We start from the raw sequence: 144,179 nt of genomic DNA on the forward strand, positions 1-144,179 counted from the left end.
CCTGGATTTTACCCAGAATCTCTCAGTGTGCTTTTGTATTGGCAAGTGCTTGTGTAATGTGATTCTTTGGAGAAATTTAATTAAAGAAAAATGTGTAAGGCACTTGGCATTAAGTGGTTTAAGTTTGTTAACGTACAGTATGGAGAATAAAGCCCAAATTAGAGGCAAATAATACTAACTCAACTGTGAGCATTTCCATGAAAACTGCTTTAGTAAGAAACTTCTATTTTTGTAGCACATATTTTCTCTATAGTTTTATGATGATTTTCTCTATACTTCATACTTTCAATTTTATGATCTAAACTAATTTAGAGGCTTTATTTGTGTCACAAGCGAAGGAAACCCTGTTGACTTTGTCTTTGCTCTCAGTTACACCACAGTTAACAATTCTTAACTGTAACTCAATACTGAGAAAGTAATTTTGCTGACTGCCTAAATTGAGGAGGAGGAGGAGGAGGAATCCGGCAACAGTAGAAGTCTTTTACTTGCACTTGTGTTTACAATAGCAGTTCATATATGTAATGGGTTTTAGTTTTAGGAAACAGAAATATGTCATATCCATAAGGCCAAGATGCTTTTTGTTGGAGATTCTTGTGACAAAGACTGATTCCTCTAACAGCTAAAGAACATCTCCACCTTCTCGAGCAGACTTTGTGAGGCTGATGGTCTTGAGGAATATGTTTTGGACTACACTGACTTCCAAAACTGTACAATTAACATAGCTTTCTGCTTATGACATTCAGGTTCCCAAATCAGGATGATGCATGGAAAAAGCATGCAGATAAAGCATAATTTGCCCAAACATGTAATCAGAAACTGACTTCCTAAAGGTATGTCTCAAGTTGCAGAATAAAAACAGATGTGTGATATTTTTCCATTTCAGAGCAATCATTAAAATATCACTATGATGCAGATTACCTTAATGAGTTCTTAATCTCAGCACTGACAGAGAGAGAGAGTAATCTAAATTTGCCAAAGCATCATGTTGGAGAACTCTCAGTTTAGAGCAGCGATTCTTGAAAATATATTGGCCCAGCTGACAGTATTGGGGCAAAAAATATTATCTCTGGCATGGAACCACACTGCAACAGCCCCTGTTCTCAGGGAAGCAGCTCTAATCTAAAATCTATCAGACTATTTCTTTGTCTTATAATTTCCTCCTAAACGAAAATAGAATTATTCAGATTTTTGTCATGATGTATAGAAAAGTGTGAAGCTAAAAATAAATCTCAGCTCCTCCTCAGTGGAGGGACAATGGCTATCTTTTTAAACTAAAAGCTCACTGGTCCCATTACCTTCTGCTAAACAATCAGGCATCACAGAAAGGTTTTTTGGTGTTGGAGGCTCAGTTTCCCCAGAGATCAATAATTACAGCAAGGAGAACTGCAGAGAAGTTGGACATCTTTACTGCCTGCAGTACTACCACCACATATCTGACTCCAGCACCAGGCAGCTGGAATATAAATGGACTGAAAAATTCACTGAAATGCATTGACATTGTATAGATGCAGAATTTGAAAGGATTATGAGTGTCTATTTCTAAAAGTAAATTAATAAAAGACATTGTAAGGCTATGAAAAATACTGTGTTGTATAAAGGAAGATCAGGAAATTCTTGTTTTTCTCACAGTGTAAGGAACACAGGCATTCACACAAAGAGATGCAGTGTGCAAAAATATGCAAAGAAACCAAAGAAAGCCATTCCCTGCTGGGTCTCACTGTGTCCTGACTGCCTGGTTCAGCTGAGTGGGGACCATGGGCCGGCCTGCCCAAACCAGCCCTGCTTGTGCCAGTCTCTCACTGAAATCACCACGAGGATCACCCCCATGGTGCTGCAGCTCTGAAAATTTGTGACTGGAAGCAAATGGTTTTGAAGGAGAGAAAAAACAGGTGCAGAGAGGTCCTTGTCCTCAGAAAGCCTGCTGAACCATGCCTTTTTCCTTGGAAGAAGTCATATTTACATGACAAATTTACATGTAGCGGTGACAGTGACAGAATATTTCCAAGAAAGTGGAATTATTAATGTTTTGGCAGTGTGAGATTGTTTTTTTCCCAGTTGCAAATGTTGCTCCATCTGCCACAAAACCATTAGTTCCAACAGCCCGACCTTCCCCATTAAAGGGGCATCACAACACATCTTGTTTGTGGCTGAGATATGAGGAGAGGAAGGTGATACCAGTGTGTGACACATTGCAGTGGTGTGCCCTGTTGGTGAGGAGTTGGCTCTGAGAAAACAAGCCAGCTGGGGAGGTGTGTCTTCCTTCCTCTTTTCTGGTGTGTGAATATTAAGTTAGTTGTTTGACATCATCTATGTTAAGATTTTGATAACACCACTGGCTTAAATCTTAGTTATACCATAGAAATACTGGTTGGACAGGGCCTTTAGATCAGCTCCTGCATTCTGCTCAAAGCAGGGCTGAACCAACACTGGATTATGTCTGCTGTCATTTTACCTGGCCAAATGTTTGTTATCTCACTCTGGGTAACCTCTTCCCTCTGCAGTCCTCAATATTTTCAGATTTTAAGATCATGACAGGTCTGTCTCTGCAAAACACTGTTTTTAGCAAAACATCACATGTCCACAAAGATACCTTCCCAATTTCTTTTTTGAAATATGAATTTTAATGAGGATAAAAGATATGTGATTGCTTAAACCTAAAGGAGACATCCAACATAAAAAAGCAATCTTAATTCTAAAATGGCTGGTTTAGTGATGACTTGTAATCTATGCAGTTTTTATCTACTTGATAATACTCAGCTTAGTTTGTGTCTAAAAAAAAAAAGGAATTAAATGAAAAAAAACTATTCCTTTGATACACATTAAGTTATTCAGTTGGTAAATTAGTGAATTTACTAACTTACCCTGTTATTAGCTATTAGCATGTTACACTTCTTGATGTTGCTCATGAAGAATGCCTATGGAAATGAGGGAAAAAATTGCCTTTTGAAGTTCCTGCCACTTGATATGTTGACATTTCTTTTAATTTGTGACTGTCCTCTTGAATTCCACTGTCTGGTTTTATGAAGGATTCTTCATTTTTAATTTGTTCTCCCATTGATCAGACTTTTTTTGAATGGATAGCTCTCAAAATAATTAGCCTTTCAAGGAAGCCATGTTCTCTCCCATTCAGTACTCTTAGCTCTTTTTCATTAGGGGACTCTCAAGGCCTGGTTAACCTGTCCTGGTACTACTGAAGACAACAAGAATCTCGCTGCAGATTTCAGGGAGAGCAAGAGCAGACTCTATGAGTGAAGAAACACCATTTGCATTCACTTTGGTAGATGGCTCTGTTCTAGGAGGACCTTCAAACAGTTCTTGAGGCTCCAGGGAGGGAGGAGGGAGTAAAATGAGTGAAAGAAAACAAGGTATGTTGCCTTCTCTTTTTTCATCCTCCTTATGGTCTAGGTTTCCATCTTCAGAAGATTCCATCAGCCGCAGCAGTTGTGCTAAGGAGCCTCGATTGGATTGCCCTGTTCACAGTGCTGGAGACAAAAAGTTCCCTTTTATTTGAACTCAATGTACATTACATAAACATAAACTCATTCAAACCAACAGTCATTCTGTATCTGAAGCTATCTGATGTTTTCATCTGCAGTTATGCACAGCCTGTTTCAGTGAGGTCTTATTCTGTACCTCAGGTTTCTACAAGTAAGAGAAAATAACAGTTGGTTATTTTGTCCCTGCTGGTCCTGATTTTGCAATCCCTAAAGACCAACATCTTCCTCTGCAATAGACACATTTTTGAGAAGAAATACACCAAGAACTTCAATAGAAGAAAGGCTCAGAAACATCAGCAACACCTTTCAGGAAGAAAATCAATATGAGATTAATGAAATTGAAAAAAAAAATTACAAATAAAATCCAAGGTGATCCAACAGAGGTTGTAAAAGTCATTATAAATGGCCGACCAAACAACCGTCATGGAGTCATAATTTAAAGGGAAGCTTCATTTTGGAGAAGAGCAATATTTATAGAGAAGCTAATTTTATCTTTTTGAATACTATTAAAATACCTATTGAAAGTAACAAGTTGTAGTACAAAATACTGCAGTGCAGCTCAGAGGGGAGCTAACACCGGCTATGAACTGGCCTCACATGGTGCTCTATGTCTGATACCATAAGAAATACACAATTTCAAGAGCCGAGGCAAGCTTATAGGTAGAGCCCTGTCCTTGCTGCAACGATAGTTTTTGCTAGTGATGTCGGTGAATTGATGTTTTTCTCTAATTTTAGCTCATAAAAGTTTAAATACTGAGCTAGGAAACCCATAGCAGTTATACTGCATGTAATACCAGTGATTTTTAAACACATTTGCTTAGGAGGATTACTAAGCAAATGGAATTCATTACTACATGGAATTTGAAAAGTGATTTGTTATTGGAAATTATTTTTGTTTGTTTATTCACTCAGTTTTCCTAATTGTGCCATGTTATTTTGTATGGTAGTGTGCCTCTGCACTTAAGCCTTTGGGCATATGAGGTGAGTTGTTTCCCTTCCCCATTCCACTGGAAAATCAACAAAAGCAAGCCTTCAATAGCATGAATTCCATTATGACCCGCCTTAGCAGGCACCTAAATCCTGCAATGATACTTTATCTTTGAACTCCTTAGTAGTGGTGCATAATTAACAAGTAAGCTGCAGGAACACGCAGTAGCTCTGTATTTATTTGCCGTGCAGTTGTGGTGTAATTACAGAGATTATACCTGCTCTCAAGAGCAGAAGTACATGGTGTACCTCATTTTGTGCTCTTTCACACCAGCAGAGCAGAGCCCAGCGCGACGGAGCTGAACCAGAATTCCCTTCTGGCGCGGTGGAAGGGAGGCGCAGGCAGGGAGCGGGCAGGAGGCGCTCCGAGAGCCGCCGTGCGGAGCAGCGCCGCCGTCCGTGGGGCTGCCCGGGCTCACAGCCCGCCTGCTGCGGCTCACGGGGCTTGGCTCGGGGACTGCCGCCCTGGCAGGGGCCCGGTCAGCTTCAACGTGCAGATTCAAAGGCAGGCAGGCGGAGTTCGGGATTTTTTAGTACAGTAACTTTCCCCTCCGACGTATACTATCGTAGGTTTCTGTACTAATTACAGGAAATCCATGGAAAGAATCTATCTTCTTACAAAGTTTTGATTTTTTAAAGTTTATTTGATGCTAGCACATCCTCACTGCTTTGCCCTAAAACTCCATTGGTATCACAATACCAAATGTGAAGTTGCAGCACGTAGGTGCTGGGAAAACAATAACAGCAAGAGGTGAAAATTGCAAAGCAGTAATGCTGTACCTCTGAGTTGATCACATTTTATGTGATTCAGCATAAACTATAAGTGAAATTAAATTTAAAGTTTCTATTATGATTGAGATCCACATCTAACAGGAAGGGGAATACACATCATTTGGTGCAGAAATAGCTGTGCCACTGCTCCAAAGCAGATTTTCCACTCCTGCATGCAGTATTGCCTTCTCTGAGGAGAATGCACAGGCCTTTCTAGAGCATGGACACAGCACCACACTAGTTAAGCAACTCAGCAGAAGAAACATGAATTTATTTGCTGTTGCCAAAGAGTAAAATTTCACTTCAGTAGACAATAAAACTGTGTAAGAGTTCTCTGTTCTGCTCTGGGTGGAAGGAAAAGTAGAGAGCTTTTCTAAGTGTAAATTATTGTTGTTCAACTTCATAATAATTTTCCTGTCTTGAGGGACTTGGTTTCTGAGTACAGAGTTAACAGATTCTCACTCTGAAGGGCCAGCAGAGGGACATGACAGGCCATCAGCTGTGCTGTATTGATTTCCAGCACTGTGTTGGCAGTGTTCAACTACATCACCAAAAGGAGATACAAATTGCCATGATATACAAATTCTTTCACTGGAATGTCTCACGGTGATTTCACTCTGTGCCACAGCCAGGGCTCTCGTGGTTTTTATGGGTTTTTATGGGTTCTGCTGACCTTGGCAAGGGGGGTGGGGCTCCCCCCATCCCCATGGCTGGGCTGCATCTGGCACCCAGCTTGTTGGACAAGCCTGAAACTGATTGTTTGAACCTTGGGTTCAGGGAACTTTGATGCATAACATCAATAACTTATTTCTGTCACAAACTACATTATCTGAGGAGTTGTTCATGAGCAGTGAGAGTTAATATTTCAGTCCATCTCAGATGGTGCTGGTTAAGGACATGAACACAGTGCACTAAGTCTTTTCTGCACTGACAGATTTAAAAATCATTTCAGAAGAAGTTAGAGAGCAAAAATAAAATAAAACTTCTTTTCCAAAATTCATATTTGAAAAAATGGTAATTGGTTTCTCAATAGCAGTACTTCTATGTGGATTTTTAAGTTATACTTAAATTTTAAAATCTTTTAAATAAAAATCTTTTATTTTTAAATAAAATCTTCCTCTTTTCATAGTGGACTGTAAAGAATAACAGAAGAGATGCCTGTCCATGTCCCATTTACAATCACAAATATCATCATCCATGAATTCCATGACTTTTTCATTTCCATTTTTCCTACTTAACATCACAGAGTGCTGGGGTGGCAGCTGCAGCAGCTGTTTAATGTAGCTGGAATACGAGCAAAGCATTTCCCTGGCACACCAACCAGAGTCAAGCCTGTGTTTTACAGGTGCCTTCAAAGCAAACATTTCAGGCCAACTGTGAGACTTGGATTTGAAATTCTTAAGCTCCTTAGCTCTGGTGTACCACAGCACTCAGGCTTTGACTTTTACCTCCTTTTCCATATTTTCAGAGCAACTCCAGTGCTTTTCTTTGTGAGAGGATGCAAGGTACCCAACCCAGCTCCCATTGAAAGGTGCCATCATTCCTTTGAACTTTTCTCTTAAAAGACATTGTTTTACAGCAGCCTAGAAGAGCACTTTCCTCCATCTAAAAAATGGAGAAAGAAGAACTTTGCACTGAGTCCAGCATGGTCCTGGTCAGACTCTTCAGCTGGGCTTGTTTTTCATTCAAGTGTTACAACAACCAGGAGAATCCTGCCATTATTTCTAGGAATGAAGTAATGTTTAAATGGTGAAATTGTGCAAAATTTCAATTGTTCTTAGGGAGAATACTTAAGACTGGCTCTTTTGATGTTTTGTTCACAGAAATAGACACATGATGCAAGTGTATATATACAATGAATGGAGTTGGGACAAATGTTTAAAGACTTCTTGCAACAAGTTGTTCACAAATGATCTACAGGAAGAGTTACTTCCAGAATGGTTTCTGCACATGTGTTTGGAAAAAAAAGGTATTGAACCAAATCAATCTGCTTGTGGACAAATAATGAAAAGACAAAAAGGAAAAATTCCTCAAACAAATATGAGCTGACAACAGCTAGCTCATAAGAAAGAGCAGTTATTTATTAGAAAAGATCTCTATTGCCAGGAAAAAAAAACCCAAAGCCTGCCTAAGGAAGGATATTGCCATCACAATCCTCTTTGCATCTTCCCAGGAAAGACATGTAATGGGTCTAAACGTGGTGCATCTTTGAGTTGTGGAGCCTTGTGTAAGCTGCACCTCCACAGCCCATTTTTCAGTACAAACATTGATTTACTTCCCTCTTGGAAGAATACAAAGCACAACTGGGACATCTCTGAACTAAGAGCACCTTTTGCTTCTCTTTCCCTACTCCTGGGGTGAAACCAGCCACCCTTTTGGTGGGAGGCTCTGGGATGCTGCACTGGGATGCCAGCAGAATTGTCTTCTTCTCCAAACAAAGTGACCATAGCACGCTCTGTTTATGCCTGTGGAGTGGTGGATGAGAGTTGAGCATTCAACTCTTCTTAACTCCTTCCATGTGTATTTGTGATTGAATATGTAACTCCTAATTTATTCCTGAGCAGGCACATGCTCTCTTGTGGCATAGCAGATGCAAGGGAGTCCGCTGCATCCCTACTGCTTTACTTCACAAAAACCTTAAAATGCTAAAGCCATAAATAGGCATTATACCACAGTCTTTGGCTAAATGATCTCCAACGTTACTGCAGATCTTAGTCACAGTGAAAGCTTTTACAAGCTACTTTGAGCTAATGGCAAAATAGTTTTCCTTTAAAGCAGTGATGTGTTCCTTTCCACAAATGCTAATTGCCATGACTCTATTGTAAATTCTGGCCTTAGTTACACTGAGCTTGAGTTAGCTTGTTGTAACTTAACCCTAACCATTGACCAGAGATTAATTTTACCCTTTCTGTGGTTTTAGAGAGAAAGATACTGGGACTGAGACTCTTTCATGTCACCAAAATCAGCAACAGCAAAAAGGTGCATTTCTGCAAGAATGTTCTAGGCAACCTCCTCAGCACCAGAAGGATGTGTTGCAGATGGTGATGTTCAGGAGCCATTTCACCAGCCCACTAGGATACAGGATGAAGATAACTGCATCCAGCTGAGCTGTGCCAAAACTACCTTGACTTCCTGCCTCTTATATCTTTCTTTCCATGCTGTAAATCCATGTTAGTTTCAAGACTGCTTGAAATGTCTGTGGCTGGCAATGCCAGCCCATGGGCTGGCGAACATCCTACCCACTGCTGGTGCTTTCGGTGCCCTTTCTGCAACACCTGCCTCCTTGGGACAGGAGCTGGGCCATACAGTAGCTCATCACCTCATTGTCAGAGCACAGCTGATATGTTGGTGGACTAACTTTAACTATTTCACTGCAGGAGAGCTTTAATTCTGACTATTGTAAGAATATAGGCAAATTTCTCAACCTGCTTCAGTCTGTGAATTGCAGATACATATATAGGTTGTTTGATCCTGGATACAAAACCCACCACTGCCCTCTGTCTTTACCTTCCCCATTTCCTGCAATTTGTGAATGTTTGCTTAGAAAGGGTAAGAAAAGATTCAGTTGCTGCAGATCCTCCTAAATGCACCAGCTTTTTTGTTTGTTTGTTTAATTTGCTACATATGATTAACTCCACTGAGTTTTTGCCAGGCAGAATTTGCAACTCTAAGTCCCCTATGAGTGTGCTGCAACACTGCCAGGAACTGAATACCACCAGTCTTCATAATCACTGTTTTTCCAAAGATCAGGTATAGCAGACAGGCTATTTTGGGTTATAAATGGAAATCAGAAAATGAGATTTTCTTTCCCTTCTAATTCCTCACCTGGGAATTTTAGTCCTTTTCTCTGTGCACATGCTTTGGTTGTTGGTAACTTGGTAATGTGGGTCTCGCAGAGCATCTGTCTCTGGAGCCTGTTCTCAAGCGCTGCAATGCCAGTGAACATGGGAAATCATTCCCACTGGTACCAATGTTCTGTTTGTTGATATATCACATATTAGACCAAAACCAAATCAGGATAGCCTGATTTACCCCATGATTCTGGTGACAGGTGATTCAAAAGTAAGGTTTACAAAATAAGTAAAGGTATTTCCCAGCTACCTGCACTTCCTTTTCTAATAGTGGTAATCCATCTGCAACTCCCAGTTTTGTAGATTGCCTGCTACCTCCTGTGGATGATAAAGTCCAGTCATTAATGCAGGCAATCTGGACTTGCTGTCCTGTCTGTGTTAGGGATGTCTGGCCTTGCCTTCAGTTTATAGCACAGACATTGCTATCTAAATCATCCATATCATATGGATCTAATCCAAGATCTTTTCATGGCCTTTAAATCTGAGAAGTTCCAATTATCGTTCTTCCATCATCAATTCTTCTATCATCAGTTCTATCATTCTTCATGAATTATGCATTTTTATTTTTTCTGGAAAAAGCTTTGCATTATTAGGAGTTCAAGGTTCTGCTACAGCAACATGCAGATCTTGGAACTTGAGAACAAACCCTTAGCACCACATGCACATTTCTGTTGCCCCTAATGGTAATGAGAAGCATTTTCTGGGCTAGAAAATACCTTCATTAGTTCATGACAGGGTGATTCTAGGCCTGTATGCCATTGCTTGATTAAATGCTAATCAAAAGTGTCCTTTGATAGAGTCAAAAAATAATTATCCTTTGATATTTTAGTCAATTGTAATACTACTGAGAAGCACTCTTTTCCTGCCTATAGAAATAAAGAACCCATTTAACCTTGGAAAAACATGATTCATGCTATTTTCTTCACAGGAGGAAAAGGAGTGGGCTATTTTGGGGTGCAAACCTCTTCAGTGAGAGATATCTTAGTGTCCTGGGGTGATTTTATGATGCTTGTATCCCCATTTGTCAGTTTAGCCCAGAAATAAGCCTTGCGCCTTTAGGACTGGTTCCAAGAATGAAGGGAAGGGTGAGAAGAAGCGTGGAGTTTGTTATCAGAAACTGCTCTTGCTCCCCTGCATCCTACTCCTGCACTGTGTTGTCTGCAGCAAGGACAGATAGCAGGATAGAGCTCTCCTTTGATTTTTAGTTAGTTTTTAGCTAGCCGAGGCAGAGAATTTCTCTGGACTGTGTTTTTTCTTTTTTTGTGGAACTCTTTAAACCTGCTCTGGACTGAAAACCCAGAAGAGCACCAGCAGCTCACACCTGTGGCCCACTGGACTGGGCCAGGCCTGTGGCATTTCCAGTGTGGGAGGGACTGATAACAGAATGAGATAGCAGAGCTACAGCCCACTTTCTGAGTGTGTCATCTCTTCTAAGCAGCAAGAGGTTCTATTGTTCAATATTGTTAATTTTTTTTTGTGCTGGTGAATATTTTGCCTGTTAAATAAAGAGGTTTTTTTCCACTTTCCTCCCAAGAAATCTTTTCCCAAATCAGTTAAAGGAAGCGCTGCTTAAATCTGCTTTATAAAGAAACCCCTTTGGAGGTTCTCTCCCAAATTTGCCCTAATCCAAGACACTTAGTCAACAGGGGTCAGCTCTGCCACTGAGAGAAGACAAAATAATTTGAGACAACATGTGAAAAAAACCCCAGATGGCTTTAACTAAATTAATAGAAAACATATTTTGTCTTTTATCCAGCTATCACGTGATAATCCTGACATCACAAACTGTTGTCACAGTCATACACTCTCATTCTCTTAAGTCTTTCACTTTGCTTTGTCATTTACAGCATTCATGTGCTTGACTGCAAGCAACCTGATGCTGTTCACAAGTTACTTGGTTTGATATTAAAATATTATTAAAATTGAAAAAACATTTAGAAAGTTGGATGACTGTGACCCAGTAAAAATTCTCAGAGCACAGTAAAAGATGTAAAGTGACTGAATCCTTGGATTTACTTTGAAGAGGTCTTATCCCCCTGTGTCTCTCCTTGCCCACCACCAGGTGCAGCCACTCTTGTTGATGCTGTGTCCTCTGCACCTTTCTTATGGAGGCTCCTTTTTTCTTTAACATGATTTATTGAGATGTCTTCATCCTCATCCCTCTCTAGTCCTCCTTCAGAAACAGTTGGAGACCCAGCAATTAGCTGTGCCTCCTTGGTCTATCACCAGCTCAAAGCCTTTAGATTATTGATGGTAATAGCTGACCCCTATCCTTTAATCCCATAGTTTTCTCTGTAAAGCCTCTTGTCCCAACACTCCTTTCTCCTTGAACCACTGTGGTTCTTCAAAATTAGAGGAGCAACAGTGAACAGATGACAGCTGTGAGGACACACAGCTCTCAGCCAGCAGCATCCTGACCTATAGCAGTCCCTGAGTCCAGTAACCACTGAAACGAAAGTTATGCCTAAAGGGTGGCAACTACAGGTCCATCCCTGTGGGCTATCAAGGAGACTTTGTATCAGGATATGTATCAGAAAAGCAGCTTTTCTCAGAATAGGAATTAAGATCAGGAGGCAGAAACCCTCACTGTCTAAATAGGGCTTAAATCTGAGCAAGTGTGGGCTAATCTATCTGCCAGTCCTCTCCTGCTGGAACTGTGCTGCTTGAACAAGGAATACTCTGTTTTTGTTATTCATGTTTTCTTATATTGCCCCATGCCCACGTGCCCCATATGCTGTGTAGGCACAAAGGAACAGGTCATCCTTGTGCAGAACATCCACAGTGCTAAATCATGAGCCTCATGTCCTGCTTTCCCAGCCTTCAACCAGAGGTTATTTTTGCCACCAACCTAAAAGGGCTCAGAAGAAAGCTCTCTTTGGTTTAAATAATTAACTACTTTGACCTGGATATTCTGAGGCCCCACTAATCTCAGCCTTCACAGCAGTTTCTAAAATAAAGTAAAAGCAATAGAATAAGATGAAATAAAATAACAATAAATGAAATAAAATAAATTAGTCTAAGTCACCATTAGTTTTATGACTGAGCTCTTCTGCCGCATTCACAGCTCCCACTTGGGATCAGACCTGTGCTTCTCCATCCTGTTTGGTTTGTGCCCAAGGCAATGGCAAGATAGCAGTTTATTTCAGCTGAGAATTTGATGTCAGGCTATTCTGGGACTGAGTGAAACTTGTCTGCCATAATTACTTTACAATCAGTGAAGAGCTCTTTCTAAGAGCAGCCTGGTGTGATACAAAGCGCACACACTTTAAATATTCTGGGCCTGTGTAACAGCAAGAAAGGACGATGGCCTGGACAGTGCAGGGTGTTCACTTGAGAGGCCACAAAAGTGCTATGGTTGTGACAGAACGGGCAGAAGTAGAACATTTAACCAGTCCTGACGCTGCTAACAGGGGACCAAAGAAATCCATGGGAGAGCTGGAAAGTTTATGATGTGCATCACTCTCTAGTGCTACGTGGAATTTTATTCCAAAAATATATGTATTTAATAAATGAAATATCAGCCTGTGATTTTATTTCTCTGTTGTGGAAAGAAGGCTAATATATCATTTATTGGGATCCTCTGGGTGTGCAGGCCCTGCCCACGGGCTGTTTAACCCTGCCTCAGCAGGAGCCAAAGCAGGCGGGCCCAGGCAGTGAGCCATGCTGTGAGGGGACAGCAGCCACCCTCGCGCTGTCCCCTCACACTTGAACACGTGTCCCTTGGTGTCACCTGGCGCCGAGCACGTGTCCCAGCACCTCCCTCAGCCACAGGTTAGACATCACCTGCTGTCTGCCTAGTGCTGGGTGTTGGATGATTGCACAGACCTTGAGGCAGGGAAGGGACAGTGGGGTGCCACAGCCGATGCCCCAACATCTGCCTGCAGCTGGGCAAGAGGCGTCGGAGGACAAAGGGTCTTTGCTTGCCCACCCCAGGCACGGCAGCACCATGGCCTGCAGGAGGACATGCACACTCACAGAAGTCAGCGGGGCTGCGATCCTGGCGTGAGGGCGCCCAGACTCCCGTCCGCTCAGTGGCAGTGGCTGGTGATCCTTGGGTTGTGTCCCATGTCCCTGCATGCAGCGGGACACCAGGACCAGCTCTTGGCACCCTCTGCCAAGGCTGAGGTCTGCAAGTGACAAGTTCCACCCCAGCCCTGACCTTGTCTGGACTGGGAGGACACTGGGCAGCACCACCAGCCAGACCCCAGGATTTTAATGGCACTTAGCAAATCTCACTTGCATCTTGGTTCTGGCCAAGACCAATCTTCAGTGCTTGAGAAGATGGAAAAGAAAAACAACACCTCCAAGTTAGATGATCTACCAACAGGATTTTTTTCTTACCCCCACAGATAACCCTAGGGATCTAGCAGGGGAAAAACAAAATGGGCCTTCTGTTCCCAGCAGTTCACCAAATCCCTCAGGACTCACAACAAAAAGCCATTTTCTCCCTTCTGAAATTTCTTCTTAGTTGCACAATCCTTCCTCAAGCTTCTCAAACTACCTCTGCAATCACAAGGTGCTCCAGAATTTTTATCCTCCCATTACTATTAACTGTATTCTAATTTCCAGCCTGCATTAACTCAAGACTAATTGGTTCCTGTTAAAAGGGAGGAGTTAACTTTTAGCTGATGTGGTTCTTCCAGCCTGATACTTATCCCTAAGGGTATTTATCAATAGTTGTCTTTTGCTGTGCTTTGTTTGGTGGGGCTGAATAAGAGAAAGTGATGTTTATGAAATCCTTCATTAACAGGAACGAGTATGTCCCTTCACCTGGGAGCCCAGAATGGGTCTATGTTGCAGGGTGATGCCATTTCCTGTTTCACCTATCCCAACCCCCCAGGTGTGCAAACCTCTGCTTTCCCCTCCCCCTGTCCCCGGGCTTAAATAGAGACAGGACCATGCGGTCTGGATTCTGTTGGGAGCTGTTACAAGATTCAGAGGTCTGTCATCCTGGAATAAACTCTGAATTAAAACTCTACGATAGAATCCTCTCCTGTTTCTCTTCACCGTCCCCTGAACCTTTTCCACCAGAGGTAAACTGAGTTTCTACTATGCCTGGATTTGTTGCGAGTGCCTAGCTGCACGATCCAGCCGGCCAAATGTATCTCTGAGGTGAAACATCACAGCTGCCGCCTTTGGCCCAGCAGCAAGGGTCAGACGAGCCCAGGTACATCCCACCCGGTAATATTTGGATTAATTAATATTCTATAGGTCTGCAGTTTGCTAAAACAGTAATCTCAGCTGCATGTAAAAGTTGCTTATTTTTGGCTTGCAGTGAAGATTATCAGGTACCAGGGTAGGAGTCCCGGTCAGTGAATTCACAAAGCCCCACGTTGGCTGGGGGCTCAGCTATGCCAGCATCCCTCAGCAGCAAAGAGTCACTATCACCTCCCTCTGCAGACCTGTCTCTGTCACTTTCCTACACTATTACTGTTTTAAAAAAAATGTTTATCCTGGCAGATTTTGACTAGCAAACAGCAGAGCCCGTGGGAGCACTTCCTTTAGTTCTGGTTAAATTCTCTGTGGTGGTTGCTGGGTTGCTCTGTCCCTGCCCCGCACTCCATGCCCTACTGCCTTCTTCACACCCTGCTCTGTTTGTCATCTCTAGCCCCTGCTGTCTCTCATGGAGGTATTACAGCGAGTCCCTGCAAGTTCTGAGCTCTGCTGGGCAGGACACAGCCCTACCCCACCCCCTCCCTCTGCCCTGTCCCAAATCTCACACCCTTCCTGTACCGGGACAACGCCAGCCGTGAACCCGTGGCATCTGGCGGGGCACGAACTCCAGCCGGTGCACTCAGCACCATAAAACCCCCAGGCTGGGGCTGGAGCTAGAGAAGATCATCTTCCACTCATAGATTTGGTATGTTTGGGCCTCCATTGTATTTACTCCCCACAAATATTCTGTCAAAATGAGATTAACAGTAAAAATATTTGCTAAGAAAGCAACCAAAGCAATTATTGCTGTATGTTTGTGGAGCAACAAAGAATTGGAAGGGGCACATGTCCTCCAGACACTGTGCTGGCCACAGCCAACAGCTCCACAAGAGTGGAACAAGAGTGCAAATTCCAGCTCCCTTTGTGTTGCCATCTTATTGCAGGGGTTCCACTCTGTTGTCTCCTTATCACAGAAGTTCCATACCTTCTTGGTGTTTCTCGTGGATAGCTCCTCAAAGCACTGACTCTTCCTTCTTCACAAAGCAGCCAACTGATTCCAATTCCCTCCTCACCCAGCCACCCCACTCTTTTACAGCGCTCTTCTTCTCATTGCTTACAGCTGTGGCCTGTTAAAATCAGGCCTGTTCCTAATCTTTGATAATTGGCCCAGCTGCAACTCCTTAGGGGTAAGATTACTTTCTACACTATCTTTATTTTCTTATATTCTATCCACCCACACCTTTGTACGTTGAGAAGGTCCAATGGCACCTGCATCTCCTCCATCGCTGCTCCCCTTCCTGGGAGGGTGGTGAGGGGCTGGCACTGCCCTCCCAGGGCTGTGCGCCAGAGCGAGCCTGGGAGACACCACAGCAGCACTCAGACAGGCCTAGGAGGATTTTTAGGCTCCCTTTCTGGTTTTACTAAGCGCATGAGCTGAGCAGTGACCAGGACACAAGTGGGGACACCAAATCTCCGAAATCCTTCCCTGACAGAGGCTGACACCGACGCCACCGCTGCTGCCTCACACAGACAGTGGGGCTCCTGCCACCGCTCCCGGGCTCACACAGAGCTTCTGCTTAGATCAGGTTTTAATAAAAAATGAGCCTGTGTGTCACTGTGCAGCCGACCTTGCCCTGGCCGGAGGGGACACTGTGCCTGCCAGCTGCAGCTGCTGCCAGCGGGGGTGTCCCTCTCCATCCTCCCGTGCTGGGGCAGGACTGAGGTGCTCTGCTGAGATCCTCCCCGGGCATTTTGCCACCATTTTCTTTTTTACACAGCAGTGCATAAACTCAGAAACTAAACACAGTGACCGAGTTCCAGCCCCAAGCAAAGCAGTGATAAGGAATGCAGCACAGCTGCAACACACTGGCTCTCAGCCTCATCTTAGCAGCTCAAAAGACATTTTCCACAGACCTTTTCAGTGTTGCAAGGAGTTTTCTGGACAATTAAGTGATCAGTGAACTTTGGTTGGTGTTAAGGTACAAAACTCAGCCAAGGAGCTGAAGCAGAGTCAGACTGGATATTTTGGAGGACAGCAGGAATCAGGTCTATCTGATCCCACATATTAGAAAAACAAGGCACAGGAAACAGACTGATGCTTTCAGTTGACTTAATTAGTTTATACACTGAAACTATGAATAAAGGGGCTGTGCAGAGCTTTGGCTTCTGTAGTAACCCCGCAACCATGACAACAGTGAAGCATTGCTGATCACCATGACAAAGAGCTGAGGGCTGCTGCCACAGAGAGCCAGCTCCGGCCCATCAGGCATTCGGTGGAAAAACCCACCCTGAAAAACAAGTCCTGAAAAACCCACTCTGCCACTGCTGTACTCCATGCTCCAGTTCTAGTCCTCTGCAAAAATCAGTGTTTGGGAACAGGTTTGGTCAGCTCACACATGTCCATGCTGTTACTGTTCATTTCATGAACAGTAACAGCAGTATCTTCTGAAGCCAGGATGTAACACAGAGATTTCTTAAAAAATAGAAATTTGAATAGTTGGAGGCCAGTAACAGAATGCTGCACCTCTGCCTTCCCCCAGGATCCCAGCCTGGCCTGGCACAGGGGAATTGTCCAGGCTCCAGCCCACATCTTGAACGTTTTGTCCTAGATCTGATTCAAAAGTACAATTAAAAAATTCCCTGTTTGCTCCCAGCCTTTCCCTCTGGTTCACTCTGTGGTAAGAGACAGGCTGGGCGGTGAGTTGGCAGCCACAGGGTGACACTGTCACAGGGTGTGCAGGCATGTACCCCCTCCAGAGCCCAGAGTACCCTTTTCAGAGTACCCTTACCAGTAGCCCTGCCCCCATGGAGCAGCACCAGCTTCCTGAGACCCTTCTCCCAGGGTGGGCACAGCCCCTTGGGATGCTCCAGCTTTGCAGAACAAGGAGCAGAGGAAAGAAAAAGGGGGAACTTTGCTTTTTCATCAGGAAAACGTCATCTCCGGCTGTCCCCCCACTGTGGTCCAGCAGGGGTCTCCTGACCCAGCTGAGCCCCCCGCCCCCTTGCCCACTGGTGGCCAGCACAGTCCCACCTGCCCTGCACAGAGGCCATCACTCCTGGGGACACTGTGTTTGTCACCAGAGCCTGAGCTGCTGATACTGAGCACAGCCAAAATTTTACCCAGAGAGATTAAATAAAGAAAATAAACAGTGCTGTGAGAAAGACGTGGAATTGAGGCATTTTCCCTACAGGACCAACTCCACAGGTGTGCAAATGCAGATGAAGCACCCAGGGAAGAGAGGTAACTCAAAGCATCTCAGAGCTGATTCAAAACTGATGGAGAGCCCAGCCCAGCTCTGAGAGGGTCCCACAGCTCTGGGACAGGGGCACAGCCCTACTCTGGGCACTTCTAATTCAGCTGGAGCTGGACACAGGAAACCTGCTCATAGTGTCAGCTCCAGCTGAAGTGGATTTGGGTTTGCTTTACAGCAATTGTGTTTTCCCATGGAGAAACCATCCAGCCAGGTGATTTCCGAACAATTTTCCTTGTCTGCTTTTGTAATAAGAAGTGGTAGAAAACAGTGAAGAATAATCATACAATCACAGAATGGTTTGGGTTGGAAGTGACCTTAAAGCTCTTCTAATTCCAACCCGCTGCCAGAGGCAGGGACACCTTCCAGTAGGTGGAAGGAAATAGAAGGACAAATAAAAGTCTCCAACTGCTGAATTCTACAAGTTGCATGTCTCTTTTCTTGTCTTTGCTCATCAGTAAACAGAAATATTCTGCATTGCTAATTGTCAGCTTCTTCATAACATCTCTCACTGTTGAATAAATATAAAATAAATACAGAAATATGCTCCTAGAATCCTACCGCAACAGCAAATGGGATACTGCTAGTGATTTTCAAGGTGTTCATCACTTCTCATGTGTGAGAGCAAACCCACAGGGAGGGTTTTGGGAGGAAGGTGTCTTTCTCCAGATACCTTCTCCCACCCCTGCATCACCAGCCAATCTTTGGACACAGAAAGTTCATTCTGCCACCAATAGGCAGCACAGCAATGCAGAGCTCCACTGATGCCAGTTTATGGGGTTTTTTAAAAAACCAATGCATGCTCTAAGAAGGATAACAAACACGAGTTACCTCCCAAAGGGTCCCCAAATAAAAGGTTTAGGGCAGCAAAGCCCTATGGAGTTCCCCATGCCATCCCTCTCCCAAAGCACACACCACTGAGTCCAGCAGCTCACGTGCTATCAGCAAACATTTGAGAATGATGGTGCTATGTTTGACATTTTTAACTGGCTCTGCATCTCCATGACTGTGTTACAAGCCTCTGGAATCCCTGTTAGACATCCAGCAGCAGCTTTAAACATCTCCACATGCCCCCAGGTGTCACATCAGTCTCTCACCAAATGTATTCCTTCTTTTAATTGCAGATATTCTCCTGCTCAGACAACTAAAGCACTGAGAAACTGCACAGAAAATAAACCATTTAAATATCCTCTAAAGTCTTACAGAAACTGCAAAAATCCAGAGGGGATTTGAAACATTTCCAGTCTTCCCTGCCTCTCAAAATCAGCAGCCACCCAAACACTTCGCTGCTTCAGCAGCCCCTGAAGTTGCAGGGAACTGAGCTGTGCTTTCAACATTTGCAAGAATTTCCTTCCATTGCCATAAACCCCCAGTACTAACATCCCTTCTTCTCCAGCAGGGAGGCTGGGATGAAATATTGGGACCACAGAATCCTGGGATGGGTTGGGTTGAAAGGGACTTTACAAGCCATCCTTTTACTCCCATGCCATGGGCAGGGACACCTCCCACTGTCCCAGGCTGCTCCAAGCCCTGTCCAACCTGGCCTTGGGCACTGCCAGGGATGCAGGGGCAGCCACAGCTGCTCTGGGCACCCTGTGCCAGGGTCCCCTACCCTGCCAGGGAACAATTTCTTCTTAGAATCCAATCTAAATTTTTTCTTATTTAGTTTAAACCCGTTCCCCCTCACAGAATAATGGGGTGAATTAGAGGATCCCATTCAGTGGTTCATCCCAGAGGAGCTCAGGGACCCTCAGCAGCTTCAAACCATCAAGCAAGCAGCAAACACAGGGGTACCCTCCCAGAGGGAGCAGTCCTTCAGAGGAGAGATTATCCAAAGCCAGGTGGGCTGGGCAGATGTGGGGAGCAGCCACCAGCCAGGGCTTGCCGCAGCTTCCACTCCTGAGCTTTAATCCTGGTGCTAATCCTTATTTTTAATCTGAATATTAATAGAATATTTATAAAATGCTGATCTGGAGACAGAGGCCCCTTGGTTTCCTGCAGCTGTGGAGGAGCTTAAGGGTCTGTAGAAGCAGTCAAAATGTTCAGAACAACTGATGAAGGAAGTTCTGGACCCCAGGAGATCCTGCAACGGATTTCCCTGGAGAAAACCATCTTTTAAACTTGGGAATAAAAATCTGAGACAACAGCACAGTGTTTTATTTCTATGATCGCTGGAGTAGTGACATCCCTGGAGAAGCACCTCAGGGACATGACACCCCTGTCCCCCCACCCAGCAGGGAATTGCCCTCCCAGCCAGGGAAAAGAGAACAACCAAAAGAGAAACAGGAAGGTGCCCCACTCACCTGGGTCCCCCTTCTCCCCCCAGTTAGGGAAGGGACAGAGGTTGGTACCTCCTGTGAGCAGGGAAGCCCAAGGCCAGCAATGATCTAGCACCTGCTCCTATGCAGGTGATCCGTCCCATCTCCTCAGAAAAGGACAGGGCAGGAGGCACCCCAGAGAAGCAGAAAATTACCATAAAGATGTATATTTTGGCCCTGGGGCTTAAAAATTCTGAATTAACCAAGTGTTTGAATGGTTCTGGAGCTTTACATGTACCTCCACCTGTGCTCTCCTCATCCCTGCTGGTGGATAGGAGGGGCCACGGTGGAAAGGAAATAGGGAACAACAGCATCAAAATAAGATTTATTATTTAGAACCAAGATTTGGAAAAGACAGACATAGCAGGTAACAACAAAAAGAATGGCTGGCTCCAGCTGCAGGGAGGGTGGTACCAAGAGGCTGATGGGCAGGGGAGGCTCCTGTGGCTCTGGTATCAAAAACAAGAGAAGGGTGAGAACAGCCTGGGCTGGGAATGCAGGAGGAGCAAGGGAGGCCCATGGGTGCAGAGATTTTGGGGCCCAAATGTAACAGCAGGAGCAGCATTTTCCCACTTCTCAGGACAATGCTAACCCAGCTTTCTGAAAACCAGGTGAGTAATCCTTGGATAAATGGTTACTCATGAGATTATTGCTATGAACTACTCTGTCCATCACCTCAGTCCAGGAGACAGCTGAAACCCACCGCCAGGGAACCCAGAGAAAGAAACCCCCACTGCATCGGTTTAGATCATTGAAGGCACTTTAGAGTCTTAAAAATGGCTCCAATTACCCATTCATCTTTGGGAGGATTTTAGTCTTACATTTAAAATCAGCAGTGACTTGAGACTGTATTTAAATCTGGCAAGAAAATTTGGTCAGTCTATGAGAAAAAGAGAGAGGTAAAAAGGGAAGTGACAAGCAGACTCATTCTCCAGTGCAGGATCTGGAGGTTTTTAACTTGATTTAAGTTGATTTAAAATAGAATCTCATCTTTAAAAAATAACTGTGAGAAATTTAAATGGAACTGGATCTTCTCTTTCTTGTATGCGTGCCTAGTTTATCACTTGGAAAATTGCTTAAATGACAATTAACTGTGTGAAACAAAAAGCATTTGAAGGAGTGCCTCCTCCTCTTCCTCCTCCTCCCTCTTCTCCATCTGCTGCTCACGGAAACCTGGCTCACAACAGAAGGGAACAATTTGGAACAAAATCCTTTTCCCCCAAAATAATTCTCCTTTATTTTTTATTGCATAACAGTTTTGTATTTCCAACTATAAATAAAAAAATTATTAGAAAGAAGTTACAAAATAGCGTTGAATGGACCAGAACAGCACAGAATTCCTCACACACGATAAATCATTTCCCATCTTCCTCCTCCTCCTCCTTGGCCGCGGCAGGGCCTTGCGCTTGGCACTGTAGCTGTGGGGGCCACGTGTCACTCACTGATGGTCTCATTTTCAGAATCTAAAAGAAAAAAATATGGATTTCACATCTAGGAAAACCCAAACCAAACCCAAAAAGGCCACGTGAGCTGGGGCACCTCAAGTGTATGAGAGGTGCTGCTGCCAGAGCGCACTCCTGGTCCCACTCCCTGGAAACAGGGACAGAGACGGGCACTTGTGCTGAGAGCTCAGGTGTGTAAACCATTTCTTTTGGTGGCAGAACCTGAGCACCTCACAGGGTCCTCAGACCAGAGTTCTCATTCCTGTGGGGGGAGAGCCAGGCTCCCAGGAGGCAGAGATGGAAAGAGGCAGCAGACAGCCAGCATTTGGCTCAGTTTGTTGGGAGGAGGGGAGATGGATGTGAGGCCGTGTGCGGGTGTCAGAGGAGGATGGGATTGCCCGGGCAGGTCGTGGCACCAGCTCCTCACGCCTGCAGGCTTGGCTCCCTTGTCAAGAAACAAGTCAAGCCTTGGATCACAGGATCACAGAATGGTTGGGTTGGAAGAGACCGCCCTGCAGCATCCCTGGGATGCTGTGCCCCACGCCGGCAGGGATGGGATCCATCTGCTGCCAGAGGAGCAGAGCACGGGGAAGGTGCTTGGACAGACATGAAGGGCACAGCAATGACAGGAGCAGGGTAAAAGGCAAGGGAGGTGCCGAGAGCAGCGCGTCACTGAGGCAGCAGCAGCAGCACAGGGTGTCCCCTCGTGTCCCCCAGCCAGCACCACACGCCCATCACAAGCACCAGTCACGCTGGGGATGTGCTGGGGGACATGCACCCCAGACAGGCTCCACAGACAGACAGACAGACACGTGCACGCTGCTGTGGAGGGGCAGCACAGATGGGTGTGACGGAGCAGACAGCTTTGGGAAGTGCCCAGAGCTCATGCAGGGAACGGAGGGGGAGGCAGGGGACACTGGGGACAGTGCACGGTGCAGACACTGCCAGGATCTGGCACAGCTCCTGCTGGGTCTCTGTGGTCTGGGCTTTGTGTTTGCTAGATGCAATCCCAACTTTCTCCCTCCTGTATTGCCTGCTCTGCCTGTTCACAGGAAGAATTTACTTTTAAGGGAAGGAAAATCATGTCTTCCTCATAATTCTTCCCTGAGCTTCTGATTGTCAGCTCTGAAGATCTGCCTGGATCCACCCCAACACCTGCTCATGGTGGATGACCAGCATTTGGCATGGAGTTTCATCCAGGAAAATAGGACAAAATTAACTATCTCCAGGTAAGTGGGAAAAAAGCATCTGGCAGCAGTGGGTCAGCCACAACACCCAGAACAGAGCCAGCTCCCCAGGCACTTAGCTCCTAAAACAAACCCCCACAGGTGCTCAGCCATGGGCAACAACCCCACCTCTTACTCCAGGCTCAGTCAGCCTGAGCTTTCCCAGGCTGGGTAGGCAGCAGTGCTGGAGAGGTCAGGGAGTGCAGTTACCCACGAGTTTTCTTGGTGACAGCAGAACTGTGGGAAAAGGCAGCCATGGCACACCCTGTAGCTGCTGCCTAACTGAGACAAAGATACCAGATTCAGTCTGTCTAGTCTGATAAACAAACTAGAAATGCTGAGGAACCTTTTACTTTATTTGCAGTCATTGAAAAAAAAAACAACACCAGTGTAAATATTTTTTGGGGCTATTTTATGTCAGACCTGAAGAATCCCCATTTGAAAAGGACTGCAGCTGGTTATTTCTTTTTTACGTGTCAGGGCCCTAAATGCCTCACAAAAACTGCAACAGGCTCAGAGAAGACCCCTGAAGAGTGGCTGGAGAGGCTCTCACCATGCCCAGCTCTTCAAAAGCCACAGTGCCATAGCTGGTGCTCAAGTGGTGCCTCAGTCATGAAAGGCAAAGTGTAGGGATGTGCTCCTTTCTGAGGGGAAAAAACAATCCTAATTTTTCCCTCTGCCTTGTGACTACAACAATGTGCTCAATATTCACCATGCATTCATCCTGTTGCATGGAGAAATTCATCCAAGTGCTCCTTGCTCACTAGATTTGGAAAAACCAAGAGCTTCTCACAAGCATTTCATGTTTTAACAGATACTTTATCAAATCATAGGGCATTGTCTATGAACAGCTTCTCCACAGTAACCGGGTCAGCCCTAAAGCTTCCTGAGACTTTGTGTTGCAGACTGAAGGCTCGACCCATGCAGAGCCTAAAGTCCGCATGAGAAAATTATTTAAAGACAAAAGTTTGATAATCAAATATAGATCCAAGCATATGCAGAAACAGCCTTGATAGCACACGACTACCCCTGAGAAGGGAGGAGAGAGGATCACATCATTCCCAACAGCAGCCATCTCCTGGTCCAAGACTGATGTCCACCTGGATGAGGTATAAGTGATCTCTGTGCTCACACAGCCACTGCTCGCACAGTCAGCAGTGCAGCAGGTCCAGACCACTCTGAGCACCAAATTCCTTCATAAAGCAGAATTTGTAGCCTGATAGCCCCTAAAATCTGTCTCATTACACTGCACTTCTGGAGCCTGGCAGCAGCATGGTTGGGGCTGGAGCATCCCTGTCCTGCTGAATCTACAGGGATCACTCCACAGCCAGAAATGTTGCCCCTGCTAAAAGGCACACACATGAGTCACAGCACAATTCCCACCAGATCAACAAACTGGGTTCATTTCTGGGGTATACAGACAGGAAACTGGCTGTCGGGGATAAAATAATAACAGAGGTCAGCACATCAGACAGCTCCACTGAAACTGAGCCTGCCCAAGCACCAGCCAGGTGCCCAACACCACGAACCACTGAGGTGATCCACAAGGACTCAATCCATGATGAATGATCATAGTCAGAAATAACACACAATCATGGTTTTGTTGTTTTATAAATTCAATCCCATATCAGACATTCATCCAGCCATGACAAGAAGAGTGTGAACTCCCTGTCGAAAGCTCTGTAGAGAGACCATGCCCACTCTACTCCACACAAATCACCCAAAATCAGGACAGAGGAGGGCAGAGGAAGAATTGGAGAAGGCAAGGAAACCTTACTGCACATGACACACAGTCAGAAACTGTTTCATGTGTGACTGTCTCTGAGCCAACAGTTTCAACAGCATCCATGGAAAACTTGAGGGGAACTAGCTGGCAGCAAGGCAGAAAACAAAGCAAGCTTTTGCCATAATAGCTGCTATCTGATGATTAAACATCGATCTCACTCCAAAAGCCTTGAACCTTTTCCTTCATTGCAGTGTAGGTGGTGGGGGGAGTGGGGATGACAGGGAAAGCAATACTGACATCACATAAATTTTAGAAGGAGACTTCTGGTTACAATTCCCTAAAGCCAACTTCCAAGGCATATGTGAAGACAGATGTTTTTCCTGCTCAAACACATGCAAACCAAACAATCAACACAAACTCAAAAAACATCCATGGGGCTTCTCTGGAAAAATTCTGCATGTTCCCAGACTTGACAGTAATGCACTGGGATTATGAAAAAGGCTTGAAGGGAAAGAGCTACCATTGGCAAAGCCAAGTTAAACTAATGATTCAAAGTATTAGTGATTTCCTTCCACAAACACCAAACAGCTTCTTCCCTGGAGGAAGAAGCTCATTTCAGGAATCCTGTCTCTTGGCACCCTGTTCCCAACACAAGTAACTCTGCAGGAGCACAGAGAACGCCACACCTCACCCATTCAGTTCCTTGTCTTGCCCTCAGCTAATGTCAAAGATTTCAGAGAAAAGTAGAAGGCACAAACAGAGCAGTGTAAAGACAGATATGGAGTAATGGTTAAGTAATCACAGAGTCCCAGAATGGTTTGAGTTGGAAGGGACCTTAAAGCCCATCTCATCCCACTCCTTGTCCTGGGCAGAGACACCTTCCACTATCCCAGGTTGCTACAAGCCCCATCCAAACATGGCCTTGGACAGGATCCTTTCCAGGGATCCAGGGGCAGCCACAGCTGCTCTGGGCAACATTTCCTCTTTAAATGAACTTCTCAAACATTTTTTTTTCTTTTCTAAAGGATTTTTAAAAATATTCCCTCTTCCAAGTTGTGGACTGGAGACCAGAGTTAAACATGCAAACAATCTGCAAGGGCCAGTGCTGCATCATTCTTTTGAGTGAAATCTGCTCCAGGGAGGTTGGATCCAGATTTGCAAAAGAGCCTTAAACCCGGCAGTGTTTCTCCCTGCCATCTCCAGTGCCCAGCCTTGCATCCCAGGTGGCAGATGAGCAGTGCCAATGGCAGCAGCTCCTCTCCATGTCCAGTCTTACTCCAAGCAAGTTGGGAATGCAGTGGGAAAGCAGGATGCGGTCATGCATTAAGATACTCCATCACCACATAAGACAATCAGAAGGCCAAATGAAAGGCACACAGGCAAACTTCAACCATTTTCCTAACTTCCCAAACTGAAAACTGCAAAATTTCCCACTGCTGGGTGGGTGACTATGGGGGTTAAGCATTTTTTCAAGATTTGTATTAAATTTATATAACTGAAAGACTGAAAATCAGAGGATCTGTGAGCTCCCTCATTGAAACCTGGTATCTGAGCTCTGTGCTGACTTCCCACATGTCCCTGCAGCACAGTGCTGGCTGGGAATGTTGGGTGATGGCAGAGCTACAGGACATGCAGGACTGGAACCAGCAAGGCCAGGAATTCTACCAGCAGGTTTGACCCATTTGCTGCATGTTTAAGCAATATTCAGTCAGGAATAAAACAAGTTCAGTTCTGGGATCTGTAGGGGATCTTTTTAGGTGCAGTATGGACCCCTCAGTTCTGTCTTACTCTTGGCTCACCTTTTGCTCAAGAAGTTGCTCCATTTATTTAATCTCATGTCATTTGCTTTATTGCCACCTAGGTCAAAGCACCCTGTGACACAATCCTCACAGCCGAGGGCAAAAAAACCATGGCTTGAAGTGAACAGCCAGAAGAGCTGCAGCCAAGAGGGCCATCAGGAAATTAAAAATCATGAGTACGACAATGCCAGCAACACATTCTGAGCTCCTGCTTGGCCCCAGTGCAACAGGCAGGTGCACACCCCCCAAGGCCCTGGAAGGTGCATCCATGCCCTGCTCCCCAGCCACCCCGCCTCTCCCGGGAGCACAGCCATGCAACGCAGCCACCGTGGGGCAGACGGGAGCCAGCGTGGACCAGAGACTTCCCAACCAACACAGCACAGACAGCAAAGCCACATGGAGACAGAAGCAGGAGTTGTCACACCTGCATGCCCTTCTCTCATTTCTCCTGCAGCCTCACTCAGTGATGGTGACTGCCAAGAGGGTGCTGGCAACAGGACTGAGTTCCTCCCACCGAAATGATGACAGGATCCTTCAGAAGGGGTTCCCTAGTGTTTGCAGCTCAGGAGAGAGTTCATGGGCCTCTTTCCCACCTACCAAAGCGAGCATCCTCATGAGCAGCACCAGCAGCCCCAAGGGAGCCATGTGCTCAAAGGAACCAGCTGAGGCTGCAGCCCCTCTGCTGTGCAGAGCCCAGCCCCAGGTAGGGCTCAGGGCTCGGTGCCCCGAGGCGCCAGCACACACACTGGGCACTGCTGTGGGGAGCACCCAACAACTGCCGGAGGCACCACATCTGCTCCTGCTACACAATCCAGGGACAAGAACGAGTCTGGAAAACAAACACAGAATTACCTGGAACAGCTGGAAATTGACACTGCTCTATGTTTTAGGAAAACACTGGGTTTTTCACACCATTTTCAAGCACAAAATGTTTATTTTTTTTTAATCTATACAATTTCTTGGGACTTTTAGTGCCACTGACTTCGTCAGTATACAAGGGATGGACTATACAGGCAATAGCAACATAAACTGTAGGATTCAGTGTGAGCCGAAGGGAACCCGGTGTGAGAACATATTTTCCATGTTTGCTCATGAAGCATACCGACATGAATCTAAAAAACCCAAACAAATTAAAGATACATGGTACAGAGAACAGAAATCTCTTACTGCAGTAAGTATTTTGCCCAGGCAGAAGACTCTGCATAATTGTCTATAAAATTCAATTCTAACTGAATTGATGGAATAATATATTCAAAGGGTACAAACAAAGTAATTTAGACAGGTAAAATGCTTGAAGTACAATAGAACTATACAATTCACAGCTTGGCAGCACAGGACATCTCTGCCCCTCAGCAGAGGGCTACAAAATGTCGTTGTGGGGCCTTTGGGTATGGCCACACCTGGGTCCTGTGCCTGTAATGCTGCCCATAGTGCTCAGGGAAGGAAGGAGACTTACCATGGCAAACCAGCTCTAGTGGTTACCTTGTGCCTTTACACTAGGTGCAGGTGGAGGCTCTATGCACAGTAAAATAGGAAAAAAGCAACTTTCGAACAGGAGAGAGGTGTCCGTGCCACCTGGAGTGCAAACTTGGGTAAAAACAAAGATAAATATATAAATAAATTAAAAAAAAATCCAAACAGAAGGCGGTGAGACACCAAATTTGAAGTGTCAGATATGAAAAAGAACAGCTTCACATTTTTATTCTGTTTTAGCATGAACACAGCTGGCACACCAAGGAGCAGACATCGCCCTCAAGTACAGTGGCCAGAGCAGAACCCAAAATGTGCTCTGCTCACAGGGGGCTCACAGCCACCTGCAGATATGGTCTGCTAGAATCAACAGCTCCATTACTTGTCCTCACTTCTGGAACATGCATGAGCTTGTGATTTAACTAAATTATAAAAGCACAACATAGGGAAAGGAAATGAAATCCAACGTGCTGCTGATCCAGAGGAAAACAGCATTTGCTGCCCATTACAGAATTAAGTCGTCATCTACAATGACTTTACCACAGGCTGGGGAGGAGAAGGGAGAGCGCTGCCTGAAGCTGTTCCCCTGACCTCATATACACCTTCCTTAGATCACTCTGTAAATGCTCCTACATTACAATGTACACTTCACTACTTCTTGTACAAACACCAACAATTTTACGATCAGTGCATCAAACAAGCATGTCAAACAAACCTCACCTCACAATTCTTATTTCTAAAAGCTTCAGAAGTGAAAATTCAACCCATGAATAAAAACAAAGCATTTACAGCAGAATGAAACTGATGAGGAACATCAACTGTAAACCTGCAATATCTTTGCAAATAAAAAGACCTCCAACTCACAAGCAGATTGTAAATAAAATACACCTTTCAAATAATTGTACATCTCTTTCCAGCTGGGACTGGAAAGCTGAGATTCAAGGCACTGAACTCCTGCAGGGTTAGTACAATTTGCTAATTATCAATTCAAGTACAATGATGTTAAGGATCACAAGTGTGAAATGGAACACAAGGAATAAAGTGTCTTCAGCAATGGGACAGAAGCAGGTATTGCCTTGACAGCAAATGATCTGTGGTGACGCCGCCTCACAGTGATTGCTGATGCAGTGTATGGCTGTGCCCCGGGCCCCACCCCATCCCACACAGACCACGGCATGTACAGAGCAAACACTCCAACGTGACGGCATCACAACCACCGGGACCCAGGGCAGGGTCACCCACGGCAAGGCCATCCACTGACAGGGTCAGCCGTGTCAAGGTGCCCATGGCAGAGTCTCAGTGGGAGGGTCACTGTGGCAGGGTCCCGTGGCAGGGTCCCACGCTAGGTCATGCGCAGCCGCGGGCTGGCGGGCCGGGCCGGGCGCTGCAGCGGCACCGGGTACATGCGCAGGCAGGTCCGGCCCAGCGGCGAGAAGCGCACGATGCCAGGCCCTCGGACCAGCCCCGGCTGCGCCACCGGGCCCGGCCACGGCACTCCGTACACGGGTGAGGGGAACACGGCTCCGTACTGACAGAGAGGCATCACGTATGGCGGCACGGCGCCGGCCAGGGCGGGCCCTGGCACGGGCACTGGCAGGGATGGCGCAGCTCCAGGAGCTAATCCTGTGGGCATGGGGCAAGCCACTGGAACGGGGCACTTGCTCCCCAGTCCCGTCCTTACCGAACTTACCTACAAAAAGAGAAACACAACAAGTGTTGCTACAGGGCACTGCTCTCCCCATGTCAGCCCAACGCCGGGCCCTGGGGCAGCTGCGGGCACAGGCTCAGGGGTGCCACAGTGTCCTTGGGGCTTTCTTTTGGGCTCATTTCTTTTTTCCTTTTATACTTTTGTTGGGGGATTGGGTTTTGTTTTTGTTTTTTAAAGACAATATTTGGAATTTAATAGAAAAGGCTGATATGAGGCAGAGGGGAAAGTTACCTCAATATAACTTCATTGTTTAAAAAGACAGGAAGCATCATTAAACAAGTGAAAATTAACACCCTCACATGTCCAAAGGAACTCAATGTTAACTTGTGCATGAAAGTAAATAAACTTCACTAAATGCAGAATTAACCCAAATCCCATGCTCTACCAGCCAGCCTCAAAAGAACTTTAAAAATTCCAGCCCTTATTTCTGTACAAAATTGTTTCACCCAGCCGCAGGGAGCTGAGGGTGGCAGGAGACCTCTCACAGTGGCTCGCTGCCTGGCGCTGCTGCTGGTCGTGCCAGGTGAGGCAAAGCCAGTGAGGACACAGCAGGGTTGCTCTGCCTCATGGGCTGCCAGGACCAATTCCAGACGGTTTTCTAAAATTCTATTAACATAAACTTCAATTATTCAGCTTTGGCATGCGAGGGGCAGAGAAAGAGCGCTCCTCCCTCAAGATGGGATGGCAGAGCTTCCCAAATTACACACTCCATCCTGCATGACACCATGGGAACTGCTGCTACCCCAAATGACTGCAGCATTTTATTACATTTTTCATGTCACAGAATTCACAGCTCCCTGCCAGGGCTCCCACCAGGCCATCTATTTATGGCATAAAGAAAAAAGGGTGTTATTTAATTCTGGGAGTCTCCCATCAATGTGATAGTTCACATTCAATTGATAAAACTGGTGTGAAGGTGAAATTTCAGCAGAAAAAATGAATATATGTCTAAGGTTGTGTGGGATGCTTACTCCATGCTTGTGATTTTAATTTTTCTTCTCAATTAACAATAAAAATTGCAATGACACCAGGATGTCCTACTTTGGGGCATTAACCTCTGTTCTAAGGGCAATTTTAGAAAAATACAGGACTACTTGATGCTCTCCTTCACTTCCCTGTCTCTCATTCTCACCTGAAACCTGAATCTGATAGTGAACATTGAACTGAAGGAGATGCTTCAGGATCATGAATTTAACACCAACAATGTTAAAAACCTCACCAAAATTAACAGAAACCAAAGAACAAGAAACAGAGGAATCAAGGATATATTTTTAAGACCTGCAGATTTCTGTATGCTGTTATTAGATTATTGTTTTAGCATCCTCAAAATGGTGGTTTCCACTGAACTAAGCACCTGTGAGGAATGCCAACAGATGTTTGTGAAAATGCTGCATTTTGGACAATGCTCTCAGGCATGTGTGGGGCTGTTGGGGTGCCCTGTGAAGGGCCAGGAGTTGGACTGTACTAGCAAGAGATTACTCAGTGGCACTAAAAATGTGAGGTTACATTTTTGCCCTTTTTAAAATTAATTTGAAAAACCTTATTTTCAGCTCCTTTAAAGTCCTGAGAAATCTGACTCATTCCAGTTCTGAACTTTTTCCTTCTCAGCTGAATTCCTCAGTAAAGCAGTGGCTGCATTTAATGCTACAGATGTGTGACCAGAAAAAAACTGTCATGCCCCAAACCCAACATTACACATACACATTAAACCTGACAATGTCACGACAAACACACGTCAATGGTTTAACTTTGCTTCCTCTACCTTCCTCCTATGCTTCAACTGAGCTAAATACATACTTTAAGAGCCATGGCACCCGGTTCTTGCATCTTTCCCTTGGTAGGAGCCTCTTGGGTACGGCCTTTTTTAACCACCACCTTTTTAACCAGTTCTGATGACTCAACACTGATGGAGGCCCACACATCCCATTAATTCCTGCATGGAGGTGCTGACTGAAACATCAGAATTAACATATGCCAGAAAAGCAGCCCCAAAGCTGTGGATTTCCTAGCTCCAGGAAAGCCATAAGACTGCAAGTCCCTTTGCTGGTCCTGTTCAAAGGGCAGCAGATGGACATTCAGGCACTGATGAAAGAGGTTTGTGCATCGCTCTGCTGGGATCACAGCACAGCCCTGAACAGGACTGGCTCAGCATCTCAAACCAGCCAGGCTGATGTGATATGACAGCCAGGGATGCCCCTGTGCTGCACAGTGCTGTGTCCATGGTCAGGGGTTCACCTGAGGAGGAGCCCGAGCTGCCAGGGGTGATGGTCCCCAGCACAGCTGAGAGCCCACGTGGGCTCCTGTCACACCTGCCTGGCCAGCTCTAGCCCTCACAGCATCCCCAGGGCCTCCCTGTGCTCAGGACCCCAGACCTGCAGGCAGTCCTGAGGGTGGGGTCTCAGGAGAGCAGGGTGCCATGTGTCATATGGGTAGGAAGGGAAGCTCTTCCCCTCTACATCTTCACTAGGCTCCTCTGCTGAAGCTAGGAACTCACTGAGCCAAGAGAGACAGTGGCACCTTCACCTGCCACCCTCACACCTCTGCTCGTGCCACCTCACCTGCATGCACCCAACTCTCCCTGCACTGACAAACCTCTGCTCTGAGCACCTGCACAGGTCCCTGCAGGTACCAGCCACCAGCTCCTGCTTCCTCCACACCAGACTTCTCCTGGCAGTTTTTCCTTTGTGGCTGTTTATTCCCCTTCCCCCAAATAATCGCACAAACTCATTTAGAAAACAAGAGTAATACATACACAGAAAAAACATACCAGAAAACAATGGTAAAAATGGATAAACGTCACAAGACAAAGACTAGGGTAGTTCAAATACCCCAAATCTGTTGTTTGGACTTGTTATAATTTTTCCTGTGCTCTATCAGGCAAACCTCAAAGTGCTACTACCCCCAGTGATACTTACAGCTCCAGTACAGTCAAACTACACAGCCAAGCACTGGGTGTGACATACCAACACCATAAATACTTCTAGATTTATATCAGAACAGAGGAAACCAGGTAATTCTGTTGTGAAAGCTAACCATAACTATCACAACCCATTTGAAAAGGCAGGATTTAGACAATTTTTCTTTTGCTGGCTACCCCATTAGCATCAGTGTTTTCCTTCTGTATGGACCAGCTATTGCTGAAACAAAACTGAGTCACAGGGCAGACTCAGAGCTGGCTGCCAACATGAGCTGGTAAGGATTATAAAAGAGGTGGATATCTCTTTTATCACTTCTGCCTAGTTTGTTGAAACCCCAAAGCTTTTAGGCACTCCTGAAGAGATGTGTGTGTGCTTTTCCAATTCCCTGGAAAACTATTCAGACCAAGGCAGTGTTGAATAGTTCCAAATACAGATTCATTTTTTATTATTTTCCCAATCCAACAGAGAGGGAAGACACAGGGAAGGGGCTACGGCATGGGTTTGGCATCGTGGCCATGTCCAGCCTGGCTGCTCCCAGCAGCACACCCAAGCCCATGAGTCAGGAAATGCCAGCAGAGGTTCAGATGCTGCTGAAGGTGTCCAAGCCCCCAGCTCCCATCACCCAGTGACACAGACCTGTGTGTTTTCAGAAACAACCTCACTATGCACGGGGAACATGTTTCAGCCTTTTTGGAGGTGATGTTTTTCCTGTAAAACCCGTGGAGCTACACATAGCATGGAGAATAGAAAACATTTTTGGCAAGCCCTTCATTCTCAGGCATCTCCAAAGAGTGTCTTTAAGTACACAATATTCAGTATTCTTTGCACAGAAGGCAGCTCATATTCCTAAACTTATTTCTTGACTAATGCTAACCAAAATACCTGTAAAAATGATTATTTCATCATATCTTCACAAAGATCACATAGAGAAATCACTCAGGCAGTTTGACCTCGGTTCTAATATTTCCTACTGCATTTCAAACTGCTGCTGCTGAGAATCTACCTGCATTTACATGCTTCACAAAGCCATTTGAAAAGGTACATTTCAATGCTCCTGTGACACAAATGTATGAAGGCTCCTCCCCCTATGAAAGGTCTCCCCCAGATTTCTAATACGATCAACCAGGATTTGCAGGCAAATGGACTGGTAACTTCCATAGAAACAAAGCAGAATGTGAAGTTTTCCTTTACATGCCAATTACATTATTGCTGTCTACACTTCTGATGGCAGAGGATGAAAAGAAAACCACTCACTCTTATTTAACACACTACCAGTTTCTCTTCTATTTCCAGCCTTAAAGAGTAGCTTTCACTTAGTTAAAAAAGAATATATTTTATTCACAGCAAACAATTTGCTGCTAGTGGTAGAAGGAGTCTTGAGTAAAAAAGAGATAACTCAGGGAAGTGAGTCCTCTGTTCCAGGGGGAAAGAGAAGATTTTGTTTGAGTCAGCCACACAACTGCCCTGCATATTTATAACAGTAGGTGAACAGGAAGAAAAAATTTTAAAATAAAAAATGTATTTTTCTATTTAAATGTATAGATAACATTTTGGGTTTTTTTGTTTGCTTGTTTAATGTATTTTTCATTGTGGGACAACTCCCTTCACTCCTACTCCTGTATGAAACCCTTTAGGGAGGCATTTCTCTTTACAATAATCCCCAGAGACAAGGCAGAAGTGAAGGTACAAATCCTGCCAGCCCCAGCCCCTCATTTGTGACTATCACAAGGGACCACTTTTCCCAAAACTAAGCCCATGTGAGACAGCCCACCCTAACAACTCTGTACTAGTTTGTTCCAGTTAAAAAAAAAACACAAAAAGCATAAGAATGACCTTGTTTCCTACTTATCCAGCCTTTATTTCCAACATAAAACCTTATAACTTTCTCTGATGGGCTGGAAATCCTTATTCTTTTCTTGCAAAGGCATTTTTGATCAAAAGAGGTGACAAAACACGGTGTTACCAGATGAACTGAAGTACATCCTGAGCTTCAGATTCTCTCTCTCTTGGAAAGCTATTTTTTCCATCCTTTATGTGATTTCCCAAGTTCTTTTTGTCTTTCCAGTTGACTCAGCTGTGATTCACCACAAGGCCATCTCCCCATGGAGCTCATCCCTCCGATACACAGGTTACTTGTCCAGCTGTCCACACTAGGAGTTCTCTCATGCTGCTCCCTTCCTCCTCCTTTGGCTATTTCTCTCCAACACCATGCAGCCCTCTTCTCCCTCAACTTCAATTTTCCAGTTAGGGCCAATTTCAGAGGGTACAAACAGCAAAACAATGCTGAACTCCAAAACCAACCCCTGTCAAACTCTTGTATATCATACCTGCCACCTGCAGCATCCTGTGCCATCTTTGTGGCCAAAACACTCAACAAAAAGCACACCAGCAGTGTTTGCCATCTGCCCTTGCATCTCTGCTGCAGCCAGCATGGTCCTTACAAGGACTTCATGCCCCAAACCACCCCAGGTCTCACCCACCCCAGGGCTCCAGCTGATGCCACTCCTCCACACAACAAGGAACAATGCAAAATGAAGAGCAGGGAATCCCAACCTCTCCATGCTCCTAGTAAATCACCTCCAAAAAACTTCAGTCAGCTTTGCTGATTCCCTGGAACAACTGCCATGGTTGAGAAAGACACAAACCCTCTAAGACCCAGTCTACTGAGATAGGAACATTCCTGTTGCTCTCACAGTGACACACTGCTTTCTCCACAGGCTTCGAGACAGAGACACCAAACTGCAGGAGGTAAAATTAACCCTAAATTGATAGTGACAGATGATTTAAATATGTAAAATAACCACTCATTTCTCCAGAGATACAGGTGGGCAAAACATCCACATACTTCAAACTTCTGCAGCAGTCTCAGGGGAAAGAGACCAAAATGCTGCAAAAAGTGCATCAAAAGAAAGTAAGAAGTGACGTAACAAAATCTGTGCCCTCCCTGCCTCGTTATGGACATCTTTAGTTTGGGTTTACTAGCACCAACTTTGACTTATTTTATGAAAACTGTTAAGGGTCTTAAGTAGACATTGCTTACTCCTGAGCTGGTTAAAGCATTACTGAGCAAAAGGATTATTTACTGACTCAAGAAGCAGCAGGTACCAAAGCAGATGTACTGGTGAGGTTCCTGCTTTGGTACATTTCACCTCACCAACAGCTACAGAGCTACTACTGCTGCAGGACTTTTTCCTTCTACATCCCAAAAAGGCAGTGGTTTGCTATCCAGATCTAGTTCTCTTGCTTTTAGGGGATTACAAAACAGCTCCTCACTGATATTTTCCTCTATTTTGGCTCAATTTGCAGTCTTCCAAGAAAATGAACCCAGCAAAAATTACCAGTCAAATTACTAGTCAAATTACTTTCCAACTAGTGAGGAGATTTGAAAACCCAGACCAGGGTGGGCCAGAATGGTGAACTAGGATTCTGGACACGTGCTCATTTCTTGCTGTGCTGCCTCTGTATCAGCCCTCAGCAGCACTGAATGCAGACATGATGCACCTGCAATGGCTTTGTCCTGCTGCTGAGAACAGAAAGGGACCAATGGGGGCTTTCCAGTTCCTTATTTGTTGTAGGATACTTTGACAGCATTTTTGAGGATGGTATTGTCCAAAAGGCAAGGGTCAGCACCCTCCCAGCTGTCCCCTCTCCCAGCACAGAACTCACTCCAATTCCACTCAAACAATGGCTCCCAACCACAGAGCCACCAGTCCCTGTTCCAAGGAAAGTTAATATTAAACATCAAAAAGAAACTTTACTAATAGCTGAAACTGAAGTTGAGCAACAGATGATAATGATAGGAGTATTGCTCTGCATCGCTGTTAATAAGCAGTTTGGAATTTTAAAATAAATATTTATATATATATTGCTGCCCATATATCCCTTAAGATTATTCCAAAGGACAATTAAAAAAAAATTGATTTAGTGCTGAATGAAAAGATCTGGACATTTATAGAAAGCATTTATCTGGAGTAATTTTAGTCTATGTCCTCCTCCACATCTGAGTTCTGCAAAGGCTGTCAGACACATAGCAAAAGGTATGTCCTTCAAGGAGGGCCACTTACTCCACATGTCTCATTCTGCATTTGCATGGGGTTAGCCTTTGGCTCCATGTCTTGCCTTTTTTGGTTCTGCTTCAGTTGGTTTAAAGAAGGTTTTGTCTGTGCAGCTCCAACAGTTTTGCTCGTCCACTGGTCCACCAGCTTGTGCAGGTCATCTGTGAACGTCCCTTTCTTGTTGTTACTGTTGTTGGCCTGAACCTGCAACGTCGACTGCGGGAGGGGCTCAGGACATGTCACCAGGCTGTTGGTCGAGGATCCTGGAAAATCACACAGAGAGCTGAGATGGTGTCTCTGCCTTATCTCTGCAGCTCAAACCCCTTCTCACCTACTGCCACTCTAGTGGTGGCTTTTCGGATTTCTAACCCTCCCCCTCCTGGCTGCAGAACACCTTTGCTTAAAGAAATGGTCCAAGTCCAATGGGTTTGCATTTTCTATCACATCATGTTACCTTGGCTACTAATTTGTCTTGGGTGAAATTAGGGACAGGGACTGAAGCCAGGAATGCAGCCCCATAAAGCTGACATCCCATACAACATCTCCTCAGACACTACCATGAGGAAGAGGGAGGTGGGATGTATTGCTAACATTGCAAGCATTTATAAAATTAATTTACCATTTATTTCACTTGCCTAAGTTTACTGTCCTCCTGGAAAAATGTTATTGTCACAGAGGTTACAGGCAGGACTGGTTCCTGCTCCTCTGGGAGCCCACCACCTCTCTCGATGATGCCAGGACCATTCACATGGCTATTTGTGTATTTTGGGGGAAAAAACCCCATCAGGACCATGAAAGTATAGAAGAGAGAGGAGAGAGGCTGTAGTGGGCAGGGTGACTGGTTGAGACAAAGATAGAGAACTTTTGGTATAGATAAAAGCAGTCAGGAAGAGTACTGATAGAGATTTAATTCTGTATGTTCACTTCTTTCTAGAAGAACTAGTAAAAAAAAAAATTCTGCCCTTTTTCTGCTTAGTTACTACAAGTCTGACACAGCAAGCTCAGCAGGGCACTGCAACTGAAGGAGTCTGAGTTTGACCTAAGCAGAAAATGTAAAGTAACTTCTCAGCTAACATACTTGAGACAGCTAAAGATTGGAAATAAAGACCATCTCTCCAAGCAAAAAGTTCATAGAACTGTAGTAAAATGATTGTATAAGCAAACATGAACATGGAATATTTTCTCTGTTAATCAGTTACCAGCCAATGAAACCAAGTACACTAATTAGTCCTACAGTTATATAAAATACATTAATAACCTTTAAATGATCATGCATTCAACCTGCAATGTCACTTCTAAGCGAATACTGCTCAATTCCTTTTCCTTCACTTGGGGTAAAAGTGAGAAAAGTAAAGATTTTTAGAAGAAAGCTCTTCAATTGGTGTTTAATATTTCATGCAGCTCAAGGGGGCTGGAGTGGTTTTAAGCTATCAATTCCTCCAGCAGAGAACTGCAGTCATATAGAGGTGTGTATTTCAGAGACAGACACTGGACCCAGTTCCCTGGCCGCATGCGTGCACGGTCTCACACACAGAACACCACGACTCTCTTGCAGCATGCAAGGTTCCCAAGACATCATAGCACATGCATTACTCTCAAAGTATCACAATTTATAGTCTAGCTTCTGGTAAGTGCATCAGCTCTAGTTATTAAACAATTAGCTTTTAGTAAAAAATAATAATAAAAAAGCAAAGAACATCCCATGCCATGAAGGAAATACTGAGAAACAAAAACGGGATAGTTACTACTACTGTGATCTTTGCCTAGACATAGTCGTTTCAAGGTGGACCCTACAAGGTAAAACAATACAAGACACACAGAATTAGGTAAGACTAAACACAACAAATCAGATGGACAAGCTTCTGTACTTTTAAGCAATCAGAAAGTAGTTATTATGCAAGAAAGGACAGACAAAGTCAGCAGTTCAGGTGAGTAAAGGAAGCCTAAATAACTGGACAGCTCAAACCTTTCTTAATGTGCAGCCATTCAAAAGCTTTGGGAAGTACCACAACATGCCAAAAGCAAGGGCTCATGACTTAAAGATGCATTTGTTTGGGTTTTTTTTGGTTGGTTGGTTTTAAATTTTTTTTAATTGATTTTATTTTCCTTTTTTTTTTTTTTTTCCCAAATTGCCTTGGCTTCCTAATAGAAGGTTTTGATTTGTTTCCTATTAATGCAGGAAATAATGTCAATTTAGTTTGTGATTGGAGGCCAAAAATGCTTTCAGGAACAAGTCAAGCTAGTCTGGCTGCAAAGACAAACCATAAAACAACCCTAAAAATCTTGTTTTACGAGTCCAAAAAGATACATTGTTCTGCAGGTCTGAGGCCAATTGTTTCCAAATAGTATATTTGTAGGATTTGTGTCTAAATGTGAGACTCTGAACTTCAATTGAATGGAACTGTGAATGAGCTTCTCCTATGCCTTGTCCAAGTGCAGAAAAATAATCCGTCAGGGTAGCCAAGTTTTAATTTAACTAAACTACTTGTTTTTTTCATTATTGTCTTGTTCCATCATTCATTATGATTTTACAGTCTATTGATAGATAGCAGAGTGCCAGAAGTGTGCCGAGACCCCGACTCGACTGTCAGATCTTGCCAGACATTGGCACCGTTGCTATTTGGGTGCCAAAATTTCCTGAAAGGTATTTTGGACTTGATAAGAAGAATATTGTTATGGGATGGGGGGAGATGAGTGTCTGACATGGGCTATGGTGGGTTCATTGGGAAGAAGCACTTGAAACCATGAGCAAAATCAGACTGGGGCAAAAAAGTAAGATAGAGGATGATGGGCTTTTTCTCTAGAGTAAACAGTGGTGTAACATTTTGTTACTGTGCCAGAAATGCAGCTTTAAACTCAGAGATTGCAGGTCCAGGCTGACACAGGCCCTAAATGAGTCTTCAGAGGAGAAGGAAGCGATTTCAGTCAGAGACTGAGGAAGAGAAAGTAAAGAAACAAGGGAGGGAGGAAGTAAGGGAGAAGAGATGTTTGTGCTTAGATATGGGTGGCATGAGGAACGGAGGACTGCTCTGAAAGAATTTCTTATTATTTCATATAGTTCATATGGATTTCTATCCTGAGAAAATCAGGACATGACTACAACAACACAAGCATGACCAAGTTCAGTTCTCATTTCAAAGCCCAGATAGCAAACACAGTCACATTCACAACTCAACCATCTGTCTTGTATTCTTTTATCTTTTGCTCTCTTTTCCCTCAGATATACCTTACCTTGCCTATCCCAACGTAAGCTACCAATTCCCACAATAGAAACAAGTGCCCACAACGGCAGTGGCCACAGCAGCAATCCTAGAGGCTATTTCCTGCAGCAACAAGCACTTCTTAGCACAACAGGAATGCAAATGGAAAGCACCTGCCCACGAGAAATAAAAGCAGGCAGCTGACTGCAGTACGTGCTTGAATGTGTGTAAAATCCCCTTCATTGCCAACCCCTCTGCTTCCTGCACAGCCAGGCACAGGTTTCCAAGCACCTCAGGTGCCAAACCCAACCTGGGGAAGTGACAGAAATGGCAATACTCAACACACTCATGAAACACCTGCATGGGGGGCTCCAGCTCTGAGGAAAGTATCACAGGAGAGTCAGGCACCGAGAAGAGAGCTGCTCCTTCCAGCAGCATCACTCCAGTGTGGGGCTTGGGAGAAGGGAAACATTCCGTAAGCGGTGAGACTGCCTCAAGCAGGGACTGACAGTTATCAGCCATGGTTGGTTATGAACTCAAATTAAATTAAAAATTCACTTTGTAGATCTAATTCACCCAATTAATTGTATTACTGCTAAAATTAACATGTTTAAGAACAGTAAAGTTAAGGAGATGAATAATAATTAAGATTTAATGTAAGATTGTGAAAGTTCAGCAGAGCATTTTACCTCCAATTCCAGATCTCTTATCTGAGGAATTAAATAGCTATTATACAGAACAGAAAAAATCCACTGTCCCATATTTGCACTAACAGCTGCCAAAAAGCTGGAAAGCTACAAAAAAAATGGAAATGGCAATAAACTGCTAGACCATTTCCATAATTGCATATGCACATACAGTATATGAATTGCTACAAACTTGGCAAAAAATTGCATTACACAAGATTCCAAGCCTAAGCCAAATGGAGCTTTGAAAATTCCACTCACAATCAGTGAAAAGTCTTCCCTAAGGCACCCTTGCAGTTTAGCCCAGGAAAAATTATGCAGATTATTTTTTTTCAGGATAAAATTATGCCAAAGCCCATCAAAAATACTCTATTTCATGAAACACACAAAGGAGAAGTCAATATTGTACATGGCTCAAAATGTCCTGCAGAACACTGTGGAAGTGTTTGAGTCTGATGGATCTTGTAACCAGAGCAAGATCCTTGTGATACTGTCTTTAATGCATCTGAACATTGATTTTTAAAGTTGCCAACGTTTCTGCCAGTGCAGCAGGTCTCCTGCTGGCATATCCCACCTTGCCAAAGGGCTGGTTTTCCTTAACCAAACACACAGATTCGGAGCATTTCTGAAAACGCAGCACAGTGTTTCTCAACAGCTCTCAAACAAAAAAAAATACCAGGGAAACCTTGACTAATGGAATAGACCCAGGACTCTGTACTGTCTGGAGGCGCCACCGCGCTGCTGGCACTGGGTAGTCATGTCCCAGCCCTGTACAACTGCACAGAGGATGGAATCCTACCTGCAATGGTTTGGGTTGGAAGGGACTTTAAAGCCCATCCAGTTCCATCCCCTGCCATGGCCATGGGCATGGACACCTTCCACTATCCCAAGTGCTCCAAGCCCCATCCAGCCTGTCCTGGGACACTTCCAGGGATGGGGTATGGATGCAAACATGTTTAGCACTTAATGCAAATGCTTGGCTTTGCCTGCCTGCTGGGTGCACTGATGTCTCTTGCAGAGGGAAAGGAAGATGAGCCAGCTGGTATTGCCAACATCATCACCTTCAAATAACAGAATAAAAGGATGGTTTACGTTGGAAGACCTTAAAAGCACATCCTTTTCCAAACCCCTGCCACGGGCAGGCTGCTCCAAGCTCCATCCAACCTGGCCTTCCTTGAGCACTGTTTTTCCTGAGGCTCCAGACACACCTGCTCTGGATCCCAGCTCCATAGAACATCCTACTGTCCGTCCTGCCCGCCGCTGTCCCAGCCCCAGCCACCCTGGGGAAGGACAGGAATGCACACAGCACCAGTCCTGCACTCACACACACATCCCACCTGCTGAGCTCACAGGAAAACAAGCTGGAATAGCCTCCTGCCCCATCAAACCTGCCCACAGCTCAGCCATGGGGACCTGCCAAGCTCCCCAGGTGAGAGGCACCTCAGGTGAGAGGCTCCTCTGGCAGCCAAGCTGTGCTGTCAGGACTGGGACCCTCAGGGGTGACCTAGGGTTGCAGTGTCATGTTAAGTGCCTGAACTGCACCCATCTCCTGGTGTGACTCAGAGATGGGGGAGGCCAAACCTCCCCCTGTACTCGCCCAGACCCTGAGAGAGCACATGGGCTGAGAACAGAAAGCAATTAGTCATGCCGAGTTATTTAAGCATGAGGAAACTTCGTGATTCAAAGGATTTACATATTCCCTTGGTTTCATTCACAACATCCATGCACCCAAACATTTTTAATACACTGATTTTTATTGCCAGACCTTTTGCATCCTACTGAATAGTAATTCCATGGAAGATTATTGAAGCGTCTTCTGGGAATTACATGTGCAGAAGAAGAAATTACTGTGGCCACTATAACACCAAACAGGAATTTTTGGGAGCTGAGAATTCTCCTCAGGTTATCAAGAAAAAATCCCTAAATGCAAAATTGTCTCATGACATCACCAGTCATGAAAAGCTCACATGATAATAAATTCTGTAAATGTCTATCACCTGAGTGTTTGTGCTTTCAGGGAGCTCAAAAAAAAAGTTTTGAGATTATTTCTTAAAATACTGTTTATTCATAAAATTAGGAGGAGTGTATTGGAGTGGTCTTGTGCCTTTGACATGACCCATTTGGATAGTAATGAGCAGTGCAGAACTCCAAGGGGAGATCTGATACTCCTATAAACCCATAGTTATTTAACTAAACACTTTCTCAAAAACGTTATCAGCCCTTCTAAGGTTATATGTAAGTGGCCTATAGTACCTGTTCAGCACAACATATCTTTATTGTACAAGCAAAATCCGTTTGCCTAAAAAGCAGCATCTACAATTGGGTAAAAAAGTCTGATTTTTTTCATTAAATAGCTTGATATTGTTTGGTAGAATTGCCAATTACTTTATAAGTCAGACAAATAGGGTACAAATAGAAGGTGCACAGTTATTTGAGACAAAACTTCTGGATCCTAACAATCCATTTCCAAGTATCATCTGAATATCTGATATTGCTTTTTACTTATTTATGCTTTGATGAACTGCTAATTGACTTCATCTCTGAGGTCACATAAGGTCATAAGAAAATAAACTGAGTCAAGTGCTTCAGCCAGATCAGCTTACACAAAAAGTTGATGGGACTCTCCCTTAGAGTAACCAGATCTTCCTGCGCCTTATGATTCCATAAAAAAATCGCTCACTTAAAGTAATTAAAGTGACTGCATGGGGAAAAGCCCACCTGGGACAGAGATTTGGAAAGAACTAGCTGGAGCACTATTGTCTCAGCATTTCCACATGCAAAGAGCGGGGAAAAAATTAAAGAAAATAGAGTGGATATAAACAGTACTGTATATCGAGTTAATACAGCCCTTGTATGGAAGTTATACCCTCCAGTGACCTTCTAGAATTGTATCAGCTTGCTACATGCATGTCTTCAGAGTCCAAACATGTGTGAAAGAGACCATTCGTCTACAGAAGGATGGATTTCGTTTTGTTGTCGCTGGAACCGGGACAGCAGACATGTATATTTGCCACATTGCAAATAAAATTACTTCAACAGAAATCACATAAAGTACAAAAGCTTTGATAACTCCAGGGTAAAATTTACCATCAGGCTATATATAATAAATGATGAGATCTTCCACACATGCTTTTGGTGCCCAGGCATGAGCCAAAAGCAGTGCAAAAAAAGCTTTCACATGAAAAATTAATATAAATAAGGTGTGTTCATGATGATTACTTAAAAAAAAGAGAAAAAGAAAGAAAAGATGGTTGAGAAAAAGGGGCATCCTGCCAAACATATTAGAGATTTAAATCATGGAATTGGAAAAAGGGGGTAAAAGAAAGATGGACTGTGATAAAATACAAAAGAACAAATACAAACAGATGGACAAAGACACAGGTCCACTGAGGAATCTGGTACGAGGTTTGCTACTAGATTTATAGGTCACTCTCTCAGACGTTTGGTGGAAAACCGTCCAGCCTGTAAATGAATATAAAGGGAAGAAAACAAAGACACTTATAAAGTACAAGTAGCTGTGATCAGATGTCCTAAACCATCAGTCAAATCAGCTTTGTTAGTTAAACCTCCACATCTCCCCCTTAACTTTGCCAAAGAGGAGCAAGTTCACTGACCATACACAAAGGATGCAATAACAGCAGAAGAGGACAGATAGGTATTTTGTAGATTAGTTTGGCAGGATGTGCAATGAGAGGAAGGTATTTTAATCATCATTGGAACTTCCCATATGCATGGCAACAAGATCAGTCAAAGCCTATGATGGGGGCAATACACAGAGGTCTCAGAACTGGGGTAATGGGAGCACAGTCCTGTGGCTGGGACTCCAAAATTATGCACAAAGTGAACCCCTCATGGAAAGGAAATATAACTTGGTCCCCTGGGTTTGGTTTTCTTTTAATTTCATTTTTATTTTCTCTCATGCCCAAGACAGTTTGGTAGTTTATAATGAGGAACTTGGGGTCTACTGTAATCAAGGGGCTAAAAAAATGAAACAAAGCAAACGCTCTCCTAGCCTTTTGTATCTTCTTTGTTTTCCATTCATTTTTCCTCAGGAATCTGTAAGGAAGACTCCAGAGAAGGTATTAAGGATAAAGCCACTGCCGGCAAAGCTGAAAGGTATTTCTTTCCTAAGAATTAGGGATGTCTTGGGGCATGCCTTCTTGAGTGCTGGTAACACTCGGCAAGATACTTAAATTTTGCTCTTCTGACAATACTGCAATGCTCTTTTTAAAGATAAGCCAGTAATTTGGATTGCCAAAGGTTCACATTCCTCTATCACTCCTAAAAAGTTCCAGCCTAAGGGAAGGGAACTAATTTTAGCACGTGCTGGAAGAGACACAAAACAGGCAGCAGGAAGAATCACCTTGGCCAGAGCCCGCGTTGGCGTCGGCTGCGTCAGGGCCCAGGCCGGAGCAGATGTCGGAGGACAGAGAGGCTTTGACAGAGCAGGGCTGCTGGGTCTGCACAGCCTTGCCCAGGGCGGGCGCTGCGCCGGGAGGCACCGCGGCGGCTTCGGGGAAACCCGGCTGAGAGTTACTGCTTTCTCTGTGGGGCGAGTCTTTAGAGTCTGAAAGGTTACCTGAAAGAGCAAACAAACATAACACATGCAATGGCAAAAGCTAGAAAAACTCTGAATAAAAAATCCCTGCCTAAAAATAATCCGTATCTTGACCCCAAGAGGAACAGCCGTTCACTATTCTGATGCACTGGATGGAGCACACACTTTGGGGAGAGCCTGCACCAGAAAATAACCCACATATCCTATCACTGAGCCTGCTTCTCCAAGAAGCTCCTGGAGCAGGTTTGATTTTTACAGTTTCTCCTCTGTGTTTTCAGGAGCCTCAGAAGGAGCACTGCTGGAATGAAGAGAGAGCTGCTGGGGTGCTGAGGAGGAGGATGAACACACAGAATGACAAAGCAGGACACAGAGATCTGCTCTCCCACACCAAAGGTGAAATTAAGCAAATGGAGAAGAATAAAAGTTACAAGGAACTTTTATGCAGCAAAGATACAAGGAACTTTTTATTTATAGCTATTTGAGTATAATTGTCATTGCCACTTTCAGATTCTTCTACAGATAAATTCATGTAACACATGATTGCAAAGTATTTTGGTTTTTAAGCCGCTTTACCTGAGATATTTGTGTAGACAAAAGTACAGATAGAAACATTTATCTAGATATCTACAAATAAGTATATAACTATCTAGATAGATGTAGAAGTAACAGACAGTATCCAACATTGCTTCAGTCCCTGTGGGCAAGAACACTCAGCCTCAAGATGGGCCACAGAACTTATTGCCTCTGAATATATTTGTTTTTCCCAACTCAGCTGAAATCCTTAGCTAAAAGTAAAATTCTCCTCAACACCTTGTCTATAAAGATTGATGCAACAAAATTCAAAGAGGCCCTATGATGCAGTGATATTGAAAACAAGAGCCACCAGGTTTGAAATAAAGGGTGAATGCTGGAAATGCTGCTGCTCCCCCAAATAACAGCACAAACTAAGCTGGAGAAAAATTATGCATATTCTATTCTACATTTTGCTGAAGAAATAGGTACTGGGTTTTATCAATATTTTCCAGGTAAATTTTATTTTTGTATTTTTCCAAGAGATAAAACCTCAGGACTGTAGTGCTGTGTGAAAATCTCACATTACTTCATGGTCAAAGCATCCACCACAGTTTTGTAAATGCTTTTACCTCCCATCCTTTGGGGGAGCAAATGGAATCCCATCTTTTATATATGGCATCTTGGAGGAAAAAGGAAACAAGATATAGCACCTAGTCAATACAGCATAACAGCATGTAAGAAGTGAATACAAACATCAGTAAATTGGATTTAAAGAATAGAGGAGATGTAACCAGGCTGTTTTCCAAACTAAAGTGGAATATTATTCCTCTACCAAGGACTGTAGGCAATGCAGAGCAGGCAGGTATGGCTTGCCACCAGGACCTGGGACAAGCCTGTCCAAAAGCATGCCAGCTTAAAACCAACAAACATTCCATCCTTTCCAGCAGTCCCAGACATCACACAGCACAGCCACGACTGACAGAAGCAACAGGCAAAGGGAAGCACCCAGTGTACCTACTTGTGCTTGATGTTCCACTCCTGAGCTGCTGGACCAGAGGGTTTAAGAGCTTTCCGGCTTTCAATTTGTTTTTGCTGGTTCTTCGGCGCCGGCTGCTTGGTGGGGCAGAGTGAAGGAAGCCCAGGTTGGGAGGAAGGGGTTTCCCCAGGCGAATATACAGTGCCTCTATCTCATTCTTCTGCTGCGTCTGCAGCTCAGCAATCTCTTTCATATGCCTAAAAAAATAAAAGGACTGTGCTAACAATGCATTTGATAAAGCACCATATCCTGACAGTGTAATTAATTGTAAAAGAAGAAACAAAACAATTGTTGGTTATAAAACAATCAGCTGCTCATCCCTAAGTATGCAAAGCTACAACAATCTACCTGTGGTGACTCCCCATCTCTGGAAGGGGGAGTCTCTGGCTCCAAGGCCAGGTTGGACAGGGCTTGGAGCAACCTTACATAATAGAAGGTGTCCCTGCCCATGGCAGCAGTTGGAATGATCTTTAAGGTCCTTTCCAACCCAAAACAGTCTGGGATTCTATGAGTTATTCTTCTAACTGGAACTGGCAGATAAGGCGATGCACAGCAGGAAGGTGGGGAAAGGTCCTGGCATTGCCTGATTTGCCCAGAACCAGTTTACTCCTTACAGTGCCGCTCATCCGAAGCTGAGCTGCTGCTCAGGTACAGTAACACAAGCTTCCCTTATATCACTTGCAACTCAACATACTTTTCTCTCAGGTTCTGCAACTCTTTCTTCATATCAGCATCTTCAAACTCTGAGTCATTGTCACTGCTCATGTAGGACGACTGTGAGTGGAAGGACGTGATGTTGATCGTAGGAATCTTTGCACCTTGCCCATTGGGTGACTCTGGGCCAGGGGAGCCACCTTTGGCAGACCTCTGCAGAAAAGCAGCTGCTTTTTTGATTAAGTCTGTGGCTGTGCTGCTGCTGGCGGGGGAGAGCTGTGCAGCTGCAGCAGCCGCCGGCTGCCGCGGGAAGGGCTCGTCAGCGGAGTCGCTCGAGGCCTGGTCGCACAGGACGTCCACGGACGAGGCCGTCTGGACCCTGCGGACAGCAGCCTTCATGTCCGGGCTGGAGGGCAGCTCGTCCAGGTACACGTCCGGGGGGGCCGAGAATCTCAAGCAGTGCGGTGCTGCTAAAGTTAATTCATCCTGCGTGCTGATGACTGAAAACCTGCCAATGGTTTTGGCTGGCGTGCCACTCTCCTGAGCCTCAGCCTGTTTTCCATAGGAACCAGAGCCTGGAGAACCATCCCTGTGGAAGTTACTCATCACCCCATCTGCTGTCACTCTCCGCGTTACGCTCTCTGCGTGTGCGGGCGAAGCTGTCCTCTCTGCCTCCTCACTCCTCTGGAAAGTCTCCATCTGTGGAGCTGTGCCTGATGATGAAGGTGCAACCTGGCAAAAATAAGAGAGCTTAACAAAAGGAACTGTAACAATCAAGCAGAAAACTGCTCCTAGTTCTGATTACCTGAAGGAGGCCTTTTGCTGGAGCAGCAGGAGCTGAAGCGATGCTTGTGGCTGGACCTGATTTAAAGTTGGGAAAAAAATATTTATGTCTGGAATGCTTTAATGTAATAAAAACCAGTGTTTCATTGTGATAAACTGAAGTGTACCACTGAGGAATAATTTAAAACCCCGGTCTTTGTAATATAGGATTGAAAATGCAGGAGGCAATAGCAATGGCAATATAAAATATCTGCAGGTTGGCAGATCTAGTGATTTGGGGAATTCAAATAATAGCAGGTGTGTGGAATCTCATTACTCAGTTAAAATTTTTAAGGAGAAAAAGAGAAGAAGAATGAAATCTGCATGGTACATTGGGCCTGAACGATTCTGGTGTTCTTGGTGTCTCAGAGACACACAGGGCTGCTGGACATGGACGGGCTGTTGCCCCACTCCTGCCACTGACACCAAGCAGGGATGGCCGGAGGAGCATTACCTGTTCCGCCTGCTGACCCACCTCTTGCCTCTGAGGGATGAGCACTCACACCAGTGACTTCTGGCTTGTTCAACTTTCAGTAAAAGGAAAAAAGAAACACAATTTCAGTCTCACAAAGCAGAATGTGTTCTCCTTCCCTCACTTCCCCTTGCTGCCCTGGCACTACCAGAGAATACGGAACTATTTCACAGTGCCTGTGGAGGGGCCTTCAAGTCTTGTCTCCAACTCCCCCATTTTTTTGCCTTCTTCCTTGAAAGAAATAAAGCAGTGGCAGCATTGCAGTTGGAACTGCAGCCCAAGCTACTGATACCCAGTATATTATATATACACACATGCTTGGGGCCTTGTTCTGGTTTGCTTTTCCAGCCAGACTATACGTTCCTCATCTGTACGTCTGTCCTCAGAAATTCTATGTCTCTTTCCTTACTGACACAGATTTTAATAGGATGAATTCCAATTACTCGAGAGACATAGCACCTTTCACAGAGAGAGAATTTGGTTTGCTGTAGAAAGTCATTTTTCATTAGAAAACAACACGCTCTAAACAGTTACTCCAGTACAGCTGCTTTCCTGTACCACACAGCACCTCTTGGGCAGTCGACAGGAGTCCCTCCAGCTGATGCTACACAGAACAGGCTCGGCCTTGCTAGGGATGGAATTATCTCCAGAAATGCTACTTTTGAGTAAGATATAGAATCATAGAATGGTTTGGGTTGAAAAGGACTTCAAAGTTCATCCTATTGCCTCCCCTGCCATGTACAGGGACACTTTTCAATATCCCAGGTTGCTCCAAGCCCCATCCAACCTGGCCATGGACACTGCTAGGAATGGGACAGCCACAGCTTCTCTGGGTAACCTGTGCCAGGGCCTGGAATAGACACTGATCTAGCACAATGTGCTGCAAATCTGATGATTTCATAAACTTGGAATTTTATCTGAAAAAACCTAACATGGGGGCTCAACTGAGACAGAAGAACCACTGCCCCTGACTGCCTGCTACCTCTTTCCTTAGAGGCTTCCATGTCAGTCTTGCTCTACCAAGCTCAGGAGAAGACAAAAGAAACTATTACAGGAAACAGAAGAAACTCATGCCCATGGAATGTCTGCCTTTGGCTGCAGCATGTGGACAAGGCAAAGGTACTTGAAATGTTTGCTTTATCCAAGCTGACTTCTAAGGCAGTAATTGTACCATTGCCATTCATTTATACTTAAAATTGAAGCAAAATCACCTTCATTAGAACTACAATGACGACACCATGCATGCGTTTTACATTCTTAAACTACAAAGAAATTGACATATTTCTGCCTGCTTTGGACGGGACACAAGAGGAGATGAATTAAAGTATTATACCACTTCTAAACCCAAAGGGAAAGTCTGGCTTTCACTAATAAGCATTTCTGAAAAATGATTTGGGATGCATCTGACAAGAAAAATTTAAGTGAGCTTTCACATTGGAAAGCAGTCAGCAGGCAGAGGTAACACACCCTGGAACAGAGTTATGAAATGTTTAGGGAAGAAAAAGATCTACACGTGGCCTACCGCAGGAGAGTGAGTCTTGAGCTCTGCTCTGGGGCCAGCCCTACAGGCTGGCTTTGAGGGGGTGAAGGGCAGAGCCACTGGGGGACTGACCAGCGGTGGGCAAGGCAAGGCCTCTGAGGGCACGAGGGGCACAAGTGGCTCAGCAGCAGCTTTCACCTCCTGGCCGGTGTCCGGGATGCTATAGCTTGGTTCTCTCCCATCCAATGCTGGGGCAGGAGCTTGCTCTTCAGGAAAAGGGCATAAGGTAAATTCACTGTCGCCCTGTTCAGGTGGCACAGAGGTGTCTGGCGTCCCTGCTGATGCCGAAGAAGTTGGAACATATTCCTGGTACAGCAAATTGCGCAGCTTCTCATCAAGGCTTTTAATCGTGTTGTCCACGAAGTCCACCCTGGGGGGGCCCTCGCCGTCGGACTCGGCCGCGCCGGGGGGGTTCTGCTGCTGGAGCAGGCCGACCCCTGCCCCGGCCATCCCCGTGCCACCCTGCACCATCGGCAGCTGCTGGGACGTGGCCAGCGGCACCTGCGTGGGGCTCTGGAGCTGGGACCCCGCCAAGGCCAGGGCGTCGGGGCCAGCGGCCGTGGGGAAGGGCTGGCTGCCGAAGGGCCCCGTGCCGGGCTGGCTGCCCTCCAGCAGGTGCGGCCCCTGCGGCGCCGGCTGCCGCTCCAGCACCGCGGCGTCCGGAGGCAGCGGCCCCGGAGCCGCTGGCGCGGCCGCGGGCGGGCCAACGCTGCAGCAGGCAATCTCCACGTCAGGCACGCAGGCCGGCTCGTCTGCCTGCGGCTGCAGGTGCGGGGCCGGGGCCTCGGCGGGCTCCTCCAGCCCCACGGCTCGGGGGGCCGGGGGGCCGGGCTGGGGGAACTCCGGCTGACCCCCGCTGGCCACCACGGGCTCCGCGATGCTCGGGGCAGATGCCGGCGGGGCTGGCGCTGGGAACTCTGGCTGGCTTGCTATGCTGGCAGGAGCTGCTGTAGCAGGAGCCGTTGCCAAGGACAGGGCGGCTCCAAGGGGGCTGTCACTGACCCCTGTGTGCAGGGGAAGCTGCTGGCCAGCCCCGAGCCCAGGTGCCTCTGTCACCGCAGAGCTCACCGGCTGGTCATCTGACTGCTCCGGGTCTAGAGAGAACACAAGCAAAAGGTGAACCTTGAAAGGAAACGAAATCACTGCCAAGCCCCCTGGTCAGCTGCAGGGACAACCCACTAGCAATTCCCACAGCAAATAGCTGTTATGTACATCAAACGAGAATTTTCAGATTATTTCAGCAAAAAATATTTCACTGAAAAGACACATAGTGATGGAGAATTTCAGCTGCCCCGCAGGATAAGGTATAGCTAAAATACTGACACTTTACTGAAACTCAGATAAAGATTCCCAATTTGGTTCAACGCCAGGAACATATGTAAATGCACGAGCACATGTAAATGCACAGCTTAACAAAACTCATCATTTTCTTCCTCTGACTAAATTAAGTGAAACCATCACAGCTGAGTGAGGTGAGGACAGAAGAGAGACAACACAGCAGCTCTGAGAAGACGTTTTCTATAAAGTTTGGAGATACCTGGCCCTTCTGTCTGCTGGGCACTGGGAGGCATCGGGGGAGAAAACTCAGGGGCATCTGTAGTAGGGTTTTCAACCACTGGACATATAATAAACCACCTTTTTCCGGTATGCAAAACTAGGGATGAAAAGAAAATTACAAGTAAACACATGAATTTCCATTGTCTCCAGATCATTACTTTGTCTTAATTACACAGGATTGTTTGGGTTGGAAGAGGCCCTTAAGGGCCATCTAGTTCCAACTCCCTGTTATGAGCAGGGACATCTTCCACTAGAAACTCAAAGGCACTCTTACCATTTTGCTGATACACAGATGTCTTCATTTGAGACTGACGCTTCTCCTGTTAAAGAGACAACACAAGAAATAGCTGGATCAGTGCAAGAGGACCAGCATCCCGTTCGTATTGTAAGGCTTAACAGAGCAAAAGCATTATTTTTTTAGTTAAGAAACCTTTTTAGTTTTTTAACACAAGATGCAAAAGTAATTTAAGTATCTGGCTGTTAAAAAAAAGGAATCAAACTAGGAATCTGTATTCAGTGTTTCTTACCTCGCTTATTTCCAGCCTATCTGCATCTTGTTGGGGACTTGTTCCCTGGTCAGAACTTCGTTCTCCTTCTGTATCCTCACTGAGCATATCTTCTGCTTTATCAATGATATCCTTCATTTGTTCAATAAAAGTCTCTTTTTCACTTTGCAAGATGAATTCATTCTCCACCTAGAAGGCCACATCAAAATAAAGGGGAAAACAGACTTTTTTTTATTAATGCCTCATTCCACAGCTGCCAGGCAGCTCAGGCAACAAGCACACACGAGGAGCTGCCTAGAGCAACTGGGAGCACTGAGAGCCCGTGGGCAGCCACATCTCACCATGTAAGTGGCAATCTCCTCCGGCGCATCACCATCCAAGTCAAACTTGAACGTCACCATTTTGTGGTTATGGGTTTCAAGCTGGCATTCCACCATCTTATCCCCTGTGTTACACACCTGCATGCAGAGATCAACAACCCTTATTCCTGGCAAAGCCAAAGGAACCCTAGAGTTAACCCTCCAACAGGTTGTACTTGCATTTAATATGGTCAGTTTGGGTCTGTTGGACTTCTCCTGGCGCGAACGAGCACGTGTGGATTTCTTATGCTTCTTTGAAGACTTTCCTTCTTGCTTTCCACTTCCTGTTGCTCCTTCCAAGCTGTCACTCATCTCTTTGCCAGAAGCAACATCTGGACTCATGTAGCTTCACAAGAGAAAGGAAGAACAGCCCCAAAATAAAGGCAGAGTCACACACAATGGAGTCATGCATCACATGTAAGCTATAAGAGAGGCTGCAAAAAAGGGCACATTTGCACTTTTTTTTGGCCCGAACTGAGTCAACTGGAAAATACTCAGTGAGCGAAGGGCACTACTCTACACCAGGCACATACTCTGGCTACAACACCTACCAAGAAATGATCTAATAATGTTTCTGGCAGTAACACAGCACAAGTCCCTCACGCTGAATATATCCCTGACAGTCTCTCTCTGAACTGCACTAGTTCCTACTTTTCTAAGGTGAAGTTTTCTCAGCTCCTGTCTTTCTGCCCTCCCAGCAGAAGGTCAAACAGGTAAGGTTTGCTGTAGAGGGAGGAAAAAGAAGATCCATACAGCTGTACATACACCAAGGCTAGGATGCTGCATCCAAACTAAGGAATTAAAAGAGCTGCAGGTGCCAGAATGGGCACACTGCACACAGAATATTGTCAGCTTCTCCCTAGACATGCTCCCAGTCCTTCTTCTCCTGATCAAGTCAGAAAAAACAGACTCCAAAATGCAAGCATTTCTTACGCCAAAGAGTGATAATACCTTTCGCAACTCTGGGACAGAGCTTGGAGTTTGTCCTGTATTGCCTGCTCCTAAAATGCAAGAAAAAGTAATTTAAGCAAACACATTATATTAGCAGATGAAAAACACCTTTAGGAAAGGGTTGGCATCAGTAACTCTAAAACCATTCTGTTTAACCAGTTCTTGGAACCTAGAAATAAAATAAATGCCCAATTTTATCCTTTCAACATCACTTCTGTCCAAGGCCCCAACCACTTAGTCAGAGACACTAACCTGCCACTGCCCTTCCTCTGCCCACAGCAGATCAGATGGTGAAAGGAATAAAACAGTTCTCACCACCATCGGACTGAGGGAAAATTCCACTGTCTTTTATTTTTGAATGTATCTGCTAATTTGGCTCATTGCTTTATATAGTTTCCTGAAAATATGCTCAGTATTTTCATTGTGTTTGGCTTAGTGGGAAAATTTCTAAGGAACTTACAAACAAAAGATGAAAATTCATCATTTAAGAACACCACCCTTGCATCATGTCCTCTTGTCCTCTACATGAATTTCCCCTAAAATCTTCCCTCTTCACTGGCTGCAGCTCTGGGACAGACATCATAGCATGATTTTCATATTGGGCAGACCTATTCTCATAGAATTTGTGACAATGCTGCAGGCCCTGATGTAACAAACTTACCATGTATGCACAAAGACACACACACCCTTATGTGTATATAGCTGTGTATATACACTCACACCAGATACACCCATAAATATATATCATTTTATATATATTTATAAAAACATGTCTATAAAATACTTCTATAGACGCAGAGCTAGAAACAAGCCCCTCAACTGCCATCGCTACACTGAGGACTCAAGCAGTGATGAGCTGAGGTTAAAAGCTCAGAGGGGAACTGGTCAACATCACTGGTTCTCTGCAGCTAACCAGCCAGCCCCACTCCTTGGCTGTAAACACCATGCCAAGCTTAAATGCAGTTTCAATAAAACTGCAACATCAATGAACAGAGAGAACACAGACATAATGTATCGACATTCTGGTAAAGCACTCAACCAAGTGCCTTACAAAACCTCTTTTGCCTGACTGGTTCAAGTTGGTTTGGATGCAAGTGCTGCAACGTGCCTGAACACAACAGAAGAGATAAAAATGTCATGGCAGAGTAGAAACAAAATGTAGTGTTTTGATTATATAGGCAGGTATGAAACTTCTCTTACACCCAAGGAAACTTTAGTAATGTATGCCAGAAAACCAGCATGGAGACAATGTGCATTGGTACTTGCTTCACTTCTTAAAGTGAATGAGAGAAAGTGGTTAACTTAGAGATGGACGTGAGAAAGAAATTAGCAAACCAGTGGTTAAATGTTCTGAGGGATGTGGGATGTGAAGGACAGACATGTGCCTCAGTGGCCACGAGTTTCTCAGGAGAACTTGTATCCCCCCTATCACAGTGCCTAACAATGAGGTTTGTTCATATTTCCAGAATCTCTAATGGAATGGACTCCGCACTGAAGGCACCAGCACTGACCTTGCCATGAGTTGTGCATTCAGAAAAAAGACAGCTGGAGAAGGAGTACCTTGAATGATGGATATGCCTGACCCAGCCCAGGTTTTCCAGGGAGTCTGCAGGTGAAGCACTGCAGACAGGCTCTACAATTCCTGATACACTTAACCAACAGGATGCAGACATTCACCAGGAAATATCCTACATCACAGCAGGAACGCTGATGCAGTAAGAATTAAACTGCCATTGACAGACAGGAAAAATGGGGAACTAGAATTCGTTTTTAGTGTTAGCACAGCCCTTCTGGAGCATCTTCTGGAGGCAGCATTGAGTTGTATGTCCAATGGAATTTCAGGCTGCACTGGGGTCAAGGCATGTGACAAGCCATGGAAACATGGGCAAAACCAAGAGATTAATTTTGAAAAGGTGAAATACATACTTTGGGAAGAAAGATAACTCAGAGCAGAGACTCAAGAGGAACCACTCTGAATGCAGAATCACAGCGGGACATTTCCATCCAGAAGTGGAGAAAAAATTAGACTTATTTCCTGAAATCAGGTAGAAATGCCAAAGCTTTTGTTTTGTTTTGTTAACAGGCAGCTGAAGAGAAAGAAATGTTCTGTGATGTTCTGTCAAGACTGAAGATTAAACAATTATGGGAGTGGAAAGAAAAGTCAAAATAGCAGACGAGGAGCTGACAATTCTGTAAGGAAAACAATAAAAAGCATCCTGCTTCTATGACCACTGAGAATTAGGAATGCCTATGAGTATCTTAAGAAACAAAAATCCCAGGGCTACAGCAGACATTAGGCAATACAGGAGGATACAATGCTAAATGAAATGAGAATAGGGCTCAAACTGAAGAGGATGAAAGGCTTCCACAATACAAAGACTCAGATTGTGGAGTAGTTTCTTAAGGCAAATGATGGGTTGTTGAACAAGTGCTTGAGACATTTAAAACAAGACTGGACAGAACATGGGTGAAACTCTACAGAACAACTTCTAACTCACCCACATTGAGAATTTCTTGATTTCTATCTCAGCTACGGACAAGAAAGTGCTTAGTCCTGCTGCCTCATTAATTCAGTGAGACATTTCCTGAGCTGCAACATGAGGTTTCATTTGGAATAGCCAATTATTTGCTGACCCAGAACTGCTGGCATCAAGGAGCAGCAGCTCAACACACCGCGGGGATAACCTCCCTTGTGCAACAAGCCCACTGTTTCACATAGGAGTAACTAAGAAGATTAAGGCTGAGGCTGGTGAGTTACTTCAGAGGAAGGGCTCTACCTCTTGAGATGTCTCTGTGCCTGCTGCGACAGCCGAGCAGGGAGCTGGGAGCTGCTGGCCCAGTGGCTGCGAAAGATCAGGCTGGAGCTGCAGCAGGGCAGAGGGCTGGAGAGGCAGGCCAGGCTCTATGGGGGCAGGCGGGGCAGCTGTGGCAAGGCTGCCATGGACCTGGGCAACGCCTTCGGGAGCGACGCAGGGCGGCACCAGCTCCGGCTGCAGCTGCAACGGCGGTGACATGACCATGGAGGGCTGCACTGGCAGCACAGGCACCTGGGCTCCAGCTTCCAGAGCAAACTGAGTGTGTCCAGGCATGGGCTGCAACACAACGAGAGCTGTTAGCACACATCTCTGCGCCAAGGGCTCAACGTGACAGTTACTCAATGTGACAAGGGAGCAAAGTCACTGGTGTTCATGAAGAAAGGACTCAAACTTCGTAGTGCAACTGGGTTTGGATGCTCTCAGTAACATCTACAGACATAAACTTCCCATGAAATAACCAAAAAAAGTGCTAAGGATGCCTTCTGTACAATTATGACAAGGTGCATTGATCAGGTACTAGTTTATTAGTAGGGACAAAAGCAGATTTTGCTAAGAAAGGAAAAATTACAGAATTCCAGAATGGTTTGTGATAGATGGAACCTCAAAGCTCATCTCATTCCACCCCCTACCATGGGTAGGGACACCTTCCCTATCCCAGGCTGCTCCAAGCCCCATCCAACCTGGCACTGGACACTGCCAGGGATCCAGGGGCAGCCCCAGCTCCTCTGGGAAACCTCTTCCAGGGCCTGCCCACTCTCACAGCCGAGAATTCCTTCCCCATATCCCACATGTCCCTATCCTCTGGCAGTGGGAAAGCATTCCCTGTGTCCTGTCCCTCCATCCCTTGTCCCCAGTCCCTCTCCAGCTCTCCTGGAGCCCCTTCAAGCCCCGCAAGGGGCTCTGAGCCCTCCCTGGAGTCTTCTCCTCTCCAGGTGAACACCCCCAGCTCACCCAGCCCGGCTCCAGAGCAGAGGGGCTCCAGCCATCAGAGCATCTCCATGGCCTCCTCTGGACTTGCTTTTAAGATCTTAGGTGATGAATTCATTCCTCTGAATACTTTGCTCTGCTTTCAACAATTCCACACTGTCCATGCAGAGAAAAATACATTCTACCCATAACCTAACTTAGGATATTTTAAGAAATCTGCCAGATATGTAGAACCAGGACCTGGTACAAATGACACAATTAACTCTTTCACTGAATATACACCAGTGTCCTACTTCAGTTTAGTGCAGTTTACATACTGAATTCTCAACTTAACCCTTGATGTGCCAAACGCCAACACTCCAATCCTACCAACACATTCGTGTGGACAGAGGGAGTTTCACTTTTCTCAGTGGATTTCTCCAGTGCATTAAAATGACTCAAGTGCGTAAGCACTTGGTGGGAACCAGATCCAGGCGACAGGATGCCAGCTACCTTAGAGACTGGGTTGTTATTCTGCATAACAGTCCTTTTGGGTTGTACATTTAAAATCAGAACTTTCTCCTTTTAGGTACATCATGTATTTTTCCAGGGGGACTGAGCTTGTGGAAAGAGGAAGAAGGAAAGAAAGAAGCACATGGAAGAAAAAAAGACTTTTAGTACTAGGTAAAAGTGTGCCCAATTTTTACTTTTTTTGAAGTATCATCACATAGAGACTTAAGGCTATTGGAAAATACATTAAAAAAAAAGACTTAGATGAGAACTAGGCCACACGATTTCATTGCTGTGTGCTCTCAGCAGGTTCTGGGTATGGCTGAAACTATTATTCAAGGTTTTAATGTAGATAAAAGTAAAGACAGGATGTGCTTCATAACACCTCAGAGTTACACGGCTGCCCAAAGGGGGGGTTGTTAGACTGACAAGTGTGGTATAATGCCACAGAAGGGTGGTTCAATTTTAAATTTTATATAACTAGAATAATTCACAAAATATTTCAATGTAAAATCACAGAATCACAGAATATTCTGGCTTGCAAGGCACCCACAAGGATCATCAAGTGCAGCTCTTAAGTGAATGCCCATACAGATGTACCCAGCCAAAACAAAACTCAGAGGTGCTAAACATCAATTGTGAAAACAGCATGGCATTATATACAGAAATACCTCTCCAACAGAAGTCTTCAAATCAAAACAATGTTTTTTAAAATATTCCTCTGCACATTGTAATAGCAATTTTTTAACCCAAATTCTTCCCTATGCAATTCTTCTACACATATTTGATAGCTAATGACTTGGTCAGGATGGTTTGGGAACATCAGCTCTCCAGTTCTGGTATTTGCCATGCTCACTGTGTCCAGTGTGCTTGATTCCATTCCCTCTAAAGCCACAAGGAACACTGAGTAACACCCCCAAACTCCATGCTGCTGACATTCTCAACGACAGTAATCCTGTACGAAATATATGGCTGAAAGAGAGAAATTTAAAAACTATGTACTGCTCTGAAGATGCCATGACAGGTTGGGATGGGATGTTACAAATTTTAATTAGGGTGTTATGGTGAAGGGATGTGGCAGAATACAGATTTTCCAAATGCCTTATTAACAGGTTGAGTGTCCTCTCCTGCTCTGGTCAGACTGTGTTTCATGCTGACATATCACAGATGTGGCGAGAGAAGTATTTACAGACTCTGTCAGTCCTGAGGCAGTTTCCGTGTAAATACTGCTTGAGCTCGTTTATGCTTTGTTTTTTTCAAGGGGGAAAGGGTCTGCAGCTAGAATCCATCCCTGCCCTGCAGGTCTGACAGTGCTCTTCCACAGAGCTTTCCAGAGTCCTTACCCGAGAGCCACTTAACTTTGCTGTTTTAAATATATTCTACACCAAAACAACTCCACTGCTCCTGCCAGCTCCCCTGTATTTGCTGTGCGTACCCAGCAGCCCCTGCATCGTACATGGACCAGCTACAGGCACTGGCAAGGCTTGGTACACCCTCCTGACCTGGGAGAACACAGCTCACACTTCCCAAGATCTGAGAGCAAGAAGGAAGAGGAAATTCAGAAAGTGCTCTGCACACTTACTGTCCAAAGACAGTTGTATTATGCCCTCTATCCTTGATAACCCCTGCCCCTGGCTGAGGATATCACCTGCTACCCCACAGCTCACAGCTTCAGCCACCACCTCCAGAACTGAGAGCAAGAAGTCAACAAAACCTCTCAAGAACAAGGATTAATGCTGGCGAGGAACAGAACCCCAGGACAGGCAGTGCCCTGGAGCACCCTGCAGCGCACGGCCCCGCGCCCGGTGGATTTACCTGGTGAGCCGGCTCAGGAGGGTGGATGACACTCGGCTGCAGGGCTGGAGGAGGTGGCTGTGCCTGGGTCACGGGTTGGGAGCTCTGTGCGTGGTGGGGCGAGGGCGTGTCGCCGGGCAGCAGTGGCTGGAAGGCGGGCTGGAACACGGGCTGCGGCGGCAGCGCGGCGTGCGGCGGCAGCGGTGGCACCCCTGGCGGCGCCACAGCCAGCAGCGGGATGGTGGCCGCCGGCATGTTTGGCACCATGGGCTGGCAGGGCAGGACCAGAGAAGCCACGGTGGTATGAGGCAGGTTGACGGCCTGCATGGGCAGGGCAGGGGAGTTGGGCGCCATGGGCAGCGTGGGGTTCATGGGCAGGCTGGGCAGGATCACGGCTGGAGCAAAGTATTGGGAGGGAGCAGGAATGGGGGGCACGTTTGCAGCAGGGATGTCAGACAGGTTTGGAGGAAGGCTGTCAAGCCCTGCCAGAGGAGTAATTGCAGGAATGACAGGAAACTGAGGAATCTGAAAAAAATATAATATTGCATAAACTGCATCAGTGCTTTCACTGATGCTATAGAGAAGTTTCATTTGCCGCACAAGTCCCTAAAAACCACCTGTGCCAGGAGGATAATTATGTCTGTTTGTTAATCACTTCCATTCATTCCCTGAGCTTCGCAAGCAGTAATAAAAACTGATTTACGCTTAAATCATTAGTAAAAGCAAAAAAAATACATTTGAGGGGGATGCTTTTATACCCTAGAAGCTTAGAACTACTTCTAACACCAGCTTGAAGCCTTCAAGCAACATCCTAATTAAAAGCTGCTTTCATTTGAACAGAAATTAAAAGGAATTGGGCCAGACCTAACGCAAAACTCTTTCATGCAAAATTAAGTGGGGCAATTTAAACCCTTGTTTTCAAACAAGCTGCAACTCAGGCAGCACGGAAGAGCCCAGAGAAAGGGTTTTTACAATCAAAACCTCCCAGTGATGGAGCAGACTGGCATCATGGCAGCAGCTTGCTCCTGCCCTTTGGCACAAGCTGCTTCACATTATGGTGCTGTCACTACTAAACACAGCACCATCCACCTTCCTAGGCCAAGGGAAGGGTTTGTCCCTGCTCCAGAGAACAGACCCAGAGCAGAACAACACCGACATGGCTGGCAGGTGTTGGGGGAAGTGGTGAAGTCAGGAGGTCAGAAAGTAGCAATAAAAACAGGCAACTGCTCATGCCCTCAAGCCTGGGATGGGGAAGAGATTGTGCCAGAGGAGACAGTGCAAAAGACCAAAACAAAACAACGCCAAAAAAATTATTGCCATTTTGGAGCTGCGTTTAACTGGATGGCATAGAGTTGGGCACAAAGAAGATTTCTGATTCACCAAACAAATAACAAAGAAATATAAAGGAATTGGGAAAGAGCAATAATATTCTTATCGCCTAATTAAACTGGCATGCAGTCAAAATAGCCACACAAAACCTGCAAATCATGTTAATTATTAGCTGGAAATTTCTCCTCAAATGGCCATGCTCACAGCCCTTCCTTACCTGGGAAGGGGCCACTGGCGGGAGCTGCGGCACGGTGGAGATCTGCAGGGGCTTCAGGGGGGTGCTGCTGGCGGGCACCTGCGAGCCCTGCGCTGGGAATGGCGGCAGCAGGTGGGGGGCTGGCGGCAGCGGGCACACGGGCTGGCTGCTGAGCACCTGCTGCAGGGAGGCTGCCTGCGAGATGGGCTGCTGCTGCGGGGACAAGAAGGAAAAGGTTACTGCTTGTGTACTGCAAAAAAACCAGATGGCTGGCCACGCTCCCCATTTCTCCCCAGCTCACTGTCAGGACAGACCTGGTGCTTGGAGTACAGAATCACAGGCTCATTAAGATTGGAAAACACCTCTAAGATCACTGAGTCCAACCCCTAACCCAGCACTGAAAGGTCCACCATTAAAACATGTCCCCATATGCTGCATCAATACATTTTTTGAGCATTTTGTGGGATGCTGACTCCCCCACTCTCCTGGCTAGCCTATTCCAATGCTTAACTACTATTTCAGTGAAGAAAATTTCACTGATATCCGACCTAAAACCTTCCCCACCATAGCTTGAGGTCATTTTCTCTCATCCTGTCCCTGTTCCCCGCGAGCAGAGCCCGACCCTTCCCTGGCTGCCCCCTCCTGTTAGGGAGTTGTGCAGAGCCAGAAGGTCCTCCCTGAGCCCCCTTTTCTCCAGACATGGAGTCCCCTTCCCAGCTCCATTCCCTGCCCTGGTCATGCTCCAGCAGGGACAGCTCCCAGGAGAGACGAGCACTCTTAATTCAAACACTGCACAGGAGCCCACGCCTAAAACACATTTAAATGCAAGATATATTACCTAAAATGATAAGTGGTAACTGTCTTGGAGAGGCTACTTGAAATGACTCAGACTCTTTGAATCCCAGAGATTGCTCCAGTTGGTCTCGTGAAATCCCCAACCACTAACTTACAAGATACAGTTGATATTCAGCTCATACTGGCAAGCAGAAGTTGCTACATAATGGAGCAGGCATGGAAAATATAACACTTATTACCTGAGACACAATCAACCACAATAATTGCAGTAAAAGCTAGGTTCCAGATATTTCTGATGTACTGTAGTGACAATGTGGTAGCCAAAAAAGCAGCTTTACTTTTCCAGAGAAAGCAGTGCTCCCCTGGCCTGCCAGGCTTTAGACAGCAGAACAGAGAAAAAGTTGCATTAAAGCTGGAAATCATCAGTAACAACCCCCCACATTTTATGTGCTATTGGTATCTTCTTCTTCAGTCCCTCTAATTAGTTCTGGAAATACTTAAAAAGCCCTTCTGGTTCAAAAGGATGACCCTGAGGCATAGGCTGGCTCAGGGTGACTTACTTGGGACCACAGGGCTGGTGGCCTCATCAGGCTCTGCAGCACACAGAACCTCTGCCATCTCATGTTGGGAAAGATCTCCCCAGTTACAATCCCAAACACACAGGAACGGCAGTGCAGGGGCTGGCCTGGCTCTGGTGATGGGACAGAGCAAACTGAGGGCCAAGGTGGAGGCACCTGAACACTGTCTGAAGGATGGAGGGGCCCACCTGGGATGGGGGGGACCCCACTCACTCCATGGAGGAACTCCTGCAGGACCAAGCCCCAGCTCTGGGGTGGGAGAGCCGCATGCCCACAGCGCTGGGCTGGAGCTCATAAAGCTGCCAGCTCCCAGAGCTAGCTTGGTCTTGCGCCCCAGCTGGGTTAATCTGCAGCTCAGACAGCTGCCCATGGTTCACACCAAGGGGACAGAGGGTACTGGCACTTGTGGCTCAGCCACCTCCCACTCCAGGAGACATCACATTACAGCAGGAAAACTGTGCTCAGGGAATGGAGCTGCTTCTTAAAACCTCCCTCTCAAATCCAGCTTGTGTCTCAAGAAATGCTTGTGAATTGAATCAGGCACAGGGAAGGGAAAATATCCAGGCAGATTAGGTAACTTTGCCTCATTATAACTTTAGCAGTGTAAATGCACAGACACCCAAATTGGAAAAAGAAATAAAAGTTAGGAGATACAACATTGATTCCACATGTCTGATCCACCAGTGCATATTGATACAAGATCAAAACAATTAATTCTGGAGGTAAGTGAATTTCTCACCCTAATTTCTGTTCCTCTGCTGTCCTGCCCTACCCTCCTTAGCATGGGCATTCACTGGACACTGCTGTCTCTGAGGAACATAGGTGCTCTGGGAAGTTTCGCAGAGAAACTTGGGATACCTTCCGCTGTCCCTGGGTGCTCCAAGCCCTGTCCAATCTGGCCTTGGACACTTCCAGGGATCCAGGGGCAGCCACAGCTTCTCTAGGCACCCTGTGTGAGGCAGAGCAGCCACAGGGAAGGGCTGAGATGGACACGGCTCCATGGTAGAGCCCAGCTCTCACCTGCTGGCTGGCCAGCACGGGTGGCGGCGGCTGCCCCAGCGGGAGCGAGGCCACGGTGCTGGGGACCACGGGGAACGGCATTGCTGGCTCCTGGTAGTGCTGGGGCACCACGGCGGGTGTGGCTGGCACTGCAGGCAGGACGGGCTGCAGAGAGACAGCAGCATGAGGGACAGACACTTCCACGGATGGAGCAACCACAGCTTCTCTGGGAAACCTCTTCCCGGGCCTCCCCACCCTGACAGGGAACAAGTCCCTCCCAATCTCCCATCCACTCCTGCCCTCTGGCAGTGGGAAGCCATTCCCTGAGTCCTGTCCCTCCATCCCTTATCCTCAGTCCCGCTCCAGCTCTCCTGGAGCCCCTTTAGTCCCTGCAGGGGGCTCTGAGCTCTCCCTGGAGCCTTCTCCTCTCCAGGTGAGCACCCTCAGCTCTCCCAGCCTGGCTCCAGAGCAGAGGGGCTCCAGCCCTCAGAGCACCTTTGTCACCTCCTCTGGACACACTCCAACAGGTCCATGTCCTTCCTGTGCTTTGTTGCAAAGCCACTAATGCCAACAGACTGATAAGGGACTGAGCAGGTCACTGTGTGCAGAGGTGAGTGAGGAGTACATACAGACAGCCCTGGAACCCATACCCTCTGGGAACAAGAGCATAAATGATAATATGAAATATGACCCAAGATACAGAACTATTTGAAAAAGCTCTGGACTTACTGCTGAGGGCTGCTGGTAGTGGCCGAGCTGGGGGAGGCTGTGGGGCACAGGCTGGCCCTCGCTCAGGGGGGGGCTGTACACCCTCTGGATGGCAGGAGGGACAGCGTCTGGCAGGGACGAGTAGATGACGCTTTGCTGGCTGCTCTGCGAGTCCGAATAAACTGTGGAGCCCTGGCCACTGTCAAACGTGCTGTCAGCTGGAAGAACAGTCATTTTTAATAAAGTTCAACAGCTCCCCATGTTCAAGTGATGATCTTAGAGCAAGGTCACCATGGTTTATGTAATTAGCATTTTTACTACTCTAGCCCTTTCTTTATATAAATAAATTATACAACACCAATGTTATTCTCTACAAAAGGCACACACTGCTTCTCTTAAGCCAAAACCCATCCCCATGGATTTTTGTACACACTGATATTTCAGGCACTTTACTATATCCTTTAAAGGGCATAAGGTTGACATTCATAATTGCAGATGCTTATAGATTTTGTAGGATAAAAGGAGAGGAAACCCCGATTGTCATGTTCAGAGCAGATCGTGGGGTCTTTTAGAGTTCCATCTTCCAGGAATGCACTGACTTTAACACTGCTTTTATCAGCAGCCCTGAAAATGACAAAATTCTTTATGCTGTATGATTTTAGTTCAGCAAGTCATGCTCTGCTTGAGTGTAGTGCAATTAAGGTCAGACACAAACCCCTGTGCAGGTTCCAATGGGTTTGGCACACTCAGATCTGTGGGAGTTCTTGTGGAGCATTTGCCCAGTTAACCTATGGAAGTGCACAGCTACGGGCACTGGGTAAGCACTGGGTCCTTTGGGAACTGGAAATATCGGTATTACTGACTTTAAAAAGTCTTTTCACAACTTTTAAAATGTGTAAAATACAAATGCCCAACTCTGTTTGAGCCTAAATTACTGCTTTCTTCACTTGACAAAGGAAGTGAGACAACCAGATTGCAGCTAGATGTATCCCAAGGACAAATAGCTTTAATAGGGATTTAAAATTCAAAACTGAAAGAAAACTGCAACACAGTTTCAATAACCATCTTAAATTATAGCTTAAGCTTAAATACTATTTCTTTTCCCAACACCTTCCTCTGTCTCTTTTTTCCATATTCTAAATAAAGTTTTACTTATTTGGCTTTTAAATAACAAATTATTTTTTAATAGCACCAGAGATGACATTTTTCTTCAGTACTCCCAAGCTATTCCCCCAACTGTTTTTCTTTTCCAAAATTAAACTCTCCTCTCTATTTATTCAATTCATTTCTGAAGAGCCAACATAGCCCTATTCTCATGATGGGATTTCTGCTGCATTAACATTCTGTTTTATTACAAACAATTATTCAGGACCTCAAAGGAAAAAAGAAAAAGAATAGGGGTGTCTAATGGTAGAGTGCTAAAGTAAAAGCTGTGAGTCAGTCTCAGGTTTTTATAGAATGTACATTGCACACATAAAGTTATTAATTTCCGCTTTTACATTTAATCTCAAATTATATGAATGGGTGCTACCCTAATTTAGAGGTCCTATGCTAAGAAAAATGTTCAAATAATCTGATAGCAAATTGCCAAATAATACCAAGTTCTGGTTAAAAGTTGAGGAGGGGTAGGAAATAAATTGTGGAGGTTGTATTTAGTATAACATTTTGCCAACTCATGTCCAGCATAGCCATGGGAAGCACAAGTCACTTCATTGCAGCACTAGAAACAAAGAGACATAATTGCAGTGCTCCTCAAATGAACTAGCATGAAATAAGTATATGATCCAAAAAAATGAAATAACCTAATTTTAGCTTCAGATGAAAACCTTTGTGAATGTGGCAATATAGCGAATGTTAATCAAATGTAGCTATTTCTCGTATCATGTAAAGGGATTTCTCCTGTACAGGTACACATGGATATTTCAGTATTCAAAGCAGACCTCAATGTAGCCCTTTATAAAATACCTGAATTGAAGCAGCAGCTGTCTTGCTAAATGTAATGCATCTTTTACTTAAATGTGCTTACATACAAGTCCAGAACAGTAAAACAGAAATTCTGTGATAATTGTTTAGTAGCAAAAATATATACAAAGTTATATAAAGATATCTATATAATACTGTTTCCTTGAAACTTCATTGCTTTTGAAATTGTCATGCATCTGTCCCAGATGTTTGTGGATTTTGAGCTACTGTGCAAAACCACCCACATCAGTTCACCTGAACTCAGGTCACAATGGGTTTCCCCCTCAGACATTCATCCCTGTGTGCCCACGAAGCCAACACAGGACTTACAGGCGACAGAGGTGACGCTGGTGGGCAGGTTCTGCTGGAAGGGGTGCTGGTCCGCCTCCGGCTCCTCAGGCTCTGACAGGATGTGGTGGCCCGTGTGGGACAGGTAGGTGACCTGGACCTGCTGTGCCTGCGGTGCCTTCAGCTTGTCCAGGCACTCCGAGTCACGGCGCTCCTCTGACTGCATCCTGGGCCAGATGCGCTCCCTCCTCCAGAGGATCAGTGCCACTCGGTCACGGATGGACTTGGCCACGATCTTGAGATCGTTCTCGTGGAAAAAGCCCGAGTCAATCTGCAGAGGAACACACACTTAGCAAGGTCCTGAGCACGTGGCTGGCACACACACAAGCACACACACGATACTGGAACCTCTTCCCAACAAAGAAAACATCCATTTGAAACAACAAGAATTTATATTAATTTATTTCTCTCAAGAACAGGAACTCAAGAGCTTGATGGAGTGGGGTTCTTTCTCAGTAGAATTTCTATTCCCAATCCATTAAAAAAAACCCAGGATATAATGTCTAAGACCTGACTATATACTGGCTCTAATTATCCACCACTGAACATCCATTGAGGAGAGAAAGTTTAATGGCAGATGGGTTTCCCTAATTTTTTTCCTTTTTAACACTAAAAGAATAGACAAAACAGGAAAAAGAATTTCTAAAAAATGCACCTGGAGTGAATCAAACTGCCCCTAAATCTGAATTTGTTGTCTTAACTCGTCCAACACACAGAGTTATCCAAATTGCTCTGCTTAATAGCACAGCAAATCATCAAGGACAAGATGTTAACAGAATTATGTTTCAAATTAACTTCTCTTAAATAGTGAAGTCAGTCAGTATTGATCGACTTTTACAAAGAAAAAGCAGACTCTTCCCATTGGATGGAAAAGGGGACGAGGCTTCTCAGAACTCAACTGCTGAACAGATAAAATGGAAATTCATCTTTGTGTTATTTGTTTGCATAATCTCCTGCAGTGCAGGGTATGAATTTTCATTTAATAATGCCGTACCAGAGATCTGTCTGCTCTCCCTACATTCTTAACATGCATATTTGAAAGCACTTACATCCATGGGGGAAATCTTGAGGCTTTCCTGTTTTGCTCTTGCCCAAACATAAGACACTTTCACAGCTTAGATTTTCACTGCTAAAATTAATGGGTGCAAAGCATCTTAAAACACAGCTTCAAGAGCTAACTTCACTTTCCAAACCCACTAGAATGTTTCCACTCCCCTTTGCCCATATCGTTTGGGCAGGTGGGATTGCCTGACTACCAAAATCCCATCAGTAATGATAAATAATTCCCTGTACTCAGAAGGTCTCCTGCATTCCTCTCTTCCACAGCACACAAAGCAACAAACAGATGAAAGCACATGGCTTTGGTGTTCCACAATTCATAAGGACTAGAAAAAGACATTTAGCATAAATGTCCCCTTTTTCTGCCCCTGCAACAGCCTCAGGTTTGAAAGCATTTAATGGGCAGTCTCTTAGGTATGCATTAATGTAGAAAACAGATTTTTAAATTATTTGGGAATAGGTACAGTGTCACGTAGTTTGGGCATGATCCTTTTAAATATACTTTTCACGAGAATTATTTCCTCTTCAAAATAAAGCATCACAACTATGGACCAAGCAACTTAGAGAACTCTGAAACTCCAAATATTTCCAATATAACAGTAAGTAATGATACCAGAGCAATTTTTAAACTAAATGAGTTCTGTAATAATATATTGCTGGAAAAACATTGGACCTACTGCAAACTAACGACAAGAAGACAAAGGAGCCTGAATTCCTCCCACTAAACTCAGAGTAAATGGTGATGAGTTCCAGCCGAGCAAGGCAGCATTACCAAAATGAGTGCCTCATGAGCAGAACACGAGTGGTGATGACATCATTAAAAGGGATCTCTAGGGATTTAGAGTCTAATACGAACATTTCTGCAAGCACAGGAACGTTTCTGCAAGCACAGGAACGTTCAGACCCTTGGCTCAATGCTTACTGACCCTGACCTCTGTGACATTAGAACACCAAAACAATTGCAGCCAAGATACCTTCAAAATAGGAGTTCAAGGACAATGTAGTGCAAATGGAACACAGATTCCCAAACAAAACCACACAACTATAAAGATACAGAAATTCCGAAAGTGAAACTTATCAGTTAAAAAATCCAAAGCTTACTCCTAACTCAGTGAATCCAGTTTCCTATCAAAGTTTGGGGGCGGAGCGGCTGACCACAGACCTTTCTCATCTACATTCCTTCTAAGGAACACCAACAGAAAAGATGGGGGAAAGTGTTTTGGAGAATTCAATGCAGAATACTTTGTGACTGAACTTCTGAACTCTTCTAATATATTTCTGGCTGCTGTCTGGAACTAAATAGATTCCAAATAAATTCAAAGACGTTCAACAGCCTATAGAAACTGGAGAAGAGCGTGCAAAAATCTAAAAGTAGACCAGACCTCTATAGTTCCTAAGCTATGTAAACTGTGATTTCAGGCATCTGCTTTCAAACAATATGTTTCAGTTAGCTGCTCCCCGTTCACCCCTTTCTTGCAGTAGTCATTCCAAAATCAATGCAAAGTGCCCAAACTGGACACCTGGAGTGGTTCAAGTGAAGTTAGTTTACCCAGCTTGTTCCTGTTGGCCCCTGGGATTTAGGCACTACTTTCTATATATACACATTTTTATCAGAAGTGTAGTTTACCATTTCTTGTGCAACATCATCAGGAGTTTCCTTCTCCAGATCAAAAGTAAACTCAATGGCTCCATTATCTTTGGGTTTTCCTTTCAGTTTCTTAGGATCTTCTACCCAGAGTCTTAAGGCAATAGAGGATTTCCTACCATGGTCTTCTTCTGCAAGTTCCACTCTTACCCCAGTATCTTCAGCAAAAAACGCATGGCTTAATAAATCTTTAATTTCATATCTGCAAAGGATATAAAGAAGAATCAAACACTGCAAGTCAACAATTTTAGAAAGGTTTGTAAAAAGAAACTGCTGTTAAAAGTGGAAATATTTACACTGTTTGGTGTTCACCCATAATGAATTTTTGTTCTTTCTGAAAAGATGTGGGATTTTGAAAACAAAGTGAAATTGAAAAAGAAAAAATTGACATTTCCTATTTCTCAAAGCTTAAGCAATATTCATACACCACAAGCACTTAGAGAAATGCAGATTATAGCTTTGTTCAACTTTTCTTAAGTATCTGAGCTTAAAGAGTACCAGAGAAGAGATTCTCTCTAGGCTGTGAGCTGCAGTCTCTAAAAACTGTATTTGTGAAAGTCAGGAAATACTCAGTACGAGACAAACTGGCAGAGACCAGTAAAACATTAATTTTTAAAACCAAAGCTGGAAACTAGGCACATGTCTCCATGTCCAGAGGGCACTGAAATCTGCTACCACAGCTCATGATGAATCCACAACACCAGCTTTTATCACCCTCCCTGCCCCCTACAGAACCTTCCCATTGACATTTTTTGGACTGCTGAACCAGAAATTGCAAGAATACCCTAGCTCAGCTCCACAGTGATGCTGAGTGGCTGAGAGATACAACAGCACTGCTTATCCTGACACTGAATGCCAGGAAAGCAGGAAATAATTTAGATCTGCACTTCCATGCTGCATTTTCTTCTGCACAGGGCAGACCCACAGACCAGAGCAGAAATCCACAGACAGTTCTGAAATCCCTGCATACATGTTATTTAATACAAAACTCGATCCCTTGAAACAAACCTTTCTTCTTTGTTTTTGCAGATGCACTCCCCAATTATCTCCTTAATTTCAGGATCGGTAACTTTCTCAAAGCTTGCTGGCTTTATACCCTAAAAGCATAAAGAAAAACAATTTAATGTGAAAAAGAATTACATTACATCTCTTAATCAAGCATATTTTCTCTGCATTTTAAAGGTAACTCAACCCAGGAACTTACTAAAACTTTTAAGTTGCTTAATGCAAAAATGAGTTAAGGATTTAGGGATACTATACTTCTAAATACCATTGCACTTCAAAACTAATACAGTAGTTTGCACGAGCTCAGCCGTACACAGGGGAAGTATCCCTTTTTCTTTACCAACTTTTTCAAATCTTACCTTTATATCCTCTGGACTCTAAAGTGAATATTCAAGAAACAGCTAAGTTTAAATTTCAAAAATAACCGTTTTCTGGAATTATTCCTTTTATGTTTTTGCCTCAACTCTCAAAGCACTAAATGAATAAGGACAGATAATCACGTTTTTCTTCAGATAGCTAGTACTGAAAATGAGTGAAAAATACCTTAGAATAGTCCATATTCCTGTTTCCCACAAACCTCTTTCTTTTCCATCACCCAAACACTCTCCAACATATTCCCCTCTGCATAAAAAAATTAAAGATCAACCCTGAAACCAAGCAGGGAAGCAGGAGAATACAACATCTCTGCACTCCTCCTGAATTTCCCAGGATGTTGTTAGAAACCCCTTGGGAATATGTGATAGAACAGGTGCAACCTATAAATCTAGTTAAATCTCTGTCAAATGTTAGCATTTTTGCTGGGAACAGATTTGGAACAGCAACCTATGAGCACGGCCTTTCAAGGAGAAAAACCAACTACCCACTGCAGAAGAAAACTCTGGGAAGCAGAATCAGTGTCCCCACATCCATCTATATATTCAGCTACAGGTGACAAGTGGCAACGCAAGAAGTTGTTCTTTGTATTTTTGATGTCCAACATAAATCACAGAATTAATTGATTCCCTTTTAAAACCATGTTATTACCTCTACCTATTAAACCAAGATGTATACGGATGAAAATATGACAAAATTTATTTGAGAAGAGATGATGCAGTTGGACCTTATCACTTAAGGACCCAAGTACTTCCAATGAAGTCAATGAGCAGAACAAAAAGGAAACACAATTTCCCTTATCTAAAAACCAGAATGTGTTAAAGCACATAACTGAATGGGAACTGAACATTTAGCTCCATACAAATCCTATTAAAGTTTCACTCTGAAATAATAGTAAATAATGGCTCATGCAGTCACAGATAAGGAGCCCCGCAGAGTAGACTTTTGGCTCACCCAGTGCATTAAAAGAAGAAAACAAGTATTTTCAAAGAGGGTCTGCAAATAATACACCGAATTAAGTCTTAAATAATTTTTATGGATGAATTTCAGTGAGGGCTGGAGCTTCTCTCAGAATTTCTGAATATTTCAGCATCAGATTATACTTTTTTCCTTTTATGAACATTCTGTTCAAGCTGCAGATTCTATTTCAAACTTTATTAATAATTTTAGATCAACAACCCCCTATTTGTCTTGAAATTCTAGAATGAAATATGTAAATTGTAGATTTTGAAAAAACAATAATAAATATACAGAACAGTCACTCAAAGACTCAGCTCCTTGGTTTTGTTTCAGCAGAAAGCTGCAGCGATCCAAAGAAACCCATTTTTGTGAGAACAAAACGAAATTATTCATACACGTGGCTGGCTGGCTGTGACCCACTAAAAAGAATTATTTGCTTAAGCAAACCTAAATCTCACTGATGAGACAAGGGTTCAAATTTTGTGTATTAGAAAAATGTGTCAAAAGGCACTGGAGTGCCCGGGCTGCAAAGCCCAGGCTGGCTCCAATGTGCCATGGTAAGCTCTTAGGAGAGCTCTGATACCTGAATCAGAAATGAAAGAAAACAAAAGCACCATCAAAATGTATTTTCAGCAGGACTCCTCTGCACCATAATTCATGTTTAAGCTACAGGAGTCTGGTGTGTTCTCCATCAGGAAGAAGGATAAATCTTATACATTTCAATTCACTGTTGTTTGCTATGAGAAAACTGATTTCCATAATAGTGTGACACTCTCCAGGAAGAAAACATAATAAGATCTAATAAAGACTTTAACCTGAAGAGAGACAGGTTTAGATTAGACATAAGAAAGAAATTCCTCTCTGTGATGGTGGGGAGGCCCTAGCACAGGGAGCCCAGAGCATCAGATCCCCAATGACTGGTTCCCAATATTGACCTTACAAATTGCTTCCACAAATAAAAAACAGCAACTCTTTCACCAACACTTTCCCCATCTTTGGTAGAACATCAACTCCTCTCCAAGTATCCATTGTGTTAATCTGCTGAACAGCTATGAGTAGATGACTAAAACAAATGAGGACAAAAATTGTGAAGTACTGAACAGAGTTGCTTTGGCAAAGTGTTTTCTCCCTGTCCCTGTGCTATAGGATGCTTTTCTTCCTTACTCTTCATTAAACTCTCCAAGGCCAGCTCACTGGGATGCTGCAAACCCTCCCTTGCAGCACAGTGCCCCTGACAATGAAGGGGGATTCTATTTGCCATCAAAGGGCTCATCTCATTCACCTAAACAAAAGCCATCTGTTTTCACTGAGCATTCCCAAGGAAACACAGCACCAAAATTCAAAGTGTATTAGGCAAGAGATTATCCATGACAGTTTGGAAGCTGTACAGCCTCTTATAAATTAAAATAAATTCAATGCCACCACATGTGAAAGGCTGAGCTCACTGGGAGGCATAAGGGGCATAATGATAATACAGATTCCTTAAATGTTGAAATATATATACACATATATAAACCAACAGCAAAATGAGAGATCAAATGGAGAGCTTCTCTGTACCAAACAGGATGATTTATTCTGACTCCCTCACCACCACTTATTTCCATACCCTTCTTTCTGAAGAAATTAGATTTATGATCCACTGCCCTCCAGTACAAGGCATCTGAGTCTATAGCCAGACATATACAGAAAAAGTTGCATCCTTCATGCTGAGGGAAGAAACGTGCTGCTTATTCTGCAGGGTCTAAAAACAGCCACTCGCCATTTTCCATCAGCAGAGCACACTTTGGAAGAGCAGCACGTGATGCTCTGAAGGGACACAGCGAATGCCACACAAGTCACTGGCACGTCTGACCCACGTCAGTCAGTGTTCTAGAGGCTTTCCTGGCCCCTAGAAGTGCCCTTCCACCCCAGAGTCAGCCTGCTCTGGGCTAGCACTCCACCTTCCACCTGAAGGTAACTCTAGGCTCATGTCATTCCTAAAAATGGAAAAAACCTTCTACCAAAAAAGGTGAAGCCACATTTCCAACTGAAACTGCACCTTGGTACACACTCTCTGAAGTCAGTGAAATGAAGGTAAAGCTCTCAGTTTTACCAGGATCTTGTTCTATGACATCACAGTGTACAATTATAAACTCATCTCTGTTTCCCTCCAGAATGGTGCTCCATCTTAATGCAAAGCTAAGAGGGTTACCTGCAGATCTAAGAAGATCTCCAAAAGCCACAAGAAGTCCATGCAATGACATTGACAACATGATTTGCCTGCTGTCATTGTGCCACAGCCGCAGCATTAATTCTGCCTGTGTGCACTATGGCATACAGCCTGCGTATGCTGAGAAAACCTTCAAGAGTTGATGAGAACAAACAATATGAAAGCTTTACATGCAAACCAGAACACTGTCACAGGGTGGGTTGTTCTGAAGCACAGGTTTGTACCACTAAACCCAAGGAGATGGCCAGGAACTCTCTGGAGATGCAGCTGCTCTGCTGTGCACTCTGCAGCACATGCCTAAGAAAACACTAGGCTGGAGCAGCCTGGGAAGGTCACGGATTCCAATGTTTCATCACTATTGTCTACATCAAAATCACTTGGCAGAATGATTAAACACAAAAAAAATCTCAGTAAGAAAAACCATCAAGTTATGCATGAAAAATGAGATTATGGCATCAGAACGAAGGGCACTGCAAATATGCTGACCAGGAAATCACTTCAAAGTGAACTGTGGTAAATGTGGCTTGGCCCCACTGCTTGGGAAAGATGTGCTTTCTATTTACGGTACATATCCATTTTTGAAATGTTTACACTCCATCATTCAGGCTGAAAGGGCAGAGAGAGGTGACAGGCTGGAACAAGCATGTCTTGTCTGGCAGAGAAATGAGCCCCTCTGCACATTCCCAAACATGACCACCTCCTTATCCTGGACAACTGCAAACATACAGGCACACGCAGAAAAACAGAAATGCAAAAATTAATGCAGCTATTTAGCCGTAAGAATACAGTCAGGCAGAATAAAAGGTCACTGAAATAAATTATAATCTTACACTACAGACATGCAGAATGTGACATATGCTGAAATAATGTCTCAGAAAGGTAATGTTTACATTTTCTACACCAATAAGGATGACCAACACGTGTGATTTGGACAGCTGGGACCTGAGGTGTATCTCATGTCCTAGTACCAGGCAAGGGCATGGTAGAGTGTTAGAAAACAGAGTAGAAACTACTGAAAACATATTATAGTGGCAAAACCCAAATCATACCCTGCCTGTGCTGGGCAGCAGGGAGAATATCAGCTCAGTGGGACCCAACAGAAGGTTGGCAGTCTAAACTTTTTGCTGGTTGTCACTTCTTGATGCAAACTCTAGCCAGCAATTCCAACCCCTATGAATGCTATCAATACCTCTGGTAGTTGCCACTACAATGCTGAACCCAAGGCAGGAAAAGAAAGTTATTTTATTTTATACTTTTTAAATAAAGGCATCAGGCAGCTAGACACAGCAAACACATTTCACAATGCACTGACCCTCAATTTAAAACACTAGAAATAGTATTTATCTTTCTAGTGCAAAAAAGCCCCAGCCTCATAAAGAAGCAAATGTCCCACTGAGAAGCTGCAGCATTCAGGGGCTCTGCACCCTCTCCATCCAAGAAGGTCAGAGCCACCTTCTGCTCTTAGTGAGGCCCTAAAATTCATCTAATACTGGAAGAAAACTGTCTAATTTCAGCCTCTTGGTTTACACTCCATTTTTGACTATATTTCAGTTTATAAGCCCCAAGGCTTGCACAAGCTGCTGCATCACCAAACCTAACTCTTATTCCAAGTGATCTTAGAGTTACTTTGTCTTTTTGTAATCACTGCCCCAGCTTAGGGCAGACCCCACTGCATGGTGCTGGCTCACGACCCCACACCCCAAACTCCTCCAGCTCCTCCTCAGACCCCACAGACCACTCACACTGCTTGGAGCAGGGTCCCTTCTGTCGGCAGCTCCCCTGCAGATGCAACTCCGCTAGAGAAGCTGTTGAGCCCACCAGAAGGCTCCTCCTGGGACAGAGGATCTCCCCCAGGACGAGGCTCCTCCTGCACCCTCACCCCAGAGGTCCACCCCCTGCTCCTCCTTCCAGCCTGACAGTTGTGCAGCTCATGGCATTTGACAGGGCTTTCTCCACTCAACAGAGAGCTGGTTAACCCTTTCCTTGGAAAAACAGTAATGCCAATTTTGCCATCTAAGGAATCCTGGTGCCTTTGCTCTCACTGCTACTACCCCAAATTCAGATGAAAACTGCACACCCTCCGTGCTGGTACCTGATGCTTTTGTCTTCAGCTTTCCCTCCCAGACAGTTCTGCTTCAAAAATACCCCCAACAAGGACCTTTCAACAGCTTCTGCATCATTGCTTTTTCTATATGACAAATATCATCTCCCACCTCTCTGGAGCTGCCAGTATAAAGCCAGTTTTACAAAACTATAATAATTTACCATCTAATTCTGAGCTGTGTAAATGTTACTGCCATAGAAAACGAGTTGGCTCAGGCTTCTTCCATCAGTGTTTAAAACAATGGCTACTTAAAGTCTAAAAATTGAAATATAACATCTAATTAGGAATCCTCTGATTAATCATTATTCTTTGCCATCTTGGATATTGTTTTGATAAATGAGGCTTAGGAGACTGGCAAAGTCTTAATTTCCAGTATTCCAGGTGGCTACGAGGTGTGCACACAGCTTCTCTAGGTACATGGAGCAATGAAAAGCTCGATGTTCTCCATGGCTCCAGGTGCACACACACCTTCCCAGTAATACCAGCTCCCATGGTGATACTGAGTACCTGACCAGTCTCACAGGCAGGACATGAGGCTACAGAGCCTGAAATTAGAAGAGCCTCTTGTAGCCACCCCAAGAACCCCTAGAGTCCAAGGAAGTGTCCCCTAAGCTGCCCACACTGGTAGCATTTAGGCCATATCTGAAGGACCATACCAAAACAGAGCCAACATCCCTTGTGCCAAAGCTAATAAATAAACACTGTGATAAAGAACCATGGAATAACAACACTGAGTAACCATGCAGATCTAGCATCACAGAATCACAGAATGGTTTGGGTTGGAAGGCACCTTAAAGACCATCTCATTCCAACCTCCCTGTAATGGGCAGGGACACCTTTCACTAGACCAGGTAGCTTCAAGTCCTGCCCAACCTAGCCTTGGATAACAGAGATAAAGGCAAGGAACTCACCTGAGCAATCAAACCATTCCATGTCTCTGAGAAGCTGCAGCATGGTTTGCAGCCACCCCATGGTGCAGAGCATGGTAACCATCCAGCAGATCCATGGCTGCACACACTCACCTTCCTGCAATGCCAAGGGAGCTGCTACAGCCAGAGGATGAAGATAACTGCACAGCTGAGCAGCTTCTGAAGCCTTTTGTGGGCTTTAAAATTATTTCTGAGTGGCTCTGGGCTAAAAGCAACACTTTAAGAAGAATTAAACTACCACACATCAGCCCATTGGGCTGTATTTGCGGCCGATGGAGATAAAATCAGTGACAAAGGTAACTGAAAATATTTGATGTAGCTGCATCAAAACACACTCCAAGTGTAGAATTGTAAGCTTACACATAAGCCTGAAACAGGTTTGTGCAACCCAGAGCTCAGATACCTCAACTTCTAGAATGCAGTATACATTCAGCAGTACCAACACCTCATCAAAATATGCTTTTGAACCTTCCAATGACAGGATCCAATACCAATTAAGGACGTGTACTCACACAGGTTACTTTTCGGTAGATTTGAGCAGCATTCTGGCATTCTGAGTAAGGGTATTCTGAGGTAGCCATTTCCAGCATGCACATTCCAAATGCGTAGACATCCACAGATTCATCATAGTGTTCCTCATACATTTCCGGGGCCATGAATTCTGGTGTACCTACACAGACAAACATAATGTTGGTTTTTTACAGGAGTCCAAATGGCTTTAACCACAAGCTTTTTCACCTGTGAGAAGTGTGCCCAGTACAATTGTGTATAGGTGCATACAAGATAATTTCCAAAGAGCTCAAGCATCTCCCAGGGAGCAAATCCAATGTCGATGTATGCACTTCCATGCCTATGGCTTGTTGACAATAATCCAAAGTGGGAAAGCAGGGCAGAGGGGAAGCAGGATGGAGGGGAGGGGGAAGGAAAAGAATGAAAAATTTCAAAAATGAGCAAGAAAATGAGCTATGGTTCATTTCCTGCCCATACCGAAGTGATAGAATGGTTTCTGTCTGGCTGGAGAGAAGGATGTGTAAAGGGCCAGGGAGGTGAAAAGGGAAGAAGAAATGAGAACCTTCACTCTTGCTTTCATCAGTGCAAATTTGCCTTTTTTTTTTGTTTCCTCCAGAGATACAGAGTAACCACCAGCAGGCAGACAGCACTTTGGAAACCAGAAGTATCACAAATCACCTACAGAGTCATGCACAAAACGTCAAACCTAATTCTGTCACTGGTTTAGTGGGACAAATCAATGAGGCTACTCATAGAACAAGGTCCTACTCAATAGGAATTGGGGAATCAGGAATCTGATGCAACTTGGTAAATATGAAGTGAGGCACTGGGAGATGCAGCTTGGGGACAAGCAGCAACCCCAACACTGGCAACATTTCCTCAGCAAACTACTCTCAAAAGGGAGGGCTTACAAAGCAAAACAGAAAACTATTAACATTTGGGTAATTCATTCCAGGAACTGTATCTCCTACTGTAATTCATTTATTTCCTTTCTACATAGAAAAGATGAAGGAAGAGAGATCAGTGCAATGGTGTGTCAAGGGACAGTAGCAGCAAGCTGTTGGGATGCCAAAAAAAGAGTGGCAGGTTTTGGACCATGAGAAAGACCCAGATAAACTCTTTCTGTCCAGCCTCAGCACCCAAACTGCCCCCAGCCCTGGCAGATCCCATCAATGCTTTGTTATGTCATCACTAATCAGCAGCAAAAGCACAACTCTAATTAAAGTAACATAGAATCAGAAAAAGTAGTTCTGGCATATTCCAGGATGGTTTGGATTGGAAGGTACCTTAAAGATCATCCCATCCACCCCCTGAGAGGTAGTGACACCTACCACTATCCCATGTGGCTCCAAGCCCCATCCAACCTGGCCTTGGACACTGCCAGGGATCCAGGGGCAGCCACAGCTGCTCTGGGCACCCTGTGCCAGGGCCTCACCACCCTCACAGTAATATGTTTCTTCCTAAATCTCCTCCAGGTACAAGCCATCACCCAAGTCCCTAAAGAAATTGAGGAAACATCATACCTGGAGGTGTCCCAGGCCAGGCTGGATGGAGCTTGGAGCAACCTGGGGCAGAGGAAGGTATCCCAGCCATGGCAGACAAGATGATCTTTAAGACCCCTTCTAATCCCAACCATTCTAGGATTTTCTGACTTGTCCAAAACTCTTTTTAAACGGCAACGTAAAGGACAACCCTCAAAATTAGGGTCTGCTTTTGCACACATTTCTGGAGTAGACTTGACTTAACTTATGAACAAGTATTTCTGTAAAATTAATTTCACAAAATTCAAGATTGATCTCTTCCCTTGTTTATGTTCTTCCACCTTCTCCTTCCACCTCAAAGACACTCATGCCTACAGCCTCAGCAAATCAGCCAGACCCATGTCATGGAGGCTCAGTGTAGTCGCTCTCTCTGGGTGTTGTTAAAGCTGTCACTAAGGCAGAGGCTGATACTCAGAAAAGGTTAACAGCTGCCACAAGAAATTATTTTGGAGCTGCTGCCTTGCTTTAGAAGGAACACAACTCAGCAGTGAATCTCATGAATTCCAGAGCATTTAAAACAAATCTGAAAAAGTGATAGCAATAGTCTAAGAAACAAATGGAATACTTGGCACCATTCCAAAGCAGAACAAAAATGACATTTCCCCCATTCCTTGGAGTGGAAAGGAATACCTACAAGCATCCTTCAACATAACAGCCCAGCTAAACGTGAAGCTGTTCAGCACCCACTCAGCTGCTCTTGGCAGGAGCAGGTTTGCCCTGGCTGGGCTCCCGCAGAGACACTGCAGTGTGCTGATTTCATCCCTTCCAGCCAACGTGAAATGCAGCTACTGATATGCCTTTAGAGCTACTCCCTCTGCAGAGGGGGCAGCATTACTCATCACCAGTGTTTCCATGCCTCCTTTATTCTCTCCTTGGAGCAGTAGTGCTCATGAAAATTATAAGCTTAGTTTAATTGCCAAAATGAATGCAGACACTTTGCCAGCATCCTGCAGCCCTTACAGTATCAAATTCCTTTCAGACATGACTGTATTTTGATGGTGTTCTGTTCATAACTGATTTTACAAAAACCTGTATAAGTATTACTAGTATTCTTACCAATATTTGTACTACTGATGCTACTCCTTGTATTGCTACTACTGATACTATTCCCAGTATAGATATGACGGATATTATTCCCAGTACTAGTACTTCTGGAATTATTCCCAATATTGGTATTACTTATATTATTCCCAGTATTGTTATTGTTGATATTATTCCAATATGTCCCATGAACAACTGTTACCCTGCAAAAAAATTATTTGAAGAAATACTGACCCTCAACAGAGAAAAACACCACCAGTTACGAGAAGTTAAAAATGAGAGAAACTTAACAAATATAAACAAACACGAGTTCATTAAAATCAATGAAATTAAGCAGATCCACAGCAGCCAAGTACATATGTGAAATTTCTACTGTTTAGACTTCACTGGTTCTGGGCTCCCTATGCATTAAGGATGATACAGGAGGAAGGAGAAGAGGAAGTTATGATACCATTACTTACTGATTCCTATTTTTATAGGGGTATAGAGGCAACAGTCCCAAACCCACTTTAACTTCCACTACCAATTTGCTACTTTAAAATCACTAATGCAAAATGGGAAAGGAAGATGTTAAATAGACAGCCACGATACTGACCGAGGGAAGTCAAAGAGAACAGGAGCATTACCTATGACACTTTTGGCAAATGAAGCTCTTTTGAGTGTTGCCAAACCCAAGTCTCCTATTTTCACAGATCCAGTTGGTCCAGTAATAAAAATATTATCACATTTCAAGTCTCTGTGAATTATTGGTGGAGTTCTTGTGTGTAAGAAAAGAAGACCCTTCAGGATTTGCCGACACCAACTCCGCAGGACTTTAGGTTTCATCACTTTAAACCTCTTCAGATACCTGGAGCACAACACACACACAAGTGGGTAAAAAGGAAGTGAAAATACTTTGTTAGAGATTTGAGGGGCTTTAACATCATAGCTTAAGTTTTCTGAAACTCCACTATGGATAAAAGCCCTTTATTAGATGCCACAAGAGCAGCACAGAAATATCCCAAAATTGAATGAAATAGATCTTCACAAAGGAGGAATTAGAGCATTCAGTTTTAGGGAGGATGATAATAAGCATTTTTGGTGCAAATACAACCAAATATTTTGAAGTCTAATCATTCAGTGATTCATTTCATGAAGAGAAGAGCTTTGGAATATGTTCATATATTTTGAAATTTTGAATCAGAAGAATACTGAAGTTTAATTTTAACCACAAACTTAGATCTTTGTACCACACACCTGCATTTCTTTCTATTTACCTGAAGCGCTGGTTGGGAGGGGACATTTGGGGAAGATGTAGGGACTGCTAATGCACTGGCAGAGTAGCACACTGGGTGAGTACTGCTCCCATTGGGGCTGAAAATCTGTTCCAGAATTCATGCCAACTGCTTTATATCAGCCTTAACAAGACTGTCAGTACCAGAAGCTATTAATTCATATTGTTTAGGAGATGACCTAGAGCACCTTCAGCTTCTGAGAGATTCTACCATTCAAGTGCTATTCCATTTGAATTCCCTAACAAAACATGCAAATACAAGCTCAAGAGCCAAGCACAAAACACACCCTGACAAATCCAAACGTCACAGGCGGAAAATGAAACACATCAGAGAACAGCTTTGAGTTGCATAACTGAAACAGGGAAGCAGGCAGAAAGAGATGGAGGCCAAAATTCTGCCCGTCAAACCACTGCGGTTCAAATGCAGGGACAAATGACAGACACCAGAGAACAGCTCCATTTTTTCCTTTAACTGGAGATGGCTTTTTTCAGCATACAAAAGTAGGATTTTGCTATAAATGTCTGCTGCTATTCTTAGCCCCTTGCAGGAGCACAGTACTTACGTCTTCAGCGTTCCAGAGGTCATCAGCTCGGTAACCAGCACGATGCATCTTTTGCCTTTTGCACAGGATTCCCAGAAGTCATAAAACCTCACGATGTTTGGGTGCTGTAGACCTTTCAACATTTCTGCTTCCTCTTTAAATCTCTGCCTCTCTACTTTTGTGAGTTTTCTGTCCTATAAGCCAAAATGAGACATTATTATTAGTGATGGACAAAAATAAAGGCCCTGCATTGCCAGGGTGTTCAGAATTTTAGATTTGTTTTATGCTTGTGTCAAGAGCAATCATAAAATCTTTTATGTAAGAGAGCAGCAGCATTATGAACTAGGGCACTCGGCCTAATTCCAGTATCAAGAAAACAAAGAGATGCCTGTGCTACGCCATTCTTATGACAGCACTAATATTTGAGTCACCATGAACACACCCGTGGCATGATGGATCAACCCTCAGCTATTTCTTCATGTTTGGGTGTCGAGAGGCTCCTCATCCAAGGGATTAATACCCATAGGATGCCATTTCCAGGTATGAGTGTTCTCACAGCCAGGACGGCTCCCACTGTCCTCAGCTGATCCTGGATGCACTGGTACAAAGCACCAGCTGAGGTCCTTGCTGCTCACCACACTGGGTTCTACAGCCCATCCTGTTTACCTCAGGCTAAATTAAAACCATGTTACTTTCCAAAAAAATCCAAACACATAAATTTTTTTATGTGTTTGCTGTTCTGCTTAATTTTGGAGACTTTTCCCTTCTTTTTGGTAAAGGAAGTGTTTGCAACTGTCCTTCAGCTTCTTGCATAGGCTGCATATGCATGGAAATTCTTTAGATTAGAAATGTGAAAATGTCATGTTCTACTACTCTGGTTTTCCTGGGGAATTTCAGGGCATTTCCCCTCCAGGCTGGACCCTGTCCAGCACATGCAGAGACTCTCTGTCTCCCATGGCTCAGAAGAAACTCCAGGGCTGCCTAGACCTCCCCAGCACATGGACACCTCAAAGAGGCAGCCTGGACACTCGCTCCAACCTCTTAGGATGATGAAACAAGGCAGCATGGGAGTTCCACCCCAGACCCCACCATCATGCCTGCCTGGTTTGCCCCCCTTGGTCAAAGCACTGCCCACCCCTGCCCTAGAAATTGAGCTTTTGGGATCTTTAGAAGGTGCTCTTACACAGAAAGCCAAAGGCTCACCAATTACCAAGATTAATTAGTTTGTATTTTGACCTCAGACTTTTCTTTTCTCAAGTCAGTTAGGCACATCTATACAAGCTGCACTCCTTTGCACACAGAATGAATTAAATGGGAACACAGCTGACTTGTAGCCAAGATGCAAAAGAATCACTGCCATTTCCACAGTCTGTCCTCACGCACAATCCCAGACAGTTCAAGATGGGAATGAGAATTCCCATGGCTACAAACACTTCACGCGGAGACTTCATCACAGGAAACACAGGGTTGGAACTATGATTTGGCTGTTGGTGGATGACAAAACCCTGCCACAGTGCTGTGTGTGCACAGGGGGAGCGTTTCCATTGGTACTGGGGCTATTCAGGGTGCTCTCTGCTCACTCTGAGATCCATGGAGCAGCATCAGAGCAAACCCTGCTCAAGCAGCAGCAGCAGCCCAGGGGCTGGGCTGTGCAGGGTGCCTGCGGTGACCTGGCCTGGGTACCCAGGGCAGGCAGAGCCCCCCATGCCCCACAGGGACAGCAGCACACAGAACACCCACAGCCGAGCCAGGCAGCACTTCTGCTACTCTGCACCAGCCACCTTTCTTCTAAAGCAAAAAAATAAAGCTAAAAAAAACCAACAAAAAAACCAAGCTGTCTAACAAGTCAGGCAAGAAGAGCCACAGAACTGCTCTCAAATCCACCACTTCTTCCCTACTGCTGAGTTTCCTTCTAATTTAAAACCTGTAGAATAAATCAGACACACTGCTGTTAGGAAGGAGAAGGAGCAAGTCCCCATTCAAGGCAGGAAGTGCAGAGTGGGAGCTGGCAGAGAAAAGGAAAGGTGGCCTCATAGATCCAACAGATTTGCAAATACTTTCCAATTAAAAAAAAAAAGTAATACCATAGTCCTTGACTCTCATTTCCAGGTTTCTGAGCACTGTGAGAACTTTTCCACTGCTACTTTATTGGTAACTTTTAAAACTATCCTTCAGCACACAACCATATTCTGTATATTCTACATATTACAAGCAGGATCATTTTTGGCAACTGCAACAAAGTGAGTCTGGAAGGCACATGCGTGTTTTATTTGTAATTACAGTAGAAAAAAATCTGGATTTTTTTAATCAGATTGATGAAAAAGCATTGAGCATTGCTGAAGAATTGAGCATTGTTTTCCAGCTGGAGAGGCAAGGCGAGGGCCAGGGCAGAGTAGCCACTCCTGCGGCTGCAGCCTCCACCACAGGAGGGGTCTCTGGTGCCATCAGGGCTCAAGCAGCCTCCTTGAAATTCCTCCAGGCTGAACCTGACATGAGTCACTGGCAAAAACATAACCTGATTCTGAAAGGGCTTAAAGGTCGAAGTGTTTTCTACTCTGAAGCAGCAGAAACACCTGTTTAACTGCATGACTCACTCAGGGTTTAATCCAAACCCAAGAAACCTTCACTGGGGTCAGAGACACTCATTCCCCATCATATAATCCACACAAGGCAAAATGTCCTCATCCTGAAACTAAGGATGTAAGCCTGAAACAACCTCCAGGCATTACATTTTAATGTAATTACATTAAAACAGGATTGTTTGGAAAGGTCATGACAAAGGTCATGACAAAGAAAGGTGGTCATGGACTCATGGAATAGTTTGGGTTGGAAGGGGCCCTAAAGATCTGGGTATGAGGAAGAAACTCTGCACTGTGAGGATGGGCAGGCCCTGGCACAGGTGCCCAGAGCAGCTGGGGCTGCCCCTGGATCCCTGGCAGTGCCCAAGGCCAGGCTGGACAGGGCTTGGAGCAGCCCGGGACAGAGGGAGGTGTCCCTGCCATGGCAGGGGGTGGACAAGATGGGATTTGAGGTCTCTTCCAACCCAAACCATTCTGTGATTCTATGAATTTCTGATTAGCACTTTAGAGCCTCAATTCTGGTAAACCCCACAGTCATTTAAACTGGATTAACATGATATTTGCGGCAGGAAGATACAAAGTGAATATCCTATCTATAACCAAATTTCTGCTAATTCAACACATGTATGTTCTCTGCTTCTTCCTACTCATCACAGCTGGGAAAAAAATGCTTCTGTCTGTTATTACAAATTTTATCCCTTCATTAAGTTCCTTATGGGGAACAACAGCAAAGACAGGAATTAGTAAGTAAATGTGTTAACAAAAGGAAAGGGAAAACTTACTAATTAAATTTCTGGAATGACACCCAAATTAACAGCAGGAACATGTTCAGTTAGTCATCCCCAAGCATCATTTCCTCCAGGTTGTAACATATGGGCTCTGACTAAGGATCTGAAAATTATACAAGCAGGAGACTGGCTTTCACCTGAGCCTTCAGAAGATTTCCAAGATTAACAAACAAGGTCAAATTTCTTGCCTAATTCCTTGCAAGGAGGAAATCGATTTGGGAATGAACTCCATCCCCCCACCATGAAGAAAGGGCCCTTGCAAAGAAGACTACATAAATTTTTCACATTCAATACATAGAACTGTGTAGGAGAAAGGTCTGGAGCACAGCTGCTGCAAACTAGAAAGTTGTGCTGCTTTGCAGTTTCACAGAAAATTTTTAATTTTCTCCTCTTAAAGTCTTGAATTTTCACTAATGTTAAAAAATTTTAAACTACTTTAAACACCTGGATATCTTCCCTACTTCCTGGCCTATGGACATCTGTGTCCAGCTAGCCTATAAATACTGCTTTCTTAAAAGTTTTGTGTTTTGTTTTGTTTTTAAATTCTTTAACTGACATAGCTGCATTTACTGATGGTTATTTAATTTTCTCTCATTTTGAACAGATGAAGGCCTGACTGTAAGGCAAGTAGGAGCATTAGGTCAGAAATGAGGGTAGGGCTCACCTCCATCATGCAGAAGCCTGACCCATGCTGGTGATGAAGAAAGAAAAACCAGAGGCACTTCTGAGCCAGGGACAGAAATCAAATACCTACATCAGCAGAATGAACATCTGTTCAGATCATTCCATTTTCACATCTGCATTCCAAGTACACACTTTTGCACATGTACCGCAACTACTCTTCTAATCAGAGATGGCCTCAAGTGTGAAGTCAGCCACGGGACCCACTGCCAGCTGTCTCCTGTGGAACTGTCTGTCACTTTCCTGTGGATTTATGGACAGTAGCAGTCCTGCTTTCATGTACCAGCCTTATATCTTTAGTATTATCTTGCCTATGCAATAAATGTTTAATAGCATCCAGGACCTTTCATTCCCACACCCCATATACTCAGTTATAAGCACTTATCACTTACAGCAATCCTAAAGGATAAAATCTCCTCTCTGTGAACAAACAGTAGATGCCATGAGACAACTTGCAAATCAAGAAAAAAAATTTTAGAGCTTCACTCCCTATCAGAATCCAGCCAACATTCTCCTTCAGTCAGTAACCCCGGCCAAGTTACAGCCTGCTATTTGTCAGCGGCACTACTGAAGCGCAGGGAGGTTTTCCCAGGGGGAACTCATTTTCCAAAGGCATAAAAGCAGTCCTTGTCCCCATGGATACTCACTATTCAGTGAACAGGAGCTATGGAACAGGGTGAGGAAGATTTACTTATTTGCCTGAGTCATTGCTAGAAATCTATGGAAAATTAGGAATTGTATTCAGACCTTTATGGCTAAATTTGGCACAGTAGAAGAGGCCGAGTGTGGTTTATTGCTGGATATAGCTTGCTGCTTTCTAAATTGATTAAGGCATACCTCAAAGCCTTACAGCAGAGGAACAGTGGGATTCACACCTTCTATTGAACCTCAGAACTTCAGCAGCTCGTCCTGCGAGGGCAGGAGGAAGGGGAATCAATACCCCAAATCTCCAATCCCCAAAGAGCCACAAACACACCCAAGAAACAGAACACCATGGACAGGCCATGCGTTTTAGAGGTGAAAACCTCTGTACACCACAGGCAGAGTGTGTTTTACAGGTGAAAACCTCCCAACATAACCACACCATGACAACCAATGCTTAAACAAAAGAAGTTCTTGTCACAAGCAATTAAATTAATTTCAGGTAGCACCTCCTTAACTTCCTTAATTACCAGCGCTTCACAGGTTCCACGTAAGCTTGTGAATGCAAATGACATACCAAAACAGCTCTGACTTGCCTCACAAAACACCTTTTTCAAAGGAAACTCTGAAATCAATGTGTGAAAAAAGCTCCATGATACCAGATCCCCCTTGAAAGAAAAAGCCCTAACAACGAAAAAACCACTTCAGGCACGTCATGAGAACCCCGTGTTTCAGTATTTTCTGGAATCCCATCTGACCCCAGCATTTACTGAAGTTTAAGCAACAATTGGTTGTTTTTTTAAAAAGAGTTCTGCTTCAACCTACTTCTTGTAACTCACAAACACAGTAACTGGGCAGGTAAATTACCCTCGCTCCAGTGCTGGACTTGTCAGCACAGGAGGGATGCTCCAGTTATCCCCTGGAGGCTCAATCCTGGGCTGTCCCACAGCACGAGTGGAGAGACATTTCAGTGCTGTGCGTAAAATATCACCCTCAAAGAGGTGGAAATGGGGGACAGGAGCCAGAGAGAATCCACTGCCCTTGAAGGGCTTGTACCCCTGGTGTGCTGTGACCATTAAAACCTGTCTCAGCACCAGCCCAACAGCAGAGCGTTCGTGTGCTGGGATAAGCCATCCCCTTGGTGCTTCTTCCATCTCACCTCCTTACTCTAAGGCAGTTTGCAAATTAACTTATTGTATAGATATGAAATCCCCTTATATTTTCTGGTCTAGTGGAAGGTCATGGGAGTTGGAAGATGATCTCTGAGGTCACTTCCAACTCAAACCATTCAAGGATTCTATGATTCTCTTTGCTGTGCGTTTGCTACACAGACACAGTATCTTTCCTAAAGAAGAGAGATGCCACCTCTTGCTCACCTGAGAGCCTGCCAGAGAAGCCCAACCACCCTCTGCAGTCTGAGAGGAGGCACCAAAACTGTTGTTATTTACCAAATGTTGTTATTTACCCAAACAGCATGCAATGCTCCCTCGGCCAATGAGCTTCACCAACCAAAATAAACACAGTGTGAAGAATTAGCAGAATAAGCAAAGTTCAATTTAGCTTTGCTCTGGCAAGTTTAATCTTGGGGCAGCATTCAATCCTGCCTATCTAACAAGAAAACAGCATTTTCATCTCATTATTGCTACCATTTCCCGTCTAGTTATAACCTAGCAATTGCACACTTCAATCTGTAGAACACTATTGAAGTGAAATATTCATACCAGTGAATTAATCATAGTCCACCAGGAACCCTAAACAGGCAACAGGATGCTCAGTTGGTCCGTGCTGATGGCTTAGGAATGGTACTCCCCAGTTCAGTTCCCCCAGTGAGACTGTCCAAGACAAACACTGCTTTCTCTCACTCCTTTTTCCCCCTACCCTCTGTGGCAGGATGGAGAGTAGAATATATATTTTCTGACTCCCAAATAAAGCCCTTGGACTGTGTTGCATTTGTCAGTGACCCCCAGCTTAGGCAGCTTTACCAATCCTAGAAGATGCCCATAGAATAGCCCTTCAAGCATTGTGATGATGTCCCTGAAGGGTTGGGAGTCTTCAATTACACACTAAGTACATTTATTTCAGAAAACTACCTCAAGTTCAAATTAGTAAAAAAATTACCACAAACCCACAAAACACCAAACAGACAGATGGAGTAAACTGTAGGTGAGATTTTCAGAGTTCCTCAAATCATCCACAGCTATGAATATACCTCTAATATGACCACTCTTCTAACAAAATCACCTTGTGTCACATAAAAGCAGCACTAAAAAGCCATTTCTTAACTTGATTCTGTGCTGAGCCTAGGAGAGCACTGAGCATGAGGAGATCCCCTTGGCCACTGAACCACAGAATCCCTTGAGTTAGGAAGAACCCATGAGGATCGTTGAATCCAACGACAGCCCTGCCCAGATCCACCAACAATCCCACCCTGTCCATCCCTGCCAGTGCTGTCCAAAGGCTCCTGGAGCTCTTGCAGCCTCGGGGCCGTGCCCATGCCCTGGGGAGCCTGGGCAGTGCCAGCACCCTCTGGGGGAAGAATCTTTCCCTAAAATTCAACCTAACCCTGCCCTGGCACAGCTTCATGGTGATCACTGAGGTCCTATCGTTGGTCACCAAAAGGAAGAGATCAGTGCCTGCCCCCTCTCCTGTCCCTCAGGAGGACAGTGCAGACCACAATGAGGTCTTTCATCATCACCATCATTATCACCAGCATCAGTCGCACTGGCCAGAGCTGCAGCAGCTATCTTGAGCTCTCCATGCAGAAGAACATCTTGTACCATCCACATTCTTTATCACGCCAATGACTTAGCCTTATTGAGCTGGACGCATTTTATCTTGTTCCCAGCGAAGAGCTGTCTTGGTGCCAGGCAAGCATGGAAAACTTGCCCGCACAGCCTTCAGTGTAAGTTCAGCATCTCAGAAATTTTCATGTCCCTGTTTCCACAAAACATGCAAGACTGACCAAGTTCACATGTGCCTTTATACTAACATGCTGAAATTAATTATACTGAGGGATAGGAATGTAAAATAGCTGGAAAACAGAAAAGTGATGAGTCTTTGCACAGATCTTAATTTAAACTCCAACAGTAGCTCAATGAATCCTGGAGAGAAACTTTCTCAGTTCTTCCCTCACACTGCGGCCTACTAAGCCTCCTACATCAAGTCATTTAATGCTTCTGTGCCCACATTTTGCATTTCTAACGCTTATAGAAAAAGGATAAGGAGTTCCTCAGTGCATCCAGGAGATCTATGGAAGAGCAGCACCCTAAATCTCGGGGGTCTCTGTGGTCAGGATGACCCCAAGATGTGTCAGAGAGTCTCTTTTCCCAGCCCAGCAACTGAAGAAGGAGTCAGGATTCTTCTGGTTTTCAAGGCTGTTTATTTTCTGTTATCTATAATAACATTCTTTCCCTGACCTGCTGAGGTCCATTCAGCAGGTCAGTCAGTGGCACACTCCCCACCTTCAGGCTGGTGTTGTCTTTTTTATACTAAAAACTATGTGTACTTTATTTACAATTATTTTCCAATACCTATCACCTATGTTTAAAAGTGTGTTCCTACTCTAAACCAATCCAAAAGTGCCGCCATCACCCAGAAGATGGAGGCTAGGAAGAAGGAGAAAGAAGAACAAGGCATGCCCAAATTCTTACTCTTGGGACCCCAAGTCCCCATTCTAAAAACCCCGAAATTCTACTTTTCACCCTGTGACAAACTATCATTCTACTTAAAACTTTCATGGCTTGCAATTCCAATTACCAATTTAAGGTTGGTAATTTTTTCCATGGGTCAAAATCAAAGGCATAGAAGTCTTGGGCTCTGTGCCAAGGTCTCTGAGCCCCCTGGCAGGGCCTCTAGCCATCCAGGGCAGCCAGAGGGATGTCCTGGGTTCCAACACCTAACCAGCAGTATTGAGAGCTCTTCTCAAGCCAACCTGCTTTTAGTTTTAGCTAGGGACCTCTGAGGGGAAATACCAGAAAATATTCCTTTAGAATAATTTGCTCTTTCTGTTTTGAAGAAAACATCCTTGCAGAGGGTCATATAATTGCAATTACCTAACTCCCCAGGTGATATCAGTGCTAGGTTGGACAGGTCTTGGAGTGACTTGATCTAATGGAAGGTGTCCCTGCCTATGGCAAGGGTGGAACAGGATGAGCTTTAAGGTCCCTTCTAACCCAAACCATCCTGTGATTCCATGACTCTATAAACTCCTGCATCTGAAAAGTCATGAGCCTCAAAGGCCCTGAAGCTGCTCCAGGAACACTGCTCTTGTTCCAGCCCTGCTCCACAGCATGCAGCACCCAAGAAAGGACCAACTGCTTACCGCTGCTGCAGGAGGTAAAATTCAAAAGAAAACATGAATGGGAAGAATATAGTGTGGAGACGAAGGAAAAAGCAAATAGCCCAACTGCCATAACAACTCAAGAGACTGGACAAGCATTCAATGCTTGCAAAGCTCTGGGAAATTGAGGAGAGGGACCTTTCACTGCCACAAAGCCACTCTTCAGATTGGGGTATCCCAGCTCCTAAATATTTAAGAGAGCTATGTGTCTGGAGTTTGGAAATGTCTTCCTTGTGAACCTTTTTCTAAGTGCTGTAAGGAGCTGTCACTTCTGGTGCATTCCTAACACCACTTGACAACCTGTTAGAAAACACTCCAAGGCAAATGCTGCACTCCCAGACAGGATACATTCATCACAGTCTCCCATAATGGTTAGGAATTAAGCTGAAAGCATCCCTTTTGTAACAAAATAGTTCCTTTTTCTTGATTTTCCCTCCTGCAAAGCTTGACATTCTATAGCCCCGCTCAAAAGAATAACAGGAGCTTATCAACTAAAACACACTAATAGTTAAAAATTGAACTCCCCATCCCTTGGACAGCAAGGCATGAAAGGGTAACATCAACATGAGTATGTGAGAAACAGATCTGGGCCATTTTCCAAGGAGATTATATGTTTGGGTTGATAAATATAATAACATTGACATAACAAACTCAGATTTCTGCAATGCATTTGCTTCACATTAAGAATTTTAATGAAACAGAAAATATCTGTTTACATTAAATAATTAAAAATTGGGTAAGCAATAAAAATACACATCCTTGAGGATTTTTCATGAGGTTTTGCAGGGCTGAGGTTTTATTCTAACAAAGTGATTTGAATTTTTACAAAGAACCATGGAAAAAAAGCTCATTGCTAGTAACAAAAGCGAAATTTAGAAAGAATTCTGCAGCATAAAAGTGACAGGCCACAAAGAGGGACTGAGCTTCTCATGTAAACTGCACGTGAGCAGCCCAACAATGCTGGGGCTAGACAGCCAGGCCATGGACTGATCTGAACAGAGCTGGCGATGCTGAACAGGGCCTGGACGGCCAGCCTGGCCATGGACTGATCCCAACAGAGACTGAGGTGCCCTCCTGCTGAGAAGAGCAGCTCCCAGTGCAGAGAGCACCGTGCCCCTTAGCATAGACCCTGATATTTAAGGATGGGCTCTGAGAACCAGTAAAGCCCTGGGGCATACTGTCCATGCTGGGGACTTTCAGGCTGAACAGTTTCTCTGAGTGTCAGGGATTACCAAATCCACTGAAGAAACTCTTACAAACCAAGGCACATACAGGAGGCTTGATCAGACAACCACAGAAGTACTTTGTAACTTCAAGTCTGTGAAACTATTCTGTTACAGCCCCCCTTATGTTACACGACACATCACCTTGGCTAAGGCCCAAAATACTGATTCAAATGGTCGTTACCAAACACAAACAAGAAAGTTCAAATCTTGGCTAGACGCTACCTCTGAAAACATGAAGTCAGCAGTCCCAAATCTAAACAAATGTGAGTGATGCTCAGTCATAGGAGTCCCTGCAGCCTATCATGACAAGAATTTGAAAACTGGATAAGAAAAAAAAACCCAACAAAAACAACCCATGTCTCGTACTTGCAGATTCCAAACTGGTGGGCACAGACACATTCCTTATGAGTTGGTGTGTTCAGCTTTGATCACAGCTGTTTTGTAATTTAAAATCTGTGGCCTACAGCAGTATGGATTTTACAATGTGATGGAAGAATTATTACTTGGACTGTAGTTAACAAACAACGTTTGACAGAGACTCTATGGAAGCAACAATAATTAGGAAACACTACATTTCATTTTCTGAAAGATTTCAAGAACAGAATCACTGAATGACTTAGGTTGGAAAGGACCTTAAAGTTCATCTTGTTCCCCCAACCACAGGCAGGGACACCTCCCACTGCCCCAGGCTGCTCCAAGCCCTGTCCAGCCTGGCCTTGGGCACTGCCAGGGATCCAGGGGCAGCCCCAGCTCCTCGGGCACCCTGTGCCAGAGCCTCACCACCATCACAGGGAACAATTCCTTCCCCCTATCCCATCCATCCCTGCCCTCTGGCAGTGGGAAGCCACTCCCTGTGTCCTGTCTCTCCATCCCTTGTCCCCAGTCCCTCTCCAGCTCTCCTGGAGCCCCTTTAGGCTCTGCAAGGGGCTCCGAGCTCCCCCTGGATCCTTTTCCTCTCCAGGAGAGCACCCCCAGCTCTCCCAGCCTGGCTCCAGAGCAGAGGGGCTCCAGCCCTGGAGCAGCTCCAGGGCCACCTCTGGGTCTCTCCAGCAGCTCCACACCATTCTCCTGAAGAGGCCCCAGAGCTGGATGCAGTGCTCCAGGTCCCACCAGAGAGGGAGAATCATGCCCCTCAACGGCTGGTGACACAGCCCAGGATCGAGATGGTTAAAGAATACTCAAAAGGCTTTCAAATGGGAAAACTAGGTTATGGGAAAAAACTGCCTGGTAGTTTGAGCTTCACACTCCGATTTCATGGAGTAGTGCAAGAAGATAGTGTTTACAGAGACTATTTGCCAAAAAGGTTTGTTGTGCCAAAAAGGTTTGTTGTATGTTTAATCACATATTGTTTCCTACATTCATAAAACCCAATACAAGTTAGAAAAACATACGGAAACCTTCTGCTCTGTTCTCTCTCTCTCTTCAGCTGACAGGAAAAAGCAAAAGCTGACTTTATCAACTCCCTTAAGAGGGGATCTACAGAGATGACACTGCTCTTGGCTACCTTGACGTGCACCTAGACAAAGCAAACAAAAAATCCTTTTCATATGGCTGTTTGACTTCAGGCACACCAACAAGGTACTATGGAACTGAAGAACCCACCCCCAGAGAGACAGACCAACAGAAGGATTTGCGCTTTATCAATTTAGGTAAATAAAAGGACTAAAATCTCTTCAAACAAGACATCTGAAGAAAAGAACAGTAGTGCATACACATACCATATTAACTGCAGTGAACAGCACTTCATTTGATTGCTTAGATTTGTTTTTTCTTAAAGAAAATTGTACTGCCAGCAAAATGTAGGATTGAAGAACCACTGGGTTCAATGCACCTTAAAATGGTTCAATCCATCAATCCATAAATAGCATTACTGGTATACACTTTCGCCAAGAAGTTTTTAAAAATAACTCTTTTTCTCTGAAGATTGATCTCTTTGCTCAGTAAAATTTTTAAAAAAACAAAATACAGCATCATGAAAAACATGACTAGAAGTTTGGAGAAATGACCTAGGAACTATGCCTAGCTTCCATGTAACTTTAAAAGGCTCTGTAATTATTTTTTTAACTTTACAAAATTCAGGTGCTTCATCTCTCCTTAGAGGATGAAGGCTTTTCTATCAATAAAGACCAATCAATATGGCCATTTATGATTGCAAAGACTGGTCTCTCTGAGGTCCCTGTGATTGCATAGAATAAAAGCTTTTTCCACCTGTGAAACAACAGCCTTATTAATACTGAAAGAGAAAAAGCAATTGGAGTAAGACTTTTTTAATTACCAGTAGTAATGGACACCCACTGTATGGAATTTAAATCCCAGGACTGTGTTTCCCACAGTCACCACGACAAGTGACAGGTGAGTACATGAAAGGGCCTCATCAGTCAACAAGTTATTGTGCAGTCTTGGGGAAAATGGTACATGTACAGAAAAACAAAAGCACAGATGTCTGTAGCGTCGTCTGAAAAAAATGCAAGCAGTGTATTAACCATGTATCACCAGTACCTGCTTCACCCTGGGAAAAAGAAAGGTTGTAGGATAGACCTTGCAGGAAACATATCCTTTTTGAATATTGCAGAAGAAATGCAGTTAAGACACCATGAAAAATAGCACAAGGCATGAAAATGCCTTAAAAGCTTACATAAGAGGGCAGGGCTGTCATTAAAACTCACTGGCACATTAAAACCCAAGGCCACACACCTGCTTGCCATAGACTGTACCCAAGTAGGAGGCACACATGGCAGTTTATGAGTCCACCTGAAAGTCCAGCTGAACTCTGGAACAGCAGTTTTTGCTTTTCTTCACAGCTCGTGCTGATGTGTAGCTGGGGAGAGGTACTGAAAAAGTTCAGAAAGCACAGTTTAAACAAAAGGGGTTTGTTTGTTTTTTACATCACTGTGCAATTTGGCAACTCTTTATCCTCATGTGCACACACTATCAATGGGCTTCATTCCCTGAAAGCTGCCAGGGATTTCTGGGCCCTCATACTCCTTTGCAAACAAATGCTTTATTACAGATAAAGCTGTGCACTGCTTTAGTGTTCCCATCACATCCACACCAGAACAAAGGGTTCTACAGATGCTAATTTTGCCAGGTCACAGTTCTGCAGGAGAGAGATGCAGTGAGAAATGACCACCAACCTGAACCCACCTGGGCTGTCTCTCTCCATACAGCTTCCATACAGGTCCATCCCCAGAGAGGCAGAGATGTCAGCCTGAGCCCACCCTGTGAGCGCCATCACCCAGAGCAGGCTGGACTGACTGTGCATGTACAATAAATTAACATGCCACACCTGAGAGCTGGGCTGAGCACAGCCTGCCCACTCGTCTCAGATCCCTGCCAACCACGCAGGGAGCCCTTAATTTCCTGCACAAAATGTACAGACTCATCAAGAGGAGATGTTCATGGAAATCTGGCTATTTGACAGCTCTACTAGCCTCACAAGAAATATACAGGAGCCCTGTTTTCTTCCTCCTGGTGCTTACCATACCTCCAAGCTCTTAATTCCACAAACCACTACCCTGTCAGCAAGCCAGGCAGCACCAGATTGGACATATGACACTTCTCTGACTAAACACCATCTGCTTCGTGTGCCAAAGAACAATTCCACTCACAGCCAGCCAGCACCACTCTTCAGAAGAGCACCAGTGGAAGAGATACATGTCATTATTAAATAATACTGCTCGTGTTCTACTAACAGAAGCACAAGGACCCATTTTTGGTTATGAAAACACTGACAAGGTCCACTGGTTTAATTTTACCCTAAAATGGGAGCATATGGAAAATAGTGCCCTAGGGAATAAAGCTATTCTCCTCAACAGATGTTCTTGCCAAAGGAAACATTTGGAAGGAAAGCAGGTGTGATTGATGAGATGGTTCACAACTGTAAACCTTGGCCACAACAGCAACACCATTTCCATTTCATTTTGGGCTATACCAAGAAGAAAGAAAAGCAATTATATTACCGTATTACTGTAACAGAAAGGGAGGAGGGCAAACACACACTCATTTTGTGTCCTTATAGAAACCATACTGTATGTTAAAATAATGCCTAGTAAAAACAGTAATAATTTAATAGTCTTTCCAATAAAGTGTTATTATTTCACAAAAAAAACCCTTCAACATAATGATAATACAGTAACGAATTTAGAGCTGATTTACCACTACAACAAATCAGATTAGTTCCTCTTTTGTTATTACTGTCTCTCTTTACCAGCCTTAAGTTAATAACCAACAATTTCTTCTAGTCTTTTTACTTGGCTGCTTCACTAAATACACACTGAGCCAGGAACAGACCTACTCTCAAGATATGAGGTCTTGTGAAAAAGCAAGCACTAACCTCAGTGTTTTAGCATCAGCCAAAAACGACACATTAACATTTCACTGCTTTTGAGATTTAAGTGCTGCATTTTTCCTCTGTTACGACCAAACCCCACCACATATAAGCTGTGACAGTACTGGCACTAGCTTGACACTTTCAGATTATGCTGAGCAGAAGGCAGCAAGACACTTGATACAGCATTCTTGGGAAGACTGTATTCTTACAAACAGTGACCTTGGCAAATGCTCCCAGACACAGCATTTCTAGAAGATATCAAGATAAGGCTCCTTCATTCTGCAGGATTCTGTATGATGTCCAGGTACCTTGAAAATTAAGTCATAGAAACACTGGTTGAAAACCTTTTTTCAACCCTGTCATTAAGGAAAAAAGGAAAAAGAATCACCACTAGTAGGCTATTTAAAACAAGATCGGAACGACAGCAGGAAACATCAACATCTACTGGGAACACCCTACCATCAATTCCACAGTTGTACCAATGAAGGCTGATAAATTAAGGATGACAATATTAGTTCACATATGACCCCATCACTTTGGGCTGGAATCCCAGAGGAATGGCAAGACCCCAAGAGCCAGGGCCAGGCACCGATGCTGCTCTCCTTGCTCTGAGGTTCCGTGACCATCTCTGCACGCTGAGCAAGTCACACACTCTTCCTGTGTAGAGCAACATTTTGCTTAAAACCACTCCAATCCTCCAGTGCTGGATAAACCACTATCAATCAGGCCACATCAGTTTATCTCTGCTCTCAAGTTCAAGGCTCTACTGGCATTGGACGCTTGGGTGATTTTTCTGATTCTGAGCCTCCAGCCATCATCAAGAACTCCAACAAAAATCAAACCTATAAACAAAAGTGTAAATGCACAACCTTAGAGGCACCAAGGCTCATCAGCAGAAAAAGAGCCTTTTGCCCTGTTTCTTTTTAAATAGGAAGCACTCTCTGGAAAACAGAAATCTGTGTGTTTACCAGTATATTCAAAACTCACGTATTCCTGCAGGAGCAAACCTGACATAACTTCAGGATAATACAGCTCTTTAAAAACAAAAGGCAAAAACTCACAATTCAGAAGCAATATGAGCACTTAAAAAATATATTTACAAATAAAATGTGTGGGCGTGTGTTAATATATCTCTTTCTGAAGTGTCCACCTTCACTACTTACAAGGTGTAGGATGAAACCTAAAAATTTTGACAATATGTTCCTGACATGTGAAAAAGAGACAACCAGTAGCTCAAGATCTTAGAAGAAGGAGCTTCTTCTTGTGGAAGCCTCTCACATGAGAGCAACCAAAGTCAAGTGCAGGACATGCTGGATAATCAATCTTGTTTATAAATTTAGCAACTTTCATATTAAAACAATTACAATTCTTGTCATGTCGCTGCTAAAGCAAAGCTGTGCTAAATAAACCTTTACTCCTCCTTGTTTAGTTTGCTCAAAGCCAGTCCTTCCCAAGCCAACTTCATCCTCTAGCCTTCACAGCTCTCTTTCTTATAGTACCTTTTCCCTGCCTTTGGCCTTCTACAGAGATATTACAGACCTCTTGGTTTGCCAGGCTAACTGAGCTGAGGTCCAGCCTTGCTTTAGAAGCAAGGTTCTCCTTTCTCACTCACTCTGGTGGCCCTTCGTGATATGTTCTTCCATTTTAAAGACAACTGTCAGGGCACTCCCTGCACCCAGACAAGTCTCTGCTGCTCTCGGGTGTTTGATTCCTCTGCAGCAGAGCAGGGATGATTTTTGTTGACTGGCTGTTATTTGCAGTTGTGCACCATAAGCCTTAATGTGATCTCAAACCAGTTCAGCCCACTGTTTATGAAATTGCAAACAGAACTTGCCAACATCTCAGTTTAAAGATGAGATGACTATTCAGTTCAGGCTGGCTCCTCACCAAACTAAACAAAACTTATAATATCTGTGTGCTGGTTGAAATAACAGTGCTCACAGGACTGACCATATCAATGTCAGTGCAAACCTTGTGACACTGAGTGTGTGACCAATGCCACAGGACAGAGTAAGAGAATTGCAGCAAGTGGATCTGGAAGTCACTAGGAAATACCACATCTGCTTCCTTGCTCCAAAATAGGAGCAATGATTTTTACACAATTCCTGACAGACCTGCACACAGCTCCAGTGAGCCTGCCTAAGGAATATTTGTCAGTGCCCAACTGCTCATAGTTAGAAAGGCCTCCCAGTTCTCTAACCTACATGTCCTTGGTTTCATTTTGAGCCCATTAATTATTTGCCAGTACATGGTGGCCAAGAAGACTTATTCGCTCAAGTCCTCCTTTAAGAAACTGTTTGGGTTGTTTTTCAAATACTATTCTTCAAATGGACAAACCATCTCTCACTATCAGCCCCATACCTGAGATCTCTCTGTGCTGTCATAACCACGTGCTGGATTCTGAAGGACCAGTTCCACATGTCTTTTGAAGCAAGATGCAGGCAGTGGTTTGCACCAGTAGCCTGTGGCCAGTTATCCAAGGGAAGTGCCCAACGTTTTCTACAATAAGGTTGGGGAACATCATCTGAGAGCAGAGTTCATGGTTCACAACTCCCCTACTGATACATATCCCTGCTTTTGGGAAGAGCAGAGCCCCAGCAGGTGTTCAACAGATTCTTAGTTAAAATGAATCTGAAAAGCAGACATTGCATTGCAACACTCAGCACCAGCTGAGGTTAATGGGAGTGCTCAGACTTTGAGCCATAGGTTTAGTTTACTTGTGGGACCAGGTACACAATACAGCACTAACTCATTTTCTGGAAAACCTTTTGGGGTCTTGATGCACTTGCTCTGCCTTAGAACCATGGGACAAGGCACTCCAGTTAGAAGGAAAATCCAGGAAAGGCAACAGGCACTGCAGCATTTGGGATATTAATCTTTCAACAGAAACAGCTTTTCAGAACAGCCTGAAGAGGCTCATACATCCCAATTAGACACATCCCTCCTAAAGCAACACCTCAGAGGAGGTTCTGCAACCTCCTCTCCCAGCGACTGCATTCACATCCAAGCCACCTGGGTCAGCCCACTTGTGCACATCTCCCCCCAGCCCCACTGCTCTATGCATGCAGTGCCTGCTGTCCCTGCCCACCACAGCAAGGCAGGTGGCCAGGCAGACACAAAAGGTGCTGCTCAGAGCAGCAGCTGAAGGGCAGCACTGATCCTGCATCTCACTTGGAAGGCAGAGAAAGGGCAAGGACTTTCTCCACAACTCACTGCAAATGTCATGCAAAAGGAGAAAGAGTAATTCGGGCAAAGTCCTACCCAGAGGGAAGAAATCCTCCAAGCCCCACCTCACACTGAAGACTCAAGCCAGCTCCACTTAGGTGAAGGAACCAGGAGAGGGCTCAGGCATCCCAGGAGAGAGGGGGATAAGAAGGCATCCCTGCTCTGACTGCATATTGCTGGCAGCTCCTGAACTGTGAGCATGTCCCTTTCCATAACCATCCATCCCAATACATCCCAACTCCTCCCTCCTCCCCTCCCCTCAGTCATCCTGAGTCCCTGAATCACCCTTCTTGCAAGCATCCATTCATTTCCCTTATCTTCCCTGGTAAAACACTTGGAGTGCCATCCCAATTTTCTGCTGCACTGATATTACTTTATTATTTACCTCCCAGAAAAAAAAGCCCAAACCCAAAGAGCTGAGCAGTGCAACATAATTTCCAGCAGTTGCCAAATTCAACCTGGCACCAGCTGGGAGTGTGTCAGGTTCCAGACTACTGCAGAACCCTAAGGACAACCTGCCCATGAGAAACCAGCCGGGCAGAAAGCCCTGGCGTGCCCAACAAGGCAGACACAGTTCACTCATCCTAAGACCTTGATTAACTCTTTCCCGAGCTGCATTTTCCCTCTGCTGTGTCCAAACAGTAGTGAACACCATGCAAACATTTGAGATCAAGCAGACCAATCAGTGTCTGTGACAATCCCATTCCCTTTGCCCTGTGTGTTGGTGTGGAATGCCAAGCTCACTGTTCTCCACCACTCACGGTTTCACTGCAGACAACAGCTCTTGTTGTTCCTCATGCCCACGTTGTATAACTGTGCCTCTGCATATGGACAGAGCTCTCCATGATAAGCTTGCACTGCATTGCCCCATGTGCATTCACAGCAGTTTTGAGAGGAAGGAACATTAGGAACTCTCTCCTATGAATCATTCTCTTCCTCAATAGCACAGGCAATCAAGCAACAGCCTGTGCAAGAACAACTTGTGCATGGGAAGAAAAGGCCTTAATGGCAGACTGACCTGCAGCCCTGCTTGACAAGAGGCTCTGTTACAATTCCCTGTTTCCAAACAGCTCAATTTATTCATGCAACAAGTTATGCAGGTAACAAGCCTGGCAACAAATGGGATAGGACAAGAGGAGATGGCCTAAGGTTGCGCTAAGGGAGGGTCAGGTTGAATATTAGGAAAAGTTCTTCACAGAAATTGCTGTTCAGCCCCAGCACACGCTGCCCAGCACAGGCTGCCCAGCACAGTGGTGGACCCACCATCCCTAGAAGTATACAAAAATGCATGGATTTGGCACTTTGGGACATGGTCTAGTGGTGTACATGGTGGTGGTGCTGGGGATGGTTGAACTTGATGGTCTTAAGAGATCTTTTCCCACTCTAATGTGTCTATGATTCTGTTTGCCCATGCCAGTTAACAGAATGTTTCTGTTTTTTCAGTATGATTCTGTTTGCCTGTAACAGTTAACAGGAGGGCAGGGCCCACAGGGCCCCCAGGAGCCCCATGGACATCACCACCACCCACTGATCCCATCACAGTTTATCTCCCATCCCCAAAATACCCACACTGGTCTTGCTAAACAGATTTCACAGCAGGTAACCCAACTAATCCTTGCCTTCCTGCTCCACCCCATGACCCCTGCCTGGCCAGATCCCTCTCCCCGAGCTGCTGCCCTACAGACACAGCTTGGTCCCATGGAGATGCCCCAGCCCACCCTGCACACCAAGCAGAATGGGGAGATGCAGAGGCCACACAGGGAGACACATCTGCAGCCATCTCTGTATAAGTTTCATTTCTGATGATAAAAAAAGTATCTGAATACATTCCTCAGAAGACAGCTTCAATTTCTCAGCAGCAACTGAGAACTGCTGTCTGTCACAGAAGAATCTGCTTGATTTTTTTTTCATATTTTCAACTTCAGACAGAAGATCTTTCATTAACTGCAGAGTATTATATGGCACAACCAAGTCTTATGGTGCACCTCGCATTCATTATACTAAAAGCTTCATTTGACATGCAATCGTTTATTGAAATTGTTATGTAAAGTGAAGAAAAAATTTCCTCACTCAATTTGATTTGCAGGCTCTTGAGAAAGAAATTCAGGAATACTTCAACCTAAAAAACTATGCAAAACAGATGGAGAGAATATAAACAATCTCTTCCAAAAAAATAGGTGTGCACTTAAATCCAGAACAAAAACCACCTCTTAAGTAACTCAGCAGACCTTAACTAACTTAAAATAGGACTTTGAAGAAATTAAAGGAATAGGTCTGTTCAGAATAAATAAATATTTTCTGTGCCATTAGTAATTGGAATCCCTTACAATAGGGATACCCATTGCAAAGAACAATTATCTGGAAATAAACAGATTGAAGCACAATGAGTTATCCCATAAAGGCCGGACAGCTTCTCGTTATTTATTAAAAACTTAGAGAATAAAACTACATTTAAAGGAAGCCACCATAGGCCCATACAGGTTAGTTTAGAGGACGTCCCATTAAACTGAGAGGAGGATATAACTAATAATTTTCGTATTGTGGCTTTTATATGTTGGCTGCTGTTCCAAGGACAGATTAAATACCACAGTTGCTTGGTTGGATAGCAAATTAAAAGCTCTGTGATGACCCTTCATTCCCAATGGGAGATTTTTAGTCAGTTTTTTTTTTTTAAATCTATTAACTAACACAGTAGGTTCTCCAGAACATTACCCTGAATAAAAATAGTTTCAAATTACACAGGAGAAAATAGGATAGGAAACAAATATGTCAACAGAGGTTTGGGCTATGATTCGATTGACAAACCTCCCAGATGTGCACCCTGTGGGTAAGCAAGGGGAATCCTTGGTCTTGCTATGACACACCTAGAGCCCTACAAGCACCAAATACCAAGAACATGCACCACAATATTAAGACATTTCACATGAAAATAAGATTTTGCAACTTAATAAACACACACAACGAATTTTTTCTACAAATCATGTGGGCTCGGCCTGGAATAGGATTCAGTATTTCCAATTATCCACTATGCAGGTGATAAAGGTAAAAGACCAGCCCCAATCCACAGCTTCTGAAAGGAACTAGGAAATACAAGGTGAAAAATAAACACCTTAACATGAAAAGGATAAACGTCCTACTTAACATGAAAAGGAAAAAACGGAACTATGCCAGGGTAGTTTCTGTTTTGTGTTTAATTCCCATTACCTTTCCTAGAGTGGGAGGAACTCAAGTGAGAGTCAGGGAGTTTTCTCCCCTGAAAATTGAGACAAGGCTGGTTGAAGAGATTTTTCTTATCACATCCCTTTCTTACTAGACATTTCTACAGGACAAAAACACATTAATTCCCCCTGTAATAATATACATGTGAAAAACATGTTATTAAAAGAACGTTGCAAGCACTGCCCCCCAGCATGCACTCCCAACTCCTGGCTACCAACACACAGCACAGGCCACATCAGTCCTTCCCACTCTCCCTTAACTATAAATCCAGAAAAATTCTCCTCACCCCTTCCACTCTTTCAACTAGCCTGATTATAGAAATAATCTGTGAGATTTCTCTGCTGCAGTGTGAAGAACTAGAGCAGTGGGCAGCTTCCCTGGGTACTCAGTAGCAGCATCACGCTATGCCAAGCCTTTCATCTGGAAAAAAGCTTGGTGAGAGCTTTGGATGAGAAAGTTCTCAGAGACCACACAGTTTGTGTTAGCACACTCAAAACAAACAGAATATGATCTACTGCAAAGAGCATTCTTTTACCACAACATGTTTTTTTAGTCTGCAAGGGTAAAATTCAGGTAGAGTACTTTAAAATAATTTCTGTGACATCAGTTAAGCTGGGATCCCTTAATAATAGGGATACCCATTTGGTATCCCTCTTTTAGTCTACAAGATTAAAAATACACTAAATACTCCAGCTCTTGTAGATTATGTTGGTCCACAAGATTAAAAATGTACAAGTTGGAGCTCTAAGAGGTTCTAAGTAGCTGTAGTTAAATTCTAGATCTCTTAGAAGAGGATGCTCAGAGGGATTCAGCAAAGGGCTTTTTGCAGCAGGAGGCTGGATTAGTCTTGCCATCAGATCCAGCTGATTTTCAAGAAAGTCAATGGTTTCAATATCACAAAAGTGATAACAATAAAACATCAAAATCTAGACATGGATTACCATCCCATACAAAAGTCCAGACATTTTCAAGATGGGAAAAAAATTTGTGAGTCATGAAGTGATTCACTTAAAATATTTTAAAGTTTTGTTTTCAGAAGCTTTCAAAATTAGAACTGTCATGAAAAATTTATTGACTGCAATGAAACAAGTTTTAGCACAGTCTTCAATGAAGCTGCAATTCCATTTTAAACCCCAAATTTCTTAACTTTCTAGCACCTTAGAGTATGACAGTGAATGTTAGCAATGTCTCACACACAGCACTCAAAGGAGAGCTGATTTATCAGTTGCAGAGTAAAGACACTTCCAGATGTTTGTAAAAGCCTTAGACAGAACTATCTAACCAGTTCACAGTCCACCTAAATGACTCCAGGCACTCCTAAAAGAAAGCACCTGAGAACTCACAAGGTAAAGAAGATTTGCTTTTGGTTTTTTTAAAATCATTCAACCTATCAGAAGCACATTAGTGATTCCATTATGAATGCCATGTACTGCAATTAATTTTCAAAGCCCATATGCTTCAAAACACCTTTTAACAAAGAATAATCCTCATTGCCGTAATCTCATTTACAAGTTCTTAAATTTAGGAGGACACTGACAAATTTAGATTCTTGTATTTATGTCACCTGTCCAAATGCTTCATTATGGTAACTATTTCACACATCTGTGTGGTCTTTTAAAGTAATGCCCACATACTTCTTAGAGACAAGCCTTAAGCAAAGCCCAAGAACACAAAGGGCAAATGCTTGCCATAAGTATGGAAGAAAACAGCAATTCAACAGTGAGACCAAAGCAACCTAAATCAAGTCAAATCACTCCACAGCCATCTTTTTAGGGGGTCCACTTCCACTTGCAGTGCTGTTCCCAGATTTATCCCACATCAGCTATTAAACAAGGTGTAACACTAAAAAAATTAAGCCAGAGAGCAGCTACAATGTTCCTTAAATCAGCTTCATACAGAAAGGCAGAATTACCAGAATATTCTCTGAAAAGCAAAGGAAGCATTTGAGTCTTTATTTTCACCTCCCTATCTAAGCCTAAGAAGTTAAGCCCTAGAACCACCAACTATATCTCTATTATAAAAATACACATATTTGCAAACATGCTGATTTTGCACTGAGATTTCCCCTGCGGGAATTACAGCCCCGGTCCAGGCTTACACACTGCTGCATACTTTACTCAGCTACAGTGTGGCTTTTCATGCCTCCCATCAACTAAAAACAATTGTGTGTTCACTTTGATCATGCCAGATTCTTAAGACCTGCCACCATTCTAGCACGACTAGTGCATGCAATTTTTTTAAGCAGGTAAATTTACATGGGAATTTTGGGGAACCTAAGAATAAAAGCTTCTGCTCTGAGACTGTTACCACATTTCAAAATATGTCACATCCTTAAAGAACAGACTAGACAGAATGCTTATTGAAACATGTATAAACCCTGCCTCAGGGGGGTTAAAACTTCTGTACAGGAGCACCTTAGAAACTGAGTGTTTCTTTTTTAACTTTTTTTTTTTTTAACTGAACACCTAAAAACAGGTGAACAGGCTTTCATGACTAATTATTCATCTATCTTAGACCTCTAAGACTAATTAACATTCCAACATATGTAAGATCTTCCAGTTAAACCAGTCCATCCATTTTTTTCAGTCACACAATTAAGCACTTTGCTGTGTCACAGATTATAGATTAGTGAAGGATCCTCCAAGAGAAATACAAACAAAACTACTGGGAGTTTGTTATCTTGCATCAACTTAAACTCATGAAGAGCAAGAATTATTTTATGGGACAAATTCTTCCCTGTGAGGGTGGGCAGGCCCTGGCACAGGGTGCCCAGAGCAGCTGTGGCTGCCCCTGGATCCCTGGCAGTGCCCAAGGCCAGGCTGGACAGGGCTTGGAGCAGCCTGGGATAGTGGAAGGTGTCCCTGCCATGGCAGGGGTGGCACTGGATGGGATTTAAGGCTGCTTCTAAAACACCACTGTGTGATTGTAAGAGTAAAAAAAGTCACCCATTCTTGTTATTTCTAGTGGTTGTCAAAACCACAAGGTTTCAAAGGTTGATTTTCAGCCTTTGCTTCTTAAGGAAAATATGTTCCACAATACATTTAGTGAGTAAATCATGGTAGCAACACATGGAAACAAAGCACTTCTCAATTTTTGGTAAACTTGATAGAGCACTATCAGAAATAACCAAACTGTTGAAGCAGCCACACAGGGAGTTCACATCCTATTAGGCACCAAGGTCTCCACTGCCAGAGAATTTCATTAGTTACCCTGTTGTCAGAAATCCACTAGGAAACATATCCTATACATCTTTCAAGGCACAAAGGTCACAGTTCACAAAACATTACATTGTTATCTCTTTTTGCACTCAAAAATTAGCTTTGTGGAAATGTTTTAATGACTTTTTTCTTTCTCTAACAGAAATCATAAATTACAATTTCAATTCTAAAACTCAGATACTGCAAACAGGATAAAGCCCACAAAAATGCACAACACATAAGCTTTATGGAAGCTTGTTTTTAAAAAAAGCACTTCCAGCACATGGACTGTACTTGCAGGAGCAGAACTGCAGTACCAAAATATCAACAAGGCAGGCAGAAAGATAACTATCAGTCACTGCTAAGAATCAGAAACAATTATTGCACAAGACATTATAAACTGCCTTTGTATCTTGTCTCACTAGGTGTCACCCTATTTTCCTTTGTTTCTCTGCAAATTCTGATTTCTCTCCCAGGTTCATGGGGATGTTCAGAGACACCAGATGCTGTCCCAGCTGTCACTGACTGATAGTCCCGAGGCTGCACAAAGCAGTGCCCAAGGAAACACTCTGCACAACTGGGAGGCTCTCAGGTGAAATGGCATCTCATCAGATTAATCATAGGACATAATTCATGCAATTGTTAAGATGACCCTCCAAAGAAAAATAAGGAATGTGAAAAAAGGATAAGTGTATATAACCTGTGGCAGTGTACGAGGTGCAGAACCATGTCCTTTTAACTTTTAGAGGGCAGAAGACAGGAAAGAGAAGGAATGAGAAGGAAAAAAAGTAATTTAAACTGCTTATTAAAAGCCTACTGGAAAGCTTTTGTGAGGTAGCATTCATTTTACTAATAAAGCCTTCCTAACAAGGCAGTTGAGGGTGATGAGGCATTGACACAGATTGCTTGGAGAAGCGGTGGATGCCCCATCCTTGGACATGTTCAAGGCCAGGTTGGATGGAGCTTGGGACAATTTGGTGTAGTGCAAATTATCCAAGCCCATGGCAGGGGACTGAAATGAGATGGTCTTTAAGTTCCTTTATAACCCAAACCCTTCTGTGATTCTAAAAAATGTCAAAGGCAGGGAGGAAGGGGCTGATGAAACACCCTGTAACCATTCCCTAACCCATAACAAAGCCAGACCGGTATCAGTCACACCTATCACACCCAAAGCATATAGGGTTCAGCAGCAACACTGGATTTAATTTTCAGGACCAAGTTTGTAAAGTGTGTATTTTTTGTGGTGTCCTGCTTGGACAAAGCCAACTGCCCCAGGCACAGACCTTCCTGTTCCAGGCACTCTCCATCAGCAGCTCCGTGCTGAGAGATTCCCCCCCAGTATGGCTACAGCCCCAGCAGTGTCAGTTATAAATGGGGTTGTTATTCAGCAACATCACAAATAAAAGGAAGAAAAAGTCTGGATAGTATTTGTATGGCTAAAATCAAATCCCCAGTCCCCTCCTTGTGGCAGTTACTTTTGAATACCCAGGCTTCATTATACCAAGTGTCTCATTTCACACTGAAAAGCCTCAAAACACAGCCATGCAGCAAACATTCTTTGAAGCCAACAAGTGCATAAGCCTGAGCTTGTTATCGCCTTCCCTCAAACAAAAAACATGGTTTATATATACTAAAAAAAGTATATCCACGCTTCAGTAAATGAAGCTGTACTTAAAGTTTTAGTGTTACTTAGAGAAAGAATTGCTCTAATAGTTTTGTAGCTTTACTGGTTAAAAACTTGTCATTATAGATTCATCCAAGTGAACAGACACACATTTTAATCACACACTTTTTAATCACTAACTGTTTCTTGTGGTCAGGGATATCAGCCTCTCATCAAAGCCTTCCATGTTAGCAGCCCCTGTGGTGATGTTGTGTACCTACTGCATGGCAGGAGGATGGGTTCTGGCAGAGTACTCATGAGTGAGGACAGAAATTCAAGCTGTCAAGTCCTAAACATAAAAATTATCATTTATTCCAGCAAATTAAAAAGACATTTCACTTCCCTCTCCTAACCAGTTACTTGCTTCAAGTTTCTTCTTTCTGTACTTTGAAAACAAGGCTTAATCCTCTTGCTCAGAGAGGGATTCAGAGCTGTCTATAGCCTAGAGGAAGCCACAGCCTGCCTCCACAGCAGTATCTGGTATCACGTGGGAAACTATCCAGTCGGCTTAATTTAACATGAGACTGTAAAAATAAGGCATAAAACTGACCTGGGTCCAAAAGAACTCTGCTGAAGGCACCTGGGGCTCTGACAGCCAGTCCTCAGCTGCCAGCACACTGAGGGCTCTGTGCCTTTCCTCGGGTAAGGTGCCTGCAACAGCTACAGCCTCCAGCACATGCCCCAAATGGCTTCAGCCTTGAAATGTGCCCCCCGCCATGTGTGAGCACAGCTGGGACCCAGAAATTAACTCTTCAGCCATTCCTCAAACTGCACACCCATCACATGGAGACAGGGCTGAGTGATGGCACCTACTCTCCTCTGACATGACACCTGGAAGAGGTACTGCCCATCTCCCCTCCCACAATGGCCAAGCTTAGACTAAAGAACTTACACCATGAGAAGAGATTCATTCCCAGCTCCCCTCACATGTGCAAGGCTCATTGAAGCCTTTACCAAACCACCTTAAACTACTACCCTGGCAGCCCAGGAAAGAGCGAGGGGCACAGCTCCTGCAATTTCATGCTTTGAAAACAGAAGAATCTGCCATTCTTAGCAATAGAAGTGTCATAACTGAGATAAAAGCAAGCCCATTTCATTAGTGTAACACTTACTTTATTATCTACAACTCTCCAAACACACACTGATATGAAAGAGAAACAAAACAAGTTCAGATGCAAACAACCATGCCTGTTTTCCTTAATTAATCAGCAAAGCCTGGAACCAAACAAGCCTATTTTGATAATATCTGGCTCTTGTAAAACTGATTCCAGGGTTTTAGCAGAGCACTGCACAGGCCAGCAGCAAAGAGCTACATCCACTGGAAATGTTGTGATTCCCCCCCGCCACGTTCCAAAGCATTCTGTTTGAACAGCAGGATTGATTCTGCTCAGTCAAGCACCACAGCTGCACCAGCTCTGGCCAGCACAATGGGGCACCTGAAATGCTCCTCTAACTGAAGCAGTTCAGCATCAGGAAAGGCAACATGAAAAAGCTGCTTATTTTATGAAAATCTGGAATAAATGCCACAACTTTAATCCTTTGAGCACGCACTAGTGAGAGAAGGGAACATCCATTTCAGAAGCAGAGGCAGGGCCTGGTCCAGATAGTATTTGTGTGGCTAAAATCAAATCCTGATTCTGTAAAATCAATACTCGGTTCTCAATACATGAGGTGACCAACTGTCATCTGCTCTTTTAATAAAGCCTTATTTTATAGAATATAGAACAAATTTTATCATTCAGTTAAAGAAAAAAACCCTTTCTCCATCTGTTTAGCCTGACTGGGTTTTAGGCAGTTTAAGCATGTGAAATGCACTAACACTGCCTTTGGACAAGCCCTCTTAATTCAAGAATACAAAATATAACATTACCATGCTCATTTCTGAACCAGTTTAGAGGCTCATGCTTTGCAAAAAAAGTTAATGGAAAATACTTGACAGTTCCCCTAAACGACAAATACACAAATAAACAAAAACATTCCAAAACAAACAATAAGGCAGCCATCATCCATATAGGTTTACATTCAAATTCTCTGAATTTTGAGGAAACAAAAGGCCTTTAAAATAGAGAGAGATTAACTATATCAGGACTTCCAGAATCTGAAAAAGATATTCATTAATAGCTTTGGCAACTAGCTACTGTACAGCCTCCTCCCACACAAAAGCATTACAAAACAGGACTGGTGTGTAACAAAACAAAATGCTCATTTCCTTTTAGGTTTTCTTTTTTTTTTTTTCAAAAAATATTAATCTAACCAATATCTAAAACTCAAATTAACTTTAGTACGGTGGTGCTGAGATACAGGATCAAATACCATTCTAAGAACATTTAATTTTCCTTTAAGGAGCTCAAAAACGAAGATCAGATTGAATTCACATAACATGGCCAAGTTAGAATCCCCCCCAGTGTTAGCCATGCCTTCCCCCCTCAGTTTTCCTCAGAGTTCATGAATAAGTGGTTTATAGCCCACTGCAGCAAACTGAAGAACAGATGGTATTAGGTCTTCAGTTACTCCTTCCTTGTCAGTTTGAACAAGATGAACATTCCCAGAACATCATCTTTCATTCTGCCCATTGTTCCCATTACACATTAAGCACATTTAACACAGCCATATTACTCTACTAACACTATACAGTAAAATAATTTTCCAGTGGGTGTAATTTTTTTTAAAAAGCATTTTGGGGATTATGGTGAACTGAAAGCACAGGTAAGAACATTCAAGACCAAGATGGAGCATCTCCCATAAAATACAATTCAAGATGAGTACAGGTATGAGTTTACTTATATTTCTTTAAGGGATTGCAGAGAGACATCACCACTCCCTCCACTACCTGAACATCATGGAAGAGTCACTCCAGAAAGTTTTCAGTGCACATTTTTTACCATCTGATTTGAAACTCAATTAAGGTTCACCAATTGTTACAGACAACCAGCTGGGAAATAAGATGCTTCCTAAGGCTTAGAGGTGTTCAGTAACATGTCTCAACTTGTATTCACAACACAGGTGATGGCAGGGGACAGGGGAGAACAAGCAGGACTTGTGATCCACCCCATGTCCCAAAACCCCAGTGTCTTTTAGAGAACATGGCCATTTGCATGTGGAAAGAATCTCTCAGAAGCTATGTAGCTAAGTGTAAATGGACAAAATTCCTAACAATCACACTGCTTGGGATAAGCGTAATGCCAGAATGAGATATGGACCTGATTCCTGATTCCTTTGGAGGACAATGAAATTTTAATCAGGGATAAAGGAAGTTGCTTATGGTTTGAAGATCAGTACATTCCAGAGCAAGGGACCAGTGACACATAAAAGGGGCTCTATTTTGTGGTTTGTGTAGAAACTGGGCTTAGAAGAATGTACAAGTACTCATGTACTGGTGCAGAGTCCAGGCAGAAGCAGTTGCAGCCAGGCAGTGCTGGAGAAGGGTGCTGTGACCCCTCCTGAAGGACTGCTGACCTCTGCTTCCCAGGAGGCAGGAGGGCAGCACAATCAGGGACCTGCTCCCTCCTTTCAGAGCTACACAGGAATAGCAAGGTACTGGACTGAAAGTTGTTTCCACTTGACTGATCAACACCACAAAGAAAATCCTCTGCCGCCCTCCTTAGCCAACCTCTGTTTCAGGCACATCAAAATCAACACTGGGATGGATAGCACCCATACTGTCTATAAGTGTCACTTGAAGGAAAAGATGCATTCCCAAACATAACTTCATATATATATACATATATATGAAGCAAACCAGTTCTGCTTCCACATGACCCTTTTGGATATTCTCCAGCTGCTATCTGCAAGCCCCTCCTGTTGCAGCACAACAAAGACGTCTCTTCCAGTAGGAGCGCCAAGTGTCACACATCTTGTGTGACACACCTTTGGCTGCCCTTGCCTTGCACCCACGGCCTGCCCAGGCATCACGCATCAACACTTAGCTCATATTTATGTCTTCTGGCCAGCAGACCCAATCCAGAGCTTAATGCACACACAGGAAAGTGTCCTGCTGCAGGCCGTCAACAGCCACATCGTGGCAAATTTAAAAACCAAACTTCTCAATTCTCACTGAACCCGCATGCACCACTGCGGTGAGCTCCTGAGGCAGGAGCCTCCCTCCTCAGCAATGCTTTCACACCCAACCCTTCCAGTGCGTCTCCTAACTTCCAGGAGACACTCTTTCAAACCTCTGCAGCATCTCTAATCGTTGACACAACCAAAATGCATTAACTCCAGTAGCCAGCATCTTTGAGCACATCATTACCATTGCCTCCGAACCCTTAAACCTCTGTTACACCCCAGCCATAAAACATCACCTGTGTAAACTCATGTGTCACTCATGTCAGACTGCATATCAATTGCAAGGATGACCACAGTGACAGCTTGCAACATCAACTTTTTCCACCCCCCATCAGCTGTGGATATGAGATGACCAAAGGGACCAGAAATATCCTTTACACACGGCTCTGATTTGAAGTAGATTCTTCTTAAGGCAGCTGGACCCACACATTTAGCATGAAGAATTTCACCAGAATTAAGGGCACACAACCAATCTTGAGGCACAATGTGCTCAAAGCAAAAGAAAGGATTTTTGTGTGATTCACAAGCAGAATGTGAAGCCTGACCCAGCTCTATTTCATTTACTGAATTTGAGAAGCAGTCTATTAATAGTTCACTACCATATCCCTGCCCTGCTTCTCCATGCCAGGGCAACAGCTCTGCTAGCAAACACCAGTGATACAGGCACACATTTTCATACTGACACTGCAGAACACAGCTAATCCCAATTGTTTCAATTTAAACAGAAGTCATATTCACAAGAATTAACTGGAAACAGACAAAATTGGTCTTGAACTTCACTTAGTGTGAGCAGACAGCAATACCAGATTCAAGCTTTCAGGTATAGTCTCTGTCTCTTTTCTTCTCTCAGATTTTCTAAATTATTCTGTGCATTTACACTACAAAGTCTATCTGGCCAATAAATTACCAGCATAGATAGTAACCTGCTACTATTTCGACATCAGGTGAATGCTGCCAGCCAGCAAGGACACTAACAAAAGCCAAACTACCACACTACTTGAAATCCTGGAGTTACTACCCTTTTCAGGAAAAAAAAAACCCTGGAATTTTGATACAGGAGCATAAGACTGTGATGATCACCAGGCATCTCACACCTTCCTGCGAGAGCAGGATAAGACAGCCCAACCCTTCCCCATTTCTCAACAAAAAAAAAAAATTAAAATTAAATACAATGGTGGTATTCACAGTCCAAGCAAGAACCATAAAGTACAACGGGGCCTCTGCATTTCACAATACCAGGTCTGACTCTTTACAGGGTCCCTATATATCCCCAAAGGGAAACATGATGGGATTTTGAAACCATTAATCTAACTAAACAGAATATTTGGCTTGCAAGCAGGGGAGTGGTAAAGCCTGTATTCCTTATTCATGACCCAACACTTTACTCAGGAGTGCAACGCTGTAATACTGTTATGCCAAAGCCTCACCACACAGTGACTGTACACCATCAATTAATATTAATTATAGCTTCTGAAAACCTTGGAATGCAAACCCTTCCAAAACTGCAAGGGTACACTAATCCTGCTCTAGCACTTCAGCTTCATGAAGGAACAATAGCCTTATTTTCTAGCTAGAATTCAACTACAGCTTTCACCTCTTCAGACAGGTCTAAAGCCCAGATCATTTGGCTAGCACTTGGGTCCCGCCCTCATCAGAGCTATGACTTCAGTTCTGAACCCTAAAGCCGTCTTTTCAACGAAATAAAGCCACTGAACAAGAATAGCTTGCGAGGCCTTTGTACAGATGGACAAAGACACACAGGCAACAGCACAAGTGGGCTGAAAAACCGCTGAGCCAGGACAGGATTAATGCCTGCATGGAACCTCAATGCTGTCCACTTTCATTTCCCCGCTCCAAGTGGAAAAAGCACAAGTGCATCTCCACAAAAATACTACAGGTTGCAGCAATTTTTCCACAAAAAGGCTCTGGCCTGGGTTTTGATGGTGTGAGGCTGCAGAGGAAGGCATTTTGTCTCTTAACAGCATGGTGATATGATGGCTTCCATTCAGTCTCCTGTTACCTATAGGGAACTTCCCCAACAGCTATGAATAAAGTGATTTACTTGACAGCATCCTCTGTATGTTTTCCCTAAAATTCCCCAGCTGAACTGAGAGCATTCTACAAGTCAAAGAGACAACACAGCCATTCACATCTTCTCCCATTGCCTCCTCCATGCAAATCCAGTCCGGAGGCACAGGCTTTAATCCTGTAGTCGTTAAAGGCTTTTGTCATTCAATGAGGCTTTCCCAATCCAGACCCAAGTAATGGCTTCTAAAGTCACATACCATCTCACATTACCTTCGGCATCACTCAAAACTGCACACAGTAGAGTTTAAGGGACCCAGCAGCCCCTGCCTCCAAGGGATTCACACCAATTTCTCTAAAGCAGCCAAACAATAGTTTTCTTTCCACAATTAGGAGCCTAAAGCAAATCCTGTATGAAATTGAAGATATCTAGCAGTAAGATCTGATTTGGGCTGAAGCACATACAGTGAAAACTAATAGGAATTTGAGCATTGTACAGATTTCTTCACACACAGTCAGTACAAGAATTCCTAAACAAGTGTAACTAAGAATATGAAGGCCATTCACCAGGTAAGAAAGCTTTCACGCTGCAGTTTTCCCTTCCTAATCTCTTCCTTAGGTGTACATGATCCAGACTAGCACTTCCAAGCAGTGTTCACCAATACCTTTGGCAGGCTTTGGTCCTTAAAGCTGCTCCATTACAGAAAATACATGGAAAATCCCTTTCTGTCAACCCCCTGCTAGAGCCCTCTGAGAAAACCTGGCATCGTGCTGAATTCTGGGTCTGTGCTATGGCTCTGCAGTGATGGGGCTGGCCTGGGCTGCATGGACTGACAGGAGCAGCATCAGTCTCTTCCAACCTGCCCTCCAGCAGCACCCCAGCCACCATCCCTCGTGGATTTCAGGCTGCTGAAGCAGAAGCCTTACACACTTCGGATTCAGTTCCCAGCAAAGCCAGACAAAAGCCCAGGCCTGCCCCCAGGCTTTCCTCCACCAGCTCTTTTAAATCCCCTTAACAATCCCCCAGACCCCCCCTTTCCCCACAAACCCACCAGGACCCCCGGGCTGGAGGAGAGAGGGGTTCAGCCCCTCACCACCAGCCCTCCATACCTTGCCCGACTGCTGTGTCTCCCATTCTGCATCCCTGTCTGATAAAAGCTGGGGAATGCACGACTATGAAGACTGAGAAGTGTTCCCCATAATTCTTATTAAGAGAGCACTGCTGCAGTGAATTATGATTATGTTGTGTAATGAAATCATCAGAGAATAAAGATGTGGCTGTATATCCATCCCCAGCTATCCCAGGCAGCCAGGAGTAATTTACAAACAGATTGGGCCAACATTTAAATATAAACTACCAAGAGCTTAGATGTACAATAACACATTATTTCCATATCAGTTTCAAATACTCTTGTAGGCCATAAAGCTCAGCCATCCAATGGAAGTTTAAAGATCCCAAATCATAAGAGTTAAACCTCCTTTCACCTAAGTTACAGAGTAACTCAGGCTGAAAAAAAAACCAATATCAATTCTGTATTAGGTTTTTCTATTAGGTCTCATTCCAATGGATGCCAACAAAAGTGAGGTAGCAGGCACTATAAGCAAAAAAAGAAAAAAATAGGCATGTACTACTGTGATTTTTACTAAATGCTACAAAATCCACCAAGAACAGGGTAACAGCAAAAGACAGCATCTAAACTTTCATTCTCTTTAGATATTACTGGATGATACTACTTCATTCTGAAGATCTGGAACTTTAATGTAAAAATCTGCCTTTTCAAAGGTATTTGAACAGATAAGTCTTTGACCTAACCAAAGTACTGTAAACGTGGTACCTAGAAAAGGACAAGCACCGGGGCATATTAGGTTTGATTCACCAGGACAGTGACAATTTCATGGCAGGGGAGAGGGAAGGTCGGGGGGAGCAGCTTCTCAGCTTTATGAAGCCATAACACAAAAGGAAATTTTCCCCCTGCAAACGCTCTCAAATCACTGACTGTCGGTGTCTTTTTAACCGGGAGCTGCCGCCCGAGAAGGGGCTGGGGCCGGGCCGAGCATCCCCGCTCCGCCCTTTCCCACGCCGCGGGAGCCACGCGTGACCTTCGCTGCACCAGGCGGGTCCTGCGCGGCCCCCGCGGCGGCAGCGGCGCCGGGCCGAGGGGGTTAAGCGTGGGAGGAGTGTACATAAGGTGGTGGATCCAGAGCCAATGGGGATATTGCGCTATAGTTAGACACTGGATTCTAAGCGATGGTGACCATAAAGGCTGCTCAGGGCTGAGCTGCTCTGAATGACACCAGCACGGCGCCTTTAGTTCCCGGCTTATAAGGCAGAAAAAAAAAAAAGCACAGGAAGATCAGCTAGGCTTACCTGCAGTTCACACCACGCGACTTCGACCCACGTCTCCGTGTCCAGTCCCTTGTAGACTGTTTTGAAGGATCCCCGCCCGAGTTCAATATCAAACTTTAGGAACCTGCCATCCGGCGAGGTGGCAACCGCTTTCATATCAGCCTCCTCCTCGGGCTCCTCTTTCTTAGCCTTGCCCTGGTCCTTGGCAGCATCCTGCGCCTCTCTCCGCTCCACATCCTTGCCTGGCTCCTTCTGCTCCTCGGCGCCCGCGGTGCTGCCCGCGGGCGGCGTTGCCCGCGGCTCCCCGGAGCACTCGGCCTCCCGGCCTGCCGCCTCCGCCGCCCCCTGCCCCGCCTTCGCCCGCTCCGCGATTATCCTCCTGGTTTTGGGGAGCAGGATGATTCTCCGCTGGTGCTCCGCCTCGGGTAGGTCGAAGGCGGGCTCCTCCTGGTCCGAGTCCACCACGCTCCTCCGCAGGAACCGCTGATGGACCAGCTTAGGGTCCCTGGAGCCGGGGCCGCGAGGAGGCGGGGTGGGGGCCGCGGGGGCTGCCGGCGCTGCAGCAGCGTCCGTGTCTGCGGCCGCCCCGCTCCCCCCGCCGCCGGGCCCATCCATGTTCACGCCGGTCTCCGCGGCCGGGGGAGCGCCGGGCTCGGCAGCCGCTGGAACCCCGCCACGGCCGCCGCCTCTGCCGCTCCGCCGAGGTGCCGCTCTGGCATCACCCCCACTTTCCATCCGGGCCGAGGGCTCAGCGCCCGCCGCCGCCCCGGCCCGGGGGAGTCACCGCGAGCCGCGCCCGCGCCGCCACCTGCGCGGGGCAGAGCGCAGCCCTGAGGCGCCGCCACGGCCCGGCCCGGCCCCCGGGCACCTCCCCCGGCCCCGGGGCTCCGACGAGCCGGGCCCCCGGGCCGGGCCGCGGCCGCTCTGACCGGGCTCCCCCTTGTCCCCGGTGCCCGGCAGGGGCGCGGCCGAGAGCGCCAGACGACCGGTGCAGCCCCTCACCTGCGGCGGGCCCGCGCACAAAGGCGCGGCCGGGCCGTTACTTACGTGCGGAGCCGGGGGCTGCCGCGCTCAGCGCCATGCGCGGGGGAAGGCGGGCGGCGGAGGAGGGGCGGCTCCGCCGAGCGTGCGCCTGCCCGGGTGCGCGGCGGGGCCGGGGACCCGTTGCCGGTGCGGCGCTCCGCGGCACGGCGCGGCTCGGCTCGGCCCGCCCCTGCGCCGCAGCCCGCCCCCGCCGCAGCGCCGGCCCTGCCGCACCTCCCGCTCCGCGCCCGGCGGCTCCGCGCCCCTGCCCGCGGGCACCCTGCGGCAGCCCCGCCGCGCCTCCGCCCGCCGCCGCTTTTTTGTCAGTGGCAGAGCTCCCGGGCAGCGCCCATTTAGGGCACCGGCGCTCGGCGACCGCCAATGAGGCTGCAGAGGGTGGGCGGCCGCCCCTCGACCTCGGCCCCCGTTTCCCCCGCCCCTCCCGGCCCCGCCGCAGACAATGGGAGGGTCCCGCGCCCCGCCGCGGCCTCGCTCCGCGTCCGGCAACGTCCGCCCCTTGGCAGGTGCCCCCACGGGCCCGAGAGCATCCCCCGAGAGCATCCCCCGAGAGCGTCCTCCCATGGCATCCTCCCGACAGGCATCCCCCGAGTGTATCCCCTCCAGAGCATCCCGCCGAGAGCATCCCCCGAGAGCCTGCCCTCCACAGCATCCCTCCCAGAGCATCCCCCGAGTGCATCACTCCCAGACATCTCCCCCAGAGCATCTCCCTGAGCGCTCAGTGCCCGCGCAGGTGTGGGATGAGTGCAGGGCGCGGGCCTCAACTCCCTCTGATTTCTGGATCCAGGAGTGGCTGTCCCAAGAAGCCGATTATCATGCCTGCGAGTAAAGGGAAGGTGACTTGAAGGGAACTGGATACTATTTGCACACAGCATCTTTGCATCAGCATCCCTCAAATGCAAAATGTGACCAGGGACCGACTCACACGTGGCCACTGCAAACACCACACAGCCCACGCACGTACTGCGTGGCAGGTCACAACACATGACAAGCCTCACAACCTTGGGTTATCTGTTATCTTTTTTGTGGTTTTTTTTCTTTATTCCAGGCAGTTCAATAATCAGTCTATGGATATTGACCCCATCATTCACTGTGACCAACACTTCAAATTAGCCTAGATAGAGGGAAACTTTGATCTCGACACCCATCTGTGCTTCGAAGAACCCACCTGGAGCACTGCCTCCAGTTCTGGGGGCCTCAGCACAAGAAGAATATCAACCTGCTGGAGCTGGTACAGAGGAGGCCACAAGAATAATTGGAGGGCTGGAGCCCATCTGCTCTGGAGACAGGCTGGAAGAGCTGGGGGTGTTCACCTGGAGAAGAAGGGCTCCAGGAGAGCTGGAGAGGGACTTTGGGCAACAGCCTAGAGGGCCAGGACAAAAGAGAATGGCTTCCCGCTGCCAGAGAGCAGGGTTAAATGGGATATGGGGAAGGAATTATTGCCTGTGAGGATGGGGAGGTCCTGGAAGAGGTTTCCAAGAGAAGCTGTGGCTGCTCCATCCCTGAAAATGTCCAAGGCCAGTTTGGATGGGGCTTGGAGCATCCTGGGATAGTGGAAGGTGTCCCTGTCCATTGCAGGGTTAGGAATGAGATGGGCTTTAAGATTTCTTCCAACCCAAACTTCTGTAATCCATCTTTAGGTGAGCTCAGAGACGTGGGACACTGGCTTTGCCAAAGGCTGTGCCCTGTAACAGCTGTGACATTTCTGCTCTGTAAATTCACAAAAGGACTCTGGTTGCCACTACTGCCAAGCTGCTTTCTCAAGTATTAGGTTCATACAAACATACCATATGTTTTTGTTATTAAAATTTAAAGAAATAAAGAAAAAGAAAAAGATAAGTTTTACCAAGTAAAATCCCTGAGATTTCTGAGGGAAAGGAAGTTGACTGTCAGGCAACCGTAATTAGTTCTTCTTTTAATTAATTAATTTTCAGTCCAGAATGATTTTTAAAAAAAACAACTTTAAAATAAGAAACTGGGTAGTTATTGTACTGGTGTTTTATTTTTCACACTTCACTAATAATTCAGCCTCGTGGATGCATTTGATCTTTCAGTGGTTTGCTTTTTGAAGTGTTCAAATATCAGTGATATTTCTAGGACTTGCAATTGTGGCATGAAACACGGATTTGTGTGCTGTATAGAAACCCGAATTCCCGAATATTAGTCTTATATGCTGGGCTCTGCACCTCTCTGCGCAAATGGAGATTTGGTACATGGAGAGCAGTCTGCAGTTACCAGGAGAAAAGAAGGGAAGGGGAAGAGCTCTGACACCTTCTCCTACTTATTACATAAATTGACCTAAAACTCTCTTCAGAGCAACAGAAATTCCCACTAACATGTAGAAAAAGAATAAGTTTCAGGGTAATTAGAGGGCTAAACGTAGCTGGCAGTATTTCACTCTGCAGGTGGACAGGATAAAATGGGAATATTCTAGAGCTGACCAAATACCAACCCCAAAACCCACAATCGAGAAAAATTTGGGGGAGGGGAGGGCGGGGGGGGCGGGGGGGAAGAAGACTGGATTTCCCTGTCTGCCAGGTCTTGCAAGAAGAAAGAGGGAATCTGTACACCCTCAGGTGTAGGGAACATCCCACCTCTGCCTCAGGAAGATACATGAGCACTGCCACGCTGCACCAGTGTCCCCTCACCCCTTCCCAGGGCTCCACAGACAAAACAAGACCTGTTCTCACAGCTGAGTTTTTGTGCTGTCCAGTGCCACATGGTGCCCAGGGCTTTTCCTGTGTCCATATGTCTACTGAAAACTTAGCAATAATTTGCATGTCACAAACTTAATCATGATCCACTATCAAGTGCTCTAAGTCTGTTACATGATGATCTTTAATATTCTAAAATGGAAAGAAAATGCTTCTTCCCAGACAGCTGTTTGACCTTTTCCATGCTGCCCTCTGCCTGCTCCACGTCCCCAGGTGAGTGAGCTGGGCAGAGGTGTGACAGCACGGGGCACCGCGGGACCGGGCTCCACACCCCACTCAGGCAGTGCCACACCTGCAGAGCAGCATGGCACAGCATGGGCAGCTGTGGGACTGGCCCCAGTCTGATCCAGCACTCCATGGCAGCAAACAATGGCCCATCCCAGCAGAGGGATGCTACCCAGTAGACAGAGAAGTTTTCCTCAGCCATCAGGAGCTGTCATCCCAGCCTTCCCGAATGTCAATGACCACAATGGACACACAGCCATGGAGGGATCCAGTGCCTAGTTCTGCCATGTCCTGTGCAGTCCCAAGCCAGTCCTCTGTCCCAAGTTCATGCCTGATGGGTGAGGAATGCTCAGCAGGCATATGGGGTGGGCTGCAATGGCACCCAAAGTACAGACTGGCACACTCTGCTTCTGCCATCTACCCAAAGCCCCCAGCACTGGGAAAGCTACCTTTCCATAAGGGAGAATGTCCGTCCTGGGCAGGGGACCTCACACTGGAACAGGCTGCACAGAGAGGGTGCAGAGTCTCCCCCACTGGGATACTTCAGAGCTGTCTGTGGACACAATCCTGTGCTCTAGAATGTCTCTGTTTGAGTAGGAGCACCTGGTGACCCACTGTGGTCCTCTCCAACCTTCTCCACCCTGTCATGAGCTATTTTATGGGGTTGCCTCTACTTTCCTCAGTTTACCCAAAACAGAAGTCTGTTATTGATTTTCCTGCTCACCTGTTTCATCCTGTGCAAGCCAGCAGACACACAGACACAAGGATGTTGTTCTACCCACACAGCTTACTACATCAGTGTGCTGTGTTACCAAAGGGCATGAAAAAAGATGAACAGTTGCAGTTTTCCTGAATGTTGGATCATCAGCCATCATCAGAGCAAGCTAGAAGCAGCTTCACCCTTCAGAGCTGACTGGTATGCAGATGGCATTGGAAATTATAGCATGTTTCAACTAACAGGCAGCGAAGGTGTTACCTCAGACTGTGACCTTAATCAAGCCTTTGACTTGGAGAACTGCTCCTTGCAGGAATGAAAGGATGCTCATCCCTCCGGTGAAGTTCTCCCTCCATGCACGGTGCTGAGTGAGACACGTGTCACCCCAGAGCACAGATGGGCATTTGCACTTGACAAGCAGATTACCACTGGTCTGTCTTTGACTCAACTCACTTCTGGCAGGAACAGTCAGTCACTCACTGACACAGAGCAGGACAGCTTGTCCCAGTTAATAGCTAGTGTTAGTTTTAAAAGGGAGAAGAAGAACCATTTTCACTTAAAAACAACCCTTATTTTCCTTCCATGTTTGTTAGTTTCGAGTGAGGAAGTTCAGTCCTGTTCAACCAGCTTGCCTTTCAGGTTCTCAGATACTGAGAAATTTTTTATTTGTTTAAAATAAATGCTTTCAGGACACCATGGAAACCTCTGTACTAGCCTCCAGCTTTCTATTAACTCAGTTTTTTATATAATTTATGACCAGATTGAATCAGGTCAAACACCCATTGAGAGCTACTTTCAGTTGCACCCAGGGTATGCTCTTACACCTGCACATGTGCTATGGGCCCTAATGTAGTGTTATGTAGTAATTGTTTTTTTCTTAGAAAGAACAATAATGACCATTTAAAAACCCAACTTCACAATATATTCTCCGTTAGGTCATCTGTGTTCTGTTCTAATAATTTGTTTATAGAGACTGTAGATACAGTGATCCAAGTATCATAGAATCCTAGAATCCTGAAAGGATTCAAGGTCATCTCATTCCACCCCCTGCCATGGGCAGAGACACCTCCCACTGTCCCAGGCTGCTCCAAGCCCCATCCAGTCTGACCTTGGACACTGCCAGGGATCCAGGAGCAGCCAGAGCTTCTTGGGAAACCTGTGCCAGGGCCTCCTCACCTTTATAGTAAAGAACTTCTTCCTAAGTATCAGTTGATCTCAATTTGATGGTTGGACTTATGTTAAAGGTCTTTTCCAACCTTAATGACTCTGATTCTATGATACTCAGTCATTGAGTTAATACAAACTAATCACAAAAGCATAAACAAGCGTCTCTTTATGTCAGAATGATGGATGCTGTTGGCAAACTCACCTTGCAGGTTAGGGAGCCAGGCAAGGGCAGGGAGCAAGCGGTGGGAAGGTGTGTGCCACCCTCCTCAGGAGGGGCTGGGCTCCATTTATCTTTCTTTGCCCTGCAGTGTGACACTGGTACAACACATCATTCTAACATGCATGACAAGCTTAGACAGAAAAAAATGTTCCATGTTTTTAATTCCTACAGATTTTAATAGGCATAATAATATGCCACCACATTACCTCTCAGGTTCCTTAAATAAACAAGCTTAATGGTGCTGCACAGAAGTTAATGGGCAGTATCTTCATTGCTGTATGGATTTATGAGGTGTGATTGCTGCTCCCCAGCCCAGGAACCAGCTGTGCCTAGGGAATTGTGTTCAGGCCTCCCTGAAGGGCAGCTTAGTCAGCAAAAACACAGTTATTTTACAATTCCATGATTTACATTGAGCATTATCTCTCCAAACCACTCTACAAAGGTGAGATTTATTTTTCAGAAAGGCAGCCTGTCATCTTTCCCACACCAAATCTGACCAATGATGAATAGTTGTTTTAAAATTACTGTGTAATTCCAAAGTTTGTACTTAATTATTTATCTGCTTTTCTTTGCCAGAAAACAATGGCTTTCAGCCTGCCATATGCCCAAATGAATGACCCAATTAATTTCCAAATGCTCCTGCGTGTCCACAGGGATTGCAAGAGTTCAAAGAGTAAATTGGGTTTTTTGAAAACCTCTTTCACCTCTTGTGCCATTTCCCGCTATGATCCCTCAGGTACCTTTATAATGAAAACAAAATAGATGGAAAAAGCAATGTAAGAATTAGATCAAAACAAGGAACAGAGCAAAACAGACCAAATCAAGGAGTTGAATGTGACACTTAATAGCACGCTTAGGACTTTCCAAAATGTTAAATATTTAAGTTGAGCAAGTGAATACCTTTTACTTTTTATTTTTAACATGAAGCTATATTTTATCAAAGAGCCCATCAAACACATTGTGTTACAAAATATGCAGATTTAAGACACAACGACAGTGCCATTATTCCTCTTAACATAAAAGATGGGGCAGAAGTTCTTCTAACTTCAATAAGAACATCTGCTGATCTGGTCTCTATGCAATACTGCTCGTTATACTGAGCTCTTTGATCCCGGCTTTTCCATGAACTGAAGAAATGGTGAGAGCACAAAACCTCAGCACAAAATCCTCCCTTCATGCAATGTGCGTTTAGCGACAGGGTCATGTCACAAACGAGTTTGAACAGGTGCTGTGCTGTGAAGATTGCACCCATGTGCCTGACTGGTTCCAGTGGCTCTGGACACACCACTGTGAGGAACACCCAAAAGTCACAAGTACCTCTATCATAACATTAACCTGAAGTTAAAACAATATTTAGAAAAGTTAACCACTAAAGGAATACAGAAACTGTGTCACACACGGATGGCAATGAAAGACCTGTGGAGTCAACACCTGTGCTCCAAACAGCCTTCATCCTCCACCCTCCTCATGAGAAGCCTCCTGTTTAGTACACTGACACTTCATTTTTAAGAGCTTTTAAGTAAGCAGCAAACATCACTGGCTTCCTGAGGGGAGTCACCACATGGACACGCAGAGCTTCAAGCCTGTTTAGGGGTCACAACAAGGACAAGGAACCTTTTGGAGTCCCAAGGTGACTGAGATACATGACCAGGCCTTTCAGCCAGTGCTGACTGCTCTGCTGGAATCATTGGAAAGCAGGCAGTACATTCAGGATAAATAGGTGCATCCATGGACTCAGTGCTCAGACATGGAGTGTGGGCTACACAGGAGAGGTGGCCTTGTGTCATCTCCTGCAGACGTATGCAGTTGCTTAGTATAATGTTGCTCTTCTCTCTGCTGGATCCCCTGAAACATCTGAAAAAGCCATAGATTCAGTGAGGTTGGGAAAGCCCTCTAGGGTCATCAAGTCCAACCATTAACCCAGTACCACCTTAATCACCAGTAACCCAAGTGTCACATCTACACATCTGTTAAATCACTTCAGGGATGGTGACTCTGCCATCGCCCCGGGCAGCCTGTGCCAGAGCTGGACAACTCTTTCAGTGAAGAAATTTTCCCTATTACCCAATCTAAACCTCGCCCAGGGCAACTTGAGGCTGTTTCCTCTTGTCCTGTCACTTGTTAGTTGGGAGAAAAGAAACCCACATCTGGCTACACCCTCCTGTCGGGGAGATGCTGAGAGTGAAAAGGCCTCCCCATGAGCCTCATTTTCTCCAAACTACCTCAGTTTAAGCTGCATCACAGTTTAAGCTACATGTGTGGCTTTTTTTCTTGTAATAAGAATTAGTGGAGAGCCACTGGTGTGTATGTTCAGAGTCACAGCTACCTCTGAATTGTTTTTAGAGGTCCTAATAGAATATCACTCTTACTCTTACGCCTTGTAGAATAATACTCCAGAAGAGCAGTATTCAGTATTTGATGAATAAGTATGGCACATTGCTATGTCAAAATTTCCTTCTCATCTGTCAGTCCAACACAACAAAGAAGAAAGTGAGAAATACCACGGTATAAAGAAGCTGCAATTACTGTTTCCAGTTCCCAAGAAGAAGCCAGAAAATCCATTGAAGATCCTACCTCAGACCACAGACAATAGATTCCAGGACTGAGTCCTTTGTTCTTTTTCCTTCTTCTCCCTGATAACAGCAAAAGGCTGCACATGAACCCTTGATCTCGGGACTCTGCCAAGAGTTGGCATCCTGCATGAGGAGGGTTTAGGAAGAGCCTTTGAGACCTCTCAGTTACAACATACCTCCAAAAATAAAAGCAGCATATCTCACTTTGGGTACCAAACATCAAGGTCTGGAGTTCAGGTTCAGATGTTAAAATTCAGTGTTTTCAAAACATCAGATATCATTCATTGGTCAGTAGTATTTGTCTGATAATTTAGAATAAGTGTTGGACAAAAATAAAAACATAGAATTCCATAAGATTTGCAGAGCAACTAATTTATACTTAACAAATAGTTTAGAAGACAGCAGAGTGAAATTGGAGCAATGTCCTGAATTTCCAAGTAGGCTCTAAACACAAGACCTATGTCTGAGCCAAGGTCCCAATTCTGGTTTAATTGCACTGACTGGCCATTGATTAAAATGAAGGCAGGATCAGCGTGTGATATAATAATTTCCTAGTTTAATTGTGGGTCTGCTCACTGTGCATGTGCTTGTTGAGTAAAAACATGCACTCAAAGGAATGGGGGGTCTCCCACCCAGATACATCCCAAAAATCTGCAAGGGAAATTAAAACATGATTTTTAATCTGAAAAATTAACCAAATGTGACACAATTCTACCCATCTCTTATCCTAGATATCATACATTCAAAGATTCTAAGCCCATATTTTAACTTTTTCCTTGAAATTAGCACACTATACATTTTATTGCTTTTGAGAAGAAGAGATGATTACCAAAGTCATTAGCAGCTAGGCACCAGCACCTTGCTCATTAGAATTTATGGTTTACTTTCTGGGCAGGGATTTGGCCTATTTTCAAGACATAGTGACAACTGGTTGTGTAATTGAAGAGTAAGTTTACAAAATTATGTATGTGAGAGCCAAAATCACTAAGCACCACCAAGTGGCATGAGAGAGAAGGTGTTGCCATAACGTTGAAGCATTAGATGATTTCAAAGGAACTGATCTCTCTTTATGCTGCCATAATTCAGTCTGCAGCTACCTATGTGGCAGGTGTAGAGCATTGAGGGAGAGATTCCCTGCAATATAATTATTATCCACTATTCAACTTGTGATCCTGCAGTGCAGATCCACTCATCCATCCCACAGGTTACCATAGCATCATGGAATACCCTGAGCTAAAAGAGAGCCATAAGGATCATAAAGTCCAACTCCATGTGTGTCTGTATTTTGAGCTGTGGACACATCATGTCCTTTAAGATGTAGACCATTAGATAAATATTACAAATAACTATTAACAGAAATAACAAGTTCCTTGTTAAGAGAGTGCTTATTTGTCTACTTTGCTCTACTGCCAAATACTTCAGTGATCTTCTCAGTTCAAAACCACATATTAAGGACACCTGCATGTTACAGGTAATTTTGGCAAACATGTGGTAAATGTTTTTCATGCTGAACTGCTGGTTGCCAATTCCACTGCGTTGTCATTATACAAGTGTTAAGTTAGAATTGGGTTGAGTTCAAAAACATGTCTGCTTTCTCCAGGTCTATCAGCTGATGTGATAAAGGCCATCATTTTCATCCAGAAAAAAAACGCCCAACAATCTTCATTGCACAGAGCTCCAAGGATGTTACTTTTAGAATCCCTTAACATGTTTAATGTCAACCCTAGCAGGGTGTTCTCTCTCTCAGTGAATGATTCAGAATTGCAGTGCTCCCCCAGAGCAACGATAGAGGCTCAACATACTACAGGAAAGGTGCCAACACCCTGGGACAGGTCCCATAGTGAGAGTAATAATAAAACTCCACTACAACTACTCATAGTACTGTTATCAGCAGTGGTTTGGGGGATATTTTACCCTTTGTTTATTTTTTAGGGGACCATTACATGTCATATAAGATGTTTTAAATTGTGAATTTGACATGGGAAATAAGCCATGTATACTTTGGTGTGCCCAGAGCACAGAGGGAGAGAGCACACTGGGGAAATAAAAGCAGCAAGTACTGTGCAGTTCCCTGAGTGGACTGGCGTGATGCAGTGTGGTAACAGGAAGAATGAAGCCACCACTGCAGTCACCAGGCATCTCAGGCTGCTGGCTGGTAATCACATCTGTCTGGGACTGTTGGGATGGCAGTACCACCAGTCAGGGAGGAAAGGAAGGAAAAACTGACAGAAAAAAACCCTCAACAAAACAGCCCCAACAAAACAGCCCCAAACAAAAAAGAAAGAGTGAAAAAACTGCAGGACTGGATGATCCTTGTGGGTCCCTTCCAGCTTGGGATACTCTACAGCTGTATGATTCTATGTTTCATCAGTGTCTGCTAGTCACACCAGAATGACTAAACCTCAGTTAAACCCTGCAAGCTATCTAAAAATAATGTTAGATTTTAATCTTTGCTCAAGATAATTCAAGGTATTTTTCTCTCTCTCACATATTACTTGTCTCAGTAATGTCAGGACTGACATTAAAGCAGCTTCCCTAGCATAGAGGAGAAGTTATTACTATGTTCCCAGGGTTTAAAGATGAATGCCTTTTAATATAAAAGTTTCCTAGCAACTTGTGTTCTGAGCCCAGAACATATTCCAGAGGCAGTGATGCTTTCAGCGTTGTCTCCATCTGAGGCAGTCGCTGTGCTCTGCTGCCATTCCTGCCTCCACAACCCACAGCACTGCAGAGCAGCAGTCTCCTCTCCCTAGGTTCCTCTCCTCACCGTCTCCCACTTTTCTCTTACACATGAAAACATCTACCCACCCTTGTCTAGTGATGTGTATCTGTTGCTTTTCTTCGGTGTTCTGAGGGAGCATCTCCTTTTCCCTCACTGAGTATCAGTCTCCTGAGTATTTCTGGCTCTCACATTACTTAGACTGCATATGCTCCAAACTAGGCAGCCCTTTTATCTGTGTTTGGAGAGCTGTGGACAGCAGAAGGATGGTCCTGGACCTGCACCAGCACCTACCCACCTGCAGCACCACATTCTCCAGCATTGTGCACGAACACAGAGCAAGAGCAGGGAGCAGGAGCACCTTCCACATCAGGAACTGCATCCCACAAGAGAAATAAACACAGGAAATGGCTTAGTAAACTGGGTTTTTTATATGATTGGGGAAAAGGAAGGAAAGGGGAAAGTAAAGGAAAGGAAGAAGGAAAGTAAGAAGGAAAGGAAGAAAGAAGGGGGTGAGGGTTATCCTGTAACTCCTTTAAAAAGGAATCATGATCCAAAAGGTTATGGCCAGGCCACTAAGTCTTGAGGAAAATCCTTTGGAGTGTGGGTGTGGAGACTCAGGTCTGTGACAGAAGGTTCTTCTTCCCAGGAGCAGATCCTGACCAGACCACCGCCCTCTCTATCCAGGGTTCCCCTCTCATGATCAGGGCTCTCCAAGTGCTGAGAGAAACCATAGGGGAGGGAGGGCACAGGTAGGGAGATGGGATGCTGGGGAATTTGTGAAGATTGAGAGGAGAAAAAAAAATTTCACCCCTGACTATTTCTTGGAGGAATTGGGCCCAGATGCTAGGATTGTAAAGTGAAAACAGACAACTGTCTGTCTGGCAACCTGAAAAAATACTAGAAATACCAGTAGTGGGTACTGCTCTTCCCCTCGAAGCAGGGGATGCCAGCAGAAAGGCATGTTTAGGGATCAAACACAAGTTACACAGTCTCAGAGGGAACAGTGCCTTCCTCACACTGAGGTGCAGCTGGTTCTCAGCAACTGAAGGGTGGATATCACAGAATCACAGACTGTTTGGGTGGGAAGGCACCTTAGAGTTCATCCAGTGCCACCCCTGCCATGGCAGGGACACCTCCCACTGCCCCAGGCTGCTCCAAGCCCTGCCCAGCCTGGCCTTGGGCACTTCCAGGGATCCAGGGGCAGCCACAGCTGCTCTGGGCAACTTGAGCTGGGGCCTCCCTACTGAGCTGTCTGTAGCTTGGGTGGAAGTGCAGCCCTTTCTGGCTTTCACAGTTCCCAGCAACATTTGAGGATGTGTGGCATTAGGAACCATACAATGTGCAAAGGCCAAATCATCCAGATCCTAAAGGGACATTGCCCCGAGCACTTGCTGGTCTCAGAGGAATAGGAGGGCAGTGGGATTTCCATCAGTTTCCTGCTAAGTCAGGCTGTTCCAGCCCTGACTGCAAGGACGCAGGCTGCTAGTGAACAGTCTACACAGCAGCATCTATGAGCAACATGTGAGCTCTTTTGTGATCCCTTTCTCACTTATTTACTGCAAAAACATACTAATGAAGTTTTGCAAACACAAGGGTAGGCAGAAGCAGCTGAGAAACCACACTGTCTGTGGTTTTGTGATACAGCATTTGCTTTAATGCATCCCTCAACAGCAGGTTGCAAGACTGAGTTAGAGAAGCTTCAAAGAACATTACTTTCAATTTACTCAGTTCCTACAAGGAGAAATTCATATGTAATGTCACAGAATACATCTTGATTCCTTCATTTCACAGCAGTTCTACAGTGCCCCATCCCATTAAATGAAGGTGCCTCACACCAGCTGTGCCAGCTCTGAACCCTGCAAAGTGCCACAGGGAACACAAAGCCAGGAGTCAATCACTGGCACACAGAGCTCTCTGCCAGGGGCTGGACAGGCTTTGGAGTTGCCTTAGGACAGGTAGGAAACCTTCCTTGGGTTTGTTGATAACACAGGTCATTCTGAAGCTGTAGGGAATATGCTCTATACAGGGACCTGATCTTGTTAGCAGGCCCTTAATGTTTGCATATTATGGGATCTCTAGGCTGAGGAGTCAAAGTTGCCCAGAAAAATTCTAACACATAGTTCCTTGCAAAGGGAGCCATGACCCCACCCCAACTGCTTTGAGAATTCATGCACCTGCCTCAGAGATTTCTTCCACAGGTCAATAAGGATGTGAGTCCCTTTTCTTTGATTAGGGCAAATGTGAAGCAGAAATGGCTTTAGGGGAAAAGTTGTCTTTGTGCATCAGGGGCTGGTGTAGGAGAGAAAGGCTCTTCATTTCCCTTTGACCCCAGAAATCAGACCCCAGGCACCTCCATTTGGGAGCCGGTGCCTTGCTGAGCACAAATTCCTTGATGCTGAATGTTACCAATCCAGCAGCATTCTCACAAGAGACAGATTTGGACTTGGCAAAGAGGAGGCATAACTGGGATTCCTCTGCTGAATGTCAGGGGTATCTCACCCTCTCCCTTCCTCTCCCAGGGGACTGGGCTGCAAACCACCTCCTGAAGAGTCTGTATTTTTCTTGTTTCTGCCAATTCTGGGATAAAAGGGATAATTTAGGTTCTTGCTATGGGAGGAAAATATTCAGATAACCTTTACAGTGTTAATTGCAGCACACACAACCCAAGCTTAAGCCATATGTTTTCATTTGGCTCACAGAGCACACTTTGCACACTCTCCTCTCTCCTTATCGGGTTCTACATCTGAGTCACTTTATTTATAGACATCTGCCTTTCTCAGGCAGCAGCTCTGGCCCTTCTCGCTCTCCAGAGCTCCCTGACAGGAGGCTGCAATCAGGGGGTTTCTCAATCTCTTCTCCCACGTAAAAAGTGATAGGACAAGAGGAAACACCTTCACGTTCCACCAGGGGAGGTTCAGGCTGGATATTAGGGAAAAAAATCACTGAAAGAGTGGCAAAGTATTGGAACAGCCTTGGGATGTGGTAGAGTCCAGGGCTGTTCAAAATAAGAGCAGACATGGCACTTTGCCATGTGGTTTAGTGACCAGGTTGGGTTTTGGCTGAAGACTGGCTGACCTTGGAGGTCTTTTCCAACCTTGATGATTCCATATTCCATGATTCTTCAGAGCTATGTGTTACAGCTTCTATCCCATAGCAAAAGCTAAACAAACAAAGGAAAAACACTCTGCAGCCCAGGAGTGCTGCCCTTCACATATTACCAAAGTCACAGTGAAGAAACAGCCAGAAAAGATAGGGTCCTATCATGCCCTAAGCTCATATTCCTCTTCTGCTACTTTAAGTGTGCAAGTATCACAGAACCAAGAATAGCTTGGGTTAGAAAGGACCTTAAAGCCCATTCAGTTCTACCCCTGCCTTGGGCAGGGACACCTTCCACTTACCCAGGCTGCTCCAAGCCCCATAGAGCCTTGGACCCTGCCAGGGATCCAGGGGCAGCCACAGCTGCTCTGGGCAATTTGTGCCAGGGCCTCCCCACCCTCACAGGGAAGAATTTCTTCCTAGTATCTAATCCAGATATAGAGATGTTCCCCCTTGTCTTACCACTATCTGCCCATGTACAAAGTCAGTCTCCATCTTTTCATAAGCCCCCTTAAGGTACTTGAAGGATGTGTCTGCTCACTTTCATTCATGCAGGAGTAGAAGAATTCTTTCACAAACACAAACATAATAAATCCATAATGAGCTGTTATCATACATACTGTTGATTCCCTTCTTTAAATCCATCCTCTGGATTTCAGCCATGTACCCAAAACTACCAATAACCTATCTTTGAAGTTCTGATAACATTTCGTCCTTTTAAATGAACTTTTGAAAGCAGGACAAACCTCCCAGCTCCCAAGCCAACCTTCCAGGGCAGGGCAAGGCATCTCCTGGTACTTCCAAGCTTTCAGTGCTATGGAGTTGTCATAGCCGCTCAAGGGGACCAGTCCTGCTTCAGCAGCAACCATGGACCCAGCCCTGAGGGACAGAGAGACCGAAAGATATCTGCCAATTTTCCTTTCTGCTTGGAAGGAAAGCAGGAAGGAACATTCTGATCCTACTCTTACCTCATAAAAAAATTGTGCTGAAAGTTCAGTTTCTGATCTCAGTTTTGCTATGTAAACTTAATTCCCTGATCCTGATTTTTTGCAGATTCTTGTCCTTTCTTAGCCTCATTTTTAAGGCTTAATTTCTTTTTGCTTGTAAACTGTTGCTCTAAAGAAACCCCTGTGATGAACTAGAGGAGGAAAAACCTAGTAACACCTGTACTCATAATGCCCACTTTCTTTACAGTTTGACACGGTCTCTTAAATGTTTTTGGAACAGCTCTTTAGTGCTGTTCCTGCTCTCTTCAAGTGACTGAGATGATGGCAAAGCACTCAGAAACTGCTCTGGGAACAGAGGGGACTGCCACTGTGATGAGACTGCTGCAAATCCTAACTCCATAACCATGCTGGCCTGTAGCTGCTTGAGGTACTATTTTGCTCATTCCAGCAGTCATTATTAGTCAGTGCAGTTATTCCTTCCCCATGGGGCTAGAAAACCGTAAATAGCAAAAAGAATAGGAATAGGCAGCAGTCAAGCAACAGAATATTAAAAAGGTCATATGAAGTGCACGGCACCAAAATATTGGAACGGCTGTATTAGAAGATGGAATTCTGATAATAGCCACTGAATTCTAACATTCCATTCTAGCATGGAAAACTGGCACAGAATGTGAACTTGGAAACAAGAACTGTTTAAAAGACAGTGTTTTCTTCAACGTGCAAATTCCTTTTCAGAATGTCAGATAAATTCTGTGAGCTTTATTATCCTTTTACCAGAGGTTTTAATGATGCTCCATTACATGAGAATGCAACAGAATGAAGAAGAGCCTCAGTTGTTATGTTTGACCCTTGACTTCCATTTCTCATGACATGCTCCACCTAGGCCCTGTAAAGCTCAGTAAATCCTGTGCATCCCCACAAGCATGAAATGACACCCAGCTCCCCACTGCTAAAGGATCAATCCATAATAATCATGAGTGCAACCCCAAGGAAAGAGTGGAAGAGGAAGATGTATAATTGCATATTGGATGAGAGATCAGTGGTTCATGAGCTCATGTCTCTGGGAGATGGGACCAAGCTGCTGAGACACTGATCATTTCAAATGATGTGCACTGTGTCTGCTGCTCCTGAACACCAGAGTGGCTTCAGGCACGTCAGACAATCTCAGTGTTTTTTCTTCCAGTACCCTCCTGGAAAGGAAGCCAGTTTTCAAAGACTTCAAAAGCTCTGTTATTTCCATAGCTGTAAGAATTGGTTTGCCTCTAGGAATTTCATCTGAAGACTATACATCACCTTTCAGGGACTCTGTCAGAACACCAGAGATGGGGACAAATCTGTGCTGCTGCTGGAGACCAAAGTGAGGTTTCAGTCCTGGTTTCTGGCAGCACCAGGTGACAGCACCCAGCGAACACAGTCCTCAGCTGGAACAACAGGCATCACCTGAATGTCACCTTTTATCTGAGCAAAGCATATGGGTATCAGACAGGGAAGTTTGAATTAGACAGGGAAAAGAAGTGTGTGGCTTTCACAGTTAAATGCCTGAGCAACAGGTTCAGGAAATTGTGAGAATGTCACTGGGAATGAATGAGGGCTGGGTGTGCTTCAGGGCACACTGGAAAGTTAAATCTGCAATTTTCATTACATTGGTAATGAAAGGGTGTGAGGATGGGCAGGCCCTGGCACAGGGTGCCCAAAGGAGCTGAGGTTGCCCCTGCATCCCTGGCAGTATCCAAGGCCAGGCTGGACAGGGCTTGGAGCACCCTAGGATAGTGAAAGGTGTCCCTGCCTACGGCAGGGGGTGAAACAAAATTTTCTTGAAGGTCCCTTCAACCCAGACCATTCTGGGATTCTATGACATGTAATAAACTGCAAATAGGGTGACAGTTTCCAGAGGCTGAATGTGCTGTCCTTTGACAGACCAGGAGCTGAGGGTGGCTCAGCACTTCACCTGGGCACAGCACCACCTAAAGCTAGCTTCCAACATGCTGATCCTACTCTTTCCTGCCCAGGAAGTCACTCCTTGGCCACCAAGTTAAAGCAGTTCACAACATTCGGTAAAAATTAGAATATACAGCCTAAACCGGCAAAAGCCCTCATTTCTACAGGACATCGAACTCAAAGCCAGCCATGGTTCAGGATGGTGGAAAATGCTGTGGGAAACAATTGAGGATTTGAATGAGGATGCCTAATTTTCATTTGGCCTTCCATACCTTCTTTAACTGGGTCTTTAGGTGGCTTTATAGCTCGGCTTTTGTAGGAAACAGGATAAACAATGTTTCTGCTGGTACTAGTTGTGAGTGGGTTTTTTAAATAATTTACTTGCACTTTATAGGGGATCATAATTGTTTTGAAATAGTGTCACCTCATAATATCATTGCTTCTTAAATACTTCTGTAATCAAGGGGGCAGTGCAAACATCCCAAAGATCTTAGAAGCTGGAAAAGCAGCTAAAACATGGGGCTTTCAGGTCATGCATCAGAGAGGCACTCTAATTATTTTTGGGCAACTTTTGACAACAGGACACAGACCATTCTGTACTGCATTTCATTACAATTTTGGACAAATCTGAATAACAAAATCTGTTGTACAAATTTTTATCTGTTGTGCAGATGGACTTACAATGTTTTTCAGAGGTTTGCAAAAAATATTTGCAAAAATTAAATAAAACCAGCTAATAAAATATTTTTATTATTATTTTAAATCAAAATTCCCAGTTCTCCCCTTTGTGCAATATCCTATTACAGCTGGATCTTTTTCTATTTCATTTTGTGGGGCAGAATTGCACTCTATAAGGCATTAGGGTAATACCTCAGTAGGCAATTTTCAAGCTCACTCTTTTAAGCATTTACATTTTCTAAAGTGTTATTCTAGTTTTACCAATAGACTCCAACTTCAATAAGTAATTGAAACTCTATCTGTGTTCAGTAGATCGAACATCCTTTATCTAAGCCACAGGGGAGCAAAAATAAACTTTTATCCTCTGCACTGGAACCCTGAATTTGGCTCTTTCCAGTGATCTTGCAGATTATATTACAGAATTAACTATTCAGTGCCAAATTCTGTTATTAGGTTCAGGTCCATTTGATCTACTTACTAAATAATAGAAATATCGAAACAATAAAAGATCAGTTTCAAATGTGTCCTATTTAAATACATCTGCTTATCCCTAAGGTTGTTTATATCAAGGATAAAATAGAATTAGTGCAGTAGACATTGGAGCTGCATCATAGCAAGGAAACCACCACTGCCTGGAATGCGCTTTCCCAATGTGACATATGAATATACACATAACTCCACCTTCCCAAACACGGCAGCTGTGGGGTCTTCCAGAGCTGGAAAAGCAACGAAGGGAAAAGAGGTTCTGGGAGTGCCATGGAGAAGGGCAGTGACAGCACCAGTAAAACCACAGACTCATGGATTCTCCTGAGCTGGAAGGGCCATCGAGTCCAGCCCCTGGCCCTGCACAGACACCCCAACAATCCCACCCCAGCTATCCCTGAGAGTGTTGTCCAAATGCTCCTGGAGCTCTGGCAGCCTTGGGGACACGACCAAACCCAGGGGAGTCTGTTCAGTGCCCCAGCACCCTCTGGGGGAAGAACCTTTCCCTGATGTCCACCCTAACCCTCCCTGGCCCAGCTCCAGCTGTTCCCTGGGTGCTGTCCCTGTCCCAGGGAGCAGAGGTTGGAGCTGCCCCTCGGGAGGAGCTGCAGCCCCTGGAGTTCTGACCTCAATCTTCCCTTCTCCAGCTGAGCAAACCAAGTGCCCTCAGCCACTCTTTGTAGGGCCCCTCCACACCTTCCCCATCCTGTGTCCCTCCTTTGGACACTTTCTAATGAATTTCTTAAAAATCATCACACGGTGTCTCTCTGACACGGGGTAAGAGATCACAGCAACAGAAATCTCATGCAAGGCAGATGTCCTAAAGGCACTCAGCATGCTTTTATGAACATTCTCTGAAATGCTTTGCCAGCATTTCTGTAGGTAGTTGTACACTATATCAGGCTTTGTTTTATCAAGGATGACACAAGCTCTGCAAAGCCTGCCCAGGGCAAGGCTGGGCTGCCATGGCTCTCACAACCCAGGACAAGAGACAGCAGCCAAGGCTAAACCTTCTGCGAGCACATGACTGCATTTAATGCCTCTTCCAATATCTTAAAATAGCTCTATTTGCTTTTCTTTTGTCATGACACTTGCTTCGTTCACAGGCTGGAGCAAGAGTATTTTCTCACTTGATTAATGTCCCCCTAGCAAAACGATATAGACTGAGTGTTGCTGAAGTGTCGAGGGCTTGAGCCTGTCTACCACTTTGGGTTTCATAACCATGAACATGCTGCTTTCCAAAGCTTAGCCCTCCTCTTTGCCATTCTGCTGACTCAAAAATAGGCCTGTGTTAGGTTTTTTCATAACCACCATATGGTGCCTAGAAAACCTTTGGTACATTTGCAGTTCCCTGGGGCCTGCTCTGGATTTAAGTAGATTTCTGAAGATGGCAATTATTTATGGCAATAAATGCATTGCCATCTTAGCAATTTTAGGGGTGGTTTTTTACATCTTTTCTAGTGCTTAATGTTTGTCCAGCAAAGAGGCAACATCTGAGGACAAGTGGCTCCTCAGTGAAACTGTGTATTGCCTTTTCAATACATCAGATTTGATGTCTCTTGATTTAAAACACTTGCTTCTGCAACCAAAGTAGACAGAAGTGCGAGATTTCTCTTCAGATCTCTTAGCACATCCCCTCTTGCCTGTATACTCCCTGCCTGCCATTTGTCTGGCTTACCTCTTACCTGCTTTTCTCAGTAGTTTTTATTTTAAAAATCCTTTTGCAAACAGAATTGAAAGTTGTGCTGCAGGTGAGGCTGTGATGTGGACCTCAAACAGGATGTGGTTACATTTGCTGTGGCATTTATCTAGATTATTAACCATCTTCTCACATTTTATGATATGGCCACAGCCACACTCTGATCAGCTTCCTTTAATTTCATCTCTGCAATGTCTAGAGATGCTTCAAGTTTCTTTTCTATTGTGGGTTGTTTTTTATTAACCGTAAATTTTATCCATTTTGCGGCTTGGTTGGTTATGTTCATCTGAAGCCTTCAGGTTTTATCTATTAAACGAAATTTCTCCTTGAAAGCTGTGATATGAGTCATCCGCATTTAATTCCTTGCCCTCTTTGCTCAAACGCCTTCTGCAGTTTCTTCTATTCCAGAGATGAGAATAATTACTACCCACTCTTAATTTTATAGTTTTGGAGTGTACTATTTTTGCTAGAATGAACATTCCCCTTCTTCTGAATGTGTTTTAAGACAGCTGGAGGTAGGTGACTTGATCTGAATAAATTAACAGCTAAACTTCCTTACAGAACAGACCTAGATGTACTTTGATGAGTTAATTCATTATTTCCCATTTTTTTCTGGAAACTGGTTTTGACCCCCACAATGGAAACAGAAATATTTAATAATAATCATACAGGTCACCTTCTTTAAACCACTGAAATCTCAAGAACATTCTCCAGATTGTGCTGGCCGTTTGTTTTGGGGAGACTTCTGCCCAATTTATCACCCCAGGCCTTTGATCAACATTTTTCCAAGTATCTAATATGTAGCTGACATTAATTACAAAGTAAATAAAAATAAATGAGACCTTACTTTCATTATGAAAATTGTTTAGAATAAATCCAACAGCCTGAAATTAATCTACAGTGGATGTGATATAAACCCCAGGAGATTACCTGAGCACTCTCATAAACATAGATTTACTGGAATAAGTCATTGGAAGTAGGTCTTTTAGACAAGACCCATTAGGCTCTGGAATTTTCATTAAACACATTTCAGATGTTAGCTGGGAGAACAGTTCAGCAGATCAGCTCCTATGGCAGAGTTAATTACTGTGACTTTGAAATACTCAGTCAGTTTCAGACACAGGAATTGACCAACTCCTGCCTAATGCATTCACCTGGCAAAGCACAGGAACAGGCTCGTGGTGCAGAACTCCCCCGTATGAGTGACCCTGGTGAGTAAATCTGTGCAAGAGACAGCTGACAGAAACAGAGTAGCTTAGAATGTTGGAAGAATGGATTAGAGATGTGGGTTAGTGATGAACAGTTGGACTCAATCTTAGGTGGCCTTTCCAGCCTTAGTGATTCTGTGATTCTGTCCCTCCATGTGTTGCACAGACTGAGCAGCAGCAGGGGCTCTCTGCAGCAGCTGGCACAGCTCCACCTTAACCTCACCTGGCAACAAGAGCTCCCCACCAGAGATTCCCTTTGCTCAGGTTCTACCATCCACACGACCAGCTGGAACTCAACAAAGGCACCTTCCCTGTTTGTTAGATGGTTTTTCTTCACATTTTACACTTGAGTGGTTCAAACACCTTATCTGCTGGAAACACGCTGCAAAGAGGAAGCCAAACAGCAGAGGCATTTCCTTGTTAAAGCAAACAGTATTTTGAGAAACCTAAGACCTTAACTGCTATAATAAAATAAGTAGGATAACCCACACTGCCATACATATGCACTGGTGAAATAATGTGCAGTTTCTAACCAGGAAACAACAGAAAGGAAATGCTACAGACATTCCTGCCAGTGCTGCAATGGATGTATGCCTCACTGGTCCAGACTCAGCACAGCGAGCAGCAGCTGCCTGTTTGAAGCAGGCTCTCACCCTGGGTCACTAACTGGTTCCTCACCATCATGAACCAGCAGCTATGGGAAGACGCATCAGGGTCTTGCAATCTTTCTTCCAGGTTTCATCAGTTTATAGGGAAACATGCTGATTCCAGCTGCTCATTCTGGAGCTGAAGTTAATGAACACAACAACAGATAGAAACAGCTTCAGATACAGGAAAATAAGGAAAACCAGCAGGGAAACACTAATGGGGAGTTAAAAAAACCTTTGGTCAAGTTTTTTTTACTGGGTCGTTATTTCTGCTGTCAGAGAGGACATACCTTACCAAACAGAGGCAGTTTGAGTGCAACTGCAGAGAGGTGCTGTTTTCTGCTGTAGCTAGACGAAGATTCACACCGTCCAAAACCACTTTCTGATGCCAATAACACAAATAAAGTATATAGTGCACCATACTTTCAAAAGCCTTCTGCTTTCAGCAGTTCTCCAGCTTGTTGTGCGTTTTCATTAAGGCTTCACTGCCATGCAACTGCATTCCTAACTCCTATTTGCTCAGACCTTCCTTCTTCAATACAAACAAGTTTCTTTAAAGGAAGACAACTCAATAGCAAGAGGTAATGGACCAGGCAATGTCAGTTATATATCACAGCCAAGCTGTGAGGGAAGCCTGGCTTGAGGCTCATTTCAGTGAGCTGTGCTTCCTCTACCTGCACATTCCCTTCAACATGTTCTGAAGGCAAGACGTGAAACAGGTGGATAAGATGTGCACATCAGGTTGGGGGTGCTGCATGTGTAGAGTGGCAGCAGTAGTTAATACCTCAACTCCCTTACCTTTTCTGGCAGATGAGATACACAGAATCTGAGATAGACCTGGTAAACCTTATTTAAACACATAACAGTAAAAAATATCTAAATGCAAATATGTAAAAAAATCAAAGTTTGATGGTAGTGGCTGCCAAATTTTGTGACTGTTGAGGTAAAATGAAGGGATAGGTTGGGAAAGGCTTTAAAAGGGGAAGGGCTTTAAGGCCCTTTCCAACCTAAACTATTCTGTGATTTTATTTGTCACAGCTGTAAACCAAGTAAAACCAAGCCAAGTATCATGGCACTAACCAGCTTACTGATGATAAAGTAAATTTTAAGAATATTGCCTTCTTTATCATTAAAAGAAGACTGTATTAGTATGCACAAGATAGTAAAGCAAAGTTGTCTTTATTCAAAACTAAGCAAGGGTTTCTTGCTAAATTTAGACTAGATCAAGAGAGACGGAGAGGGTTTCTGCCTGTTTTCATCACATTATTTTTTACTAGATATGTTTTTAACAATAATAGGACACCCTAGGAAGGATCCAAAGAGCTGTCAGGGTTTTCACTGAATGCTGGGACATTTCCAGAGTACTCTGAATGATTCAAATAATGAAATGTGATAACTTCTGGATAAAACCCCTGTTGGATAGTTGAATATTGCTTAAACACCTTTTGGGTGTTAAATTGCCTCAGAAGGGACAAAGAGAGGAGTGATTCTGCTACATTCCCACCTTGCTCAGCCAAGGACTGGATGAGATACATTTGCTTGGAGAAAAACAGAAGAAAAAATTTAAAAAGTAAAAGAAAAAGCTCTTGGGTCATTAATACTGATGCATCATAACTTAACAGTGTTCATCCCTGTCAGTCAGAACATATTAAAACAACCCACTGTTATTAACAACTCAACATCCACCACTTCAGGATGGTTGCATTTTCCAAGCAAATTAAGGCCCCATCCAGCTTTACCTGGATACATCATTCTAAGAATCCAAAAGGCCTTCCATTGAATTACAGCCAATTTAAATACGTTTCTTCTTATAATTTCTTAAAACCAAATACATTACACCTTTTTTTGCAAACTCAAAAGGTTACAAAGGCATGGGGTAGATTTAAAGAATTGCAGCAGGTTTTCCTAGAGGCATGAATTTTCCAGATCTGGTTCAACTCCTAAAGTTTTTAAATGACAGATTCAAAAGGAATTTAAGCAGATTTTGGAGTACCCTCCTGGAACCCATCTGTGTATCTTTGTCTTCTCTGTGTGCATCCTGCATTCTAAGCCCCCTTGACAGAGCTGTCCATCTGCTCTCCATGTTCTGAGTGTGTGTGTGGGGCCCTTTGGAGTGCAGTGCCATGGGAACAGCTCATGGGCTTTCCCTCTTCATGCTCCCACTGGATCTGCATGCTCCTCTCCATCTCTGCAGCCTTCCCCTGGGGTCTGAACCTCCACTTCTCTATTTTCTCACAGACAAAGATAGAAAAAATTACTTTGGGGGCAAAACTTCAGAACTAGACAGAGTTGTTGCTTAGCTACACACAGGCATTTACATTTGTATTGCCTGTCAAGAGGAAAAAAGACAACTCCATTGGAGTAGCAGGGATAAAACAGCACTGTAGAGAGGTCACCCAGCCCAGCCCGATGCTCTGAGGCAGGCTCCTCAAAGCATGCACCACTCCTGCCAAGTTACATGTTGTTCCAGCCTGTTCTTAGTAGACCTCCAGTGGTGGATAATCCACGTCTCACAATGCAGGCCAGCGGCCAGGGCCCCGGTGGAGGATCCTTCCCTCACACCAACAATGGTCCTTTTTATTCTGTTCTGGCAAACACAGAAAGGGATTTCTTCTATCGAACAGATCAGGCTAATTCTCTTGCTTGGTTTCTGCCAGCTGAGCTTTGAAGATGCCCAATAATTCTAGTCCTACAAGAGTGTTACGAGCTGTTGTCTGACAAGCACATCATCAAGGGTAACACTTGAATGGTCTTTAAATTGTTTCTCTTAGTCACAGAATCAAAATAAAAATTAAAAAGAGACAGAAGAAACAGTACAAGCTTTAGACAAATATAAAAGGAATGCTTAGACACTATGAAAACCAAGGGAGAACATAATTACAGACCATGTTTCACTGAGAGCATGACTCATTAGAGAAGACTAAAAAAACACCTTAAACATATATATCTAACTGTTTGGCTGATAATAAAAGTGATAATTAAAAACTCCAGACACTTTGGGACTCCTTGAATCCCTCAGATTCTTCCATCCAGAAATACAAATCTAAGCACAAATCCTCAGGTGGTGCACGGAGTGTTCCAACTCCCCCAGGTGCCAGATGGCTGCTGCAGCTGCAGAGCATCTGGACCTCGGACAAACCACACATGCAGACCTATGGGATGGTGGGAAACAGGAGTTGGTTGTACATATGGCTGATGCTTGAGTGGTGCATGAGCCACATCAGGCTGGGCTGGCTGTGAACAACCACGTGCCCCAGCAATGTTGGGTGTGCTGGTAATCTCAGACAGCAGCCAGGGGAGGTACTTCCAATTCAAAGAGATTTGAAAAGGCCATTTCCACCCCCAGTATGCTCACCTGTACCTGTACAAGATTACTGGAAGCTCAGTATGTCACAGCACACTGTGTGTTCCATCACAGAAGTGGTTTGAGCCTGAGTTATCAGCAATGTCTTGCCAAGATTGCAAGGGGCAAGGTCATTCCAGATGTGCACAAGGACACAGCAGCAGCATGGTTTAGATTATGGTTTTGCCCAGCTTCCCAGCAATGGAAAAGAAAAGCAAAACTTGACATTTCTTTACTGAAAAAGTGGTAAAGTATTGGAACAGGCTGCTCAGGGCAGTAATGGAGTAGTAAGGCCAACAGGTAAGGCCAGATTTAAGGTTCTGTGATGCCTGTCTTTTGCTGAGAAAAGTGAAAGAAAAAGAAATCCGTTGATATCTGATCACTGAATAGATGTACTCCAACAGGATTTACATGAGCACCCACATACACAAGATGTTGTCTGATGTGTGTAAATGCAGATATATAAAAATAGATACATGTATTGATTAACTCCTGCAGCTCTTTAAACCTCCCAGCTATTAAAAACTCCAAAAAGGCAGTCAAATTGCTTAAAAGCTTAAGGAAGAGCTACTTTTCAGCTTTTATTATTCTGCATTCAGTCCAAGAGCATTGCAGAAGTCTCAAGGCATGCCTAGAGAGACATAATCATGCTGGTAAAATAACCTCAAGATGCTTTTGTGGAAACCTGTATTATGCTGTGTCCCTGAAGTCCCATCATCCCCTGAAGATGATGTTTCCATAATGAAATTGCAGCTGCATAATATTACCACTATTGCATTTTAAGAACACATGCTTAACTGTGTAAGAGAATGAACAAGAGCACTGGAAAAAGCCATTGCACAGTAATCGTACTCTAGGCAATTTTCTTCAAAAAAATTTTAAAAACCCAGCAACCCTGATTTTACATAAGTTAATTGCAGAGGTGAAAAAATGTAATGAGAGGTGTTAGAATTGTGCCACAGTTAAAACACAACAGTCAGCAGGGCAAATTATGGACTGCTTTTAAAATTAATATCAAACGCCATGCGCAAAAAACCTAAATATGTAAATCTTGGCAAAAATTCAGCTCTTTTCTTAAAATCAAATGTACAGGCTCCTCTTTGGAGTGTATAATGTATCCTTTGTGCCTCTGCCTAGCAACAAACTGCCTGGGGCTGGATGCTCTCAGGAGGGACATTCCTATTACCCAGACCTACCATCTCTTCACATCTTCTGCTGGGTTTTTAGGAGAAGTCAGTCCTATTTCAGGTTTCTCCATAGTAGTAGGGTTTCTCCACACCCATTCTGTCTGAAGCAATGGTGTAAGGTGGGTAGGCTGCAGAGTTCTTACATTAAACAGACTACTGCTGAGCTGTATTCTGTCACTGCACAGTTGTATTCACAATTACAGTCTCACACTCGATGTTGATTGTATTTACTGGCAAGACCTATCTTGTCAATGATGACCAATGCCTAATTTGTCACCTAATGGCTTGAACATATTTATAGGACTGCACAAAGGCTTTAGACCCAACCTTTGCTCTCATATTGCCAAAGGCTATAATTAAATTTTAATTGACAGCCTGAATCCACCCAAGAGTTATTTCCTCACCTCTCCCAAGGGCTTGCAGGGTATCGTTCCCTGGACCTGGCTTGCACTTACTCAGAGCTTAATAGTACTCACAGGAGCATCAGGGTTTTTACCAAGCTTAATTCAAGCCCCAGATCTAGAATAAAGAGTAACACTCCTAACCTTTGTCCGAATCAAAGACTTTTCCATTTCATGTGATAGATTAGAATTCCTGAGGATGGTGGCCATTCCCCATGGGAGGGCTGCCAGCAATCCACCATGTACCTGCATGAATGCCTCCTACAGCTCCAGTCTGAACAGAGAAACCCCTTGACTAGTGGTCTCAGACCCTGATTGTCAATGATGAGGTTTGATAAACTCTGTAAAAAGGATATCTTTGCTCTTCCAGCCTACACCTCAGTAGAAAAAGACCTTCTGCTAGAACCAAAGGTCACCTTTGCAGCTGGGGTTGGAAGCTGTGGAGTCTCCCCCAGAAATGAGGGAAGGAAAGCACTGGCAGAAAGCACACATGAAGGTATTTGTCTCTGTACATGTTCACTTAACTTCATTTCCATTCTACACAAAAGCTTCTCCCACCCAAAACCACCCCAACAAGACCCCACAGCAATACAGATTTTAAATAAGGGGTTTTTTTCACATACAGGATGTGAAAGTGAATGGGATGTTTGATGCAGGCAGTACATTTTTATTCTGGAAGCAGCCTGGTTCTCCCTCCTGCCACTGTATATTATTCCTAGAAAAGACTACCAGCTAAGAAGGGAAATCCACAGCTACAGACTCTGTATAAACTGAGTCTGAAAAAAGAAAAGCTATTGTAGGCTAGGGAGATCAAACATGCAAGCTACACAACAGGTACCAAATGTCTTTTTTTTTTCATTTTAACGCGAGCATTTTTATACGTTTTATTGCAGTATTGGTTCATGTTCAACACAGCAAAAGCTCACTGCAGGATTTCCTTCAACTTTGACAAGATCTGGATCAACTCACAAAAATACAGGCTCTCTTTCCACTACAGAATCACAGAACCATAGAATGGGTCAGGTTGGAAGAGACCACAGTGGGGTCACCTGGCCCAAACGCCCTGTCAATCATCTCCCTAAGGTCACTGGGAGAACTTTCCCATAAAAGATGCGGAGTACACACATGCATGACAAGCAAGAGGCTCACCCACAATCCACAACTTGGAAATCGTGTTGGTAGCAGCTCCCTGCCCATGAATGACTTCATCTCAACAATCAGAAGTGTCTGTAAAGATGCATCAGGAAGGTTGCTCTGCACTGGCAGACTCAGGAATGTTGTCTGGCAGCCAGCACACACAGCTGTGCTCTGTACCACAGTACCACCCAGTTAGGATATAAACATTGAAGTGGGGTAGGCAGTTTAACTCTTTTTCCAGTGCATTTTTCAGTGTAGCTATTAGGGAGATAATGCCTGGCTGTGCCAGGTTGTTTCTCAAATCACTAGCCCCATGAAAAAGCGGTTTGGATTATGTTTGCATATGTCTGCAGATCTTCTCCTTAATTAGGCTGTTGGCCTTTCCAGTAACACTTTTCACAGCAAGCCTATAGTGAATTGTGTTTGAAGAGAATGGCCCTAGATATCCTTGAGCTTCTTTAAATCAAAGCAAGCTGTATATCTGAACCTGAGCAGATAAACAGAGAGACGCAAGAAGTACTTTTTAAATCTTACTCTCCTTTTGCTAATTCAGT

The 144,179-nt window shown here is 44.5% G+C and overlaps 1 protein-coding gene and 1 long non-coding RNA gene across 10 annotated transcripts; one reads left to right on the forward strand and one right to left on the reverse strand.

The window, feature by feature from the left end:
• The first annotated feature begins 6,852 nt into the window (after positions 1 to 6,852).
• On the forward strand, positions 6,853 to 10,631 carry LOC136561744 (uncharacterized). The gene is made up of 2 exons (XR_010784397.1): positions 6,853 to 7,224; positions 8,176 to 10,631. It is a non-coding gene; the product is annotated as an uncharacterized lncRNA (long non-coding RNA).
• A 9,496-nt stretch (positions 10,632 to 20,127) lies between these two features.
• WNK2 (WNK lysine deficient protein kinase 2) lies at positions 20,128 to 116,219 on the reverse strand. Of its 9 annotated transcripts, none has more exons than XM_066558217.1 (28): positions 115,506 to 116,219; positions 81,180 to 81,352; positions 79,970 to 80,190; positions 76,764 to 76,921; positions 69,681 to 69,769; positions 68,655 to 68,874; positions 65,951 to 66,239; positions 63,680 to 63,876; positions 62,972 to 63,115; positions 60,600 to 60,791; positions 59,075 to 59,578; positions 55,805 to 56,119; positions 53,028 to 53,077; positions 52,257 to 52,422; positions 52,059 to 52,175; positions 51,739 to 51,906; positions 51,486 to 51,531; positions 51,192 to 51,308; positions 49,727 to 50,748; positions 48,118 to 48,169; positions 47,626 to 47,681; positions 46,861 to 47,552; positions 46,149 to 46,363; positions 44,423 to 44,638; positions 43,423 to 43,521; positions 37,919 to 37,963; positions 36,183 to 36,436; positions 20,128 to 21,292 (listed from the first exon to the last, which is right to left on the reverse strand). In XM_066558217.1, the coding sequence occupies exons 1-28, from the start codon at positions 116,217 to 116,219 to the stop codon at positions 21,185 to 21,187; spliced, it is 6,639 nt and encodes a 2,212-aa protein (XP_066414314.1). In that variant the 3' UTR covers positions 20,128 to 21,184. The 9 variants fall into 9 exon arrangements, with proteins under 9 accessions (XP_066414314.1, XP_066414313.1, XP_066414315.1 ...); XM_066558216.1 differs by having other exon boundaries at positions 49,637 to 50,748; XM_066558218.1 differs by having other exon boundaries at positions 21,183 to 21,292; positions 36,238 to 36,436; positions 49,637 to 50,748.
• Between the last annotated feature and the right edge of the window lie 27,960 nt (positions 116,220 to 144,179).

The sequence above is a fragment of the Molothrus aeneus genome, chromosome 12 (assembly GCF_037042795.1).
Source record: "Molothrus aeneus isolate 106 chromosome 12, BPBGC_Maene_1.0, whole genome shotgun sequence".
Classification (NCBI taxonomy): Eukaryota; Metazoa; Chordata; class Aves; order Passeriformes; family Icteridae; genus Molothrus; species Molothrus aeneus.

Excerpts from the sequence above, each read along its gene's own strand:
- WNK2 (XM_066558211.1), bottom strand. The coding sequence starts at position 116,219 with ATGGAAAGTGGGGGTGATGCCAGAGCGGCACCTCGGCGGAGCGGCAGA. Across the intron at positions 60,792-62,971 it reads CCGTGCTGGCCAGCCAGCAG|CAGCAGCCCATCTCGCAGGC; the intron begins GTGAGAGCTGGG and ends TTGTCCCCGCAG. Across the intron at positions 44,639-46,148 it reads GAGTGGAACATCAAGCACAA|GTAACCTTTCAGACTCTAAA; the intron begins GTAGGTACACTG and ends TTGCTCTTTCAG.